The following is a 144,179-nucleotide window of genomic DNA, read 5'->3' as shown; positions in this document are numbered from 1 at the left end:
TACGGGAATACCATTAACATGGAAAATAAACCACCTTCACCGACGCTTTACGTTATGCTAAACTAGAAAACCACTTACGTCACAGTGATATCAGAGACTGATGTTATCTTTTTGTTAATATAAACAAAAATAGCAACAGTATCAAATAAATGTGCCACGGTAACACTACCATTTACCACATGCTGAATGAGGGGGGCATTTAAATCAGACAACTCATAAAGTCCTGTTGCAGGACTTTCATTTTGTCAGAGACAGGATATTGTAGAAAACCATGACAGTTGTAAAGTTAAAATTCCATCACTCATGTTCTTTTTGAAATGCTCAACTCAATGCTGGATCATACAAGACGGTTGCTATTATACCTTGATTTGGATTAGTATAGTTTATACACTTCAAAAAAGTTCTGTCAGAGAAGAAAAAATAACCATGTATAAAAGAAAAAAATACAACTAAAACCAACCAAACAAACATCATGAAGATTTATTTTTTAAAAAGAAAGCATCAATACCTCTTTCCATTCTGTTTCATTTTCATTCAGCATGAAATGCCAGCTTTTCTGGACTGAGTGTTCATGATATTGAGTAAAAGAAAATGTTAAATATTTAAGCATACTTCACCTCTCCATGTGCACCGAAATCTGATGAGCCATAAAATGAATAGCAGTCACCCTTCATGTTATTAGGATAGATTTACCAACTAAAGCATTTTGAGGACTCAGACATCACCTGCAGATTATACCTTTAGATTAAAATTTAGCGGATGTCTGATGATTAGGTTTTGAACATGAGTGAATTTTCTTTAGCAGAGCCATGAATATTGATTCTGAATGCAGTCATTATCATTCTTCTTGTGAATGATAATAAATTAAGTAGGGGCCTTTTTTCATTGATTTATGGTGCAATTTTTCAATGCTACTCTCAGTGTCAGTCAGCAATACTATAAAATATACATCTGTACACTGTAATATAAAGGGTATTGTGTGGTTATTTAATCTTAATAGAATTAAAACTTTCCCACTTTGACTTATTTACTTGAAGTATCAAGTATTCTAAATTAATAGGCAAAATGTTAAGAAACAGAACCTTTTCATTCTTGTATTTTCTCTTGTGGTCAAACAACAGCTTATTAGCAAACAGCAGGTTATAATCATGCGGGATGATATGATTCACAGCAACAAATGATTATACATTGCAGAGAAGGGCAATTTCCTGATTCCTTACCTGTCATTTCTTCCATTTGTCCTCTTCTCAGTCTCTCCTTCCATTGTTGCATTATTTTTCGTTTTTTTTTTCCCTCCCGCTGTAATGTTTTTTTATTTTTTCATGAATAGAATAAAGTTTCAGCTACATGGTCATCTGGGAAAGGCAAACTATGGATTGTCCACACAGATGCTTTGAATTTACAGAGCTTTTATGGCTGCAGATGGAATAGATTGTGAGGTGGAGTGAAAAAGATAGGAGGGGTGAAAGGGGATGAACCTGCCTATATTTCCTCGGGATTAAGCCTAAGATGGGTGGGTGCCCTTACATGAGGTCTCAGGTCTTGGCCTCGCTTGATGACTGGGAAACTGACCCCCATCTAAATCCATGGTCTCTCCATTGCTTTGTCTGTATAAAGCCCTAAGTCCAATGCCTGGGCTGCTCCAACAACTACAGCTCCACTTTGTATGGCCAATTCAACATACTAGTGCCGTAAACATATACACATTTGCAGTAGCCTTTCCTCTTTTTAGTTCTGTGAATTCCATCGGAGAAATAGAAATACAGCTATTTTCTATGTTGACATAAATAAAAAAGGAAATGGAATGGGCAAACAGTGCCCCTTCCATGTTACTTTGCTGTAACCATGTTTCCACATATGTTGTCTACTATGTGAAGGAGGATATCTGATATGATAAGAAGATAAAAAAAAAAAAATCTGATGAATATTTACTCAAATTGTATAAATTGAACAATCAAATAGTTCAATCAGATTCAGATTTTGACATTTTCACAATGATTTTTTTTTTTTTTTCAAAAATTAAGTAGATAGGGATTGGCAATTTATTGCTGTAATCTAAAACAAAAAATGTATTACAATTGTTGTCATTATTATAATGTGTTTTTGTGAGACAAACATGGTAGATAAACAAAAGACATAATATCAACCAAAAACAATGAGCGGTAAATGCAGTGAAAAAGAATATAAGCATCTGTAAAATATTGACAAACAGAATGAATATGAACATTTGTGCAAATATAAAACTGATTCATGTCATAGAAGCTTTGGTTTCTCAGTTAAAAAAAAAAAATCATTTTGTGCTCAAAAGGATACTGCAAATCAAATCAGGGATTGTAAAAGTTATTTCTGCCTCTATCAGTATTATAACACATTTTTGCATTTTCAGTTGCAAGTGCCAAATTTAGGCACTTTCTTGAGTCCAGCATGAGGTTGTTGTCCTCATTCTTGGGCTTCCATTAATTTAAGCACACATCTGGCATTTTCTTAAATTGCCTGAACGTACTGTAGAGACGCTCCCATTTCACCTTAGCTCTGGGAATTTTATTTATTTATTTAGTTTTTTTTTTTTTTAAAGGTCAGTTCGATGTACAGAAATGTTTTACCTATTTAATAAAACTTTATTTGTGAGACTATCTTGAAAGGTAAAAAAAAATCCTTACTTGAAAACTAATTCTCTGAATGGTTGTGCTGCTTTTAAGCTTTTCGTCCAAACAAGTTTGGACAGAACTCCTTGAATTTGAAATCTTTGCAAAGTACACCTTTGATACTTGACATTGTTTTGACATTATACTGTTCCATGTTCTCAGACTCCAAATTTGACTTTCAAGCTGTTAGGGACTGGTACAGGAGAGATGTTTTTATACTTATGCTTATGTATACTTATTAAGCTTTTTTCTGTTTCAACTTTGTCACCAATACTTGATTTAGTTTTAGGGCGCAAAACACATAAAATCTAAAAAAATTGGGACTGGATGGCTTCATTGGCAGCCAATGCCAAATCACTTCTAACTCCATAATCCTATATGTTTGGCTTTATCTAAGAAAAAGTTTGCAACTTATCTTACAAAAAATATCATTTAAATTCACTTACTAGACTACCATTGGGTCTCTACTAGTCAACAAGCCTTTGAAACTGGCACTTGGTAATGTGAGATGAATTCAGGATGCTGTCGTCTTTTCCTTTTTTTCTGCTACAATTCAAAATGTTCCCAATTTATTACATTACACATGACTTGATCAGTTTTTTCAAAATAAACAAGCTGACTAGAAGCAGAGTTTTCACATGCAAACTCATCGTATGGTACTTTTCTATATATTACCATGAAAAAAAACACAAGATAGCGTCCTAAAAGTCTGCATGACTGACTCATTGCAAAAGGAAGGTTGAGTTACATTATATGTATCACTGTATTACATAGACCTTTTGGAAAAGCGTCAGAAGTACTACATTTCCTATCATATTAAAAAGTTTGCTGTCAAACTTACATTTTACTCATCATCAGCTAGAAAATTAGAGATCTGCTGCAGAATGGAACATCAGTACAGTGGAAAAACCAAATCCTTTATTACAGGGAGCCATCTAGTGGTGGTCAAAAAGAAGGGGTTGAATATTTTTACAACATGCTTCTAATTCCAGTTTGCCTATTTTGTTGGTTTGTATGACTAGACAAAGACAAAACATTATTTCTTATATTAACTGTGGTTTCTTATCCACATTATCGGGGAGCACTTCATACATTTTTTTCCCCTATGTGGAAGTGAAGACACAAAATTGTACCTGTCATTGAAGCCAAGTGAAACCAGTTCGTTTGTTAAACTCAAGACACGTTTGAAGGTCATGAGAATCTAGACGGCTGCAAATTTTCTGTAGTTTAACTCCAACAAAACGGAAGCCATCATTTTTGGCAATAAACCCAATAGGAACACTTTACCACCAATAAGTTTTGATGGTCCATATTGGCCTCCAGCATCACTGTTAGAAACCTGTGCATTATCTTTGACCAGGATTGAATAAAAAAAATTGTATAAAAGACTGCCTTCTTTTACTTATGTCATATTGCGAGAACCAGGCATATTCTGTTTCAAAAAGATGTAAAAAATTATTCATGGCATTGTTACTTTTAGCCTTGATTACTGTTACTGTTACAATTCTCCTATCTGGCTGTCTTAAGTCCTTCAAGACGTTCCAGCTCATTCAGAATGGTGGTGCATAAGTAATAACAAGAATTGGTGTTAGAGATCATGTCTGTCCAGTATCGGCTTCTCTGCACTGACTCCCTTGGAATTCAGAGAAGAATTTAAAATCCCTCTAACCTGTAAAGCCCTAAATGGCCAGGCCACTTAGAACCCTTAGATTTTCAACTGAGCTCACTAGTAACAGGATTTTAAGATTCCCAAAACTTCTAAAATTTCAACACATAATTAATCAAATGTATTAAATTTCTAATTTATCAGTCAGACAATGGAGAGGAGCAGTGAAGAAGACCAGAGCTGCGCCTTCGATACCTTATTTGAGCATGCTCCCTTTTTTTCATTGTACTTTATCAGTTCCTTGCAGGAAGTTGCTTTTTCCATTTAACCCATCATGGATGAACCATGAGCAGTTGGCAGCCATCTAGCAGTGCCAGGGGTGCAGTAAGGGGTTCAGCACCCTGCTCAACAACACACTAGGAGGAGCCGGGAATTGAACCAGGAATGTTCGGTTCCAAGGATGATCGCGCTAACCTCCAGCGTAATGCCTCGGGGGAACCTGCCTGGGAGGACTACCTGGCATAAATACGCCTTACTATTTGTTTTATACTAGAATGTACTTCTTTTTCTTTTATAGAAATAAAATCACAATTTCAATGGAAATTGATGCAGTGAACACTTTTTTCCAGAAAATACTGGAACATATTGTAACTTTTTTGTAGACCTTGAAAAAGTATAAGATAGGGTGCCAAGAGAGGAGTTCTGGTATTGTATGAGGAAGTCTGGAGTGGCAGAGACGTATGTTAGACTGGTGCAGGACATGTATGCTAGCTGTGAGACAGTGGTGAGGTGTGTGGTAGGGGTAACAGTTAATGGTGGAGGTGGGACTCAATAAGGGATCAGCTCTGAGCCCCTTCTTGCTTGCAGTGGTAATGAACAGGCTGACAGATGAAGTTAGACAGGATTCGCCATCGACCATGGTGTTTGCAGATGACACTGTGATCTGTAGTGAGAGCAGAGAACAGGTTGAGGAAAATCTAGACAGGTGGTGCTCTTGAAACTCTTGCACAACAATTTCCTTCGGGATTAATAAAGTTGTTCTCATCTCATTTCATCTCATCATCTCTGGAAAGGAGAGGAATGAAGGTTAGTAGCAACAAGACAGAGCTTAAATGTATGGATGAGAGGAACCTGGGTGGAACAGTGGGGCTACAGGGAGTGGAAATCAAGAAGTTGGAGGATTTCAGCTATCAGGGGTCCACAGTCCAGAGTAGCAGAGAGTGTGGAAAAGAGGTGAAGAAAAATGTTCAAGCAGGTTGGAATGGGTGGAGAAAAGTGTCAGGGGTAATATAAGACTATCAGCCAGAATGAAAGGCCAGAATGAAAGCAAAGGTGTACAAGACAGTGGGGAGACCAGGGATGCTGTATGGCCCAGGAACAGTGACAATGACGAAAAGACAGGAGGCAGAGCTGGGGGTCGCAGAGATGAAGATGCTTGGGAGTGACCAGGATGGATAGGATCAGGAATGAGTCTATCAGACGAATAGTACATGTTGGATATTTTGGAGAGAGGGTCAGAGAAGCCAGACTGAGATGGTTCAGTCACCTGCAGAGGAGGGATAGTGAATGTATTGGTAGACGGATGCTGGGATTGGAGCTGCCAGGCAAAAGGTCTCGAGGAAGACCAAAGAGAAGATTTATGGACGTAGTGAGAGAGGATATGAAGGTAGTTATGTGAGAGAGGAGGATACAAAGAATAGAGTTAGACGGAGAAGGTTGATTCGTTGTGGCAACCACTGAAGGGAAAAGCCGAAAGGAGAAGAAGACATCACTCTGTTTTTCATCATTTTTTTGTGTAGAAAAACTATATAGATGATGTAAATTGGTATCACAAGCTCCGATGGAGAAGATAAATATTAGAATAATGACACAACATAAATATAGATGCCAACAGAGCAGTGGCAGAACTGTAAGGCTTGACGTGCATTTTTAATAAGAAGAAATGCCTTTATTGTCACACACAGTTATACATAGAGCACAGCAACATGAGCAGAAGGTAGCTAAGGAACAGCAACAGAGGAACAGTTAGGGTTTCAATGTCTTGCTCAAAAACTTGGAAAGGCTGGGAGTAACCGGGAATCGAACAAGAAACATTGGGTTGCAAAGACGACTACTCTCAACTCCTGCACCACGCTGCCCCTGTGTACCATGCATCCCCTTATACCATATAGTTTGAAACGGCAGCAATGCATGAAGGGGTTTTATGCTACTATTTAGTGTTGGGTCTCAACAAAGAATCTGAGGAGTTTCATTTGAAATTATTTACGTTTCTGCTTGTGAAGATGGAAAAAATACATTTTGAACTAATTGCGTCCGATGTGGACAGAAAAAAAATGTATATAAAAGAAGGACTTGGCGGCTTTCAGTGTGCACATGGAAACAGGCAGATTATATTTGCAAGAGCCTGCTTCAGGAGCTCAGGCCAAGTATTTTGGCATATTCTAACATTCTCTGTCTCTGAGCCCCACATGATTGATATTGCTTGGTGCATAAGACAAGAATTGCCTCATAAATTTCACAATAGACTAACTGATAATATTAAATGCATGGAATGGGTCCAATAGTTCATTTTGTTGGTAAGGACTGTCAGTTCATGGCAGTCAGCTGTTTAAAACTACATGTTCACAGCACAGGGCAGAAAAAAGAGAACTCTTGCTGTACACACAGTTGGAATAAACACTCCAGCCATAAGAGGATACTAAACTAATGCTTTGGGTAAAAAAGACTTTGCCCTCTCATTCTGGATTACATTTCACATTACATAGCACTGCACGTTCAGATCCTTTTATAAGTACTATTGTCAGTCCTGTTATATGGTGTAATTATAAAGATATAGAGATAACCTTACACAAGAGTTCAAAGTCTTCGTACTTGACATAAAGTACCCTGAAAAATATAGAAATGTTAATCATCCAAACTGGCCTGGGGTAAAATTAAGAAATGTAAACAAACTACAATCCTCAATCAATCAATAAATGAATAAATAATAATTGAACAATAAATAGCTATAAATAAATTGGTGGCTCAGTGGCACAGTGGTTAGCAAAGCATGAAAGTGCCTGGTGCGATCCCACCTTTTCTGTGAGGAGTTTGAATTTCTCCTCTTGTTTCCAGTTTTCTCCCACAGTCTCAAACATGTGGAAGGACAATTGGACACTGTAAATTGCCCAGATCTATGAACAAGAGAGTGAATGGTTGTTTGTCTCTGTATGTGACCCAGCGATCGACTTGCAACCAGTCCAAGGTTTACACTGCCTTCCACCGAAGGACAGCTGCCCTCAGTGCAGGATAAGTGGAAAAGATAGCTAGATCAATCAATAAATCAATCAACTAATCAATCAATCAATCATGAAACACAGGTGTACATTCAAACATCTAGGTCTCAATTTGAATTAGACCTAGAATTCTTTTTTACACCAATAATAATGTATACTATGTTCCATAGTATGTATTGTAATCTTATATCATGCAAGAACAACTACAGCCAGGCTTCATCTTTTTCATGATGAACATTGTGTTTGAATCAGTTTACATTTTAACATATCAAGTAGCTGGTTTATAGATAAAACATTAAGGTAGCATGGTATCTTATTAGTTTTAACAGAGAATATTAGTATTCTCAAACTCTCAAATATTTCAAAAAACATAGAGCCTAATTACATTACCTTTATTCCTGATACATAAGGGTGGGTAATTTCATGGTTACAAGGAGGCAGTGATAGAGTAGTGTCCTATCTGTTGCCTGACAGTAACAAAAAACATTAAAACCACTGTTCTCATTGGCACTCTGGACCAGCTGATTAGGACACAACCTTTGGCTGACCATGTACAACAGTAACATGATTTTTGTGGCATCATCAACTGCATATTGTCTCAAATAACCTCCATAAGTTCCTGCTCTAGGTTAGTTTCATTATTATGTATTAATCAATATAGTGTGCAACAATAATGGTAAAAGGTGAAATTTTAATAAACAGAATTTGCACCTCCTCCCATCATCACCAAATAAACTTGCTTTGCTTTGGACAACAGTACTTGTTGCATTTGAATATAAATGAGGAAAACAAAATTATAGCTTTTTTTTCATCCAACAAGGGTTTTATAAATTTGGTTAAGTCTCAAACACAAACTGATGGAGATCACATGCGAAATGAAGCAGGTCCTTCATGAAATGTACTCCAGCTCCTCCTGTCGCATTCCCATGACACACAGAATATGTAAATCTTTCCAAAAGTTTAGGTTGACCAAGGGAACTCTCACCAGGTGGACACAGCAGGAATGCTTCTACCAAGGTACCAAGAGGTGCCTAGGATGCATCCTAACCAGTTGTCCAAAGCACCTCAACTGACTACTTTCAACACAAAAGGAGTGATGACTCCACTCCAAACATCCCCCGGACGTCCGTGTTCCTCACTCTATCTCTGAGGCTAAGGTCCAGCTACCCTTTGGGAGGACAATCATTTTTGCTGCTTGTATCAGGCACCTTGTTCTTTCAGCCATGACCTAGAGTTTATGACCATAGGTGAAAGTTTGGAAGTACAGTAGATAGAATGATAAATTGAGAGCTTTGCTCTTTGCTTTCTCAGCTTCTTCTTCCTCACAACTAACTTGAGCTTCAATGCCGCCGAGATGCTTAAACTCCTTTACCCATGGCAGCGCTTGCCTTCCAACTACAAGCACTTTTGAGTGGACTTTTCCTGTAAGGCTTAGAAGCATGATCTCCCTGTAGTTGGAACACACATTTCAGTCCCCTTATCTTTAAAGGTGTGGATCACAACCCACGTCAGCATGGTCCCCTGCCTCCATGCAATGTCAAGAGGGTTCAATACTTTGATATGCTTTTTTCACTATTAAATCATGTCCAAAGTTGTGGTCAACAGGTCTGCTCTCATGCTCTAGATCAGTGTTTCCCAACCACTGTGCCGCGGCACATTAGTGTACCGTGAGAGATCATCAGGTGCGGTGTGGAAAAAGCCCACTTTCACTTGATTGGTACAAAAATGATTTGTTGAACACAAATAATGGGGCTCTGTACATCTATCTATGTGGGCAGCATGCAATGACAGACAGAACAATTAAATGCTCTTCCACTAGATGGCAACAGGTAGTGAAATAACCTGTGTATCTACCTGCTGCTACAGTGGCAGTGATACCGCGATGAATAAATATTTTTAAAGAAAAAGTACTCAATCAGGACCCTCTGGTCCTTAAGAACATTCTGAACCAGATGAAGGCCCAATTATGAGTAGTGGTTAGAAGAAAGTAAAAAAGGTGAGCTAAAGACAATGCAATGAAAGTTATGTGCATTTGGATTCACTTTTACTGAGGAACCAGCCGAGCTGACTGTTATTCCTGGTGTACGGGGAAAAGCTGTCCAACAATGCCATGGTTCCAAGCAAACTTAAACTCCAAACTAAATACCCTTCACTTCAAGATAAGAACACAAAGCTAGTTTGTTCATCTACATAAACAGACTGAGATACAGGCACGGTTCTTGAAGAAAAGCACCAAGATGAGTGTGAAGCTACAAAGTTGCTGAACTCATCGCTAAATCCAATCAGCCACACACCGCGGCAGAGACATTAATACTATCTGCCTACAAAATCATTGTAGAAGAAATGCTAAGCTCTGGCGCTGTGAAAGAAATAGCTCAAGATAACTGTTTCAGTCTATTTCATTAAAAATATGTGTTCTTATTTAAACTATGTGCTGCGGCTCAAAGAAGGTTGGGCCACACTGTTCTAGATAATGTGGACCTTGAATTGTCACCATTTTTTGAGTAGTCTGTTGTCCAGAAATTCCTTGAAACATTTCTTCCCCATGGTCTTACCCAAACTAACAGAGCTTACCAGGTCTGTTAAACTGGCTAACCTGCCACCTAATCAAACTAATCAGCAAGGGGTTTACAACAGACAGCTCTGTTCTATAAGTATCCATTACATGCAGTCACAGATATGATGATATACAATTCTAAATCTGATCTTTGCCCTAAAGGGCTCTTAACAACCTAATGCTCAAACATGATGTCCATTATGGCCACTCCTTGCCGTGCACAGAGGTCCGATAATAACACACCACGTTTGTTTAGATCAGACAGACTGTTCTTCCCATGGGTCTCTCTGACTCGATAGTCATCAGGTAATGCTGCATCCTGGACACTTTCCAATGACTCCCATTGGGCTGGATACTGGAGTGTGTGGTACATAAACACGAACAATGGTCAGAGTTGGCCTAAGGTGTACTGGTACCATGTTAGCTTGGAAACAGAAGCCACCAGGAGAAAGAAACAGAAAGAACAAACATAAACACATTGTTGATGAGATTATGAGATGTACTTTAGTGATCCAATGCTGGTGAAATTGTTTTACCATATTATTATTATTATTATTATTATTATTATTTAATCATAGATTATTATCATTACACCATACGTTGCTAATATTTCGGAAAAAAAAAACAAAAAAAAACTCCAAATACAGGTACACTTCAAACCCGACAGTACCCTAGGGCAAAAACTGGTGCACCCTCGGAACAGCCAGGCATAGGATCCAGAATGTGGTGTATGCTGCCACATGTAATGAGGATTGTGATGTCATTTATTTATGATAGACCCCCACTAGAGAAACCCCATCAAGACAGATCTCCACAGTCCACCTACACCTGAAGGACAAGGGACACTCTTTTGAAGATACCAATGTCCTCATTCTGGGCAGAGATCACAGATGGTCTGAGGGAGGTCTCAAAGAAGCCCCTAGTGAAAACATCTCTGAATAGAGGAGGTTTCCTTACGCATTACATTTCACCCACAAACGTTACACTTGGATTCATCCCTACACAGATGAGTGCATGCACATCAGGTTCATCTAAACTCTGTTAAGGAAAAAAAGGGAAAAAAAAAACATGTCCAGATTTGCTGTGGTGTTGTGAGTTATTGGAGGGTTCAGAACATGGTGAGCCCCATCTAAATCCAGGAGCATATCAATCTTTTAACACTCTTTCCTTTGCTTACATGTGACAAACCATGAAACATACAGGCCAGTCATGGGTATACAGATGTTTGAGCTACAACACACTGGATCCATGTCTGGACAGATTTTAGTGAAACACCAGGTATATGGACCCAAATGCAACAAGCTGATGAGCTGCTTCATCTTTCTTCTACTCTTTAATGGTTTATGATGATGACTTGGCCAAACTAAATCTAAAAGTGTTTTGTACTTCTTAGGGGATGTAAGAAATACAAAATCCTTATCCAGTTGCTCGATTTCAGTTCCGGTTCCCACACCAGGGTCTCCCATATTGACTCTGCTGCAGTCCAGGATGGTCTCAGAGCTTTGGGTTGGAGCTCCAGTACAGTTTGGGGGGGGGAATCCTAAACTCCTTGGACCATTCCTGCTTCTTGCTCCTCAGCCTGCAACCTCACATGTTTGCCACTGAGGAAGCCAGGGTTACCTATGTTATCAGCAACCTAATAGGCAAAGTGCTCCTCTTGGGAATCACTGAGTGGGAGAGGCAAACTGTATCATGTGCATCATTTCAGGCCTTCTCCGAGGAGCTACAAGGTTTTTGGGATGGGAGCATCAAGATCTGATGCCGCCCGTGATCTGCAGTCCGTGGCAAAAGTTTCAATAAACATCCATACTAGGGCCTCCCGGAGCAATGCCTTCATGCACAGCCTGGCTGATTATAATAAGGATGATTTCATCTCTTACCCCCTTCCGCTGACACTTGATGAGCTCAGAGCTTTCCACCCAGCTGGACCTCTGTATCCAAACCCACTGAGCAGAAAGGAGGCCGGACGTTTCCGGTCGTCTTGGCTTGGTTCATCGGCCAAGTTCCTCACCCAGTTCCAGTTCTTCGTCCCCAGCTGCGGGCAACAGTGTCCATGAGTCCATGCAGATGAGTCGCACTGAGCTTACTCCATTATGAAAGCATTGCCAAAAGGAGAACCTCTATTTTTACTGCATTCAAGCCAGCCATTATATTTCCCATTGCCCCGTAAAAGGCAGGGCTCACAGTAAACGAGAAAATGCGGGTTAGCCACATGATAGGTAATCTTCCTCCATACATCCCTTATTCTGCATAAGGCTCCTCGTTCCTACACATATCATGCCAACCTTCATAGACTCTGGCACCTTGTCCACATCCATGAGGGTAAGTGAAGGCAGACCATGTATAACACACCCGCATTATGAATATTTGGTGATGCTGTTTGACGTCACCGGTGCCCCAGCAGTTTTCCAAGCACTAATCAATGGCATTCTTAAAGACCTGATCAATAAGTTAATCTTTGTTTATTTTGATGACACCCTGGTCCCATTCTGCAGATGCTCTCTTTCAGACTTTTAAGGATCTCTTCAGCTCAGCATTAATACGCCAGATTCCCGATACAGAGTGACAATTCCTAGTGGAGGTGGATGCATCAGACGTTGGTGTAGGCGTCATACTGCACCAGTGCTGTACCAGTACTTAAAGTAAAAGAAGGAGGAAAGATTACCATTTTCAAGCCAGCACTGTTCTCATTTCGTTCTCTCCCAATCAATACCGAGGAGACTCCATGAGGAGACTGCCTGTAATGGTTTGATGTCTGACCCATGCACAGACACAAGTCTTTTCAACAAAACATATGGATGAACAACCAGGTTTACTCAGACGAGGGGGAGAAGGGGAAGAATTGTTATGTGAACAGGTGGGGGCAGGAACAGGTAGACCAGGTAAGCAGTCGCTGGGCAGGAACAGGTCAGAGGATGCTGTGCTGGAAAAGGGAGCCCTGATGGGAGAGTGACAGCAGGGCAGGATTTATACCTCTGGGAGGGAGGTACATGAACCCTGGTAAAACCATGGAAAGCAGTAACCAGGAAGGGCGCGCTGGTTTACACTGCCAGGAGGGAAGGACGAGTGATGCAGCCGAGCACGGGAGTCCAAGAGGATTGAGGGTAGAGAGGGAGCAACGGGATACAGAGAGGTAATGATAATAATTATTATTCTTTATTAATCCCTCTGGGGAAATTTGTTCTCTGCAATTAACCCATTGTGGATGAACCATGAGCATTGGGCTGCTGTTCAACAGCAGCACAGTTAGGGGTTCAGTGTCTTGCTGTAAAACACTTTGACACACAAGGAGGGGCCGGGAATTGAACCCGGGACGTTCAGTTCCAAAAGGAGTTGCTCTACCGCCTGTGTCCCGCCGCCACTCAAGGTCTAAGGTACAGCACAGGCACAGGAGTCCTGAAAGACTCCAAGGGTGAGCAGGGAAACTACATGGAAAACAGAAAAGCATGAGTGCACAGGAACCGGTGCATGGAAACCAAAAACAGAAAGAATGAATGACCTGGCTACTAGGGAGACCAAAGCTTCAGGTTTTATGCTCTTTCTGCAGTCCTTGACAGGTGTACAGCCACAGACTGCCACTCACCAGAAAAGCGCATGACCACTGATGAGAGCTGCCACTGCCTGCAGAATGATCCAATCAGGGATCAAACATGCCTCTATGTCAGTAATGATATTGAACATTAATATATTATTAGTTTATTGTGAAACGGGGGGGGGGGGGGGGGGGGGGGGGGTCAAAATGCACCGCCAATGATTCTGCACCAACAGAGAGAGCGACTTCAAAGATTGAATATCTGGCAAAGGAGTGAATGGTTCATTATAGCAGAAAACAGGAATTTGGGGAATTGGTAACAGGTACGAGAGTGCATAGTCTGGTGGGAGAGTTACAGGAGGTCACTGATGGCAAACAAGGCAACCCGTCCACTAGCAAGGGAACAAAAACAAAACCAAAAAAACAACCTGGCTTATAGTGGGACTGCAGCTGACGCTTTTAAGTGCACGCTGATTGCCTGACAGCTAATGAGATGGAACAACCTCAAAAAGCAACGAGAACCATGAAAAACTGCAATTGTTTTGTCTTCAGAAATTTATTTCAACAGCTTGTTTTTTTTGCCAATAAAGCACTAAGTTATTTGAACCTCAGGTATAATTCAGTCTAAAATTTAAACTGATCATCTCCTCTATTCAAAGGTGTTAATGTCTTCCTAGCGTGAGACGTTTTTCCATGTTCTTTTTCTGTTTGTTTTTTGTTTCTGTTTCTCCAAGAAAAGAACCTCCTCCCTAATAGACACACAGCATGAACAACTGATATTCTGTTTTTGTGATCGTGACTATTTATGTTCAATTTGTTTTAATGTAAAGAATGATGACTTGTATTCATATTACATAAAATGCTTAATAAGGAAAATTATACCGTCAAACATGCGATATAACCATGGTAAGCCTCTGCACAAATGGCCATTAGAAGTTGTTTGGAAAAACAGTAAAGATAGTGTTAAAGAAGCCCAGTTTAGTAATATAAGCTTCTGAGATGTTTCACTCCATCGCTGCCATGTAGATAACCTTATCTGTGTGTTATGCTCTGGTGGGAATCTGCAGATTATAAAGTTGCAAATCAAAAAATATTTTATTGCTTTGCAAGTCCAATTTAATAAATAATCTTACCCACAACGCTTCAGCCATACACACTGCAATGTTCAAAAAACATTAAAACGAGGACATGGCTCTTAATAAGCCAAATCTAACATAAAATGACAAATGAATAGGAGCTCATTTTGAGTTTGGGCTTGATGGTCCCGATTCTGTACTTGAAACCTGAATAATCCATTAATGAGTCTTCCATCTACTTTTAGTTACAGCTATTCTATCCAAATTTGGACCACATTAACGCTTGAATAGGTGTACATATTTTTCCTCACCTCTGTTAGTCAGTGGTGTATGTTTACAATATAATGAAAATACCCCCTCTCCCCATGCCGTGTTGGTTTAACCTTCAACCAGACACTGGACTTTGGATAAAAACTCACATTATCAGATCAGGTACTGAGGTTACACCCATGGAGTCGTGGATGCAACTTGTGTCCAATACTTGTCACATGGGCAAGTATTAACCAATCAGAAGTGTTAAACATTACTTTAAAAAAATGAACGCATGTAAAATGTGTACAGGAGCAGACAGAGCATCAAAGGACATACAGTGGGCAGACATGAAGACTAAGAGAGAGCTTAGTGGTAAGTTAACTACTTATACAGTGGAGTGTTCTTTTTTTTTAATTTTCAGGGGAATAATGTGAAAAAAACATCAGCGTAGCATAGCGTAGCATTATATCCATCATGGATAACCTTGACCCCCCTCCTTGACAGTCTGCTACAGCTCTATTGTTGAAAAGACAAATACAAGAAATGTTTCCTGCTACATGCAATTGGTCTTTATAATACCAAACACTAGTCTAAATTAAATTTGACTTTGCTACCAAACGTAGCAAGTACTGTGTTGCTTTCTTTACATATTTATTTTCCATATTTGTAATGTAGAGTTTGTTGTTGTTTTCTTGTCCTATTACCCTGCTTCTGTAACACAAGACTTTCCAAGCCTGGGAGTATTATAATCATGCCTCAGTATCATAATCATGGTTTTCATGCATTAATGCATTACAGTATTACAATATTTTAAAGATACTTTTGTATACACACACACACACACACATATATATATATATATATATATATATATGTGTGTGTGTGTGTGTGTGTGTGTGTGTGTGTGTGTGTGTGTGTGTGTGTGTGTGTGTTTGTATATATTTAGACATAGAGATTATGCAATTGCCATGTTTTGGTTGCACCTGAACCTTTGAAGTTAAATGTTTGAAACACTTTCCCTGCAGAGACAAGGGGAGGGCCAATAACAGATATCAACATGAGGCAGGTGAGAAATATTTCAAACTGCACTACATTTTCATCCAAATCTTGGAACTACTGAATTGCTACCCTTTGTCACATTTATTATTATTCAAATATCTATCGTGGTTTGTTCACTTACACTTACACTAGATTTAATCATTGCGCTCTTTGGCGAATGAATGGAACATAGACAGTTTGATTGTGTGTACGATGGTAGTGGGTTCTTTAACATTTTAGGAAGTATTGTCATTGAATTGCAAACTTTAATTTTACAGTCTTAAAAATTGTTTTCCTTATTATACCAACTTATTGCATAGTGCATATTGTATATAACCAGATGTGATTGTTCAAGGCCAAAATCTTAGCATTGCGTATTGAGATTCAAAAAGTAATTAAAAAAATGCTTGACCCACTACCGAGGACTGTTGAAAGTAGTGATGAAGACATTCCATTAGTACATGATACTTCTGGGAGATTTAGTATTTAGTATTTTATAACAAACAAAATCATAGGATTGCACAGTTTCATGAGAATAATTCATATTTTACACATAATTCTAAACTTGCTCTCCTCAGGAAGATGGTAGCAGACTCTGGGATTCTGTGAAGAAAGCTGCAGTTGTCTTTGGATCTGGGATTTTATTTTTGACTGCCTTTGGCAACTCACTGACATGGTAAGAGCAAGTTTCAACAAATCCGACATGTGGCCAGGCTTCAGCCATGTTCCAGTGGTAGTTACATCACACTCCAAAGATTGCAGAACAGGATGTTATTTTTATGAAAAACATCCCTTTACCCTCATGAGTCAAGCTGATAAACACTGATAAAGTGATGAATTGATAGATATTGTTCCTGTGTTGTTGATTCACAATTCTGTTGTCTCAGTTGTGTTATTTTCCTACACTTAATAACACAAAATAACTAGCTTCTCTCAACCTATGAATTTGTTCAATTTATTAGGCAAGTGATTATTTTGACCATATAATTTTTTCCATAATTTCCAACTCCAAGCTGTATAAATTTGAATGCTTATTGGATTTATTGCACATCAGGTAATATATATTTGTGTAACGAGGGAGGGTGCGACCTAAGGAGATAAATACCCTATATTAAAGTGTAGATTCTTCTCCTCAGGAAAAAATGGGCCAAAAAAGAGATTTAACTGACTCTGAAAAGTGAAAAATTGTAGAAAGTCTTTCAGAGGGATGTAGCACGCTTGAAATATCGAAGATATCGGGGCATGATCACAGAGCCGTCAAACATTTTGTTGCAAATAGTCAACAGGGTCGCAAGAAACGTGTCAAGAAGAAAAGATGCAAATTAATTGCAAAAGATTTCCGAAGAATCAAACATCAAGCTACCTGGAACCCATTATCCTCCAGTGCTGCCAAATTACACAACTGCAACCTACTTGGAAAGTTCAAGAAGCATGAGGTGTTCAGTTCTCAGAGACATGGCAAAGATAAGAAAGGCCGAAACCAGACCACTTCTGAACAAGACACATAAGTTGAAACGTCAAGAATGGGCCAAGAAATATCTGAAGACAGATTATCCAAAGGTTTTGTGGACTGATGGGATGAGAGTGTGTCACGGGTCGGGGGTCGGACTCGAGCAGGGAACCACACCACGGCTAGAGTATGTTCGGATGTTTTATTTTTAACCATGGGATGCGGGGTCTTCGCAGGGTCGGGGTCCGATGTTACACCGGCCGGCTGGGTCCGGTCGTAACGGGGTTCTCGCAGGGTCGGGGTAAGGTGGTCCACCAGGGGGTCCCGGTCTACACTCGGGGTCCGGTGGTCCACCAGGGGGTCTCACAAGGTCAGGGTCCGAAGGTCCAGGCACCACAGCTGGGTCCGGTCGCGACAGGGGTCATGGGGATCTGCAAGGTCAGGGTTGTTGGGCAACCACAATCCCCCGGCCCCAGGCAGAGCGCGCCGCTGCCCTTTATAGGGATCTTGATTAGCGGCAGCTGGTCGCTGCTGCAGCTGGCGCCGATTCTTAATTTGACCCAGCCGTGTCTCCTCTCGGCTGCCGAGAGGAGATCATGACAGAGTGACTCTGGACAGAGCAGATGGATGGACCCGTGGTTGGATCAGTAATGAACACAGAGCTCCACTTCGACTCAGACGCCAGAAAGGTGGAGTTGGGGTACTGGAATGGGCAGGTATTATTAAAGATGAGCTACTTGGACCTTCTCGGATTGCAAATGGACTCAAAATCAACTCCCAGACCTACTGCCGATTTTCAGAAGACACTTTCTTATAGCGGTCATACAGGAAAAAGTCTGCATCTTTCAAAAAGACTTTGATTTTTATGCAAGACAACGCTCCATTACATCCATCAAAGTACTTCACTGCATGGCTTGCCAGTAAAGGCCTCAAATATGAAAAACTAATGATATGACCCCCTTCTTCACCTGACTAAAACCCTATTGATAACTTTTGGGCCCTTATTAAGCAGGAAATTTACAGTAAAGGTAAACAGTGCACCTCTCTGAACAGTGTCTGGGAGGCTGTGGTTGGTGCTGCACAAAAAGTTGATTCTGACCAGGTCAAAAAACTGACCGAGAAGAAGGGTGACTATATTGGTCACTGAGGGTTTTTTTTTTTAATTTCTGAAATGTTTCTTTGTAAATTTTGTCTTTTTTTATTATTCTCAATTTAGCAGGTGATAATAAACAAATGAGATGGGAAAATCTTTTTTTGCCTGATGATGGTATGCATATAAATATTCTCTTTAGAAAGGCAAAATTTCACTTTTGGTACTTAAATGTTCAGGTTTGAGGGTTTGTTAAAATTTTGAACTGACCAAGAGCACTGTAGTTGTACAATAACACAATTAATCCTCAAAATACAATTTGCCAAATATTTGTGCACGCAGTGTATTTTGGGAGAAAGAAAAAAGCACATATCATTTTGACCATAAAGTAGAATAACTGGAACAGAGGATAATTTAAAGATGAATAATACATTATACATGAAAAAAAATAATGAAATGGGCAGATGGGGGGGGGGGGGGGTAGAGGAGACTTTTCTAGTTTTCCTAGCTTATTAAATAACATAAATCTATTAAACATATGCATTATGAATTAATGATTAGTTTTCCAAATTTCAGTAAAATTTTCATCAAATAATAACAGCTTGCTCCTTACTTTATTGATTTTATCACAATTTCTTTTTTGACTATTTGCATTTGTATGTGTGTGTCTGTTTGTATTTTTGTTTACATTTTGTCTATGCTCACAAGAGGGATAAGTTTCAAGCAAACAATAAATAGAGATGTTCTTGTAACCATGAATAATCTTCTCCCCTTCACAATTAATTTATATTCCTCCTCAAGGCATCTTCAAAGATTCTGGGGAGCCTCAGGAGATTTCTGGCAGAACTTGTGGACCAGGCTTTATCTGATGTTTGAAGGTCATGATGAAGCTTTATTCTACTTTGGTAAGAACTAACATTAAGAAAAACAGACTGAGTTGGTCACATTTCTATAGATTTCTCAATGCCCCCAATTAAATATGTAAATAATCTCTTTCAAAGGGTTGTTTGAAATGTTTTCAGAATAAAAGTTTAATTTCCTTAATTAAGATTACAGTCTTTTCCAATAGCTAAAACAGTGTATTATATATTTTAATCAAAATACACAATTCACAAAACCAGACACCCACATACTTCATTCATATTACCAGATGTTTGTCTTACCAACTATACACTTTTGGCCATAATGAAAAGCACTGTCATCTTTGGTATATGTTGCCACGATACCAAAATAGTTCAAATTGTAAAAAATGTATATTCTGTGCATGTGAACATTGCACCATTCACATGCACAGAATATAAATGTTTCATCAAGCTGTTGAAACACTTATTTTTCATTTTTCACCAACAAGTCAGTGCAACATATCACCTTCTAACTATAAAATAATTGCCTATGTCTTCTTTTCATTGTTGTTGTTAAAAACAAGGTGCTCATCGGTGGTGTTTTATTGCGCACTTCCTGAAGTGGTAACAATTAACCACTGAGTTGTTTGCCAAGGTGGCACATGTCTGTTACATGGTGTCTGTTTAGCGCCATTAACCAAAGCAAATTTCTTGTAGTTGCAATATTACTTGAGGAATAAAGCAATTCTGATTCTGACACATATTGGTCATATATAGGTTTTGAAACAGCAAACATGTGACTTTGTTTCAGTGTTGTGTCTTATGCAGAAAACTGTGTTTAGAAAAAGTGCTATTTTGAATCTCAAAAAGAGTGTAAAGAGAGAAAATGTGTTTAAAGTTTTGGAGACTTGAGAAGAGTTTTTGCGCTCTGTTGGTCTTTTTAATTTTTTGTTCTATTCATGTCATTTTAGTGTGTTGGCAGTTGGTAAAAACTGCAATTGTTGCAGATGTATTTAATTTACCAAACATCTTAATAATATGTGAAATCACTTAATATTGAAGGGAACAAATCCTTTTGAGCTTTTGAATTAAAATATCCATCTAAAGATCAATATATACCAAGAGTGTTTATTTGTTAAATGACAAGACTAGTGGTTAGGAATGGTTTGTAAATAACTAAAAAACTGTCACTGAGATATCAGGCACATAGTTCACTTTAAAATATAGTGAGTAAAGGGACCAAAGTTGATTACATATTTCTGTGCTAGATTTCTGAACACACAATCCAGCATGCAAAGGCAATGTAAAGGCAATAAGCAGAAGAAGTACTCAAATACACCACATCCAAAGTCAGTAAGGGTAAATTGTTGTTTCTAGAAATGTCCATTTGACACAAAAAGAAAAGCGAGACTCCTTTGGATGTAGTGCTGTAAAAAAATTGTATGTGATTTGATCATGTAATATTAAGCACCTACATGCATAATTTTGGATTTTTGTTCAAAATCTCAGACCCATCACATCTCACCCCTGTCTCAATGACCACCCGACAGAGCCTTTTTTGTTTTTTGCAGGAACAATGTTCATCCCCACTGTGGTGTTCTGGGGGACGAACAGTCTACTACTGTTTGTGGACACCACTGGTACACCGTCCTTTATTACCCGTTACCGGATCCAAGTGGACAAGAATAATCCGGTATTTTCCAGTTTTCATTTATTTTTTCGCAAATACGTTTGTTAGAATGATCCATCCCCATTCATTTGATGATTTTTTTTTTTTTTTTTTCGGTTTGGTCATTAATCATGTTATTGTATCTTTCTCAAATCATCACTTAATTATTTTGAAGTTTTGCATCCATGTGACCCATACAAGTGCATCGGCACATGTCTACCACGTTCTCCCATGGTAGAGTAGTTCTACATGACGACCCAGAGAAAGAGCATTTCAAAAGAGTTCAATAGATAAGCAATAGAGTGCAGTGCAACTTGTCTCAAATGGGGCCACTGGACCAGGATCCTGGAGACAAGTCCTCAAAAGGTAGCTTCACAAATGAGCACCCGGTGGCTAAACATGGATCCACAGGGTTCGTTGAGCACAGCTTGAACAAACAAAGTGGACCAATCGCTCCAGTGCTCAGGTTGAGATTTACAAGCTAGAAATAAATAGCCTCACCTCCACAAAAAGCATATTCTCAGTCATAAGGCACATGGAGAGGTTTTGAAGTCTAGTTTTTTTCCTTCGTTGATCACGTTGAAAGACATTGATCAGATGTGTTGCTCAAAAGTCATTGCCTCAGTGCAAGACTGATGTTTTTTTCTTCTGCTGATTTGCTTCTTGTGATTCGTAGTAGGGGGATAGAGATCATTGATGGTTTGGATTAGCCATAGGTTTGCCTGATCTAAAATCTAGGTGTCTTTTGCCTTTGGACTTATTTACAGCATAATTTGGCCATAACAACTGTTTTTTGAAACTGGGTTTGTACCTTAGTCTAAATATTGATGATTGTAGTTGATTGTTTATCTTTAGGTTTTTCATTGAATTTGCAGCCACGTGTTTCAGACACGGGTGAAAACAACAAAAAAAAAAAAGTGTCAGTGGTTATGAAAGAAAAATCCTAAGCGTTGGAGGAGTTCAGAGAAATACTTAGCCCATCTCAAGGAGGGTCTGCAAAAGTTGTAGGGAACACAAAGAGGGATATGGGGACCACAAAATTGCTTTTGTGGATTATGTGCTCCTGTGCGCCTTTAAAAATATTACCTCACACAAGCAGTGTAATGGTTTAGCATCTAGTGTGAAGGGACAACTGTAAACCATGTTTCTTTGCGGGACATAGGTGAATTGGTGGACTGCCTTCACTGTAAAAGAAGAAATACCTGAAGTGAGGGTGCAAAACATCTTTTCTTTTAATTTGAATGTTTTGCATACTAATTGCTTGATGAGGACCTGTTCTCTGCATTTAAGTCATCACGGCTCAACTATATGGATAGCCACTTGAGCAGTACCCAGGGATCACTTAGGGACTTAGTCGTTGCTCAGCAACACTTCTACAAGCTTGGAGGAGCTTGTCAATTGAACTAGTCCCAAGTTGACCACTTTTGTCATCTTAGCCATGCCCCCCCTTGAAGTCTTGTTATATTGGTAAGGGTAGAATGATCAAAGGTCTGTTGAAGTGAAGAAAGACCTGTGCCAAGTAAGCTCAGTCAATTCATGTTCCATCTATTACCTATAGTCACAAAATTTGGATCATTACTGAAAGAACAAGGTCTGGGATACAAGCAGCTGAAAGGACTTTCTTTAACAGTTTCAAATATACAATCAGATTTGGACATCCAGGAGAAGCAGAATAGACACACTGCTCCATCCATCCAGATCCCCTTGACGCCTTGGCTGCCCCTAGAAATTCTGTCCATAAAAGATTTGAAAAGAATCACTCACAAAAGGCAGCCCTGGCAGAGTCCAGCTCTCCCTGGAAACGATTCCAACTTACAACCAGCAATGCGGAGCAAGCTCCAACACCGGCCATACAGGGACCTAATAGCTTATATGATGGGGTTCAGCACTCCATATTACCGAAGCACCCTCCACGGGATTGCCTGTGGGACACGGTCAAATGCCTTCGCCAGATCCACAAAACACATGTAGACTGGTTGGGCAAACTCCCATGCCCCCTTGAGGACCCTGCTGAGGGTATAGAGCTGGTCCACTGTTCCAAGACCAGGACAAAAACCACACTGCACCTCCTGGATATAAGGTTCAATAACCCTCCTCTCCTGCACAGCTGAATAGACCTTACCAAGGAGGCTGAGGAGTGTGATCTCCCTGTAGTTGAAGCATACCCTACTATCCCCCGCCACTGAAGACCTTTTTGACTGCCTCAGCAACCACAGTCCTGGAAATAGGTGGGTCGGCCCCAGAGTCCCCTAGCTGTGTTTCCTCATTGGAAGGCATTTCAATGGGATTGAGACAGTATGCTCTCAAGTTGAGATCAGCAGCAGCCCATTCCCACTGTATACAGTATTCACGGAACACTGCTTTTCCCTCCTGAGCCAGATGGTGTACCAGAATCTCCTCAAAGCCCTTGTTCTCCATGGTCTCCCCCAAACTCCTCCCACGCCAGAATTTTTGCCTCAACGACCACCGAAGCCACATGCCAATTTGTCTGCCCATACTTGTCAGCTGCCTCCGGAGCCCCACAGGCCAAAATGGCCCGAAAGGACTCCTTCAGTTTGACAGCCACTCTCACCGCTGGGGTCCACCACTGGTTTCGAAGTTGGCCACCCTGACAGTCACCAACCGCCTTACAGCCCCAACTCCAGTCTGCCACAACGGAAGCATGGAACATGATCCATTCAGACTCAATGTCCCCCGCCTTGCTTAGGATGTGGTTCTAGCTCTGCTGGAGGAGGGAGTTGAAATTCCTTCTGACAGGGGACTCTTCCAGACGTTCCCAGCAGACCCTCACATTATGTTTGGGTCTGTCAGGTCTGACCGGCATCCTCCCCAATCATGGAGTCAGCTCACCAAAAGGTGGTGATCAGTTGGTGATCAGACGCAAATCCAATATCACGACCCCAAAGTTGATCAAAGAACTGTAGCCTAAGGTGTGTTGGTGCCAAGTGCTGATATGAACACCTTTATGCCTGAACATGGTGTTTGTTATGGACAATCCATAATCAGCGCAGAAGTCCATACTGCTCAAGTTCAGATCTGGGGGGGCATTCTTTCCAGTCACACCCTTCCAGGTCACACTGTCATTGCCCATGTGAGTGTTGAAGTCTCCCAGTAGAACAAGGGAGTCCCCAGTGGGAGTGCTCTCTAGCAGCCCCTAGAGTGACATAGAGCCATACAACATAGCATAGCTCCTAGGATCACTGGGACATGAAAACCCCTCCACCATATTAAGGTAGCAGTTCAAGGAGGGAAAACGCTGACATTTATTGCTCACTTGATATGAATGCATACTGGATGCCTCAAGTAAGAGGCTCCACGGTTGACTAAAAACAATCTAGAAGGATTATATGTCTTATCTTGCTTGGGACCTCCTTTCAGTCTGCCAGGAAGAGATAGAGTACATCGCTGGCATAAGGGACACATGGATTAGTCAATTTCTACCATTACCCAGAAAAAGAAAAGTGGTGAGACACTGATGATGGTGTTGATGAGGATAGTGATACAATGCCATAACTATTGAACATAAGAATTTGGATAAAGTCAGACTTGTAAAAATTACTTTTTCCTGACAATAGTGTAACCCTTTTTTGAATGCTAATCTTTAAGACTTAAAATTCACATAATACATTTTATTTGATAATAAAGAATGTGGTCAGGGAAACTAATTGTTTTTTTCTAGCTACCATAGTGGAATGATTGGTTTTGAAAGTTTTTATTTTTAATTCAGCCTAAAATATGGGGATTGTGCATTTTATAATGATTATATTTTGTATGACATCTAAATATCCTGTGTTCTCTTTCCTAAAACATGATTGATGAATTGATTTCAAGGGAACTTTCAAGCACATTTTTGAAACTATTTTGACGGTACAACCTCTCATGTACGAATTTCCCTCTCTTCAGGTGGATCCAGTTAAGCTGCACAAAGCAATAAAGACAGTCCTTTTCAACCAGATTTTTATATCTGGGCCACTGGTGGTGGTTGTTTATCACTTGATAAACTGGAGAAGAAACCCCTGCTCCCCTGAGTTGCCTGCATTCCACTCGGTCTTGATGGAGCTGACTTTCTTTTCTGTCTTAGAGGAAGTTATGTTTTATTACTCACACAGGTAGGAACTTGCAAAGTGACAGATTTCAAGAACCCAGAATACACAGGGTTACTATTATGAATTGAAGCTTGGACATGAGTGTAGATAGGATACGCAGAGTGGTAGGAATGAGAGGGATGCATGATGGGATATCCCTCCATAGACTAAACCTATCACAGGATAACTGGGGGCAAGCCTAACTCAATCATAACTATAAGCTTTCAACAAACGGGAACATTTTAAGCCTACTCTTTAATAAAGAGTCCCCTCTTTGATCAAGAACAAAAGGTGATTCTAAAGAAGAGGACCTTGCTAACTGAATCTTATGGCTATTGTTTCAATTTTTAGAAACTCTAGAAGTAGTACCAGAAGTAGCCCTTTATCCCAGGAGCGTAAAGGTATGACAAGGTGATAGGGTTCCATGAGTTCCAAGAGAAACCTACCAAACTAATGATTTTCCCATCAGTCAGCTGTGCTGGCTCTAAATTGCTATTGGGCAGATGTTACCATGATTGCAACAAAATTAAGATACGGTAACCTCGTATTACAATAGCCAAGTGCAAGTTAGCAGACTGATGGTACCTTTTAATGCATCTCACCATTAAGTCAGCCTGACCAGGTTGACCCTATATTGCTTCAATTAACATATTTGCATTGTTTACCACTTTTCCTCTACCAATAGAAGGTATCCAATTCAGAGTATTAAAGATTGTTTCGCATTGGAGCACAATATCCACGTATCATTCAACCAACATGTTATGCTATATGTATATTTTTTTAAAAGGATTTTCTTTTTCCTTAGGCTGTTCCATCACCCCATGCTTTACAAGCATTTCCACAAACAGCACCACGAGTGGACAGCTCCTATTGGTCTTGTGGCCACATATGCCCATCCAGTGGAGCATGTGGTGAGGGAACTTTTCCTTTCTATGTCATTCTTTATAAACCTCTCTGACATTATCAGTAAGCCATTCCATGCTTTTACAGTAAAACCATTTTTGCAGCTTTTGATGAATAGGTGTTTTAAATGTAATTCTAAAATGATGGAGGAATGTGGAAAAAATATGATTTAAAATCTAAACACACTTTGTAAAAAGGGGTGATTTTGTATTATCACCTCATCATCATGAAACTGTTAACTCATCTTAGTGATCTTTGTGCTGTCCTGAAAGACACAATGTTAACAATAGTCGTGTTACAGTTCACTAAGGCACTCTGGACAAACGGGTGCGTCCTGACTAAAAACTTTGTTGTTAAAAAAGAGTGTTCCCCAAAACAAAAATGTTTTTGCACTCACTGAAAAAAAAAAGAATTAATTATATAAATGTCTATTAAGGTTCTTCATCCATACAGTAACAATGTGATCATGCTCTTCATTCACACAGACCTGAATGCTTTAAAGAGCTGGGGTACATGCTGTATGCAAATACACTAAGTTGTAAGGATGTTTTTGGAACTTAACACCACAGAACACCATATGCTAGCACAGTGCTGTCTGATACACAATGAGCTGACTTACGCATTGTGTTGAGTCACCATCTTCCATCCATTCCTGCCATAAAAAATGCAGAAAAAACCCCATTGTATGCGTTTTCTAGATCTGCAAAGACGCAGTGCCGCTACTGTAACTCTCACCTCCTCTGTACCTCTTGACCAGCATTCTGCTGTTCACAAATGCTGACTTCTGCTTTCAGTCTAGTTTCCACTACTCTTTGCCATAACTTTATTGCATGGTTCATCTACTTTTATTACTCAATAGTTACCACCATTCTGCCCAGAATATATTTTTGAATGAGAGGAACTCAAGTGGAATGTTGAGGCTGCAGGGAGTGGAGATCAAAAAGTTGGAGGATTTCAGATACTTAGGGTCAACAGTCTAGAGCAACTGAGAGTGTGGAAAAGAGGTAGAGAAATGGGTTTAAGCAGGTTGGAATGGGTATAGAAAAGTGTCAGGGGCATTATGAGATAAAAGACTATCAGCCACAATTAAATTACCTTATCATAGAAACATAGTACCTTCAGCATGTCCTTGGTCTTCCCAAACTCCCCCGAGTTCTCCTGGAAAATTCCTAACCAAATGGCTGATCCACCTTATCTGGCTCCCCTCTATGCAGAAAACTAGCTGCTTTACTCTGGACTTCTCATCCTACTGTATCACTAAGGGAGAGCTCAGACACCATGCACAGAAAATTCACTTCAGCCACCTGTGGTCCTGTTCTTTTGGTCACTTCCAACAGCTTGTGATGGAATCACGGAAGAGTGGAAGCATAGATCAACCGGTAAATCGAGAGCCTTACCTTTTGGCTCAGCCACTAATAATGTATTGATCCACCTGTCGAACTCTTATTTCCTTCTGCACCTGGAACAGGATCTCAGCCTCAACTCAAAGAGGGCACCGATGCTGCCCAACAATAGGCAAAATCCACAAAAAAAGAAAAAAGGGTGTGAGAAGACTCAATATTCTTCTTTGTGGCTTGAACCCACAGAAACAAAAAACATTTTTTCAGGCTGAGGAGAAATAGAAAGTTGAAGATTTATAATACTTAGGGACAAGTTGAGAGCAATGGAGAGTGAGAAAAAGAGGTGAAGAAACGGGTTCAAGCAGGTTGGAACGAGTGGAGAAAAGTGTCAGTGGTGATGTGATAGAAGAATATCGACGAGAATGAAAGAAAGCCTGTACAAAACAGTTGTGAGACCAAAGATGCTGTATGGTTTGGAGACATTGGCACTGAAGACAAGTCAGGGGGCAGATCTAGAGGTAACAGAGATGAAGATGTTCAGGTTCTCTTAAGGAGTACTGAGGATGGATAGGATCATGAATGAGTCTATCAGACGGACAGCAATAGTTAGATGTTTTGGAGAGAAGGTCAGAGAAGCTGTCTCTAAAACTACGGCTTTCTACAACCTGGCCTTTTGCTTTTGTTCAACTCAAGCCCTCTTAGAAGGATGCTGCTCCTGCTTTAGCTCTAGTTCTTGTAGCTGCACTAGCTATTGACTGGCACAAAATAGCTGTGTACTTTGAGCTGGGCACAGATGCTGGTTTTTCCAATTCAGCTTCTTCCACGTCTGCAGAGGTTGAATCCACCTTCTTGCTTTTTACTATACTGTTCTCTCTATGTGTGTGTACCCCAACGGCATACGTGGATAAAAAGTCAGAAAACTCCTCTTCAATTCTATTGCCTTTCATGACTCCTTTGACGACTGCAGAATGAGTTGGTGTAAAAACATATTGCCGATTCTTGGATTCACTCGACGTTAAAATGAAAAAGTAAACTATAAATTACCTCAACAAGCGCCATGATCTGGATGACAGAGATTACAATGTAAGCATATCTTGGTGTCCAAGCTTTATATAAAGTTGCCAAATAGCAGTCTTATCAGCAAGAAACATGGAGCTGTTTTTTATGCCATTTTAGAATGTGTACAAAAGTCAACACAATCAGTATTTAGGTAATGATTTTACACAAAGAAAAAAAACATGCAAAAATATTAATTTCTAAAGGCACAGATTGCGAAGGAATAATGTGTATCAAATCTGATGCCAGTGGCCCATAAGGAATCACTTTTGCAAGAAGTGCTATGTATATTGGAAATAATTGAATTTTAAACAATTGGAGTTAGCATTAATACTCAGATGGTAATCCTGTGAGTTTGTTTTTTGTTTTGTTTTTTTTTTGGTCTATGCCTTTGCATCAAACAATGTGGGCCTGACGTGCACAACATGCTGTTTATTAAGGTCTTTTGTTCATTTTCAGTAAAGCTTCTTTGTGCAGTGTTACTTTGGTCCGTGAGGTTAGGTTCCAACCATGCCATGACCTGGCACATCAGCAAAAGCAAAGGTGGTTTACTTCAGCTATCAAAGTGCCCTGAATTTCAAAAGATTACACTTGCTGCATAGTCCCTCGTGTTTTTTGAATAACCTACTTTCAGCCATAATTTAATTTTCTTTTCTTTATTTTTTGGTCACCATTAGATCTCTAATTTGCTACCAGTGCTACTTGGGCCCGTGATTCTAGGCTCCCATATGACTACAACCTGTCTGTGGCTCTGCCTTGCTCTGGTCAGCACAACCATCTCCCACTGTGGATACCATCTGCCCTTTCTGCCCTCCCCAGAGTTCCATGACTTCCATCACCTCAGGTCAGTCTACTCTTACACTGTCTCAACCAAGACTAACTGGAATAAGATTATTTGGGTCCCAGCCCAGCATTATAGTTCTTATTCCTAAGTATGGGTTTGAGAACCCAATTGAAGCAATCTACACTGTGTAACTTATACAAAATGCTACTGTCCTATTATTCTTTTTATTTATTGATTTTTCTCTACGAACTGACCCATTTCTCTATTACTAACACCTTACCAAACTACCTGGCTTTACTGTGGACAGCCAAGTAAGATTGACATTGAACAGGAAAACATGTTTCCTGACTGTACACGATATAAACTCTTTGAATCTTGAAACAAAAAAAGATAGGGAACAGGACCTTGCATGGACATCGGACATAAAAAAATCCCCACCAAGGGGGACATTCATACATCTGGATAATAATTACATTTTCTATGAGCTCTAAATTGGATTAGTTTTGGAATATAAGCACATATGCCTATAACTTGCTATTTCACAGAGTTCTCAAAATTAGGGCTCGACTCCTGGTTATACATGCTTGCAGTTCGGTTTCATTGGTATTTGTAGATAATCTGATTATGCCCTTCCTGGTTTCAGGTTCAACCAATGTTTTGGTGTGTTAGGTGTGCTGGACAGACTACATGCAACAGACTCCAAATTCAGACAGACCAAACAGTACGAGCGTCACACCCTGCTTACCTGTCTGACTCCACTCAATGAGAGCATCCCTGACACACTGAAGAAGGGCGAGTGATGAATTAAGAACCTTGATTTTTGAACCTCAAGCACACCTCTCAACAAGTAAAATTGTACAATATATCCCAGTATTGTGATGGGAATTAACAAACTTTTAATATCAACAAAAGTTGTTGGACATTCCTTCAACCTAATATTGGTTATGTGACAGGGCATCCTTATTCTAGTTGAGCATTCTTGTTTTTTTGACTGCTGTTTTTTAGCTGCTCAGATGCCATATTCAAGCTAATCTACTGTCAAATACATGTCCCTTTTCGAAATTATTTGAATTGAACTCTGGATTACTCAGTAATAGATGCACTATTTGAAACACATGTACAGTATTGTCAATATCTAGATAATTTGTTTAAAAATGCCACAGCTCAACCCTTTTCTCTTGAGCTCACTTGCCACTTAGAGAACTTTTATTCTGCATATTATGTGAAGATATATGAGCACTTTATGTAAGACATTCAGAGAAACATCCAAAAGCCACCAAAATGTATAAACTAAATTAAACTCTGTCAGAAAATTATTAAATGATTAAAAAAGGTTTGAATTGACTGAATTTATCTCAAATCTGATAGAAATGTCCATCCATCCACACACCTCCATTTTCAATACCACTTATTTTGAACACAAAGGTCTCATGTATAAACCTGAAGACAAATGAGATTTGTTATTTAAACTAACTATGTGTTTTCTGTCTGTGGAATGAAGCCTGGCTGACATGTGTAAACTGAACACAGAAATGTCCCATTTGAAATGTCCCAAATGTCCCAACAAAGAAGCTTCCTGCCAGGGTTGAGTAGTTATTTGATCACTCCATCTGAGCGAATTATTATTATTGTTGTTATTGTTGTTGTTCCTCCCAGCTGTTGGCCAAGAGGTAGGGTATATCCTGGACACATCAGAGACAGTCAATTGGGTGTGAAGTGAAAATGACAGGAAATTGTTGTCTGTCTATTTAAGTGGTGCAATGACTATTTGGAATCATCAATGAACCCCCTACATGTTTTTGGTCTGTTTGAGGAACCCAAAAGCCAAAGAGATCGAGCAAAATCATGTCAAAGACCTTTCTCCACTAATAATGAAACCAAGTCTGCTGTCACGTATACTGTCAAATGCAATTGTTTCTAGATGGAATTACAGTGTTTTTTTTAAACCACTTCTAAAAGCAAGAGTAACCATTTAAAAATTTACCTGTCAATCTGTAATCTTTCTGAAAAAAAGTTCTTGGATGCTGGCAAACTGGATGAGTGGCGAATCATGCAAAGCCTGCGGATCATAAATTAAACTACTTTAATGTCTGCTGTAGCTCTGGGAAATGCATTATTAATGTTCTAATAATCATACCAGCTAGTTTGTACTGTTTGAAAGGTGTACCAAATACATTCTCAAACTTATGGCTGAGTGAATCCCCACCAGTTTACAACAAAACTCATTAAAACCTTAAATAATCTTGAATTATCTCTTGGAAATGCATTTTTTTATAATCAGTTGATGACATTATTTTTACAGGGCCCAAAAATAAATAAAATAAGTCTAGCAGAAGATGAGCCTGTCAAAACTTAAGTTAATCCAAAACAGCTAACGTTTCTGGATCATATTACAATAGTTGAGGTTAAGTCCCTCAGCTAAAAATGTATATAACCCATGTATGTATATATATATATATATATATGTGTGTGTGTGTGTGTGTGTGTGTGTGTGTATATATATATAGGGTTTGTTCCTTGCACTTCATATCTCCTGCTCTGTGCTGTGTGTGTGCGCATAATCGGTGCAATAAAAACCTACAACATAGAGCAAGTGTGTCAAACTCAAGGTCCCCGGGCCAAATGTGGCCCGCCACATCATTTGCCCACGAGAACGGCCACACAAATAAACGAGTCAAACGCGTGCATTGACCATAAACTACATTATCGACAATGCCGCGCGTAACGTCACGTTGATGATGTTGCCCGTGAAGTGACGGTATCTCACCATTAGATTGCAGTGTATCCACAACAATGCGATTTTCAACAAGTGGAATTGAAAAATACAAATGATCCCCAAATGTTCAGGGAGAGACAAGTTGATGCAGATGGAAGGCTGTTTCAAGAAGGATGGGAGGGCAAATTCATGTTTGTGCTTCAAGAAGAAAAAACGGTATGGTATTGGTTGTCAAAGAGCTGGCATTTTGACGCCAAAAAGGAGCACTTATGCCAAAGTTAGCCTTCCGGTAAAACAACAAATTGTGCAAGAATTAAAAGGCAAACTATGATGGCAGCAGACTGTGTCCACAAAAAGCCACATCCAAAAACACTGCTGCAGCGGAAGCTAGCTTTATTGTTTATTTCTGAAACGCCCGATTTTCAATGTCTTTTGCAGATGGTGCCTTTTTAAAGCTGTGTCCCAGTCACGGCCACCACGGACCGAGTTACGGAACTAGTAGGAGACCTGGCAACACAGCTGGCCGAAAGACACACAGCTACATAGCTTTTACATTAGCTCTTGATGAAAGCACAGACAACACAAAGGCAGCGCCATAAATTTGGCCTTTTGAGGGCAATTCTTATAGTGAAAATGAGTTTGACACCCCTGCCACAGAGCTAATACTCTGCGCACACTCTTGACAATGGCAGCGCCTCTGCCACCTACTGTGGATGTGCAATCACACTATATTCTAGTACAGCAAAGATACACATGTTCTCCGGGATCACAAATGCCCTCCCTTGCATCGCACAATTTGAGAAGCCATGCTTTAAGCAAATGTTGCGAAGAACAGATTTAAGTGGTGCCCAAGTGACAGACTGGGGGCCAACTATGACAGTGGTCTATTCCTATTTGGAACACGGGCGATCAAAAAGGTGTAAAAGAATATGGCCTACTTTTCTCAGATGATGAATTCATAAGAGTGTTTCAATAAGGTCATCAGAAAAAAAAGCATAAATTAAACAAGGTTAGCATGTTAAGAAGCACAGTTGTGCAGCAAACGGAAGACATGCCAGCTAATATAGAACCTCAGCTGTCACAGAATTTGTGCTTTTTATTTTAATTTAATTGCATGTGATGAGAGCACAGGCGCTGTTTATTTATTTGTGGGGAGTTGACAATCACAATTTGTATCGTGGAAAGTCTACTTGATCTTAGGAGTCTAAATAGGACAACAGGTAAGGATGTTTTTTTAAGAGTCCGGATAGAAGTGACGTGACAGGATATCAACGGCCTCAGTGGTGAGCACCAAAGTGTAAGAGTGGAGGTGAGGCTATGAAAATGAAGCCGTTTGTACTGCTTCAATCCAGCTTAGGAACGTGATGAACCCTGTTTAACAACTGTTAACATGCCCAAAGAGTTTCAAGCTTTCCTGTCTGATGTCAACACTGAATAAATGGTGCTATTCTGCTATTCTGATGTGTGCTGGTGTTGTGGAGTTGTTGTTTTTTCTGGAGATTAGAAATTGAGCAGTTTTTGAAAGTGAGGGGGGGACCTCTTCATGAGCTGGATGATTCCCTATGATTGACAGATCCAGCTCTATCTAGTTAATTTAGTGATCATCCTAATACAATGAGCAAGAGCCTACAAGGTCAATACCATCATACCACAGCTTCTTGTACGCTTCTGTGTGAAGCGTCATCTCTTTGTGACACAACAACCCATCTTCAGCACAAGCTGTCCTCAATCAAATGTGCTTTTCTTAGGACAACCTTTCTGCTGAGAACTGGAACTATATCATATGTATGTGATCACATTTCTGATAACGTGTCTGTGGAGGTTCTCAGTCTGAAGGTTCTCGAGGTCAAGGTTAACTCCAGTTACCAAGATAAGATTTGACACTCATGTCTATCAAAATATAGTGACACCTTCTATTACATTTTCAATCACTGCAAAAGAAATCTGGCTTTTCTTGACTCCCTTTCTTATCCATGGAGAAGACAAGAAAGCCAGTTTGGAAATGGAATCCATTGAAATGCGATGTGAAGAATCATTGGGTCCTGTCCTGAGCTGACTTGTACAAGTTGGAAAAGGGCATGTTTGTTCATTTGAGAGGCCATGAAAAAAGAATGATCAACCTGTTCAGCTCAACATACATATGTGAACATTTATGTTATCTCTTATCAAAAGCAGACTGAGAACCAAAATGACTAATAAACTTACAGCATACTATCATTCAGTCCAAAGTGCAGCATCACAGTTCTCACTGGCACTGTATCTTACAATGTGTTAATAAACCCAGTGTTCAATAAATTCAGTTACTTAAAGATGATAGCCTTTTGAACAAACATTAGCTGATGAGTTAACAAACCCAATAAATTATTGCATAACAACCTGAAACTACACCCCTTCACTTTCCCCTCCATATACAGGGCTGTCAAGGGGAATTACCATCCTAACTTGGAAATTATCTGAGGGTGCTATTTTGTGAATGAGCTGTCCAAAGCTATTGGAGACCAAAGAAATCCATGAATGGAAATCTGTGATGTAGGATGTTTTTTTTCTTCTGAATAATAGTCAGTTATATAGTATATTTTCAAGATTCAAAGCGTTTATTTTCACATGTAGAGTGCAGAAACGTGTTTCCCTGTACAGTGAAATTCCTACTTTGCTGTCCGCAGTGCATTTGGATATGCGCTGATAGAAAGAGTGTAAACATTATTATATAAATCTATATAGATATCAGTGGCGGGTCGTGCATTTTACACCTTGGCCTTCAGTAGTGCTCCGAATCAATCCACCCCCCAATAATTAGTTTATGGTTAAAAAGAAAGGATCTAATTATGCAGAAATGCAGTATAAAGAGAGGTGCATCGCACATAGATATTTCGTGTAGCCACAATAAATGCCTTTATAGCAAACAGCTGCAACACATAAAAAGCACCAATAATAACCTTATAAACTCGCAGTGTTATTTAGGAAAATAGCAGCATTTTACTCACCAAGAATTCTGATCATTTGTAGACAAAATCCATCGTCCTTTCTCTCCTCATAAAGAGTTCAATTACCGGTATTCTGTCGTACAGATTATCCGTGCACTCCCAGCAATACAATTTGTAGTGTACCTCGGAGCCTGGGAGCCAGGGGTACCAGTCATAGTTCGTGGCTTGAAATGTGACAGGTTCCCTAGTTTATGAGTTGCCCAACCATTCTTTACAATGTCCAGCTTTTCTCCAAAAATAATATAACAAAAAAATATATAAAAAAAACCATATATTAGCAACTAAATCTGTTTCTTCTCCTCCTGCAGCCATTGTGGGTTGACAAAACCAATATTAAACAAACACAAATATGTATCTGTTTGCAGCTGGCTAGTACGTTTCTCCTTGCTAGTACACGAGTCCACTCTCTGACTATCCAATCAGAGGGTGTGAATACGATGACGTTGCTGTAGCCTGCTAGAAGGCTTTGGATGTTGCCAACTTAAAATCTGATTGGTTGAATTGACACCGTCATCAACACTTTTCTTTTTGGGTAAAGGGCTAGCAGAACTGATTGTGCCCCCCCAGGGCAGATTTCTTTGACTTTGACCCTGCCTGGCAACAGATGATGGCTGAAATGTGATTGGTTAAATGCTTTAATATGAAAATGCATGTCTGGAATCAGCACAACCAGGAGAAAAGCTATGACAGGAAGTGAACAGACCATGTGGAATTATTTAATAAGTATTCATGGACAAAATATAATTAACATCTGGATTCAGATATTTTTTAGGCTAGCAGAGAAGGCCTTGCAGGTCCTGACGGCCCACCACTGAGAAGTGGTAGATATGTGGTAGATATGAATATGAATAGTGCAATAGAACAGTGGCAGTGCAGGTGCAAGGATGAGTACAATTTAAGTGGCAGCAGACTTTACATGTGCATTAAACCCACATTCGATTGATTTTTCTAACTTTTCTAGAGCAGTGTTTCCCAACCACTGTGCACATTAGTGTGCCGTGAGAGATCATCCGGTGTGCCGTGGAAAAATGCCCACTTTCACCTGATTGGTCCGAAAATTATTTATCCAACACAAATAATGTGTCTTCCTATGTCTATGTGGTCAGCCTGCCCATTCGATGGCAACGGGTAGTGAATTAATCTGTGCATCTGTGTATCGGTGATTAGTGACACTTGCGTGATACATTTTTAAAATAAAAAGTACTTGTATCTGCGTAAACAAACAGGCAGCATTGTTGAAAACTACCAAGACGAGTGAGAAAGCAGTGAAAGCTTGCTACAAAGTTGCTGAACTCATCTCTAAATCCAAGCAGCCACACACCGTAGCAAAACATTAATACTACCTGCCGGCAAAATCATTGTAGAAGAAATGCTCGGCTCTGGTGTTGATAATGAAATAGCCCGAGTTCTCTCAAATAATACCATTTCCAGACATATTGATGACATGTCTTCAGACATTGAAAAAAAGTGTTCAGGAAAAGTTGCACATCAGTGGGAAATTTGCATTGCAACTTGATGAATCTACAGATATTAGATATATTAGATTTCCCACTAAGTAAATTGAGACTACGGTTTCATTCTAATTCGTTAAAAAAGGTTTTTACCATATTTATTTGGTGGTGTGGTTTTGTGATTTTTCTAATGTAAAATATGTGCCGTGGCTCAAAAAAGGTTGGGAAACACTGCTAGAGGGTAGAGGGAAGCCCTCAATAAATCCGTCAGAAAAATTATTAGCATATTCTCACCACTAGGGGGCGCACTTGACTTTTCCTTCAGTTTTTTTTATCTCCATCCACATCCTGTCCTACAGTAAGGCTCCGTCCGGTTACTGCTTGTTTTCTTTTATATTTTCTGAGTTTTGTTGGGAGTATTAAGTGCTTTCAGAGGTCGACTAAAGTCGTCATGGGAGTGAATTCGCTGTGGCTAATGACCGCTCTCCTGCTCGGTGTCTCGGCGGAGGAAGTTTTCGCGAGAAGCCACGGAATGATGCACGAACTCGAGGAGGTGCTGGCAGACCTGGGCGGAAAAGGGAAGACCTACCTGGGCAGGCTGGCTGGAGAGCAAACGTTGATCTCGGTTCACAAGGTAATGATACATTTCCCCATTTATTTGAATGGAAGGCGGCAACTTAAGGAAGGAGCCCAATAGGAAGTTCACGTCAACTAGATCCCAACTTAGTTACAAAAGTGAGTATCTTTACCCCGCTTTTTCAGCCTCATTGATTTACTAAAGGTAATCCATTTCACTCAGCACATAGATTAGTCCTCACATAGATTAGCTCAAATCTTTCTCCAAGAAATTAGATTATTTTAACTCAAGATTATGATTTGATGCATGCCTCAGTAAACCATTTCAGGAAGTCCTGGTTGAACATGTGATTTAATATAGAACTAGGGCCTAATCCCTGAAAGTTATGAAGCCCATTGAGTCTGCTAAATAAAACAGCAAAGTGGATTATAGTAAAGTGTCCAGACATCCATTTTAAATTTGTTTTCTAATGCCTAATGACAGTATCCGTTTTCAATGTTTGTTTTATTTGTAATGTATGTTGTGTATGTGTGTGTGTGTGTGTGTGTGTGTGTGTGTGTGTGTGTGTGTGTGTGTGTGTATAATTTTTTTTTCTTTTTTTTTTTTTTAATTATGATGGATGAAAGAGGTTCTCGGATTCACTGTCTCAATTGACCCAGGAAATGTATCAAAATGACACAATGATTTTCAATGAATCCACTGAAAGAGAGATGGACATCCACCGAAGGACTTTTGAAGAGATAATTAATTCACATGTCCCTCAATCACATTACCTAAAAACTGAATTATTTATTGTAGGCCTGTATGGTGTATTTTTATGATCAATTAGATACTTGTGGGTTATTTTCATCCAAGAATTTATCTTCCCCCTTCCTTTGACCTGCATCAGTTTGCCTGCAGGGCAAACAGGTCTACAGCCCCCCATACAGCTCTGTTTGACTTAGCGCTTTACCTAGACTTCCCCAACAACACCTGTACCTGGATCAGAGACTTTCTTACCAACTGCTGACAGACTATTAAAACAGGCCCCTTCTGCTCATCCACCATCCCCCTCAGCATCTGCTTCGTACCAGGGCTGTCTGCTAAGCCCTAACTGCACCCCCGTGGTCCTCAAACACCATCAGAAAATGTCCCGATATCATCAACGTGGTGGGTCTCTTACATGGCAAGAGTACATAAATATTGCCTTTCCCATTTTCACCTGGATAATAGCATTTTGAAGTTCAAGTTGTATTATGGGTGAAGGACACGCGTCAGCCGAGCATGACAGAGGAACGAAGCAGCAACAGCAGAAACGCAATAAAAAATCCACACAATTTGAAGGTGGATATCTGGGCACATTTTGGTTTTTATGAGGTTCCCCAGACGGCATCAACTGGACAAGACCCACACAATTTGTAAAACTTACAATTCAAAAATAAAATACTTCAGTAACACCACTAATATGAGGAGCCACATTGAGTGTTGTTCAAAAACATGGACCAACAGACATGATAACAGTTTAACAAATTCTACCAATAGACAATCAGACTGATCAATCAAGTGAGGAACAGGGTACATTGAGATAACAGTTCTTCTTTAGCAGTCACTTACTTTACAATCATAATCTTATTTATCTGTACCCTGTTCTCAAAGTGCTATGCAACTAAATCAAACGGTGTTCCTTAAATTGTTTTTTTGTTCCGCAAGTGCAAGGCTCTGCCTTGCACTTAATGAATTAAGTTTTCTATTAATTTTTTTTACGATATTTCTTTTTATACGAGCAACTGAAAGCCATGTGATGTGTGAGTATGTATTTATGTAAGTTCTTGCCCCCATAAGCGATGCAGCTATGCAAATTCCATTTTACCTCTGACCAATGACAATAAAGGTATTAATTCATTCAACCTTTTTGTTGATGGACTGTTGGAAGACACAGCATAAACCATAAATAGAGTTTGAAATTCAGAAGTTACCCAGGGCGCTCTGCACCGAGACGGCAGAGTGGTAACCACTGTGCTGTTACCAGTTAATAAATCACTGTGCTATTAAGAGCCATGATGTTGTATTTTGGACAAGATTTTTGTTGTTTCTTAGTGTATTGATTTTACAATCTGATTTTGTCGGGATCATTTGCAACAGCTGTATTGATGTTGGTATAATTGGTGAAATAGGATAGTGGCAGCTTTGGGTTCATTCCTGTTTAACATTTTCTCTGGGTCACGGACATGATATTGTTCGATGTTAACCCCATCTAACCATTACTTCTTCCTCGTCTCTTGCAGGCTTTCTCTCAGGTTCTCAGTGTTCTTGCAGAAGGTATAGCCACATGCCTGAATGTACTCTTACAACACCTTGAAAAGTTTCTGCATGTGTCAGGAATCCAAGGTAAAGATACTTGAGATTTATTTGCCACCCTGATAATGTTTGTAATAAAAACCCAAATTTAACCACTACATTACCATTTTTATCAATTCAGGCCAATCGTTGCTATTTAATCACCATCCTGTCATCATTTGCAAGGCAACATTAGGCCTGCTTTTGAATAGAGATCCCTTGAGAGACAAATCACTGGTTTGTAGAGGTGGGTTTTTGATAACAGGAAAGAGCCAAAGGAAGGAAAATGTAAATTTCAATAGAATGTGTGTACTGTACTCACAACATATGTCCTGTAGCTGTATTTTTTAAGTACGACATACCTTTATGCCATTGTGCCAACAGATGTTGCAACTGCAGTTTTGTTTCTGCCGCCCACCCAGTATTGTTTTTGTGAACATTTCCTTCCTGATAGTATTTCTAGTTTATTTAGCGCCAGTAATAGAACAATGTGGAAAGTAGATGTATGTTTTATTATTAGTTTTAATGATGACCTATTAATTAATAATACATATTTGTTTGCAGATGTTGTATGTATTTATAGTTGTAATTTTAACTGATCATCTTTAAGCACTAGAATCATTTTTTTCCCCCTTCCACAAATAAACGGCATCATTTAAAATACACAGTTCCATTACCTCAATAGTACAGTCTCTATCGTAGCTTGTCAGAGCATACGATGTAGCTTGGGTTTAATGACTTTAAACTGAATATGAATGTCAGTCAAAAAGATTGGTTACATTTCCAACTGGGAAAAATATTGACCAATTATAATAATGTAATATTCTTCCCATTCTCCCCACATTGCATCTTAAACAATTCGCAGCATCATCTATCTTATAATGTAACTAAACCAGCAAGCTGATTTATGGCTGAATTATGGACAATTAAGAGAATTGTTAAAATAAATACGCTTATTATCTGTACTCAATTCACAAATTTACATTCAAATCTGGCAAAGCCTTTTTTAATTTAGTAAGCAGACAAAAAATTATTTGACAAAAATTGCACTTACTTCACTACTAGCATTTGGTGGTGGTACCAAAGTGGTGACACTATATGCCATAAATTCAGTTTTCCTTTGTATTATTCAGTTTAATGTTTAAAGTTGAGGACACACTACAAATTTTTTTTGCCCTTATTTTATGATTGATTATTCACAATTGTGCAGTCAGCACTAGTTTGTGAGCGTCAGCAAAGGTAATCTGTATAGAAATCTGAAACATTATCAACCTCCTTCATCTTACACAAACCATCAAATTTTAACCTTTCACAATCCACATTGTTCACTTACCTTGTACAAAAAAATAATGCATTTGCATCTTTACAGTGACTGTGTCCTGGGCTAATACTAACTTCAGATCTACCTGCATTCAAGTAATGCATTGATAAAATCTTTGCTGTCTCACTGTGTTTCAGGAGTCTCCCCAGTCAAATCAGTTACACCAGAGGGGCTGGTATTTGTTGCCCAGTGGGTAATAGTGGCTCTCATCGGTTACTGGCTGATTTCCTACACCTTTCGACTCGTGGCCTCCACTCTTAGGTGGATCCTGTGGCTACTCCAAGTGTGTGCTGCTTTGGCCTGTTTCGTACTCATTCTGATAGACCACAGTGTTGGTACAGAAGTCATGGCTGTGCGCCTAGCTGTACTATTAAGTGTCTGCATCCTGCTGGGTATAGGAACATCAAGAAGCTCAAATCTTGTTGACAAAACGGCTCACCTGGAAAAGCATGTGAAGCTCCTGGAGAGACGACTAGGAGAGATGGAGAACCGTAGTAGGACAGAGGATTGAAAGATGGATTTCTTTTTTATCGCCCTCACTTCTGCACAGGTTTTCTGCAACATACTGGTGTTTCCTGTGGTCTATGGCCTTCTCCTGACATGATTTGCCTATATTTTGCCATTTGATAAAAAAAATAAACTTATTCAATTCACTTTTTTTGAACTTTGAGTGGAATGTAAGTGCAGCATGTGAATGCTGCTTTTGTAAAACATTTTTACTTTTGCTGTTAATCTAATGCCATGTCTACAGAGTTTGCATGTGAGTGGAAAGTTACTGAATGATGTTTTTAATCCGTGCACCCCTTATCATTTCTTTTGTGATGTTTTTTTTATTTCTACATTTTCTACATCTTCTAAACTTATTAAATGTCCTCCTAAAGGATGAAAACAAGCCATGTCTACATTTAAGACTCACTGTAATGTTCTGTCGATGTTTCATAATTTCTTATTGCTAAGCCAAAGTGAATTTTTGAGTGCAATGGGAAGGATTTGCTCCTCATGCCAACAAACAAGTGAAGAGGTCTAAACAATTAAGTTTCACTTGTATGTTACCTTCCTCGAACATATACTTTTTTTAAAAATGTTAAATAAATAAATCTTTCTCTATTGATTATCATTCACTGCTTAAATGAAACTCTTGTTAGTGAATTTATGTTGTTTACGGAGATCTGTCCCAAACCTTTTTTTTTTTCAAATATTGTATTAACACATTTAAAAAATAGCATACGACAAATTTTATCGTGAAAATTGTATAGTCCTATAACTGTTTAACTGAATTCAAAAAATAATTGTATACATTTGACTTAGGATCTAATGGATTTATCAAAATGTGTATTAACACACTGGGGTTAATATGATGGAATACAATTAAAGACAGCGAAGTCTATACACACACACACACACACACACACACACACACACACACACATACACATACATATCTACTATCTAAATTGTGGCCACTACAGTTAATTTGTTGATGCATAAAAACCCTTAAGCATAGACAACCATCATGGTCCACATAATTATACATGTGTCACATTTAGTTTGATGCTTGTTTTAGCACTGATTACATCAACAGTTGAACATGAACATTGAACTATTTATTTCACACTTTGTGTAATTACCTTAATTAAATACTGTAAGCATTCAATGACAGTTCTCAGTTCAGAATCAATCAATTACAGAAACTGGCTTGATCATGAGTATTTTCATTGTCACGTCGAGTAGCATATACAGAAGTATAAAATAGAGGTAATGTAGGAAGCCAGTATCAGAGCAATATACTGAAGATACATGTGGATATGTAACAAAGAAGACCAAAATCAAGCTGTTTTCACGTTATCTAAAGCTCTTAACAACACCCATATACTACAATACACTTTATGAATACAATTTATGTCACACAAAAACAATTGACATTCATATTTTCAACCAAATGTGCAACACAGTTAAAGTCAAGTCAGTTTACACTACATTAGGAACATGAGATCTATAAAGTGAAAAACAAACAAGACAAAAAACTACTTCATTTGAAAGCCTACCCAGAGACAAAACAATTAGAGAGGCCATGGTCACCTTGGAGGTGAAAGGCACTCAGTGGAACATCTGAATAGCTTTGCTCATCATTCAGGAGGATTTTGATAATGCTGTTCTACACACATTCAATAAATCTACTCTGCAAGCTTGCTGTTGGGGAAACATTTTTACGTACATAAACAACACAGCACATCCTCACCTAAACAGTTGTATAGCTTTAACTCTAGCGGTTTTCTAAAACCAACCGCTAAAGTCTTGTCCTTATTATTTTACATTGACTCCAATGCAAAAAGGTAATATTTTTGTTGTTGTAACAGGTGTCATTGTTTCACTATTTGCCAAATATTTTGCCTTTTGGATATAAGCAGTAACCAATCATGGTTGAAAACAGGATTTTGTCAAATTACAGAAATGCAACATGCAGCGCATTAAATCGTGTAGAAGACAATTCTTCTTTCATCATGATCATAACATTTGTATTTATTGACCTATCAAGTCATCTCTCTAGGGAGGATGATGTTTAAAACAATACATTATTCTATCCTGATATCAGGTAAGAATTAAAAAAACCTAGATGTGTTTGGTTAAAACATAAAATCTGGAGTTGTATGAGATTCACCTAAACATGCAGATTTAGACACAGTAATAGAACCAGACTTTGAAAAGGGGTTTAACAGAATACGATTTGTAGATCCCAGAGAACCTATTGCTGGATCGGAAATAAGTAAGAATATGTACAGTTTGAATTGAATCTGCAACTTTGTTTTGTTAATGCATACATCTGCATGGTCTGAGAGCAAATGTAGTAATCAAGCGCTAAAAATTAGTATCGGAATATCTTGATTGGCTGTCCATTTATATGAAGTAGATTTTACAAGCACCATAGTTCAAAAAGGCTACAAACAATGTTCCCAAGATGGGAAGTAAGTGATGTTTTGCAGTGACAGTAAGGCTGCTAAAAGTCACTGTGGATGGCAGTCAAACTGGTTCTTTAAGCATTTTTGCTGTCTCATTGAGGTTTCAGTTCCACTAGGTTTGACAACAGGCACCATGTACCATCATTAGTAGTCCTCATCCAATTGAACAGTGTTGTTTCTGTCCAATCTTGAGACAAAACCTGTTGCAAGACTAATAGTCAAGGCTTAAAAGACCTGCAAGAATGCTGGTGTTTGACTACTGCCCTAAGTCACAATTTTTCTTAAGCCAAGTTGTCCCCAAAATATTTTAGCATGCATTCGATCGAAGAGGTAACCAAGTGACCAAACCACAGTCATGTTCAGCCCAGTGGAGATATAGCACTACAACTTGCAAGATATTTTTAATATTCAATGCTCAAGTTGTTACTATGATTTATGTAACAGTCATAGAAAAGACTAGTAGTATTTTATTGTTTTTAAGAATTAGCGCCACCTAAGGGTATCTGAAAGTTAAAATTTTAGTCTTTAGCTAGAAATTTCATTGTCCTGTCAATGCTACTTATTTTTCTTCTGCTACCTGTGACATCGTGAACATGTCTTCTCAGCTGGACAGGCACACAGTAGCAACCCGTATTCATACATTTGGTTGGACTTGATCTTTTCAGCTTCAATTGCAATGTCAAGTTTAAAAACGTGTAAATGCTTTCAGCTGAACCAAAAGATCATACCCGTCCATGCACTGTAACTGCATGAGCTTTTCTAATGCCAACAACGTGGCAAGATTTGTTGGTGCAGTTAAAGGAAGTGGTTCTCAATGGATAGAGTTAATTGAAATTAATTGAAGTTAATTGAAATTAAGCCTATTTGTTTGCTGGCTTGCCTATTTGGAATTAATTTTTTGCAATTCCAAGATTACGAAAAATGTGGGTTGGCTGATGAATAAATAGTTAATTATTTTTTGTTTTTCATTTCCTTTTTTAATCTAAATTAATATTTTTTTTAATTGATTTATTGGCATGTACTGTTTATAGCCTGTACATGAACACTTTACATATTTTGGGTCCCCATCATTGTTTTCCTGTGGCAATAATGATACTGTGATATGTAGAAAGAGCAGGAAGCAGGTGGAGAAAAGGACTGAAGGTCAGCCGCAGCAAGACAGAGTAGGTGTGTAAATGAAAAGGAACAGTGAGGATGCAAGAAGAGGAAATGAGGAAGCTACAAGAGTTTAAGTATTTAGCTTCAACTGTTGAGAGCAAGTGGTGTGTGGCAAAGAGTCAAAGATACAAGTGCAGGCAGTGTTGAATGGATGTAGAATATAGTCAGAGGTTCTTGATGACAGAAAAGTAGAGCGGGAATGAAAGTGAAGATTTTCAAGATGGTGAAACCAGCCCTTCGGTACAGTCTTGAGACAGTGGCTCTGACCAAAACAAAGAAGGTAGCGCCGAAGAGTTTCTTTGGGAGTGACAAGAATGACCAAGATTACAAATGAGCACATCAGAGGGGGCAATAAGGGTGAGCCAGAATGAGCATTTAGATTGAGAGTTTTATGGATTTATGTAAGATTTATGGATGTGATTCGGAAGGATGCGTAGTTAGTGACAGAGGAAGATGCAGAGGACTGAGGAAGATAGAAACAGATAATCTGCTGGGGAAACCCCCAAAATCGATGGAGACACCAAAAGAAGAAGAGATCATTATGTCTGAAAGGACAAAAATGATAAAATGGATACGTTCTATGGAGATCTGTATCTATGATTTTCACAGGTAACATTATCTGTAATTTAATGACAATGTTCAGTGTTTATTTTACTAGTGCCTCTTCCCCTTTCACAGCGGAAAAAAAAAAACTTTACCAACACAAACATCTTCAGGCGGCCTTCAGTGTAAAAATATACAATCAGCATTCATGAATGAAGTATTCATGAATATTTATGAACCCTGTGGTCATAAAGCACAAAGACGGTTTATCCAGGATCTCTGTGAAAGATCTGGCATGTCGATACTTGAGGACCACGATTGTGGTTAGGTTATATCAGAGGTTGACTTGTTGAACAAACATTGTTTATCACAAACTGATGAGTTGCGATGGTTATAGATGATCAATTCCAGGCACATAGATTTCTCAAAAAGTACAAACCATCATCTTGAATGAAAAATGTAAACCCTATTATAGACTGAGATATTTCAGATGATGTATCCATGTAACATAACGGTTTAAAAATGACACAGTTAAAATGTATTTATATATATATATATATATGAGATCATAATCAGAAGCTGATTTGATTAAATGAACGGGATTAAGAGGGAGTCCAACAGTGGCTAAAATAACTGCAAACACAATGGAAAGAAAAAAAGCCTAGACCTTTATCTATGGAGTAATTACTTACTATGATGCAGGACGAGTGCATACTTGTGCCAGAGTTGACTGGTCAGAAGACAGTGATTGTATGCATTTCATTACTTGACTTTATGTACTCAAAAGAAGGTTAAAATTCAAGTCTATCAGTAACCATCCCATTTAGAAACAAAACTACTATTTTGATATGTAGAGTTCTAAGGTGAACCTTGTTGTTACAGGACCTGGTTTCATTGGCAGTGACGGGCATGTGGCAGCCAAGTCAGAATGCTTTATGTGTGCCATCCCAAATCATTTTAAAAGTATCAAAATGTGTCTTTGTTGCCTTCACTGCTACTATGACAGTAATGCTTGTCGATAACTAAAACCTTAGTCTTTATATCTTGTCTTCTGAATCTTACCTTTGACACAAATTCATCAACGTAAGATTAAATAGCAAAAATTATTGCTAAATGTCCAGAAACAACACATTTTAAAGAATTAAGCATTTGAAGACTGAGCAAGGCAATGAGGTAAGGTGTGGAGTGTTTACATTTGAAACGTTTGTCTTTGTGTTCATGAGTCCTTTTGTAAACCTGATATGAAAGCATAGGAAGGCAAAAGGTTATATAATGACCAGCAAAACATTAAGCGTGAATATAGTGGGTGGAGAACACTGTAGGATGAAGCGTTCCTACAGAAAGTTTTTTACTCCATCAACCTGGAACTGGCAAGAACCATCAGCAGGGCGGGAGACATCTGAGGAGGGCGGCACTGGAGCTTCAGGAGATGAGGTTGTTTCACCCTATAGGTCGAAATTTAACCAAAGAAAGCTTGTTTGACAACAAGATTACTTTTTCATTATGTTTTTAACTACATCTTTGTCAACAGAAGTCAGTCTGCCCACAAAATGCAAAAATAATATTTCTGACTAAAAGTCAAGCTGAAAATTGCAATACAAAGTTGACCGTGATTAAGACTTAAATAAGAAGTGACATTGTCAGTCAAATTTTATTGTGGTAATTGCACTTTGTTTATGTTTTACCTCTCAAGAGGTATCTTTAGATCCTTCACAATACATAAACATTTGAAAATTTAAATAAATACACATTCACATTTGAACTTTCTTCTATCTTTTACACTCTACTGGTCATTATATTGCTATAGCAATAAAATGATAAGTGGACTTTGCCACCCCATCAAGGTGTTCTAACATAAGACTTTCAATAATTAAACTATCATTATTTAAGAATTCACAGCTTACAGTCGGGATTATAAACATGCTATTTGGCAAAGCTCTGAATTTGAATAGCCTATGACCTTATACAAAATGGTTTAAGTGACATACAAACATGCTTATTTTTGCGGTCTGAGTCTTTGTAAGCATGAAACATTGAAATTGGGTCGTGTTGGAATAACTTTGTCTTCACTATTTCTTAAGAAACTCTACTAGTCATCCATATGTATTTCATGCACAGATTTTTTTTTTTGTTATGGCACGATGGAAACAAAATTTAATGACAAATCCCACCTCTTATTGATTTAGGACAAGTGGACAAGCGGTATCCCCCAAGTCATGAAAACCCTTTTCTAGCACATCAGACCTTTTCTAGCACATTAGTAGTATTTCTAGAGAGATGCTTGTTTATGTGTGTCTGTGTGTGTGTGGGTGCACGTGTGCACATGTTAGCAATTCTACCTTTAACAACGGGTCAGCAGGTGAGGGGGCAAGTTTCTCCATCTTCACCTCCTCCTTCACAGGATCACTGCTTGGTGGTGAGGCATACATGACTGGAGCTGGCGCATAGCCCTAAATAAAAATTGGAGGATTGCATGTATTGATTGTGACTCATAATGTTGAAACATATATATATATATGAGCTTAAGTGTACATCTTTGTCCAAAATAGGGTGCAGACTTTTACTTCGGTGTTTAATAGACTTTTTTTACATATTATTCTGTGTTTCATAAGAGATCTCAGGCTGTTGAACATGTGCATTTGGGTTTGGGGCCATTAAAATGACAGTAGGCCTGATATACTACATGTTTGCAAGGGAAAAAACCTGTGTAAACATGCCAAAAAATAAACAAACATGGAATTCATTCAACTAAAATGATCTGAAATGCTCTCCAATGAGCAGTTTAGTAGGTCTGCTTTAATGAACATTAGATGTGGGACATTTGAACTATAAACAAAAACATACTGTTCGAAAAATTAAAATTGAATATGCGAGAGTCAATTGAGCTCATATTCATTAGGATTTATTAAACAATGTGACTGCCCAAGTGAATTAACTGTTTTGCAGAGAAAGCACTAATGTATTGTCCCTTAAATTCATCTATTGTTGTTTGACTAATAAAATTGGCTTATTTGCTGAACAATCATAAAAAACAATTCCCAGTGTTTGTGCATGTAATAATTCCCAGTATATTACTCACCTAACACAACAGAACATGCAGTTTGTTGGAGTGAGAAAGTAGAGTTTCATTATTTCAATGGAAAATGTATATAATCAATTACTGTTTCTAATGTCTATTGATGTCTTTATCAACTGTGGCAAGAGAAAAATGTGAATATGGGTCAGTTGATTTTATTTTTGTTGTTATTGTTCTTGTATTGTTCCACTTAAACGCATTTGATTTACCAAATACTGTATTTTGCTGACTTTAAGCATTTTTGCAGTTGAAACTGCAGAGTAGTATGTTTAGGTATCTAACATTCTCAAGACATACAACAAAAAGAATATCAGGAAAGCTTCTTACAAACTACTTTAAGTAATGCTAGGAAAACATACATTTATTATTCAAGAAGATTTGCTGCATTAATATTTGGTAGAGTTTGGGAGATGTTCTGACAGATGGTTGGACAAACACAACCAGACGTCTTTTTTTCTGTCAGACAAATTCCTGTCGTTTTAAGTGTCAATTCATACCATTGGAGCCACAGGTCCGGCAGGGTATGGGCCTGCTGGAGGACCATTCCATTGAGTAGGCTGGAAAGGAGGGTTCATGGCAGGACTGGCAGGAGGATAGGCAGGGTTTTGCGGTGGGTAGGCTGGGTTGAAGCCCTGCAGAAGAGACAATCATGAGCTGAGGGAGCAACAGAATATCCAGCCAAAACTTTGGTTATACTTTGTAAGGTATGTTCAGGCTGGATGGTCCTGTTTTTCCATATACTAGAGCAGAGGTCGGCAACCCGCGGCTCCAGAGCCGCATGCAGCTCTTTCATCTTTACACTGCGGCTCCGAGTGGCTTGGGAAAATAAATGATAAATATTTAATTGAAGTGTATTTCATTTGTGTTAATTCCTTTTTTTTAATTTTTAGTTCTAAGTTGGAAGATTATTGTGATCTTGAAATATTAAATAAAATTATATTTATTATTTTTCGCCGCTCAAAATAACGTTACACTCGCAGAAGCCGTTATACCCGCCAGCCGGTAAAGTCCCGATTTGCAGATGCTGTGCGCAGAAGTTCGGGAGCAGAAGTCCCATAAACCAGGTAAAATAAATATTTATGAAGATATTTTGCAAATATTTTTTTTTTATTGTTTACTGACACAGTGATTTTTCCTGATTCATTTTTAAAATTCAGGTCAAGGATCATTACATAAATAAAATTCATTTTCCTCCGTAATACTTTGTGTATTTCAGAAACAACACACTACACATTTGTTTATACAAAGTGTAAAGGTAATAAAAAGTAATATATACAGTGGTAACTGTATTTTAGACGTCAAAAAGTAATGGCGGCTCCCAGTGCTTTCTTTTCCGAGGAAACCGGGTGGAAATGGCTCTTTGGGTGTTAAGGGTTGCCGACCCCTGCTCTAGAGGGATGACTTGCAATTTTTTACTAACAGGGGAAGGTGGAGGGCCGTTCCATTGTCCTGGGCCAGTGGCTGGAGGAGGATGGACTGTTGGATTCTAAAAAGAAAAAACACATTGACAACTGCAAATTACATGTATTGTCTTTTGTCTGCAATTTGAAAATTAAAATAATCTCCTAATAATCACTTTCATTATATGCATAATATGTATGGCTGTGTAAAAATAAATTGTTTGTCACGTTTTATTTACCATGCCAGGATTAGGTCCATGATAATACACCTGAAAAAAACAACAGATTCATGTACTTTAATTAGATTTGAACATAGCAAACAGTCATATCAAAAGGATCATCTGTATTTGACACTGGATTTAGAAATACTGTCACCTGTCTAATACAATATGAAATGTAATTAGTACGGGTGATGTGATCTCACCTCTCCTGGTTGTCCTGGATTATTGTATGGAGGACATGGTCCAGATGGGCCACTAGGGGGGATAACTGCATCTGGAGTCGTCTGGAAATAGAGCAAAATAAGATAAAAGAAGGAAACAAATATAATATTTTTTCAAGAATCTTTTTTTCTGTTTCAAATGTGTATTACTTAAAATGTTCAAAAATCCATATAAAAACAGATATTTAGTAAACCAGGATGAAGAAAATGTAGTTTGGCTTCTTTTTGACCATGTCAAAGTGTTATTTAATGAAATTATCAAACCCCATTAAATTATTAAATGACAGACTAAGGAGAGGCCATCAGTGTGAAACTAAATCAGGTAATACTTCAGGTGAATCTAAAGTGGAGAACATTTCTTTGTTAAGTAAAGACCAAAGTATTGCTAAATAACTAAATAATAACAAGCAATTTTATACAATAAAATACTAAAGTTTAATTTTTATTAAATGCTGAATGTGTGACATTTGCTTCAATTTTAGTGTAATGGAAATGTTTTATGTTTCTGAGTAACAGACATAAGACCAATACAACCACAAAATACTTGGCATTGACAAAATTTGCAGGAAATGTACAGAGACACAAGCTTGTAGATTCACAGGCGCTTGTACACAAAAAAAGTGTGATTAAACCATCCTGAGATAAAGCCCATATGAGTCAGGACATAACTGTCATAACTCACTAATCTTACTATGTGACTGATTGAAAGTTGATAAATGTGGTGGCTGAGAATAATCTATTAAGAGTCAATATTACCTCTCAAAGCTGATTATATGACCCGGTCATCATATGTTTACTTGCAATATGTTGAATACCTGCAGTGTTGAAGCAGTGTTGGCTTTCTTCTTAAAAATCTTCTTATGACAACAGCAGCAAACTCCTGCTGGAATTCCCAGCAATAGGAGGAGAGCCAGGAGAGGGTTTCCATCCTTATGGTCTAAAGTGAAAAAAATACATTTCTTAGTTTTTAAAACGGTGGTAATAACAACCTTGTTGGTGAAATTAAGAAAAGAAAATACACTTAAAAAAGTTTTAAGTGTACACCAAGTCTGTGGAAAATAAACAGAACAGACAGATAGTCCACTCCAACAAATTATCATCAGAACAGAACCCCAAACTCTGGTTGAGGAGGCAGAGTGGCAGCTATCTGGCATTCAAGTTTATTTATCAGTCACAAATATAAAAACAGTAAAACTTAACCTATCCTACTCATCATAACTTACTGTCCTCCTGGCCAATACTCTGAATCACTGTCTGAATTCTTGGAGTTCATATCAAGTTTAGTTCTTAAAACAAGTTTAAGTTTAGTTCTTAAAACCTCGCTTGATCCTCTGGAAAAACTCAACTTGTCGTGTTTGGAGGAGATAGAATGCGGAGTTGCATCCAAATAACACCATACATACTGTGAAGCATGGAAGTCGAAACATCATGCTTTGTGACTGTTTTTCTGCAAAGGGACCAGGACGACTGATCCGTGTAAAGAAAAGAATGAATGGGGCCATGGAGAAAGAAAAGGCACTAAATTCACTGTCTGATCTACGTTCCTACCCTCACCTATGGTTACGAGCTGTGGTTAGTGACCGAAAGAATGAAATCGCGGATAAAAGCGGACGAAATGAGATCCCTCCGCAGGGTGGCGAGACTGTCCCTTAGAGAAATAAGAAAACATTTTGCATGCCCCCCCACCCCACTCTCCGCTGCCCAGAGTGCAGCATTTTGTCTATAAAATTGTTAAATGAACACCTCTGCATAACATGGTATCCTCATTAACATTAAAGAAAAGAAAAAAAGAAAGAAATATTGCAACAAAGAATAACTTTTTAAGATATTTTTTGTAGTCTGTAACAGAAAAGATTTTTAGTGCATCAATTTGCCTGAAATATTAAAAAATAAAAAAATCAATCCTTATTTAAGCTATAAATGTTTTGATTGACCTTTTGATACTGAACATAAATTAAAATAAAATCAATAAATAATAAATTCAAATTGATAAGCAACATTATCTCAGTAGCACACTATATAAAACCTGTATTAACTTACAAAACCGAAAAGAATAAAGCAATTTGTGCTGAATTTCTTTTATCAAAATTAGGGAGTCACGATTAAATGCTACAATGAGCACATTTTGAAGTGCACAGCTTTTCAAAGTGGGTTTTGAGGCATGATACTGCAACTCTCAGTTCACAGTTAACACACCGGTCTTTCCTCGTCTCCCATATTGAAGCCAAGAGCTACTTTGTCATATTTCCTTGTCTGAGCTTTCAGGTGACTTCCATTTGTTTCATTATCTCAATCTCTCACCGCCTTTCCCATTATCCCTGTTAAATATTTTCCATGGTGTCCCTTAAAGGTTTATTCATTGCACTTCATATCGCCTGCTCTGTGCAGTGAGTGTGCATGCTCGGTGCAAAAAAAACCTACACCATAAAGCTAATACACACTCTGACAATGAGAGCGCCACTGCTACCTACTGTGGATGCGCAATTACACTTAAGTCTTGTACAGCAAAAATACACATTTTCCCCGGGGTCACATACAAACTCCTTAGGATTGCACTGCGGCATGCTCCACTATTTGAGAAGCAATGCACTAGCCTCAAGTCATATGTTTGGGTGCTCTAATCCTAGCCAGGTCAGTCAAGACATGACAGATAACTTCTTAGTCAGAATGAACTGACTAAGACTGAGGGGGGGAAAGGGGGCGGGAGTATTTCTTCACAAACAAGTTATTGGGCTTGTTAACACATTAGCCGCTTGTTAAAATATTATCACCTTTCACTGAATTTATTGAATTTACTGGGTACATTAACAGATGGATAGGGTGAATTAATTTTCATGCAGTGATGGGTGCACTTTGGACTTCAGGATGTCATGCAGGTAAGGAATAAATTTGGACGTTGAGATGAAACATCACAAGGATGGCTGTCAGTTATTTTGGTTTCTCAGTCTGCTCTTGTTCAGATTGACCATTCTATTTTACGATGGATCTCATCAGAGGAAATTGTACTTTTCAAAGCTGTAAAAGTCAGGTAGGAACAGGAGCTGAGGGTGATTCTTCAGGGAATCATCACATTTCTTAGCCACAAAAAGTTTGATTTCTTTTTAACTACAAAAAAAATCATGGAAGCTCAGATTGAATCATATCTCAGAGATGTGATCACAGACATATTTCCTGTTACTGAAAGGCAGGCCACTGGAAAAGAATGTTTCATTTCAGACAGCATGGGGAGGTGCACAACATTGAAGTTGCGTACATCATTAAGATATAAAGATAAAACCACTTTAATCTCAGTTGAGTTGATGCTTTGTTGATTGAAGTACAACCAATACAATAAATTAGCACCAACCTGTCAGATCCATTCTGGTCACAGACACTAATCGGTCCCTTCGGTCCTTCAGGAAGTAACGGCCTTCGTCACTGTAGTTCATATTCCTTATCTCAATGTTCTGGGAATGAGTCTGAACTCGATCCCAGTAATCGGGAAGGTCTTGGGACACTGGAGCGCCATCACGCACCTGTAAATACAACTCCAAATATTAATTTTGTTCATTTTGTTACTGAAACACTGTCTGCACACAATTGCAATCTTATGCAGGGCACCACAACATGCAGGTTTCATAATGGTAGTGCCAAGATTTCAAAACAGATATAGGCACACGAGCCTTCATAAAATCTGAGACAAAAACAAAGCAAAGTGGTTAGCAAAGTGGCTTACAGTTTTTGATGCACCTATTCAGATACTCTGACCAATTAGCTATGTTGACAGTTTCTATCAGACAAGTCTGAAAAACACCAGAGGTGACAATGGTAAAAGAAAATTTAGTGGTCTGCAGCTGCAGAAGCTGGCTCTAGGAACATGGAACATTACCTCTTTTGTGGGGAAGGAGCCTAAGCTAGCACATGAGGCCGAGAGGTACCGGTGAGATACAGTCGGACAACTTTCAACACACGGCTCGGGCTCTGGCACCAGGCCTCTGGTGCCAGAGGGGTTGGACTCTTCCACTCTGGAGTTCCCCCAGGTGAGAGGCACCAAGTATCTGTGGGCATATTGGCCCCCGACTCTGCGTCTGCATGTTGGGGTTCAACCCGGTGGACGAGAGGGTAGCCTGCCTCCACCTTAGGGTTGGGGGAGGGGTTCTAACTGTTATGTGTGCCAATGTACCCAACAGCAGTTCGGACTACACACTCTTTTTGGGCTCCCCAGAGGTGCTGCTAGAGAACATTTCTGTTGGGGATATCCTTGTCTTACTGGGGGACTTAAACACTGACATAGGCAGCAACAGCAAGACCTGGAAATGCCTAATCGAGAGGAATGGGTGATGGAAGGGTGGAAGGGTGGTGTTTTGTTACTGTACTTCTGTGCTTGTGATGGACTATCCATAACGAATGTTCAGACAAAGGTGTGCACATGTGTACCAGGCGACCGGATACCTTAGTTACCGTTAGCTGTTACAATCAGTTACAGTTAGCTGAAATAAAGTAATCCAGGGATGCTCTTCACTAGTGTCTGATTCTAATATTTTTCTGTAAATGCACTTAGAATTAGTTTAAAATGTGAAAAAAAACAAGATCGGATGAGTAAAATCAAGTATAATTATGATTAATTAATCATATCTAGTTATTTCCAGTTCTTTGGGCAGGCTATTTGTCATAAGAGTTAATACAATGTTTTTGCCAGCAAAAGATATGAAGACAGATCAAAGTTTTGTTTAGTTTTTCTTGAGTCTATAGTTGATTTTAATTAATATGAGTCAATCTTACCAGGGTAATATTAGCACCTTCAGTGGAAAAGGTCAGGGAAGCATCAGCAAGAACGATTCCTTCCAGCGAGATGTGGAGACTCTCTCCTGCTACACACTTCACATAGTTACGTCTGGCTAAAAAAAAGATAAAAAAAAAAAAAATCAAACACTCAGAGAAGAATAGGGTGATATTTGTGCCGCTATTTTGATGGTATCATTACACTTTTTAATACAGCAATGACATATTCTGCATAAAAATAATTACAAAGTAAAAAAATCTAAAATTATTTCTATATACTTTACTTTCCCCAAACAAAAACATTGCACCCAACTGTACAAGGCACACATACTTGTTTTTATTCAAAGGTTTTTCTTTATTTTTTTATGAAATAAAAATTAAAAATAATGCTTTTATTAAAACCTTTTTAAATTAAGTCCCCTTTTGAAATTTCAATTGTGTGCTGAATGTATTCCATCAGTTTATCATATAGCCTCCTCAGCTCAGTTAAATAGTTCAAAATGAGGTGTTTCTGAATCTGAAGACTTTATAACATCAGTTCCTCAATTTACTGGACACCCATTGCCAGAAATTAAATGTTGTCCAAAACACAGGTTTAACCCTCTTCTTATGTTAAGGGTCAATTTGATCCATTTCACCCATTGACCCAATGGGTCAAATTGACCCTTAACATAATATGAGGGTTAAATAATCACACACAATTATAATTTTGTAAATTTGGGATGAGTGATATAGAATAGAATATTCAGCAGTATTACATTATTCTTATACTTATCAATTACTTAAAAAAAGTTGGAAAACCTTGAATAGATTTGTATAATTCTTCTAATGTAGCATAACAGCAGACTTCTGATTTCCTTATAAATATTATGTCAAAAACACATGCACAACTAAATGAAGGTTGTTAGGATGCCACTTCGAATGGCAGCAAAAAATGAAATGCTGCAGATAGAGCCATAATAAATTGTTGCAACAATTTTTAATTTATTTATATCAATAAACATAAACACCAATTCAGCTCTCGACTTGTACCGATTTTTAAATGTTTGTCCCACTGTGTAATTGAGATTGACAACCCGGTTGTAGAAGATCATTTGAAAATGTAAATGCTTACAGAGATTTATAGAAATAAAGTGTTGCATGCTGATATTAAGCATTTTTCCAACCATGTTAAATCATTGTTGATAATTATTGTGAGAAATCATTAACATGGCAAATGGCAAATTTTTGTCCTTGCCGTGCGCATAACAAAATGTGCAGGTTCTTCCCGATAGGGATCAATTAAACCAGGGGTCTCAGACTCGCGGGCAACGGGCTAATTGCGGCCCTGGGTATAAATATTTTGTGGCCCCCTGCCTGAAATCAAATCTTTGTGTTAGTCAGTGGCGTCAGTGGCATTGGTAAAATGACCTTTTCTTTTCTTATTTCTATAAAAAAAAAAACACAAAAAATACTCAAAAAAACCCCTGAAAAATTAAAGATTGATTTGATAACCAGAACAGCCACCATTAGCCTTCTAAACATTATACCTCCTCTTATACATGCTACCAATCAATTTTCTAATAAATTATAGTGGCAAATTTTCCCACAGTGACAAGATTTTTAGGGTGTAATTTCATCAATTCACTTTTATTATTCATTTTTAATATTAATTTGTCATTTATTTTTTAGAGGGACAGTTCATTACATATAAAGATTTTTATAATTTACCTGTCTACCTCTTTTATACTGAAACAAAGGAAAAATTTGGAATGAGTGTTACTTCTAGGTAATGATTTTACTGGTCTGGCCCCCTTGACATCAAATTAGACAATATGTGGCCCCTGGACCCAAACAAGTGTGACACCCCTGACTTAAAAGCATCAAATAAAAATAAAATAAATAAATAATAATAAAAAATAATATAATATAATATAATATAAAATAATATAATATAATATAATATAATATAATATAATATAATATAATATAATATAATAATATAAAAATCAATGAATAAATACATAGCAACAATAGCGCATAAGTAGTAATAGCAGAACTTAAACAGATTGAGGCGCCATTTGTCAGGCAATCATTTCTTCGTAGCATTGCGGGTAGTTTTTGCAATTCGACAGAAACTATGTTGTAATTTATTTGACTCTCCTTTATTATCCTGTACCGTCTATCTGATGGCAACATTTCAAATAGAACGTGACAAAGATGGGAAATGTCTTTAATTATGTTCTGGGCTTTTTTGAGGCAACCAGGACTGTGTAGCCGCCATCTTCTGGGTGGTCTTTATGACCCTCTGGAGAGTAAGATAAACACATTCATCTGTTCGTGTGCTCTCAATGGCAGCTCGGTAGGAGGACATTAGTAGTCTTTGTCTAATATTGTTCTTCTTTAGTATTCTCAGACAGTAAAGTCTCTGCTGGGTGTCTTTCAGCAGCTCATAGGCGTTGGGACCAATTTTTCAAAGCCCTTCATTACCGCTCATGTGAGTGGAAATGATCAGTAGTCGTTGAGGCTTCAAATGCAGGGTTTTTTGGGCAGGGGGATTATTGTGGAGGACCTCAGGACCACTGGTTGAGAATCTTTGTCAGGACTCAAGCCAGCTGGTTTGCACAGTCCCTCAGTGCACCTTCCTAACATGATCAGTGTCTTCACATAGCTGAATGTCATTAATGATTAATAAACGTATATTATTAAAGATACTTTGAGCAAATTAGTAATTTCAGAAGTATGTATCAAACTGGTAGCCCTATACATTAATCAGTACCAAAAAGCAGCTCTAAGTTTAAAAAAAGGATGGGGACCCCAGCTCTAAAGCAACAATTAGCAAGAAGAGATAATAAAATTACTGGATAACTTACGAGTAACTGCTACTCTGACAGTTGAGATCTCTCTATTCCAGAGGTCTTTCTGAACATATGTCCCCTGGTCTTCGTATGTCACCTGAAATACAAAAGATAGTTGCACAATTGTTGAAAACTTAACTGAGCAACTGAGCGAGTATTGAATGTGGGAAATCATCCTGTGTCTGAATGTATGTACCGTGTTTAATGCAGATTTTTAACAAGACTGTTTTCCATCTCAATTATAGCTAAAAAGCAAATTGCCAGTAAAATTGCGGCAGCATTTGAGAGGTCACATGAAATCGACAATTTAAGATGCTCAAAACTTTCATTACCATGTCAAATTAAGATCACATTGTATTTATATACCACCAGAGAGAGAGCATAACAAATGAGAGGACAGAGATGGAAAGCAAGAGTGTGATGGAAACAGAGTGGGAATAAGTGCTTTGGGAAAGACAAGCACAAATGCTGATGGAATGACTGTTGGATCATATTAGACATTATTCTACAACAAACTCGAGGACCAGGATTATCTTTGGCCTGCAGGATAATATTTAATAACTACAAGAGCTGCCCCACCAAAATGTTGCAAGTACCATTTATAGCACCACTTCAAGTCCCATAATGGACTACAAGTACTGTTGCACGTCATTCGAGTGGCGGCAAGCGTGAGCCCCATATGCTTATCAGCTGGCCTTGCTGAGTCACATGTTGTCAACTGTCAGCTAGCCCTCTCCCCCAAAAATGGCTAAACGAAAGGTGGACTTTGAAAACAGGGGATGTCAAGACAGTTGGGAGGCAGAGTGAAGAGAGCAGCGGCACTTCTGATATTGTGCAGCTGTCGATTTGTATCCGTGGAGTGGACTCAGATCTGTGTTTAACAAAGGGACTTTTGGGATTAAGATCAATGTATGGCACAACTACGGGAAAGGGTGTCTGAAGCGGAAAAAGAATGCGTAAATGAAATGGGCTTGCCTTGCAGCGCCCACAATGCACTTCAAGAGTGAAGTGGTGGGCAAGATATAGGAGAAAATGCACAAGGAATTACTAGGGAAATTACTCAGGAGAAGCTGCTTATAGCAGCCCATTCTCATCCAAATGCATCAACTGCCTGACGAATGTTTCATCCTTTCATGTCAAATACTGAAGCATTAGGAACCCCTTTCTTGTCATTTTCCAACAGACCTGGACTGTTGTGTCTATATCAACACTTGTAATTCTCTCTGAACCTAATGACAATAAAAGCAGAGTTAGTATTTTGCATGTTTGTGTTATAAAGGAGAAATCGTGTTCCACCACTGACGCGACACCCAACAAGAAAGGGGTGCCTAATGCGCCCCTATGCGGTGCATATGACGCATGAGAATGTGTCGGCGAAAATTAGGAAAAAAAATTCTCCAGGTTTGTCAAAAAATGACAAAAAATTACAAAAGGGAGTTCCTACTGCATCTGTATGTGACGCCAAGGGACGCTTCACCATTCGTCATTCAAGCGGTTGGCATATTGCGATGAGAATGTTTTGCTCATAGAGCCTTAAGAAATAAATGCAAGCAATTTTTCAATTATAAGAAATCTGGCATAGAATAGAGAACATCAGAGAGCAGAAAACTGATATGTAATATGTTTCCTTTTTGTACTTTTTTCTTGCTACTACAAGGCAATTTGGATTTTTCTTCAAAGGAAATTCTTTTTTGGCTCAATAAACATTGAACTACTCCGGCCCTTGTCTTGTACCGATTTCGTATTTTTGGCCCAATGTGATATACAACATTCCAAAATCACCACTTTATTAATGTTCTTCTTATTTGTCTAGAGGTTGTTTTTTTCATTGACTTTCTTGTTGACTACTTAATCGTCTGGTTTGAATTGTGATACCACATTCATGATAGAAGTCAAACAGATGTTTTGGGCTCAAAACCATGGTAAACTAGAAGTTACATGGTTGTAAAAAAATAAAAATCATAAAAATTATTGCAATTAATTCAACCAGATATGTGTAATTTTACAAAAGTTTAAGCTTACCTTCTCAATGTACCAGCGTCGGTCACTTCCTGTACCTGACACCCTGCCTTTGTTCATCCTTGAAAAGTTACGAAAAAAGTTTGTTTTACATTAGGTGCGCTTATATGGCAACTAACATGTAACCACAAATATCATGTTGTTCACACTTGTATTCTTAAGTATTTCTTACCTGCTTCTCCCTCTTTCCCAGTACACAAAAGTTTTTCCAGGGTCATCAACTGGTGTGAACTGCAACGTCTCTACACTTTTGGGCAGGAAGATCTTCAGCTGACGTCCATGAACCAGAAGCTCATGGACATCTGGGACTGAATAGGACTCTTGATAGAAATCCATGAAGGAAACACATTGAAAAAAGTAGTTTAGCGAAAAGAAGTAAGGGGAAATCTAGGGTAAAATGGACCGTAAACAAATGCCATGGTGAATGGCATTCATAGGTCTACTCAGACTGCCAGCATAAAAATCGATCTAGCTCAAAATATTCATGGTCCTTTTTCATTACACTCCAATACTGCAATGTTATTTGACGTAAGATCCTAAGTGTGTCTTAAAAATACTAGAATGAGAATAGGCAGCTGGGTAGGCCTAGTCAGAAAACAGAAAGGACCTAAGGTCAAACTCATCACAGAAAGTGCACCTGTAACAAATAAATTAGTCTTGTGGCTCAAATCCACAAAAACAGCATGCAAAATATCACTAACATTCCCTGACCTTCATGGCAAGAAGGGTGAATTGGTTTTATCTTTGCATTTTAATGCCTGATTGATGTGCATATTTAACTCCTGTTAACAGTAGTTACCATGCATACTTTTACTGTTTTGGGTTGATTTAATTATTGCACCATGTAAAATTTTGAGGAGAGGCACAAAACACCTTTAAGTTCATTTTATCATTATTTCATTTATTTGAAAAAAAAACAAAGAAAAAAAATACATGTTTTCAGTTAAAATAAATTGTTACACCTTTACACCAGACAGAAGAAGATAAAGGGTACAACATGGGATTTTCCACAATATTTTAAGAATTGTTAATAGCTATGAAAGACAGCAAACATACAGCCTCCCCATACTGTGAATCAGATGTTTTCATAGCACTAGGAAAAATGGAGCCATTTAAGGCTCCTCCAACAGTAACTTTGATGATAAAGATAGTTTGGTAATGTGCTGGTATATTTGCTTTTTTAGGTCTCATTTTCTTTAATAATAAAAAATAGCAAATGTTTATTACTTTCATAATGTTTTCATGCATTTGGCAATATGGACACTGAGCTTGATATTTTAAAGTCACACTATGTATGCCACAGCATGTTTTGCGTTCTGATACAGAGCTGATTTTATGGGCTGTTGAACAGACTTGGCATGATCCAAGGGTTGGTATCAGGTTACACATGCCATAGATGTACACACGCACGCATGCACGCTAAAACATACAGAATGAATATGATTTTGGCAGGCCATCTTAACTGGGCAATAGTTCATACAATATTATCCTGGACTTGATTTGCTGCTCTAGTCACTCCTCTAAACTTTACACCTGATCACATTTCCGTAAGAGACCACTCCCTCCTCATTTTCAGTGAAACTCACTCCCTCCATCTCGAGTCAAAGTCAAAGTCAGCTTTATTGTCAATTTCTCCACAGGTACTGGACATACAGAGGAATCAAGAAGACGTTTCTCACAATCTCATAGTGACATGAAATTAATAATATGATAATAATAAATCGAGTGCAAAGCAGTAAATAACATTGTTACATTAAACATAAAACTATGAGGTATGAAGAATAAATTGCATGCAGATACAGACTGATGTTTGACAGCATGTCATAGTTCTCCCTACTTAACAAGATCACCCAGCCCAAGGAGTCTCTACCTCTTAACTTACACACAACCTCCTTCTGCTTCTCCATTATATCCCTTTTCAATGTAAAAAAAAAAAAAAAAAATCAACAACATTCACCAGCAGATTTTGTCAAACCAAGGTCAAAGCATCTCAACTGACTCTCACACATCCACAAACTTGTTCTCTTCCTTGCAGCTCCCCACTTTCTCAGAAATCACAGAACTCATCCAAAATCCCAGACATCCACCTATCAACTGGACCCCTTCCACACACAACTTGTAAAAGCCTGCCTCCCCTCCTTTTTTCCTCATCATCCACTCAGCTCTCACCATTGCAACTGTGCCTACATCTTTCGAAAACTGCTGTCAACCCCTCCAACCTCAGTCCTATCTCCAAACTACCCTTCCTTTCCCAAATCCTTGAGAAAACAATTGCCTCCCAACTCCAGTCTCACCTAACCCACAATAACTTGTATGAACAGTTCCAGTTTGTTTTTTTTCCATAGCACTGAAACAGCACTCAACAAAATCACCAATTATTTCCATTTTGGTAGTTGACTCTGGATCTTCCATTGGCATCAGTCACACTAAGTTAAGCTGGTTCATATCTTACTTCTCTGGCCGCGATTAGTTCATTCAAGTTAAGTCCTTTAAATCCAACTCTTCCCCAATCACTTCAGTTGTGCCCCTGGGATCGGTCCTGGGGTCCCTCCACCTCAACTTGGACGCCCTTCCCCATAATAATATCTTCCGCAAATTCAACTCCACTGTTATGCGGATGACACCCAGCTCTACCTCGCCACTAAACCCTCATCAACTCTCCCACCCATCTTTCTCACTGATTGCATCAAGGGAATAAAAATGTGGTTCACCCTAAACTTCCTTAAATTAAACAGTAACAAAACTGAAGTTCTCCTCATTGGTACTAAATCCACTTTATCCAAAGCCAACAGCTTTTCACTCACCATGGATAACTCCTTCATCCTCCCAACATAGTAAGAGTCTGTGTGTCTCAACAGTACACTATCCTTTCAATCCCACATCAATAAATTAACCAGTCTGCCTACTTCCATCCATGACACATAAACCGTCCCCGCCCCTCCCTCACGCCCAACACTGCCGGCATTGTCAAAAGCTTCCATTTTAGACAACTCTAACTCTCTCCTCCTCTGTATCCTTCACAAATCTCTCCATCTACTTCAACTGCTCCAGAATTCAGCTGTCCATATCATCACTAGAACTCCAACAGGTCCACTGGCTCCAACTCAGCTCTGTATACAATTCAAAATCCTCCTGTGAACATCCAGGAGGATATCTGTCCAACCTCCTCCATGTTCCCGCTCCCTCGGATCCTCTTCCTTCATACACCTGTCTGCCCCCTCCTCCCGTTTCATCACCATGGGGAGTGGAGTATTTAGCCGCTCTGCTACCGGTCTCTGGAATTTATAACCACCCCAACTCAGAAACATAGGTTCATTACCCCTCTTCAAATAACTCAAAACACATGTGCTCAAAGCAGCCAATTCCATCAGCCGCCGACTGCTCTGTCACTTTAATTTTACCACTTTCTCACTTTGACTGTTTCTTTTAAATCTGTATTTTGTGTATTTGTATTTCTGTATGGTGTCCTTGAGTGTTGGGCAAGGCAACCTTAAATTAAATGTATTATGATGAAAAGCAATTACTGACTAAACACTAATCATGGACAATAGTGCAAGAGAAATGTTAATACTCACCTACAGAGAGAGCAATAGCTAGCAATATCACCACAGTCCATATCATCTGTACATGAGACATAAAAAAAGCAATGATTAAACAATCTTTCATTGCAGAGTAAACCAAATGCAGGACCGGAACATATGACATGTATGGTTGTGTGTGCGTGTGCAATATCAATAAGTGTAGGACAAATGTAAGTAACCTGGAGGAAAACACTCCTGCTGAACTACACAGTACGGCAGATCTATGCCATATCCTATACAGATCGTTCTCTTATCTAAGATGAAAAACTGATGGCAATATGGACCATATTGCAACATGGAGTGCGAAATGTTTTTCTTCTTTCTAGGGGTATCAGAAAATAATTGAGAAGCACTGCACTAAGGTAACTTCAGGGTGAATCTGTAGGCGAAAAATGCTTAAAAAAATCTCATCCCAGCTTGCCTTACACTCGCCCATGAACCACTCCAGTGAGAGTTGGTCATAGCTGGACAAAGCCATTGATGTTTTGGAGAGAAGATCAGAGAAGCCAGACTAAGATGGTTCGGTTACATACAGAGGAGGGATAGTGGATATATTGGTAGAAGGAAGCTGTATTGGAGCTGCCAGGCTAGAGGTCTCGAGGAAAACCAAGGAGAAGATTTATGGAAGTAGGGAGAGAGGATATGAAGGTAGTATGTGTGAGAGAGGATGATACAGAGAATAGGGTTTGATGGAGAAGGTTGACTCGCTGTGGCAAACCCTGAAGGGAAAAGCAGAAAGAAGAAGAGCACATTTTGCAGTGCATAGCTTTTCAAAGCTGGGTTTGAAGCATGATACTGCAATTCTCAGCTCACAGTAAACGCACTGGTCTCTCCTCATCCCCCACCGTAGTCACAGTGAAGGCAAGCATCATATTTCCTCGACTGAGCTTTCGGGTGACTTTCATTTGTTTCAATATCTCCATCTCTCACCCCCTTTCTTATCGCCCCTGTTAAATATTTTTCATGGTATCTCTTGAGGGTTTGGTCGTTGCACCTCATATTGACTGCTCTGTGTGCACATGCTTGATGCAAAGAGCCTACACCTCAGAACTAATACTCTGAAATGTGAGCACCACTGCCACCTACAGTGGATGTGCAATTACACTTTATTCTAGTACAGTAAAAATACTTGTGTTCCACAGGGTCATACACACACCCCTTGGCATTGTGCTGCGCCCTCCCTAGCAGGGCGTGCCCCACTAGTTGAGGAGTAATGCCTTTGTGTTTGTCTGTTTCAAATGTCATCCATTTGGAGAATAGCAACGGAGAGTGTGGAATAGAGGTGAAGAGACGGGTTCAAGCAGGTTGGAATGGGTGGAGAAAAGTGTCAGGGGTATTATGTGATAGAAGACTACCGGCTAGAATGAAAGGAAAGGTGTACAAGACAATGGTGAGACCAGTGATGCTGTATGGACTAGAATCTGTTACAATGACGAAAAGAGAGGAGGCAGAACTAGAGGTCGCAAAGATAAAGATGTTGAGGTTCTCTTTGGGAGTGACCGGGATGGATAAGATCAGAAATGAGTCGATCAGAGGAACAGCACATGTTAGATGTTTTGGAGAGAAGGTCAGAGAAGAAGAGGAAGAATACTGTGTATTTAGGCTTTTTGTGATATATAATTTATATTTCTCAAAAATGTTACATTTTAGTTCACATTTGCTCACATTTTTTCATATTTCCCATGTCAAACCTACCTATAAATAATATCAATTCTATACTGAGTGCATTTTTGATTGGTGTTTCATGATATCATCCTTATTTTAACTTTATATTAGCTCATTGCATGCTTGCATAGTTTATGAAGCGATGTTCATTCATACTAGGTAACTGTGCTCCAACTATCAGAAATAGTATTATAAGCATAATGTTCTCCAGGCTAAATCAACTTTTTAGTCTGCATCTATCTGCACCTGTCTGTGTTTCAGCTGCCTTTCCATTTGTGTCACTTTGCAATCCCACTCTAGCTTGAAAAGCATTGTTCAAATACTCTTCTATTTGTATGTGCTTATAAATAAAAAACTGCCTAATGTGGTATCCATAAACTAGAAATGTAGTGTAAGTGTAATGCAGTACAAATACCACGGTAAATGAGCAGGTTTAAAATAGATACGCACATTTAAAATGAACACATATTTCAGTTGCATTGCAGGTTATTTAAAATTGTTTAAAGATAATCACACTTATCTGTAAATGACATTAATATTAACATATTCCTCTCCTGAGTTAACTAAAAAGTTTTGCACACATATACACACATAAAAGATATACTAATGGTAAGAGGCTCTCACTTGGATTTTGAAGTGCAAAAAAAAATTGATGAACTTGACATCACCCTCACATTCTAGATAAGAGCTTATACAGCATTATGTCATCAATCCATCCCAGAGGAGCTTCCATAATGGTACAAAATAGCGAACAGTACAATTTCTCTTTTTCAGTGTCCATGGTTTTTCTGTTATCGTTGCATTTTTGCCCAATATTGCAGTATTGAATGCCCTTACTTTAAATGTAAGGCCTAGAAGGCAGTAAAAAAAGGGACCAGAAAAGAAAAGTATGGCTTTGAGTCTAAGTGACATATTGCATATGTAAGAACTCTGCATCATTTTAATTAATTTAACAGGAGCAATATGAGGTTATTTTTGCTGTTGCGTTCAATCGGAATTGTATAAACTTCCTAACAACTGATAAATGTTTATTTGTGCTTGAAACACTAGAGATGCCTAATTTGATTTTAGGTTATGACAAATTCCAATAGATAACTCAGATGTAAAACCTTACAACACAATAAACTTTTTAATAAGTGAAAAATATTCCCCAAACCTTTCATATTTCACATTCTTTGCTATGGACCAATGTTGCCATTAAAGTAAACGAAATTCTTTGTAACTAAAGACCGATCAATTTCAAAGAGGTCAGTGAAACCTCTGATAAGTTTATATGGACTATTTGGACAATGATGCTGCATTAGCCAATACAAATTCTGCCGTGGTGCAATTTTTATATGATTTGCAACAATAAATGAAATAAAATTGTGCATAACCAATACTTTACACAAAAATATTTTCATTCACACTATGTCATGATATCAATTAGAAAATATTTTTCACAGGGCATGGCTTAGGTGGTTGGAGCAGTTATCTTACAGCCAAAAGTTCCTTGTTTGAATGCCGTGTTTTATTCCAAAGACAAGCTGCTCTTCATGCCCTGCATAAGTAGTGGCCCATTGCTCTTAGTTCATCCACGATAGGTAAAAATGCGGGGAATAATTTCCCCCAAGGGACTAATGAAGTTGTTTTTTAAATCAAATAATAAGACTGTGATTTAAACTGTAGCAGGAAATGACAGGTTAAACTGGGGTTTTACATCACCAGAATGGACAGCTGCAACTTTTTACATCATGGGAAGTGTCTAAACCAATATTGTTTTTATGCCACAGAAATTGCCACCTGCAGTTCAGAATAACCCCTACAACTGTTTATTCAGTCAGTCATTTAACCACAAATTAATATCTTTTTTAGTCCCGGAGAACCACTGTCTACCACGGTATTTTTACCTTTTTTATTTTGTTTGTGGCACAATAGCATACTGTATGCTCAGCAGCCTTCTCTCTTTCCATAGCAATTGATTCTTAACTATAGTGCGGGTACACAAATGCTAATAGCTGTAATTCTGCAAGGTTATATGTAAATAAATCCCTTTGTACATGTTGAATGCATTCACACAGATTTGTGAAATGTAACTAATCACTTATGTTCGAGTGCTTTTATTGAGGAATCTATAACTAAATGCACGGATACATATTCAAATATCACGGATACATATACAAATTTCTTCCATTAATGTCTCATTTACTTCTTTAAACATAGCGAAACAGCAATAACCATGACCTACATGGTGAGGTTTATCAACGGTCCCTGAAAGCACCACAGGCCCCGGCCCTTGTTGGGCGGTGCCCCTTTCAAAGCACATTTAACAACCTCCACAAATACCACTGAGAGAAAAATTCGTCTGGATGGCAATTCCAGTATTGCTAGCTGGAATGTGACACCGCGACACATTGATTTTTTTCTTCAACCAAAAAAAATTGAGGAGTCTAAGCTAAGACGATTGAATGTGCATTAGAAGATAACGCCTTGCACAACAGATAGCTGAGTTAATTGGATCGATTCGATATCGCATTGTAATTAGCGCTGAGATTCAGAGAGCGCGGGAATAGCAGCTCGGCGTGCACAACCTTCGTCAAAAGACATTCAATAACAAAGAGAAATTACATGTAATTTTAGTGTCTGTTTGGAGACATGTTGACAGATAAGCGCCACTGACCGTAAACGGCTTTGTTCGGAACATGATGTCCATGTTGCTGAAGTCTGCGTTGAGGGGGGGCAAAGCTCCGCCCAAGTTTTTTGAAAGGTTCCGTTCCGAAATGAACGTTTGAGTGTCTATTTGTCACCTTAAAATGCAAATAAGTCCACTTTAAGTGTCCAGGGTGTCAAGGCTCATTACAGAGGAGGTTAGCGTGGAAGTGTCCCACTGGAGAAAAATATGTCACACAGGAAATGCTAACCAAACTTGGTGAAGGCGGAGGAGCCTCAAAAAATGTGACATTCAGGTACTAACGGAAATATCCACTTCTTATTTCGCGGTCACCCAAAACACACACGATCTCTTCAAGTACTTGACTTCAGATCTTAAAAGTGTTCTATGTAAACACTTACAAGCATTAAGATTAGGATCTGATCTGTTAACTGCATTTTTTTCAACTGAATTATCAGTTTCACGTAAGTCTTGGGCTTTTCAAAACACCAGAAATAATAGCCAGGATGGGGCCGACACGTTGTTGTTCTTGCTGGAGGAATTGAGGTAAAAATATTGCCAAAAACACACATATATTTTGGGTTTGCCCCAAACAAAGTTTACTTTGGAAGGTTTTTGACGCCCATCTTCAAACGGGACATACCACAAAGCCCTATAACTGTATTATTAGGAGCAACCCCTATGAGTACAGAACAAATGAAAAATACCTCTTAAACATCTTGCTCACAACTGCATTAAAAGCCATAACTATCAGGTGGTTAAAACCGTATCCCCCTAAATATGATATTTAGATCCAAAAAATTGGGACGAATTGGGGCGAATGACATATTCATTAAGACTTCAGAAGCCTATCTTTACTAAACGAAGGGCACCTGCCATGTCTTTACTAATACAATAAGTTTTGGACTGGCACCAGACGTAAGTATCATATCATTTTAGATTACCTATTTGGAGAGTTGTTTCTTTTTTTTTTGTTTGTGTTTCCCCCCCATTATTTCTGTTACTATTCCTGAATAGCACTTTTTTGTAAGTCGCTTTGGATAAAAGCGTCTGCCAAATGACTGCAATGTAATATAATGTAATGTCATGACACGATCATGTCATCTCATTATATGTGGTATACAGTATGTACCTGTCATAGTGGTGTAGAGAAAAACAAAACAAATAAATAGTTTCACAGAGAAAAACTCATAAAAGAAGCGGTCAAAACAGTGAGATTATTTTTTACCATTTTGCTGTCAAGCTCTATTGCATTTCTTTTGAAAGGTCATTTGCCATATGCATTAAAAAAAACTCAAATAAGCCTCCATTGAGGATGACCGACAGATCGGGTACAATGGCTAAATGATGTTCCTTGGGAACCAGCTATCGAAAAATGTTCAACTGGATAATCATATGCTTAATTTTCTGACAAAATATGACATTTGAAGATTATGAACCATAATACAAATATAAAACCACATATTTTGTGACAGGATTTACTGAAAAAGTGCTCCATTCATGATATTTGAAAATATGATTCATACCATCAGAACTATTATGGACCATTAACTTTCTAATCAAGCAAAGAAGACATGTTCACTCAAGTGTAGTCTTGTGTGTATACAAGGAATGTTAAAGACATACATGATAAACTTAAGTGTTAATATTTCCTTCAGAGATGTTTGAGACAAAGTTATTTTCGTTGGAGTGAACATCAGTATCACATTTTCCATCCGCCAATGAAAGGTTTGTCCTTTTGTCTTCTTCACCTATTTACTTTTTCTCTGAAAGGTTTTGCAGTTGTTTCCATCCACTGAGTTGCTGTGCCACCTCCTTTAGGTTATATTTGCCCTCAGTGTTCAATGTTCTCAAAGTTGTGTTTCAAGTCATGTTGTCCTTCTTGTTATTTCATGTAAAAGTTCTAAGGCTTATTGCTATATTTATAAACATTACCTAATTAAAACTGCTTCATCCAGCCTAAATGAAAGAGCTCCAGCGATTCCTGTCAGAGTTGCCCCAGATGTCCATGCGTCCGCAGTTCATTGAACAGTCTGTGAATTCCAGTTGCATTGTTGTTGGGAACGTTAATTCCCTTTCAATATTATTTTTCGGTATCAGGGCCAGAAGCTCTCTCTCTTTTTATACTGACGATACAACCAGAATGCCCAGAAAAATAAAACTCCCAGGAATATCACAATGATCATGGCTTCTTTGACCATCTTGTGATGTTATACATCAATGGCCTGTGGACCCTCCTTTAATTCTTCATTAGGTTTTATTTCATAGCATTATGTAATCCATTTATAATGTCATGTCCCATGAAATCAGTTTGCTGCTGTCATGTCATATCATATGATGAACATGTGACATAGACATCACAGTATGTTCTTCACCATCAATCCAACTTTCTGTGTGATATAAAGACAGATATCTCAACACAGCTTTGTTTCAGTTTCTCCTGTGTGACAGCGCATATTCCCCATCATGCAGTCATGCATTCTCATGTCTTTGAGCCACATTACAGCACAGGAGCCACTTGTTGTCCATAGAAACCTTGGCTTGCATAAATTAATGGTTGCGTAGATTCTCCGCTTTAACCCTGAATCATTGTTAAAGTCAGATTGGATTTTATGTTTTATGGGCAAGTGGCCAAGAAAGGAAGGAAAACATTTTATAAGACATTTTTTTTTATTGATTATTAATTCGTTACAACCCAGATTAATGGTCGTATTTAAGCAAAATTAGGAAGTATGAAGGATCGTGTACGGCCAAATTGGAGTGTTTGGTACATTTGTTGCATTCTACACATTATGGTGAATGATAGAAACAGAGCAAAAAGGACAATGGTTATTAGATACATTTTTTGATGCAAATCTTGGACACATTATCAGTGATAGTACCTGGGGTCACGGGGGGGTTTTTGGTCTTTCAACATCAGAACCCCTCACCCCGGTGACCCTACCTGGAGTGATCAGCTCCCGACATGTGTCCAAGAAGCGCTCATCCACTCTTTGCCCCTCTGTATCCAAAGCCATCATGAGGCTCTGTCAGCAGTTTCAGAGGCTGAGTTGATGGCTCTCTTCTTGCATGCACCTGTGATGCCCAGGAGACTGTAGCCCTTGCAGAGTGACTTCTCTACGAAGCCTCTTCTCCCAACCTCAATGGGCAGGCATCATGCACACCATCCCTATCTGCAGCACTCCTCCACTAGCACTGCGTACTTCTCTCTCTTTCACCCACTGTCTTCCTCCATTCTCTCTTCCCAGGGCACTATCAACTCCAACATGATGAATTGCTTGGATGACTCAGAGTGCAGGATGATGTCTGGCCTAAGTCTGGTTTTCATGATGTTTTCGGGGAATGTCAGTTGTTTCCCCAGGTCCACCCTTAGATGCCAGTCCTTTGCTTTTCCCAGAAGACCTGTTTGGGCCTTCAGTTAGGGAGGAGGTTGTTCTCCAGCACTTATGAATGTTATTCCATGCCTCGGTGGTTGCAGGCGCTTGCTGTTGTTGGTGGCAGTATTGATGGACTCAGCTACTGCCTTCTGCACATGGTTGTGGCACCAGTGATAGCAGCCATCACAGCTCTTTAGGACAGCTGCTGAGGATTTGCTCCAAAGTTCCTCTCCCTTGGCACAAGGGACATGCTGGGGTTTCAACCTTGCTCAAAAGGAAGAGGTTTGATGGGCTGGCATGACATTGTAGACAGACTGGATGAGAAATCTGATGCCGAGGGGCTCAGCCCTCCACAGCTCAGGCCATGAGATCTTCCTGCTCATGGCTGCTTCCCACCTGGTCCAAGCGCCTTGTTGCCTCAACCTCACCCACTTGATTGCACGCTGCTCTTCGACTCCAGCCCTCACTTCGAATTGGACCCGGTCCTGCCTTTCCTTGCCCTTGAGCCTGCTAAGGTGGGTTGTTGGTATGGTTCCAGTCCTGCCCGACAGGTCGCCACTGACCCCACAAGCGCTTTGTGGAACAGCCATGCTTCTGCCTGGTCCACAGACTCCTGTGCCCTCCACCTTCTGCAATCCTCACCTCGATGCCAACTAGAGCAACTTTTGGGTCCTTGGATTCCCTGTACTGGAAACCCTCCCTCGCCCTGGCAACCAAGAACTCTGTTAGGCTGTTGATTGGTAGAGTCATCTTGTTGTTGTTCCCATAGAGGGTAAAACCAAGGACACCGTGTAGTTATGCAAGCCCTGACTTCTGGTCCTCGCTTGCACCCTTGAACTGTCTCTTCAGGTCTCCGAGTTCCTGTCATAGCTGTGAGATCTTTTCTGACCCGTGGACATTAATTGTTCGACTCTTCAACTCTCGAAACACAATCCAGTATTTCTAAATTATGGTAGCAAAACAAGAATTGACATCACAACAGAATAAGTTCTTGACTTAGCTTAAGAAAACCATGGAGCACAATGACCAACATGGAATCGGTCTTTGCCTGTAGAGTATACCATGACTGGGAGTCTTTATCTTTCAGTGAACTGATAGTGTATAAACATTCCAAGATTTTTAACCATTAGCAGAGTAGTTGTTTAAAAGGCTGGAAAAAATTTCTGAAGAAAGAGGGCTGACTTGACTGACTGTTGAATGTATAATATTCAATCAACAGTAGAGTACAGAAAGTATAATATTGGCTGTCTTACAAACCAAATGCAAAATAAGAAAAATGTTGTCCTTAGAACTGAACATTCCTGGTTTGAGTCTCGTGCTCATTCTAGCCTGTCAAATTGTTGAGCAAGAACTTATTGGTTCCCTGGCGCTGTTCAGTGACTGCCTTCTATTCATGGCTTATCCATGATCGGTTAAATGGAGTGGTCAAAGTTCGCCAATGTTGTAGTGTATGTATAAATGAATGTAACAATAAAGGTGTTTCTTCTTCTAAAAATATACATTTATAATTTTCAGTTCCTTGATTTCTAAGGCAATTTCAACATGTGATTTGATTTAACAGACTGAGGCAGTTTTAAGGACAACAAAGCAAAGAAAAAAGGATGAGTGAGAAAAATTGCAATGATTCAAGTAAAGTGGTAACTAGACTTTTACAAAACGAGGGTAGGGGATGATGAGAAGGAACAGGTGAGACCCCATCTATCCAGTGCTGCCTGATACTGTAGCAAAAAAATATAGGCTGAGTTTGTTTGAGAAAGAAGATGTTAAAGATGTTTCAGAAAGACATAGCTCTTTGTGTCAAATATTTCTTATTTTTTCTTATTCTAGTGTCATTATTGTTGTTTTAAGTGCAAGTTGCTACTACACATATTAGGGATGATAGATATACCCTGTTTCTGTTTGGACAACAGAGCCACATTGGACATTTAATCAAAAACGCCCTCCACTCCTTCCTGAAGCTACATTTACACACAGTGATGTTGACATGTCAGGCTGAAGCGAGGGGGGATCTCCTGGCAGCCAGAGTGCATTATGGAAGCGTGGCAGCCGGAGGAAGAGCACAACAAAGATTCCTTTGAATGGCCAACAAAGGACAGCTATCCTACAAGTCATACTCTATGGCAGGGGTCGCCAAACTTTTTGCTGCGAGGGCCAAATAACTTTTCCCTTCTCTGACAGGGGGCCGCGCCAGTTTGTAACAAAAAGTGTGACGATCGCAGAAGTGTCTAAATGTAAACATTTATTGTTTTCCAGAAAGCCACACAACCAAAAAAGGAACCCTTTCTGGGATCTTGGAAAAAAAAATCAGAAATAAATAACACTATTTATGAAATAAATAATTAAAACCAAATAATCCTTTTCAAGTTTTTCACAGAAAAAAAGACCAAGGAACAATGACTGTCTTGTAGACACAACTGTTTGCAGCTCTCTCATATCAAATTCACTGTGAAAACCAGAAATCAAGCAGGCTATGTAACCGAACTGATACCAACACAATACATTTCCACACTAGTATGATTGTAGAACGGATTTTATCCCAGTATATGTCATTATGATATTTATTTGTTTGTACTCAGAATGGCTCGTTAAAGTCAGAAAAGTAAGCTTACCAATATATGTTCATCCCGATTAGACTGGCCCGATTCAGCCCGATTGGACCGCGATGCGCCCACCATACTAGGAGCTCCATCAGTCTTGACGCTAAGATAAGATAAGATAAGATAAGATAAGATAAGATAAGATAAGAACAACTTTATTTATCCCGAAGGAAATTGTTGTGCCAGAGTTTCAAGCAAAACATAACAATAATAGGTCACAAGTCCAGGTTCAACTCTTCCATGGTTTGGCATACTTTGCCAAAAATATTCTCCCCCGTCGTAGTCCCTTTGAGACTTTGGAGGACTTCCAGATCCTCGCACATTTCAAAGTTTGTGCTAACTCAACGAATAAAAATTAGCAGCTGCGCCGTGTCCTGCACAGCTATGCTCTCATCCAGTGCCAATGAAGAAAAGTCAGATTCTTTCATATTCTGCTGCAGGTGGGCATATACATTACCCCCAATTTCTTCAATGTGTCTTGTGATTGTAGTCACAGACAAACTCACGACATTAAAGACATCTTTGGGACACACCGCCGCGACAGCATTCAAACATTTCTTGACAAATTCTCCATCAGTGAAAGGTATACTGCTGCTTGCTATCAGTTGAGCAACCCGAAAGCTCGCTCGAACAGAGGACTGGTTCAGCTGAGCTTGGCGTACAAATGTACTCTGCTGAGCAAACAGTCCACTTTTTAGCTTTGAGAGTTTGTTTGCTCACAATTGGCCTTGCAAGCTATCATATTTGTCTTTGTGACGGGATTCATAGTGTCGGCACAGATTGTACTCTTTGAATATAGTCACCGTCTCTTGACAGATGAGACGAACAGCCTTTTCTTTGAATTGAACAAAAAAATATTCATTTGTCCACTGCAGGTTAAATACCCTGCATTCTGAAGGCTGTTCCCTCGAAGCCGAGTGTTTGCGCAGTTGCGCACTGCTCCAGCGTTCTCCCCACACAGCAAATCTATGCTGCGCACAAGTAAAATCCAAGCTGAACTGTAAATAAAATAAACGTGTTTAATTTATTTACGGTTCAGCTTTGTTGTGCACAGAGAACGCTGGAGAACGCGCGACTTATAGAGGGAACAGTGATTCTGAAACTATTTTTCTCTACCTGATCTTTTCGCCATTATTCCATGTTATTCCACAGGGATGTGTCCAGGATTTTTTTTTGAGTGAAGTGTTTCAGATAATGCACAGACTGCAGAAGGGTGGAATGGAATGTTACGTTCGATGCATGTACAAATCACGATTACCTGGCCAGAATGAAAAAAAAAATCATAATGCATCTCTGGTATGGTTCAGGGGCCGGGCAAAATGTGGAGGTGGGCCGTTTCTGGCCCGTGGGCCGTAGTTTGGGGGCCACTGCTCTATGGCAACATCCAGTCTCTGGTAAATAAAATGGAGGATACCTTCAGTTAAATGGCGGTACAGAGGTACATCCAGGACTGCTCTGTTTTATGATTTATAGATCATTACTTGGATTAAGGCCTCCCAATGAGGCCATACCAGGAAGGCTACACTGCCAGCATTAGGTAGAGGTGACTGTACGCCAGCACTACAAACATAGAAAAAGCTTTTTCACAAAGCATCTCTCTGCTAATCACCGTACATACCTTGTCATGCACTAGCAATGACATCTGTGCCTGTTCATCACTTTTTCATCACTTTTTCATCAGTCTTCTTCCTCTTCTTCTTCTTCTTCTTCTTCTTCTTCTTCTTCTTCTTCTTCTTCTTCTTCTTCTTCTTCTTCTTCTTCTTCTTCTTCTTCTCCTTTCGGCTTTTCCTATCAGGGGTCACCACAGCGAATCAACTTTCTCCATCTAACCATATTCTCTGTGTCCTCCTCTCTCACACCAACTACCTTCATATCCTCTCTCACTACCTCCATAAATCTTCTCTTTGGTCTTCCTCGAGACCACTTACCTGGGAGCTCCAATTTCAGCATCCGTCTACAAATACATTCACTATGTCCGGTCACATGACCGAACCATCTCAGTCTGGCTTCTCTGATCTTCTCTCCAAAACATCTAACATGTGCTGTTCCTCTAATAGACTCATTCCTGATCCTATCCACCCTGGTCACTCCCAAAGAGAACCTTAGCATCTTCACCTCTGCGAGCTCTAGCTCTGGCTCCAGTCTTTTCGTCATTATAACTGTTTCTAGTCCATACAGCATTGCTGGTCTCACCACTGTCTTGTACACCTTTCCTTTCATTCTGGACGATAGTCTTCTGTCACATAGTACCCCTGACACTTTTCTCCACCCATTCCTACCTGCTTGGACCTGTCTCTTCACCTCTTTTCCACGCTCTCTGTTGCTCTGGATTGTTGACCCCAAGTACCTGAAATCCTCCAGCTTCTTCAACCAGAAGGCATTCGACCGTGTTCTGTGGGCAATCCTGTAGGGCAGGGGTGTCAAACTCAAGGCCTGCAAGCCAGATGAGGCTCATGAATGGATTTAATCTGGCTCACAACGCTAAAAGATACCAGGTTTCGGGGGTGAATTGAACAATAGGTACATTAACAGTAGTTAATATGTCATGATTTTACCCGTCCGTCTCACTTGAGAATAGATTTTTCTCCACGTTGCCCCTGAGTTAAAATGAGTTGACACCCCTGCTGTCCGGGGTGCTCCATGAATATGGAGTGCCAAACATCCTCATACGGGTCGTTCAGCCCCTGTATGACTGGTGTCAGAGTTTGGTCCGCGATGCCAGTTGTAAGTTGGATTCGTTTCCCGTGAGAGATGGACTCTGTCAGAATTTCTAGGTGCAGGAAGGGTGTTGAGGGGATCTGGTTTCGTGGCCACAGGATCAATCTCTGCTTTTTGCAGATGATGTGGTTCTGTTGGTTTCATTTGTCCATGATCTCCTGATGATCACACTGGAATGGTTCACAGCCGAATGTTAAACTGCCTGGATGAGGATCAGCGGCTCAAAAATCCAAGATCATGGTGCTCAACTGGAAATGGGTGGAGTGCCCACTCCAAGTTAGGGAAGAAATCCTGCCCCAAATGGAGGTGTTCAAGTATCTCGGGGTGTTGTTCACGAGTGAGGGAAGGATAGAGCGAGAGATTGACAGGCGGACTGATGCAGCATCTGCAGTGATGCAGACTCTGCACCGGTCTGACGTGGTGAAGAGGGAGCTGAGCCAGAAGGCAAAACTTTCAATTTACCAGTTGATCATTTCTACTACATTTCTACTCTCACCTTTGGTCACAAGCTGTGTGTACTGACCAAAAGAATGAGATTGCAGAAACAAGCAGGCGAAATAAGTTTTCACAGCAAGGTGACCGGACTCTCCCTTAGAGATAGGGTGAGAAGTTCGGCCATCCGGGAAGAGCTCACTGCTTCACACACTCTCTCTCTCTCTCTCTCTCTCTCTCTCTCTCTCTCTATATATATATATATATATATATATATATATATTATACATATTATTCTCTTTTTCTATTTGACAATTTTGATAAGATAAGATAAGAACAACTTTATTTATCCCGAAGGAAATCGTTGTGCCAGAGTTTCAAGCAAAAATACCAATAATAGATAATAGTAGGAAGGAGGGAGAATAAGAAATACAATAAAATATAAATTGTCAAGGTTAAGGCTATCAAGTGTTTTAAGGTCTAAAGTACAAAGATCTGATTTGATGCTGCTGCCCCATGTGCCCCCCAAATGTCCCTCTGGGACAAATAATTTTTTTCTGATTCTGATTCTGATTTATTAACTGAAGGCAACAGGAAAACATCTTTAGAGGACATATAGAGGTATCATATCATCCTGGGACATAGCTCAGGACCCCTGAATAGACGTTACCAGGGAGGCTTAAGACTGTAAAACACCCCTTTTTTGGAACAAACCCTACAGTTCCCATTCATAAAGCGGGAGTCCACCACCAAGTTTGCACTGTTCTTGACTCCCATGATATGTTATTGAGGTGTGTCAACCAAGACAGCGCAACAACATCCATAGTCCTGAGGAACTCTTTGCAGATCTCATCCACTTCTCATCAAGGCCTCTGCAATCAAGTCTCTTACAAACTGGGCTGGGTTGCATGTGCTCATTTCTGTGTCTGCGCATGTAGCCAAAGTTATGTTTGAAGAAAAATGTATTACATTATATGTTGTGTCTTTAATGGTAGTGTGTGACAAAATACTTCAGAGATAAGTCACAGGGTGAGGGAGACAGTACTGTTCTGTGCCTGAAGAGGGCGTGTGTGAGCTGACAGGTACTTGTTATTGCCTTCATCTTTCTATAAGCAATGTAGGATGAAATAAAAAAGATAAATAGATAAGATAAATAAAATAAGATAAAGAGGACTTTTGCAAAAAAGTAACACCTTTTTGCAGAGAAGGATAGGTGCATGGACTTTGAAAACAAATAAAACCACAAAATGTGTGTGTGCATTTGTTGAGGCAGCACAGTGATGCCATTCCTGACTATGATTCCTTGTTTTCTCTGAATTTCCCTTCGATTGGTTCTCCACAGGTTTTTCAACTTCCTCCAACCAACCAAGTACATGTAGTAGCTCAATTGAGGACTCTAAATTGTCTGCATCAGGGATTGGTTCCAACATCCAGTGACCTTTGCTGTAAATAAGTGGTGGCATGGCTCTGGTGGTATGAGTGGCCTGGACAGAAACTTCCTGATATAATAACACATCTCCTCTTAGTCTGTTGAAATATTGTTGAGCAAGATGCTCGTCCCCCGATCATTCCATGGGCAGTGCTGATAGTTCATCCATGATGGACCAAAATGCAGGTAATAATTTCCTGCAAGGGATTAACATTTTGATAAATACATGTAGTCGCATACCTTATCTTATATAATATTTTAAGATTTTTTTTTGTAAAGATACACACCATGTGGACATATTCATTGATTGACAGCATAAATATAAATTTTCATCCATTGCCATTAAGAAAGCATTTTATGAGATCAGTCTTTGTTGCAATCTGAAATATAATAAGACATGAAATAATAATTAATATTCATTGAATTTGGTAATCATGATGCAACAGTGTTTATGACAACTTCAGCTGATACTAGCACAAAGAAAAAAAACCTCAGGCTGTGAATACGGTTTCATCCTGGGAAGGGTGAGGGGGGAGAGAGGTTTATCGTCCTGTACTACTGTCCTAATCCGTTCTTAGAGGATAGAAGCTTAGTGGGGCCTCAGGTTAGATTGACCACAAGTATTGCCCAAGAGAGGAGCACCCAAACAACGAAGACCTGTATTTTACATTAATGAAAAATTTGAAAAATCTTTTTTTATTTGAAAATCTGTCCTTGACTGTGACAGCTCCCTGTCCTAAAGATCTTTCGGATTAATTGGAGAACATAATATCCCGTGGACTAATTTGGACGCTATTTTAATAGCTGCTGGAGGGTTTGTGACTTCCTCTTCTTAATTATTGAAACCTTGCATTGCCGAAATGAAAGATCGCCTAGCACAACTGAAGGAGGTAGGTGGAAATATATTAGTTTATTGTCTCTATAGAGAACCTGCTGATTAAGCAAGCCCTCATACATTTTCTGGTTTTATAAATAATTATCAGTGAGTTTGTGATGTTATTTCTACAACGCACAGCTGATTTTTTATCAAGTCAATCAAAAATAGCAAGCATCCTACACTATATGATCTAACAAAAGCCTGTTTCAAACAATAGCGCCCGTTTGAAGTGCCACGATAAAAAGTTGGCCTACAAATGAGTGCACAAACAAGGACACATTTTTCATATTTTTGTAATCAAAAGGCTTTTAGAAAAATATTTAGGAAATATCTATCTTCAGAAGTCAATTCATCAATTTAAGTAGCATAATAAACTGTAAGCGACTTGATCAGTGGAATAGAATAGAATAGAATAGAATAGAATAGAATAGAATAGAATAGAATAGAATAGAATAGAATAGAAATGTCCCACAATGGGGAAATTTCAATCCTATAAAAGGTGACAAAATAGAAGAGAACAATGTAATAGCGTGACTGGAGAGCATGAGTGTCCCAAAGCAGCTGCCAATCAACTGGCACTCACCTGGAACTGTGATAAAATAAATAGACTCATTGTATCAATATAATTTTTGACATGGACTGGATTTTGTTGGCGTGACTGAAATATTTATTCAATGATTTTTTTTTAACAAAAAGGTAATGGGTTAGCATAACATATCTCATATGCTGATGTTCTCTGTAGACACAAGTTTTTTCACTTCATAATTTATGTGCGGGTCCCCTTTTCAGATTGGGTGTATATGTATGTGTTTTTTATACAGAAAAGCGATGCTGGAGGTGATGACATTGAGGTTCCTGTGGAGAATGAGGCTTTTATGGATGATTTCTTTGCTCAGGTATTTTGCCTGTCGATTGCTCATTTGTATTTCTGCAAGTATTTTTAGTCTGAGTGCATGTGTCGACATCAATTTGTCTTCCAGATCGAGGATATCCGCACCAGTATTGAAAAGATTGACGAGAGTGTCACAGAGATCAAAAAAGTCTATTCCATCATCTTGTCTGCCCCAACATCTGAACAGAGTAACTATATCTGAAACACAGTAGCAAAACAAATATTCATGCACCAACACATGCAAGACAACATTTCATGGCAGTTTCTTCATAATGTCCTTGTCTTTTCACTGTCTTTCAGAAACGCAAGATGACCTTGAAGCGCTCACCAATGATATCAAGAAATTTGCCAACAATGCAAGAAACAAACTTAAGAGTCAGTTTCTACCATTTTTAATTACATTTATCGAATTTTGTCATTTCTGGCAGAATGTGATGTGTGTGATTATGCTCCGAAATTGAGCATCTGATAACAGTTGCAAACTTCCTGTCAAAGGGATACTGAATGGATGCTTCTTTGCATAGACGGAAATATCTTTTTTATGTTGGGATGGCTTGGATTAGTTTTAAGTCAAGTGTCCAGCAACATAAAGGGTTCACTGAGGCAGGAGGTTATGTGACCTCTCAGAATATATAAATTTATCGTTGCCTACTAGAACCTCTTTAGCTTTATATTTCCATGTGAAGACTGCTGACAGTGTTCTTACATCCACCACTGTAAATCATTATTATTATGTAAATTATTTTCTTCTGTCTGACAAAAAAACAACTGAATATAAGAACTGTAATAAAGCAGATGCAATAAAACAAACTAGGTTTACAAATTACGTAATTAAGGGATGCGCCACTACTTTTGGCACTGAAAAGGGACTATAACCTTTTTTGGAAACTTGTTGCTAGTTAAAAAATTACATTTATTTTTAAACTTTCTTTTGTAATATTGAATGAGCAACTTTCCTAATATCTATAGGAAGCAGGTAACAAGTTCGAGAGTGAGAAAGTTGAAGTACATGAATTAATTCCAAACTAAAACTAATGTTTTGATGGGACAGAGCATTTGACTTCTGATTAGTTTCTCAAAAACATTTCAGTGATTGCTCTTAAGATGGTGTAAGATACATGTAAGAAAACATCCCAAAAATGTAACAAACTAAACTGAAACTTTGAGTTCAGAATGAAAAATGTGAAAGTATCAATTGTTTGATTAGCTTGTGAACATGCATGTAATTTTTGTGTGCCCTTTGAAATTTGTAACACTTTTCCTGTTTCAATTATTTCATCCCTTCTCTGTGTGTGTTTGTGTGTGTGTGGGCGCGCGTGTGTGCATGTAAAACTCTGCATTAACCCATGTATGTGTATCAGGTATTGAGCGTCAACTTGAGTCAAACACAGATGACAGGCCTTCGGCCGATCTGAGGATACGCAAGTCACAGGTTGGGAAAAACAAACAGCAAATATAGCCAAACTGAGATACAAGTATATCTGGTGCTCTTTACAATGGCTCATTATAATGACTTGTGGTATAAATAAGCATTTTTATTTTTTTAGCATGCTATCCTGGCAAAGAAGTTTGTTGAGGTCATGACAAAATACAACGAGGCTCAAGTTGACTTCAGAGATAAAAGCAAAGGAAGGATTGCCCGACAGCTGGAGATCAGTAAGTGTATTGTTTGTGGCATGGTATAATCAAAACAAAAAAATTATCTTCACTCACTCAGGCATCCATGAGCAAGTAAAGGACCTCTATTTAGATTTAGAACCTTCACCAAGATGTGAACGTTGAGTGAAGTTTATCCCAATATATAACTCACCGTGAATGAATGTGTGTGCAAAGTGGCGAGGATTAGACCATCACATTATTAGAAGAGTAGTACACAGATGCAGTGGATTTATCATATGTTGACATGGAATTATTAATTGTTCTTTATTCCTTCAAAATCAGTGTATGCAGTAACTGTGTATGTGTTTGTAGAAAGTCACTGTATAGATGAAGCACAGTTAAAGTTCAGGGAAATCTATGTTTTCACATTGAGTAATTGTGAGAGTGTCTGCACTTTTAAAGATTTGTTTACTGTCTATTTTCATCAACATAGATTTTATTTGGAATTCATATGCTTATATATCCAGATCTTTTTTTTTTTTCATTCTAGCGGGCAAATCCACAACTGATGAGGAACTTGAAGAGATGTTAGAGGGAGGAAACTCAGCAGTATTCAGTGCTGGGGTAGGAATAATCGTTTTTTTTTTTTCACATACAATATTCAATAAATAACCATTAAAATAAGCATACATGTAATTAAGAAATTCAGAATTGTATATACGTACCTCTAGTAATATAAAATGCTCACCATTTCAATCCATTGATCCATGATTTTTTTCAATTCTTCTGTTCCCTTCAAATTACCTCCTTGTGCAGATTATGGACTCAAAAATCAACCAGCAAGCTCTCAATGAAATTGAGGCTCGTCACAAAGACATCATGAGGTTGGAGAGCAGCATCAAGGAGCTCCACGATATGTTTGTTGATATTGCCATGTTGGTTGAGAACCAGGTACACAAAAATATTTAAAAAGAAATATGGAAAAGGGAGGGAAAAAAAAAAAAAAAAAAAAATGAGACTTTTCTTTATCCGATAATCATGCACACTATAACTTTGTTTTCAAAGCAAGACTGTGACTGTGTTACACCTAAGTACCACAAAGCTGACCTAGAATGTAATTGAATGCTCTATTATTTTAAAAACAGCCTTCTGTATGATCTTTTTTCATTTCAAAAACAACATGAATGCTTTACAATACAGACATTGACAGGATTTGTATGTCATCATGCCTTTTTTTAAATTACCAAACAACATTAGATCAGAGAAGAAAATAAACTGATCAAGTCATATCATTATCAGCGTGGTTCTAAACACAATTGACTATAAAGGTTCTGCAAAATCTGGTAATTTTGCAGAACCAGACTGGTAATCAGCATCGTGAATCCATTTACTGAATTTTAGGTTGATCCTTAGTACCATGTAAGGAAGTACTATGTACACAGGACCTTACGTCTTGTCAGCATCTGGATATCAAATTTAGGCCTTGAAATTACTTTTGTTTTTGCTTCTTTTGTGCATTTCATATCCAGATTAATCATCTAAAACATGTCCTTAAATTGGCCAATGTTGTTCATTTTCCTGCTGATTTAAGATGTCAGTCAAGTAAATGAGAAAAATGTCCGTACAGTATGTTCTCTTATTTAGCCATTACTGCAAATATCCTGCATTCTTCCAGGGTGGCATGATTGACAGAATTGAGAGCAATATGGACCAATCGGTGGGCTTTGTAGAGAGGGCAGTGGCCGACACTAAGAAAGCAGCCAAATTCCAGCAGGAGGCACGGCGGGTAAGTTTTAACTCATTCACCATTCAGTCATGTACTTCAGATTTTCTCACTTCTAATCATCCATTGAAATGACAGCCACAAACTTGACTGCAGCCATGAAAAAATATGTAAAAGGGGAGGCTGCCCTAATAAGATTACAAAGATTTGGGGTTCTAATCTGAGGACGGTGTTAAATCATGAATACATCTTTAGACTGAACCAATTCAGTTGTCATAAAATTAAAACGGAACCCAAAGACTATTTCAATCACCCACTTTGGTTTTATTTGTAGAACAGCAGGCCCGCCTATAGATCATTATCTATTCAGTTGTGTCAGACATAGAGGAAGATTATCGTGATACAATGGTGTAACTCTGATCTTCATGTTGCAAAAATACCAATATTATTTACTGAGACCATACTTGAAAATCTTGGGTCTCTTCATTTGGTATCTTCACTGTGCTTTATTGACATTTCTTTAGAGCATTATGGTTTTACAAGAGTGGATGTCTGTTTTTCATATAATTAACATCACACAATTTTGTGATGTCCTTCGAGCAATTGTCCTTGGAACCGCACTTTCCTGGTTCGATTCCTGGCTGGTCAAAGTATAGCTGAGCAAGACAGTGAACCCCTAACAGCCCCCCTGGGGCCAATAGACGGCTGCCAACAGCTCATGGTTCATCGATGATGGGCTCAATTTCCCACAAGGGATTGATACGTTTAAGTTTGCTTCTTCTCAAGCAATCTTCTTTTTCCCTTATACATATTGTGAATACATCTATCACCTACCTTGCACAGTATAATAAAATCTGAAGCATAGCCACAAGAGCTATATTTTACATACTCAGTGGGCTATACACAATAAATGATGCACCTGCATGCTATTCTGTTGCTGAACCTTCGTGCATGTTCAATGAGAAAGGGCGCAGCAGGTTATGAAAAGCATGTTTACCTATATAAATAAATGGGTTTTGAGTTGTTGTCTAGGAGCTTACTAAGAATTCTCCTCATGCAACATGTCCATAGCATGGAATCAAGGCACATTAAAAACATTAAAATTCCTCAACGAACAATAGACAATAAACAAAAATTGACAAACAAATAAACAAAACTGCAGATACACCACAGATACAGTTTATTCAATATTAGGTTTTGCAAGCCTATCCCTTTTTGTTGTGACTATTGCTGTTGGTTCTGAATTGTCATTTTAATATGCATTTTTCTGTCATTGTTTCCTTTTTCCTGATGCACTCCAGAAACAAATGATGATCTTCTGCTGCTGTGTGATTCTGTGCATCATCCTCGGCTCATTTGTCTACAGTTTTATCAAATAGACTCCAAGACTGAGGTTGCACAAAACAGGACAAGGCAGCACAACAACTTCTCTCAGGTGGTCTCCCAGCAGAATTTGGGCTACGTTCACTGTAATTTAGAGTCAATAAAAGCAAACATAAAGGCTGTATTTCTTAAAAATACCATGTCTTCACTTTTCTTAGAGATATACCTTTCAGGTCGATTGAACAAGCTTACATTTCAAATTTCACAGCTTAAAGCAACAGGATGGAGTGTGTCACTAAAATAAGGCAACTGCAAAAATGTCATAAATTACCTGTGTATTGCATTCCAACAATTGCATTGACATATCAAGATGCTTCAATGAGTAACTGAAGAAAGAAGATTCCTGACACATGCAGCTATGATAACTTGATTTTCTCTGTAGTGTGGTACAAGAAGTGACCATGGTGACCATTATTTGAACATGCTATAGTGACTCACCACCTCTCGCTTCCATGAGCATATACTGTATGTATACAGCATGGCTAAAAAAGCATGGTGATAATTTATAAAGAACTGAAACATCCTTATCATTTCACTTGTTTATTTTTGTTTAGATGTGGAAGGCACACCACTGTGCCAGTAGTTGTGCTAAATGTTGTCTATTAAAGGTAAAATGTCTTCAAGGGAAGAAATCAAGCACAGTTGCCATGATAAGATTTTGACAAGGTTGCAAGTTATAACAATGACTGGGATTATGATTTACTTTTCATCTTCAGCAGAGGGAATGGAACTGTTTTCCTTCAAAACCAAATATAAAATTGGCAGAACTGTTGATGAAAGATGACAACCCAGGGATTTCAGGGAATTGTAAGAGAAAGAATTTTTGTGGGTCTTATTGTTACAGTGCTAGTTATAAATTGAAATGAAACCATGGCCTAATTTATTTGATGACACTGCCTTCAGGGTGTTTCACTGGTCAAGGTTTGTTGTTTGTGTCTTGGTACATGTTGCGTTTATTTTCATGTTCATGTGTATGTCTTTCTCCCCTTTTTTAAAGGACAGAAACTACATTACTTAAGAATCTATTCCATATTCTCTGGTTGTTTTTTTTCCCTTTTTGCTCTAGAATGAATAGAATCTGCATCTTCTAGCCAACTAGTGTTCCTTGAACTTCCTTTTAATTTAGATTTGGATTTCATCTTTTGCAGGAAACAGTGTAAATTCCTGAGACTTCACTATCTGCCCCATGAACTGATCATCAAGACATACTGTCACATGATGAACCAACAGTTCACACGATTAACAAACTGTTCTTTTGTTGGATTTCGAAATAACATTGATCGCTTTAGGGTCTAAATATTGAGCTGATGTAGTTTTAGAATCAGTCCAAAAAGTGTTTTCTCTCACATATTACCTTCTCCAATAACAATAATCATTGACCCGAGTCCATGTCTTTTCCGAACCTGGTGTGTTTGTGCCTGAATATGACCACATCAAAATTCTGACAGTAAAAAGTGGGGGGAAAAAAAACAAAACAATAATATTCCATTGTCATTGTTCAAAGATATATGTACAATTCCCAAATGCCGTGTGTAAATTAAACTCATGTTTAGCTTCTATGATTTTTTTTTCAATACATATTCTCAACTTGATATGCTGAGCACACACATTCTTCTTTTTCTTCTTCTTGTTATTGTTATTCAATATGTACATTTTTGGACACAACTCTTGGATTATCTGCATTTGGAGACAATGTAAATGACCAAAATTTTACTCAGATGACTTGGTTAAATGTACATTTTCTTCAGCCTGGCAGCATTTGACAGATAATATTTTAAAATGTAATTGGCATTGGAGCAAAACTGATGCCAGACTCTTCATAAGTAATCCTATCATGCATAGTAGATGATAGATCAAAATCTACTAAAAGACATTTCGGCTTAATGTGAGACACCTTTGGTTCCGTTATATTCATTCATTTCATGTTTACATTCCATCTGTTTTTCTTTTTTTTTTTTTGTTCTTATTTTGTTTTTCTAATCACCTGTAAGCATTTTTTGATTTGATTGCATGATGGTGTGGTTGTAGTGATCGCATTAAATATATACCGTTTTATAACCTGTTATAGTGCGTTAACTATTGTTTCCCTAGGTCGTGTGACTCTGAGCGCCTGAATTATGTTTTGTATGTCCAACGTCTTATTTTTCCTTCGCGGTTTACTGACTAGTTGTTAGTTCCTTGTATGTATTAAAATAAGAATTGTGTTGAGAAAGAGGGGTGGCTTGATCGACCTCTTAATGAAAATAAAACTAACCCATTGTTTACTTTCTGCTTAGGACTGGATTTGTAACATAGGCTCCATTGGATGTGCGCGTCCCACCTCTCGCTCGCCGTATTCCGGTAGCGCATGCTTGATAGACGACGCGTTGCCACCAATCACAACGGCTTTGCAACGTTTCCAAGCCAATCGTAAACTGACCGTCCGAAGCGCACTCCGTCTTATGGACCTGCAAGCACTTCCTTGTTGAAGTGAATGCAGGAAAACGTGTCCCTGCCGATGTGAGCCTCCAGAAGTGATAAAAGAGGATACAAATCACGTCACGTATTTCGGATTACGGACAACGTTTATAAGTGGACCGGCGTGCGTCAGTATGGGGGTAAGCATCAGTAAACGCAAGATTTAATGCAATTGTTCTGCTCTATGAGTGACGATGAGTGATATTAGGAATAGGGGCAGTGGCTTGTTTCTTGTAACCTCTGATTGGACACTTTATTGTTTGGCTCTTTTCCAGACCAATGGTTATCGTTATTTGATTTTTTTAACCAATTATGTAAAAGGTCGTGTTGGGAGTGAGCTGTTATTGACAGTTTCCAGCAACTCTAATTTCTATTCGCCATTCTCAAATCAGGTTTAACGTTTTTTATGGGACTGATAGCGCCGTTGCCCAATGGGTGTGCAGTAAGCGGCCCTGTGATTGGCCGGATTTATATTTTTGGGCGGGGCATTGTGATGTTTTGTTGGGACATTGAAAATGGCGGCTGTTCGGATATAGTATCATCTTTTTATTTTTTTACTATACTTGTTCTATCAACAGTAACTTCGTCCGTCGACCTCTCTCGTGTAAAATTTTATTATTGCCGCTTTTAAACCACCGATAATTCTGCTCAGTGTATTTGCTGTATCAGCTGGACTCTGTCGAAGTACAACATAGTCGGGGCAAGGTTTGAGTGTAAAGGAAAGCATCTAAGCTCCTATATAACTTATGTCCTTGCAACGTAGTTTTACACAATTTATATAAAATGTCACTTTTTTATTAGCTTGGTCGCCATGCATTTAATTCCACTTGTTTATGACTGCCATGCTCAAGTATCTCTTTTTCATTCACCAAAAAGTGAGTGGAAAAGCTGAAAGGGGCCAGGAACCTCTGGTGGGACAGAGAATTCAGCAGAAAACGGCAACTTTTTTTTATTTGTACCTTGTTTTAAGAATTCTGCGATACTTTGGCTTTCGTATATTTGGTGAATGGTAAGAAAATCCAGGCTCCTATTGCATGATTTCTGCTATTGTCCAAACCATGCGAGTCAACGTTCAGAATTTTAAGTTTAAGTTTTTTTCCTTTAACTTGGTCGGTCAACCCGAGTGATAATGGATGATTCCAAGCCACGCTACAGTAAAAGACTGGTAAGTGATGTTAAACAAGTATATGGCTTCATAATGGTATCGATTATATTCAGGTCAGTATTTATCATTGTTATTTTTTGTTTATTTTTGTTTTTTTGGCCTGCATAACACTATAAAGGTCATGTGCAGTGTACATGACTTTGGAAATATGCTTTTACAGATACATTACAATTAATATTTTCATTATTTTGCCACTTTTCTCATTGGACTGAGTGGCTGTGGTTTTGATGTCTTCATTATTTAATGTATGAGGCAGCTTGGTGTCTATTCCTAGAGTACAGAAAATGTAAGTGACCTCATAATTTCACCGGACGATGTTCCAAATTGTCCCTTTGTTTGTCTGTTTCAGTCTAATAAACTCTAAAGCATGAATATGAAACCACTGCACATGGGCATTCAGTAAAAAACATGGTTTACTGTGGGGGAAAAACAAACAGCAAAACCAATTTGTTATAATTCATTGAATTAATTGTAGTTTGTAAGTGTTACTTTATCATTTGAAACAATTAGGAATACAAGTCAGGCCAACTAAATCTCCCAAAATGTTTTTATAGATTCAGTATGGCAGGGTCAAGACTCCCAACATAGATTTGAACGCTACATTCTAAGAAAACAAGCTGTCATTTGTTATTGCCTAAATAAGAGTTGATGGTTACTAGCTCAAGTAACTCAATGGTAAAAAATGCCTCTTGTGACATTTCAAATGTGTAATATTACATCAAATTATTGTGTGTTTTAAAGGAGCCCCAGTTTTTGTCGGTTTAGTGGAGTTAAAGTTGGTGTGTAAATGCAATGATTCAGAACTAGTGTTTCCAACTCCCTTACACCATTTCCCATGGAGAAGAATCACAAGGGTCAAGTATTGCTACTTGACTATGATCCTTTACCGAATACCAATTACCGGTTTCAGCTGCTTTCTCACTTGGTGTGATAGTAACAGGAATAAGACTCCTCCTCAGCAAGTTCGCTCTATGCATAGTTTTGTAAACTCTTTCATATATTGTAAATCCAATCAATTGAGCAATTGCTAAAAGTGTTGAGTATTCTGTGGCTGAAGAGGTCGAGCTATGTCACAATCAATAATACAAACCTCCTTACATATGAAGAGTGCATAAAATAAGCTGACTGTTCGGTTTATCATGCCTTATTTCTAGCTCAGAGGCAATGTGAGGGAGCCATACAACAACTCTGTTTTTTGTTTTTCCTACAAACTTATTAAAAGTATCTTTGATCCTAGTATTAAAATGACCAATTGAAAAGTACCACAGTTGCTGATATACTTATATAGTGATATAATATAACCATGCACTCTTACATGTGTGTCTAGGGTTTTTAGTCTGCATTGAACTTAATGCATTTTTTGCAAAGAATAATGCAAAGAATAAGGAAGAATAAGAATAAGAAAGTATTATTTATACAAAACTTGCACTGGCCACATGGAAATAGTAATGGTTTCCCCAAACAAAGGATTTTTTTTCACCCCTTGCAGAAATGACTTCAGTTAAGAGTTTACAAAACATTTTAAATTTCCTTCTGGTGCAATTTAGTCACATGCTGATGGATTTTTTAGCAAGAACTAACCATTTGGGGGTTTTCCGCAGAAAATCAAAAACAATCAAGTTTGAATTTTTATTAGGCCACTCCATAACCATAATGTCCTTCTCTTTAACCTGTCAGAGGTGAACATGCTGGTGTGCGTTCTTATCCTTGTGCATAACTCATTTGCATTTAAGCATTAGGTCACAAATGAGTGGTGTACATCCTCCTGCAGAATTTTCCAGAACAGGGCAGAAAGCATAATTCTTTTGCATTTTCATCAGGTCCTGAAGCAGTAAAGCAACTCTTTTCCATCACACAGCCACCACAGTCTTTGACTGTTAATATGATGTCCTTTTTGTTTAATACTGTCAGCTGTATGTCAGATGTTGCAGAACTTTATTTAAAGGCATTTACTTTTGATGATTTAGAGATCCTTAAGACGACAAGAAATCCTGTTTTCGCATTTGTTTTTAGTTGGCAGTGGTTTGCACCTTGCAATTGTCTTATGCAGGGGTCCTCAACCTTTTTCAGACCAGAGACCCCAAAACTGATCGAGAGATTGAGCCAAGAACTGCTCAAACTCCTCCAAAATAAGGATATTGATGTCGAAAAACCTTGAAAAAGGATTATAATAATGTAAGGGACACCAAAAAAAATAATCATGGTTCTTCTAAACTTACGGTGTTGTAATATGAATCCTTACCTCAGACACAGATAACCGCTGATGGCGGTGATTGGTTACAAGGGGGCGAGAAAGGCATAGATGTCTGTTTTTGCGACATAATAGTAATGCCCTTGGAAGGCTTCATAGCCTTTATAGATTCCTTTTAGTTTAGGATGGTACATATCGTGGATGGAAAGCGATGATATTCACGTGTGATATCTGTCAAACATACACCACGTTCGTGCTTTGCTATTATTTCGTGCTTAATTTCCATAGAAAGCACCTTCTTTCAGGGTTCACAACTTGCCTTACCACTTGTTTTCTTAAGGCCATGATGAAAATTAAAAATAAAAAAAAAAACACAAAATAAGCACAAAGATAATAATATTATGCCACACAAAAGGTAGGAGCACGACACGAGACATGCAAACTGTGCAATCTACCTGGACAAAGTGGCTGAGGGATTCTGGAAGCTGCAAGGCGTTCTTCAAGGTGAGAGCGGCAGCATCGTCATGAAGCATATTCAAGTAGTGGGAGCTTGCTTCGTGCATACCGTGCGAATTTTGATTTTCTCGCTCTCCTGTTCGTATTATAATTTTTTTTTTTTCATGGATAAAATATGCTCAAATCTTGCTTCATATCTTACAAAGTTCAAAGCCTCTGTACATGACCGAACCATCTCAGTCTGGCTTCTCTGACCTTCTCTCGAAAACACATCTAACATGTGCTGTCCCTCTGATGGACTCATTCCTATCCGTCCTCGTCACTTGCAAGGAGAACCTCAACATGTTCATCTCTGCGACCTTCTGCTCTTCCTCTTGTCTTTTTGTCATTGTCACTGTTTTTATACCATACAGCATCGTTAGTCCCACCACTGTCTTGTACACCTTTCCTTTTATTCTGGCTGATAGTCATCTATTGCATAGTACTCCTGAAATTTTTCTCCGCCCATTCCAACCTGCTTGAATCTGTTTCTTTACATTACATTACATTACAGTCATTTGGCAGACGCTTTTATCCAAAGCGACTTACAAAAAGTGCAATTGAGTCACCGAAGATCGTAAGTACTAGCAGTCGGAAGTCAGAAGTGACTGTCTTTCCACAGTATCCATTGCTCTGGACTGTTGACCCAAAGCACTTAAAATCCTCCAACTTTTTGATCTCCACTCCCTGTGGCCTTACCATTCCACCTCATTCCTCTCAGTCACACACATGTATTCTGTCTTGCTGCGACTACCTGAGTACCTTCATTCTTCTCCTTTCTAGAGCATACCTTCACCTCTCTTGATTTTCCTCAACCCGTTCCCTGCTCTCACGACAGTACTCACTGTAATCTGCAAATGTGGTCCGTGGAGATTCCTGTTTAACCTCATCTGTCAGCCTGTCCATCATCACTGCAAACAAGGGGCACAGAGCTGATCCCTGATGAAGTCCCACCTCCACCTTGAACTTCTCTGTTACAACTACAGCACACCTCACCACTGTCTCACAGTAAGCATACATGTCCTGCACCAGTCTAACATACTTCTCTGTCTCTCCAGACCTCCTTATACAATATCAGAGTTCCTCTCTCAGCATTCTGTATGCTTTTTCTAGGTCTACAAAAGTGCAATGCAGCTTTCTCTGAACTTCTTTATTAGCATTCTCAAAGCAAATACTGCATATGTAGTGCTCCTTGTAAGCATGAAGCCATATTGCTGCTCACAAATGCTGACTCCTGCTCTCAGTCTACTTTCCACTACACTTTCCCATAAATTCATTCAGTGGCTCATCAGTTTTATCCCTCTATAGTTACCGCAATTCTACACATCCCCTTTATCCTTAAAAATTGGCACCATCATACTTCTTCATTCGTCAAGCATCTTTTCACTCTCTAAGATCCTGTTGAATAATATAGCTAGAAGCTCTACTGCCGCGTCTCCTAGACATTTCCATACCTCCATGGGTATATCATCAGGACCAACTGCCTTTCCACTCTTCATCCTCTTCAATGCCTTCCTTTCTTCACTTTTACTAATCTACTACTTTGTGCTCTACAATAATAATGTTTTCTACCCTTCACTTTCTTTCATTTTACTCATTCATCAGCTCTTCAAAGTACTCTTTCCATCTTCCCATCACTCTTCTAGCATCTGTCAATACATTCCCTCTCTATCCTTAATCACTCGGACCTGCTGTACATTCTTTCCATTTCTATTTCTCTGTTTTGCCAACCTTTACAAATCATTCTCTCCCTCCTTACTGTCCAATCGGGCCTACAAGTTATTGTACGCCTTTTGTTTAGCCTTTGCTACCTCTATCTTTACCTTATGCCGTATCTCCCTCCTCCCTGTACTCCTGTCTGTTCTCTTCAGTCCCCCCAGTGTCCCACTTCTTCTTTGCTAACTGCTTTCTCTGTATATACTCCTGCACTTCCTCATTCCACCGCCAATTCTCCTTATCTACTTTCCTGCCAGAAAGTACTTTCTCCATGATCACATTAGCTGTGTTCCAGTCATCTGGAAGCTCTCCCTGACCACCCAGAGTGTTTCTCAACTCTTTCCTGAAAACCATACAACACTCCACCACTTTGTCCTCTACTCTGCCTTTGTCCTCTTGATCTTCCTCTTCAACAAAGTCATCCTACAAATCACCATCCTATGCTGTCTGGCTGCACTCTCACCTACCACTACTTTGCAGTCACTCAATTCTTTCAGAGTACCTCATCTATACAATACAGCATGTAGTGTACTCCTACCTCCACTCTTATAAGTGACCTTATATATTAATATCATATTTTTTTAAGGCTAGATTATGCAGTCAATGAACTAATGCCCATCTTTAAGGCTCCAGAACACTGGAACCTTAAAGTCCTGCAGTACAGTCCTGCCCTGGACTGTACAATTAGAGAAGCTAAATCCCCCTATTTATAGGCCAAACAAAACTCTTGATTTGTTTTAATGCTTAAAATAAACTTAATCAATACATCATTGCTCCAGCTGTGATGTAAAGCAGCAGTTGACACTGGACTGAAAAATAGGAAACCTTCATCCATGATCTTGCAGTAATAACAGTTAGTTTGTAATGGGGATGGTTATGTCTGTAGAAAAATCCTATTGTAAATAGCAAGTGCTTACAAAATTATCTTGCAAAAAAACTTGTATATTTCCTCAAAAAGCCTGTATATCACATAGACTGCTGTATAACCAGAGGTGATTCAGCCAAACCAATACTCTCCTTATTTTGAGCTGTGTAACTGCTAAGGTCTTTCCCAAGCTACAATTGCCTTAAAATTAAGCAAATAATTTAGTTTGTTTGAATTTCATGAAGTAGTGAATAATGGTAAGAACTCTTGTTTTTTTGCAATCCTTTCTGCTTTTCTGTTCTAGAATGCATGTGCTGACATTTGTGAGATAAGAAAACACTTTGTTCAGTTAATCTTATTGGATGGTTGAATGCAAACACAAAAAGAGATTATGTGCACTGGGGGGTTGGGGACTCAACCTCGGATTATCCCTATATCACCTGTCCTAAACTGGGACTCCTTCAGAAGTCGATTTAGATAAAGTGTTCGAAGGCAGCATGGATTCATACATAAAGAAGAGTTAAGGGTGTAATCTATACCATCTTAGTACATGGTTCTGTCTTCTCCTTGTAGCATTTTCATATATATAACTGCAGCTGTTGGAGATCTTGTAGATTTTCCTTCTCTGTACAACTTTTGAACACCAAGAGACATTGATTTTTTTTTTTTCTGGGTTCCCTTCCTGTTGTTTTCAAAGAAACCTTTCAGAATTTTGGTAGTTATTCTTGACTATTAATTCCACACAGGCTAAAATACAATTTGATAACAGTAGATAGTATAATGATTTTTATTCCTATGTAAATTGGAATACCAGTTTCCAAAATCAGTTTCAAGGTGATATAAAACATACCTTCAGAAAATGTGTGCTTTCCTGTGACTTGAAAATTGTGACTGGTCAAGTAGCAACTTTAATTAAAACTAGCTACTAGCTTTAATTTATTTTGAAGACAATTAGCTCTTTTGTTTGGCCTGCAAATCTTTATGGGGAATTATACCAGTTTGACTTTACTTGCATTTTATACTACCTGCTGACAATTTTTAAAATTCACAAAGAGGCAAAATATTTTTATAAAACTAAAATGCACTCCATTTTGTTTTGTCCTTTGTCAGAAATCAAAACTCTGACCAATGGGTCCCTTAAGTCGACACAGTCAGCTACTTTTCAAAACTCCAAGCTATAGCAGTAACAGAACACTTTTTTGAAAAGTCCCATTTGGAAAATAAATAAAAGCCATAATTAGTGAAATTATTGGGAAAAATCAGTAGTTTGATTTCACATTTGGTGACACAGTGTTGTTGACACAATTTTTGGACATGGTGGTAAGTTGCTGATTTAAAAGTAGAGATCATCTTACTTTAGTTGTAATTCTCCAATATGTGAGTCAAAAGGTGTTCCCCGTAATATTGACGGTCACCTGAGATTAAACGTTTCATCAGCAAACACCTTTGAGTGTGTTTGCTGTATTGTCCAGGCCTGATTTAGCTCTTGCTGATGTATGAGTGTGTTTCCTGACCAAATGTTTTAACAACCCTGTTGTCAATTTATGTTTGTTCAATTGCCTGATATATATACATTTCTCTTCTACCCTTGCTTTTGTTTCTTTCTAGCGTGTAGGCACCCGGCGGCGTTACCATGATGATGGTATCTCTGATGAGGAAATAGATGGCAGGAGGATGTTTGATCTGGAAGAGAAAGTTCACAGCCAGAGATTCAATTCTGACCGGGTGATTCGTTTACAGGGCAAAGGTAGATATCTGAATGTTTGATAGTGCTGTAGTTAAAACATTTCTGGCAATGGAAAAAAAGTTAAGTTTGTGCCATATAGATACATAGTCATATACTTTAACTGCAACCACCTCCGAAATGTTATGTAGTGTAATGGTAATGCACACCACGCATAGAGTGCTGCAACCCAAATGTTAGTTCCTGGTCCATCTCATAATATCTTCTGTTCTGGGTTTCAGTTGTTTCATTTAATGTGTTGTGTAATGGTCTATTGATTAGCTTTATCTCCAAAAATCATAATCTGTTTTCACTGCCATTCTAGGAAGTAGATGAAGAACCTCCACATAATAGCACTAGAGGTCTACCAACGACCAATGCTTTGTTATTGTTTATGTTTAGTTACATGATATTTAGATACGATGAGTTTTTAAATTCAGTAAGCAATTTTAGACAGGCTACTGATTTGTTGATCAAATTTTGACCTCAGCTTTCATATGTTTTAGAGTTGACATACGAGTTCATCCAGAGAGGCGGCCTGAGGGACCCAATAATCTTTGAGAGGAGTGATGGACTAGGAATCAAGTACACTTCATTAAGTTTTTGCATTCTTTTGGTCCTTATTCTTTTGATGTAAATTCTCCTTGATAATTTGATGCATCAAACAGAGGGAGACTTTTAATGTTCATTTGTTCCTCATTAGGATGCCCAACCCTGACTTCACTGTTAATGATGTAAAGATGTTTGTAGGTAAGTATCTCCCTGTAGTGATTCAAACTAAGCTAAGATGAAACTCTTGTCAAACATTTATTTGTAGTATTATCCTGTAGTCTTGTCTGTTACACTTGTGGTGTCTTCAAATTTTTGACTTATAAGAGCTGTATGTGGCAGGTAAACCCAGGACAAAATCAGAAGTTTAAAAGCAATAAATACAACACCATTTACTCACTCTTATTCTTTCCCAATTAGCAGTTTTTTTTACAATCAGAAGGACAGTTTTTAGATAGTATAAGCTACATTAATATTATTTGTACTGGACAAAGCATGTTCATAGGGTATTATTATTATTACTTTATGCTGCAGGAAAATATCTTGTTTCTTGTTTTGCAAAAAATGAAATCAATGTAGCCTGAATGTAGCGTGAGGGTTTTAAGTCAACACTATTATTTTTCTTGCAAAAAAAAAGCACTTGCTAATTTTCCATATCTAGCCAATACACTGAACTTGGGTCACCAAGTGCAAAATGTTGCCATTTAATTCATTGGCAGTGTACCATATCATACCATTTTAAAAGCCTGTCATGTCTCTTTGTATTTGCTACTCTTAGGTAGCAGACGTATGATAGATGTGATGGATGTTAGCACTCAGAAGGGGACGGAGATGTCCATGGCCCAGTGGACACGTTACTATGAGACCCCATCATCACAGAGAGAGAAACTCTATAATGTCATCAGTTTGGAGTTCAGCCACACAAAGCTGGAGAACCTGGTTAAGAGACCTGCCACAGTAAGAACACAATGAGGTTTTGCCCATCTGGTCTCAAAATTTATTCAGAGGTGTTTTCCCAATTTACGGTTCTGTGTTGTGTGTTTTGTGTATTTGAAGATAGACCTCATAGACTGGGTGGACAATATGTGGCCTCGTCATCTAAAGGAGAGACAGAGAGACTCTACAAACTCTATCAATGATATGCAGTATCCCAAAGTACAGAAGTACGACCTCCCCGATTGACTTCTCAAAAGTCAATTCTACAGCTGGCATGGATAGAAAAAAAATCCCAATAAGTCTTGCTCATTTTGTGGATTTATGGCCAACATTTCTTTTTCCCTGCAGATACTGTCTGATGAGTGTAGAGGGATGCTATACAGACTTTCACATAGACTTTGGAGGGACATCTGTCTGGTACCACATACTGAGAGGAAGTAAGGTGGGAGTCATAGTGTTTGTCACATAATGATTATTTTTTTCTTTCAATTTATTTATCAGGACAGAGAATAATTGTTTGTGTCAATTCTGAATCTAAAATAAGTTATTTAATCTTATCAAAACTAATGTACATGATGTCCATGGTGCTAGATAACAATTTTCAGTAATAAATTAAAATGCAAACTAATAACTTCATTGAAACAAAAAAAATAGATGAGTGACTTCTGTTTTTAATCTAGTATTTTCATTGCCTTCTTAAATAAAGCCTTTAAGGTTTGATGGTTGCTTTCCTTAAATTGAATAGGACAAATATAGTTTGTCATATGCAGGTTAACACTCAGTTAACAATACAATTAAGTGTATTTGACATGAATGAAGGATGAAGGTGTCTGAAGAGAGCATTTTTTTTTTTTGTTTTTTTCTTCTCAATTTAACCTATTTTTAACTTATTCTCTGCTGCTTTCTGTCCGGGGTGGTTTTGAAGCTAGCAGTATTGACCAACACATTTTTAAAAAGAATTTTGACTATGATGTAATGTAAAGTGATTAAGTCACATTTCTAAGTGGATATGGTATCTGGCACTTGGATATCTTTTTCTAAAGTGTGATTATGTTTCCAGGTCTTCTGGCTGATCCCTCCCACCCCTCAGAACCTTGAATTATATGAAAACTGGGTGCTCTCTGGTAAACAGGGAGATATTTTCCTGGGAGACCGAGCATCTGAGTGTCAAAGGATTGAATTGAAGCAAGGCTACACCTTCATCATCCCCTCAGGTAAACTATAATCCACAATGTAATTAAGTCCTAAAATTTCAACCGTGTTATGGTATATATGTCTTTTGTACTCAGGTTGGATTCATGCTGTTTACACACCTGTGGATTCAATGGTATTTGGAGGAAACTTCCTTCACAGCTTTAACATCCCCATGCAACTGAACATCTGCAATATAGAGGACCGCACACGGGTGGGTTCAGTTATGCCCTCCCGCAAACTTTTATGTGAAAAGGATGATGAAATGACTGCTGAGCATTTTCACCCTTTCCTCAGGTTCCAGTGAAGTTTCGACATCCATTCTACTATGAGATGTGCTGGTATGTGTTGGAGCGCTACGTCTTCAGCATTACAAAGACCTCCTACCTCACACCAGAGTTTCAGAAACACTCACTGGGCATTGGTAAGAGTACACTCAAATTGCATTTTTATTTATTTATTTATTTTAGTTTTTTGGTCGTTTGATACAGTTGGATAACAGATCAGTTGTCTCCATCAGGCCTTAAAAAAACATCTAGCACAGATGTTGCTAGTGAGCAAGAAGCAGATGAGGTTGACAGTGATGAAGAGTCTTCAGAGCCGCTGTCTGATAAACCAATAGTTAAAGTTCATCTTACTCCCTTGGAGTTGGAGGGGTTGTGGAATCTGCTTGGCAAACTAGAGGCTCTTCCCTCCAACAAGAAATGTGTCCCAGCGGGGATACACAATGCACCCTCGCTCATTTCACACATCAAGGTAACCATGGTTGGGGGGTTGTAGTGGGGGGATCGTTTTTTAAAGTACTAAATGTCATTCCAGTGAGAAGCTGGTGTCATTTATCTGCCGCTCACAAAGTAATTGAAAAATTGCTAAGCCCATCAATCAAAGCATCATCTAATTCCAGGAGTGATTGACAATTTTGGCAAACTGTCTATATTCAAAGTTGAACTTGACTCTTGAGTTTAGGGACTGCCTAGGAGAAGTAATAGGAGGAGATTTGAATAGGGTACACTGCACAGCTTGCGAGAAGGCGTTTGATGTTTGTAACATGAGTATCTTAAGTTCTCAAGACCCCTGCTGGAGGGCAAGGCCTTATCAAGATTCATGAGGATGACTCTTTCAAAAGACATATGAAAGGGAAGTTGCTGTTCAACAAACAGAGTACCCATTGTATATTAGGAAAGTGCCAGTCATGAAAGTACAGCATTGTAAGTGAACAGAGAAAAAGCTCAGAAACACAAAGAACCTCAGCATTTGTTCAAGTAAAGCCGTGTTTGATGCGGGGATTTACTGGGTAGTCAAGATGGTGATGTCATACTACTCATTCAACTCCAGCGCAGATATCTCAGATATTTCACTTGTGGTCCAATGTTTTTAGACAGAGATTGACAAAAGAGCAGGAAACATTATATGTTTTGGCTTGGAACCTTTTTCCAAAAAGCAACCCACCAAAGATATAAGAAAAAGCAGTGTTATGTTGTATCATTTAATAAATGCCCAAATAAAGTGACTTAGACAAAAAAGTTAAATGTTGTAGTGCAGTACTAGAATGGAAAGTGAAGAGTAACCTCTGGAAAAGAGGCACAGAGCTCTATCACCACTTCGACAAATAAATATAAAATGAAAGTGAGATATTACTTCATCAATAAGTTGCATCCATAGACTGCACATCTTAAATCAGAACCCTGGCAGCAAAACAGAAATAAACATAAGAACTCTGGGTGGTGGGTAAATTTTCAAAATGAAAGATACTATTACAGAAAAGATAACTTCTGTGCCTGTCAGTATATTTGTGTATGACTTGATAACTAGTCTGTCATACTGTAGCAGTTGAAAGTGTCCTGGAATATATTTTCAAGAAAAGAACGGAACCGTGAGAAGGGACAATGAAATTGTGTTTCAGTCATTCTATGCCAACTGTCATCAGTATAAATGTTGAATTTATTTTTGGTTTACATTTTTCACATTTCACAAAATCCCTGTCAAACGAATTCAAAAATATGCTACAACACTGTTTACCAAACGGTTATGTTTATATTTTAAACCACTCGTATTTTCCCATATAAATAATATCTAAGTTTTCCTGTCTGTGTACAATTGACAGCAAACACATTGATTCTAATAGTGAATGCTGTCTTGTAGGCACTTCTTAAGGAACACTGTAATGATGATCCTCTGTTGTCCTACACGGGAAAACCTATCGTCAAGTGGCCAAAAAGGGTAAGCAGCATTACCAAAAATCATTGTGATAATAATGAGGATTCAAATCTGTAAATTACTAAATTCCTCCAGCTTAATATTAGTTAGCATTACAAAATATCATGCCTTCCTCCTATGTCTTCAAAATGCTTTTTGTTGTATTTTTTTTCCTCCTACTTCGATGCAGCAAGAATTGAACCCATTCAATTGTACAATCTTGACTTTTGGGTATTATTTCCCCCTTGTTTTTCTGTCGGCCCCTTCTCTGCTCTGAACACTAACCACTAAAAACTATTTTTGTTGATTTTATAGCCAAATTATTTCTTAATAATGGATATTGAAAGACAGACTCAGAGTTTCCTCTCAGAAATCTCACAGTAAATCATACCCACCTAATAATGTTGGTATCTCCAGAACTGATACATTATGTAACATGTATTTATTGAGGGACTGTGATAAGCTAGATTTTAATATTGATAGAAAAGTTAAGCTTTAAGTTGCTAATTTTTTTTGTTTTATTTGCTTTCTACTCTTCTCCCTCAGCCTTCATGGTATCAACCACCTCCACCTCCACCACCCCCAACTCGTCCTAAGCTTGCCTCCACTCCCATCATCCCACGACCACAGAAGCCCGCCTCCTCTATGTCTGTTTTAAGACGACGCCGTGTCAGGTAGCCAACCCATAATTTCCACTTGTCACCAAGATTTGTTTATATTCCTTCTTATGTTTAATATTCAAAAAACAGAATCTATCAAGTTTGACATATTGAAAAGAGCAAGGAAAACAACAACTTAATGCATTCAGACTTTGGCATTTTGTCACTTAATATTACTAAACAATAATTTTATTGTTGTTAAATCATGTTTGTTCGCAGCTCTACAATTACAGTATATTATTTATTCAAATATTTTTATCAAGGCAATTTGACATGGTTTGGAATTTTCGGTTTTGGATACTCTGGTTGACTAACTTTTTTTGACAAAGAGTTCATTTTTGATTGAGTTTGCTGTGTGCAGGTGTAAACGTTGTGAAGCTTGCATGAGAACAGAGTGTGGCGATTGTAACTTCTGTCGAGACATGAAGAAATTTGGTGGTCCAGGAAAACTAAAACAGACTTGTGTATTGCGCCAGTGTCTCTCTGTAAGTAATTTCTTGCACCTTCTGTGTTTATAGTTCTTTGTTTTACTAAAGAACAGAATATACTGATGTCTGGATTGATATGCTGATATATGGCAAGAAGCTTTAAATTAAAATTCCTGGTGCCTCTCTGCTTTGAGGAAAAACCCAAATAGCCCCAACATTGAAGTGGGAAAGTGACAATCGTTGCTCACCCTCAAAGTTAATTCTATTGTTCCACTTGCGTTTCAGTTGATATTTAAAGATAAACATAAGAAGAATTGTGCACATTATTCACAATTTTACTTTATCTTCTCTGTTGGCTCTAGAGCAAACAATATACCTTTCGAACAACAAAAGTCATATTCCTTTCATTTTGAAAGACAGTTGTCTGTGCATGATGTTAATTATACTGAATATAATGCGTGCATACCCGATGCACCTTTTCGAACCAAAGATTTTTTTTTATGCTCATTACATCTTATTTTTAGATGTTTGGCCTTGCTGGCATATCTTAATTGCCATAGTTAAGTTGTACTTAAAGTGTAAATATAGAGGCTCATAAAGAAACAGCGATGTTTCCTGCGTCATAAAGATTTTCTTTATTAGGAGTTGTGAGCCTCCTCTCTATTTCCTATAAGCACACAATAGCCCTCAGCTGGAAGCTCTCCCCTGTTTCAAATAGTTTTGGAAACACATTGAACTAGTGGAAAGTTGGATTACGCCTAGCCTTCAGCAGTATATGTTTAATTTAGCTTAGTATATACTGCAGAGAAGTAGTAATTACTTGTGAAAAATCTTTTACAAAAGCTGTGTAACTTAGAAATATCAGCATCTTGCTGCTGTTCATAAACAAAAGATATCTGCTTGTATATTAAAATACAGAAAAATTATCGTTTGTTTTTTTTTCTATGTGGTGACATAGTAACACCCACATAATCTCTTGGTTAAAATGCTTACAGTAGAAGAAAAGCAATAGCAGAAAAATCATCTGATTGTTTAAAATCAAACATCCATGTTGCGGTCATCTCACGGCCATTTGACTTTAATGTAATTACGCTACATATGATATTCCTTTCAACATCTGGCATCAATAAAAAGACATGCCAAAAATGTCTGCTCAAGGTTTTAAAGTAATTTCCCATGTTTACATTTTTAAAACAGTCACTCATTAATTATAGCCTAATATTTTAAAATGGAAGACAATGATAAAGTGACATTAAGCCATTATTATCTGTGTGTCAGGTTTGTAACGGATGGTCTGTCACTTCCACAGCCAGGACTTCCTCTGTCAGCAGTCTGTGAGATATGCAAGGACTCGAACCAGGAGGAAACTGGAGACCCATCTCTTATTCTAATGGAATGCTCCAACTGTGCACAAATTGTCCACCCTGCCTGCCTGGCGGTAAAACACCCATTCAGTTGTTACTTATTTTAATTTGTGTTGGTGTGTTTTGACTTGAAGATTATGTTTTATTGAAAAGTTAAAACTGATTTTCCATGTATACCTTCTCTTCAGTCTTTCACTTTATAGACAGAACTTTAATAGTTTTCTCCAGATATACACTATATGGTCAAAAGTATTCACTCACCCATTCAAATAATCGCAATCAGGTGTACCAATCACTGCCATGGCCGAAAGGTGTATAAAATCAAGCACCTAGGCATGGAGACTGTTTTTACAAACATTTGTGAAAGAATGGGTCGCTATCAGGAGCTCAAGTGAATTTCAGCTTGGAACAGTGATAGGATTCCACTTCTGCAACAAATCCAGTCATGAAATTTCCTCGCTCCTAAATATTCCACAGTCTACTATCAGCTGTATCATGAGAACATGGAAGTGTTTGGGAACGACAGTCAATCGCTACAAACCTCCAAACTTCACATGGCCTTCAGATTAGCTCAAGAACAGTTTGCAGAGAGCTTTGTAGAATGGGTTTCCATGACCAAGCCACACATCACCAAGTGCAATGCAAAGCGTCGGATGCAGTGGGGTAAAGCATGCCGCCACTGGACTCGAGAGCAGTGGAAACGCATTCCCTGGACTGAGGAATCGTGCTTCTCCATCTGGCAATTCAATAGCCAAGTCTGGGTTTGGCAGTTGCCAGGAGAGCAGTACTTGTCTAATAGCATTGTACCAAGTGTGAAGTTAGATGGGGGTTATGGTGTAGGGTTGCTTTTCAGGAGCTGGGCCTGGCCCCATAGGGACTCTGAAAGCTTCAGCATACAAAGATATTTTGGACAATTCCATGCTCCCAACTTTGTGGGAAAAGTTTGGAGCTGGCCCCTTCCTTTTCCAACATGACTGTGCACCAGTGCACAAAGCAAGATCCATGAAGGCATGGATGACAGAGTCTGGTTTGGTCGAACTTGACTAGTCTGCAGAGACTCCTGACCTTTACCCCTTAGAACACCTTTGGGATGAATTAGAGTGGAGACTGAGAACCAGGCCTTCTTGCCCAACATCAGTGTGTGACCTCACAAATGCGCTTCTGGAAGAATGATCAAATATTCCCATAGACACAGTCCTGAACCTTTTGGATAGCCTTCCCAGAAAAGTTTAAGCTGTTATCGCTGCAAAGGGTGACCTATGTTTTGAACCCTATGGATCAGGAATGGGATGTCACTTGAGTTCATATGTGAGTTAAGGCAGGTGAGTGAGTACTTTTGGCCATTTAGTGTACCGGTATCTGTCTCACCAAAAATACAAGGTATACGGGCATCTCACCAAAGCAGCACATTGGGACTACTCTAGCTTGAAAGACTTTTTGAACATTGACTTTAATTGTACAAGTCACCTGCCAAACAACATTTTTTCTTCGTAATCCAGAGTTCTGTATGTCACAAACCTATATATTAAGATCCCAACCAACACTTTTCTAAATTCATTTAAATCCCTCTTGACCAAGAGCGCTTTAAAAACGGCAATACAAAAAATTTTAAGCATCGATATTCGTAATAATAGCATTAACAGTTATAAATAGGAGGGAAATCAGTGTAGTAGACTTGCTATTAATCAGCCACTTGATTTACATGCATTAATACTAAAATTTCCCACCTGTTTTTCCCTGTGGGTGGTAGTTGTTAGTAGTTTAATTTTACATAGAACTGTAAATCTGTATATTAAAGAGGCCCAGATACAGACTGGGAAGGTAATGGATCACAACATGTGGTTGAAAGAAAATTATTTCTGTACCAAAGACAGTTGTGATAATGATTTTTTTTTTTTTAGCTTGCCTTTTCTTAAAGTGTTAAGTGAAATATCTGGAATTGAATAAACTTAAAGTTTAACACAAGTAAAGCAAGTATACTGTACAGCAGATATGCAGTTCATACAGGTATCCCTAACAGATGTTTCTCAGTGGTGTTCCCAAAATTCCAATATTATCCTCCATTTTCTGGTATGTATATCTTGGATGACAGTGTATTTCCTGGATTTGAAGCCTGTGTCACGGTCGGAGGTACTTTCCCTGTAGTTGGTTTATTAGTAAGTCCCCATAAAGTTTGCTTAATTCAAAGCTTAGGCATTAGCTTTGAATTAACATTTACTATATTTATATGTACACTAAGACTGTGAGGAAATATTAAAATTCTGTCTTAGAACTCGTAAGAGAAAAACTGGGATTCAGAGGTTGATGATAAATCTAGGTTTGAAAAATATGTTTGTTCTCCACCTGCTTGCTAACCACATATCTCCTCCATTTGTCAAGATCCAAGGTGAAGGAGTCATAAATAAAGACTTGCCCAGCTGTTGGGAATGTCCAAAGTGTGTGCAGGGAATCACTGATCCAGAGGTAACTCATCTCAATATTTTGGACTGGAAATCGAGGCAGTAAATGACTCAATGTATATGGAGTACTACTGTTTATCTAAACCTAAATCATACTGGTACACATTAACACTATCATCATTTGGAGCTGCTTAGAAAATCCACCACACAAATCTACTTATTAACAATACCAGCGACCAGTTGTTGACTTCTTTTTCCTTGGTAATTGAGTATCCATTTGTATTTCTTTTGCTTTTTCACCTACTGGCTACTTGTCTTTATTTACACTTACACAAACTTGTTAGGTGCACACACACAGTAGGGAGAGGGGAGTAAAAGAGGTACCAGATAATTAATATTTAGGCACTTTGAAACAGTGAAAGTTAGTAATATCTGATGCAAGAATGCAAAATCTTTGGTAAACTTATTTATAGGCTAGGTATTGATAATTGAAATGTACCAAGTCAAACACTTCACCCTTGTTGACGATGTGGGGGAAACAAACCAAGAAAAAAATCATTTTGAACTAAGCTAGTTTTGGACAGCCATATTTGAAAACATCTTAGAAGGATCAAAATGAGATGTGTGACTGTGTTATATATCCATGAAGTTGATAACTTAAAAATCCTATTTTCAGCATTAAAGGTTCAATCAAGTATAATGCTATCTCAAAAAAAAAATAATTCTACAAATTTTGTATATGGATTCTTACCATTCAGAGCTTTATTTATTGAAATGTTTTAGATAAGTAATTATCAATCACAGTTTATGTATCATGACAACACTGCTTGGTTCTAGTCATAGACACAGTTATAGATATAGTTTAGTCATCTACTTAATTTTGCATCCACTAATATCTGAGTTAATTTAAAGAATAATTAATCACTACGCTAAGTATAGATCTTATTTTATCTTTTGTTTTTTTCTGTTACCTGTTAGGATTGTCACAATGACAGATTCTTGCTTCACTATCATTGTGGCCCAAATTACTTCTAGTAACTGGTTACTTTTGACAGATATGAAAAATTAGAAATGCTAAAGTTGTCATTGGAGGAGGGGGGATCCGATGATTGTTTTAACAGCATAATTATACGTGCCTTTGCATGATACCAATATTTTATTTCAACCCGACTTTGACACTCCTGTTACTTATTCTGGCAGTGTAGTTTCTAGTTCTTTTTGAAGTGATTATTATTTTAAACAGCGATGACGTTCAAATGGTATTATTAGCTACTGGAAAAGTTTGGCTTTTAACTCTACATAATTAGTGAAATGCATTATAAAAAAAAAAATTTGAACTCCTCTTTGGCCAGACAAAATTTTTGACAGGCCAAATCTTATTGTTTTAGGTAATTTGTCTCAGTAGAATTCATAGAAGTAAAAAGCTACTGTGTCCATTATGTTAAGTTGTAGCAATTTTTTATTTTTGTCATATCCATTTATTGCATCTACTATATTTTATTATATCCATTTGCTAATACCTGAACAGTTTTTAAGAAGTAAAAACAAAGGTTAATTGAACACAAGAATCTATTTGACTGTCAAGCTGGTGTATACATTAGAAACAAATTGAATTGGAAATTCAAGAAACCTTTTCGACATATCGATTTAAAACATGCCAGAGGGGTGGAGTCAAGTATTGTAAATTGCAGGCAATTTCAATTCAGTGTTCTTTAGCTCATCTGTTAATTTTCAGCAATAATTTCAGCAACTACAAAGTATTTAGGGTTCTTCTCTCTCTTTCTTATATTTTATTTGTTCTGTTTATTTATTTATTTATTTATTTATTCATTCATTTATTTATTCATTTTACTTATTTTTTTTACATTAAACTAGGGAAGAAATGGTCCACCAAAATGATACAGAATATCAAGGCTACTATGAAAATATACTATACTAAAACTTGAATTTAAAACAATGGCATTATTTATTCCATTGAATAGGTAAACAGACAATATCACAATCACATTGCAAAGTGGGGCTGTGCATTCTAAATGCTTTTTGTGAATAAATATGACAAGTGGTGGAGAGCAATGGATAGCAGAGGAAGTGTGAAAGGCCACTCTGCTGGCCAAAGGAGAATCCACTCCCCCACCCTCACTTAAACACAGATGTGTCTGATTGTTTTAAAATTAACCAACGTGTTAAGGATGTGCTCTCCATTTTTCACTCAGCACAACAGTGATCATAGGTGTTTTTGTATGACTACTGCTCAGAAACTCTTCATATGTAGAACATAGCCTAATGTGATTTAAATGGCACACCATGATATCAGTAATGTCTCAGGAGAACAGTGCACATTTTCCCCCGCCAAGTAATTTAAACAGTTAAGACTTTGGAATGTTGCACAGAATATTTGTGTTATTCATACTCCATTCTGGTCAAGCTTAACAACTTGAAGGACTTACCTAATATGCTGCTAATGTCTTTTCGTCTGCTGTGACTCAATTGTTTTTTGGATATGTTGGACCGAAACACGTTTACAATTAAACACCTTATTCCAAGGTGTAGACCACCACTGATGAGATGAAGACCATAGGTTTGTGTCGATAAAACAGGGTTTTTAAATACTCTGTTGATCAAGCTAGCGTTCTCACACACTTGATTCTGGTGTGTCCAAGCTAATGGTATCGTGTGTCCGTGTGTCTCCTGTCTGTTTTTTTTTTTTATTACTTTTTTTAATTTATAATTTTATTTTTTATTTTATTTTTTTATTTTTTTTGCCTTTTATTCCTCCTTATTTGTCTAAACTGAACTGCATCAGTCATCAGGCAGTGATGAATCGTTGGCTGCCAGCCACCAGCAGCACATCTATTCCCACGGCCCCCTGGTCTTCAGGCTGGGCCACAGCCCATCTGCAACCATAGGGGGTTCTGTGGGCTCCCAGCAGGATGGGGAGGTGATCCACTGTGGTTTCTTCCCTCCTCCTGTTCCTTCCTGCTCTTCCACCTCCTCTGCATCACTTCTATTGGTAGCGGCCCCTCTGCCTTCTCAGCCTATCAGCTCGAGACTGGTGAGAGGTGCCACCTACTCTGCGTACATCCACTCGTCTGTAGCATGTGCTGTTTTTTTTTTTTTTTTTTTTTTTTTTTCATTTCATCACTTTCAAGAGAGGAGACAGAACTCCCATGTATGAAAATGATTTGATTAACTTTTTGTATGAAAGGCCACAGAGTCAAGACTCTTCTCTCATACTGTGGGCTGTTTGGTTTCTGTATAGCATTTCTATCTTCATGCTTTCTGAATTCCTGTTGTTATTCATGAGATTGGACTGTGTGCGGTGTGCTTTTGAAAAAAATGGGCATGTACATCCCAAATTGTTCATTTTGAGTTTGTTGATGCAGAGTATGTTCATTGCAAACTTGACAAAGCAATCTAGCTCATTCAACCTTTTCATTTGTCATAAAATTTTGCTTAGGCCAAGTGCAGGGTGACAAAGTTCATTTAAAAAACACCAGTTTGTTCAAATCACCTCAGGTGAGAGATTTGTGTCAAAGTGTCTTAAATGTCTTACAGCACTGAGATTCTCTAAGTGCAATTTCTGTATTTTGATATAGAAAGCAATGTTACTGCAACCAGTTAAATCCTACCCCTATTCACTGAAAAATATCAATAGTTGCTTGTACTGTCTTCTAAGTTTGATATATTATTTTTTGTTTTTATCAGTGTTGTACTTAAAAGGTTTACAGTCAAAATCACATCAAAGAACACTGTATATACTCATATAATATATCAAGTATCTTGGAAATGACAGTTTGAGTTAATCGTACTACACTACTTTTGACAATCTATTGGATCATCTGAGGATTTTTTGATATTTGTTCTAAGATTTCCTTCCAAAACGTGCTGGCAGGAAGCTCCCCCAATTGATTGGATTTTTGGTGGTGTTGAGAATCTGTACAAATGATTTCATTACTAAGAGGTTCACATGAGTTTCAAAAAGCTTATTATGAAGACATCTCTGATTTTGACTTTTTGTGTTCATCCAGCAATCTCGAGGGGACAAGGGTGAAAGTCTTTCTGTGGTAAGTTTTCTGACCTCTGTTTTTGCCCTCTGGTTTGTTTCTGAATATTTGTGGTCCCACGTGTCACTAGGTGTTTTACTGCTTCTTGTGCCCATATTTAAATTTGATATTTTTCTCTGTATTTTCTATCATGTTTAGAAAAGGAAATCATCTTCCCTGCTAGATGCTCGCATGGCTAAGATTTACAGACAACAGAGACATAGCCGCGATGGGGATGATTCCGCCAGTGACGAAGATGATGATGGTTTGTCTCAAAGATTTTTTAATCAGTCTTTTATTTTATTATTTTTTTGGAAATGGGACAGGCTTCCCCCCCCCAAAAAAAATTAGAAAATGTATAAGATGCATCATTGTATGGGAAAATAATTTTTAAATTTTTATTTATTTCATTCATTATTTACACACAAAAAAGTGGCATGTCCAAAATATTCATACCCATCTCAATAATCAATGGGAAATATTTCATTGGCTATCACTGTTACATCTAGTAACACTAGTATCACTGTATCACTGTCCATCTTTTGTGATGAGCTCAAACTCTCAGGTTGGAGGGCATCCTTGCCATCACTCTGATCTTTAGCTCTTTCCTTGCCTTACCTGAAGACATATGTGTCAGCCATTGAAAATGTCATACACTGAAAATGCTATAATTCAAGATTTGATAGCCTTCCATTACATATTTATGGTATGTGATCCACTTTTTTGATTCCATTTTTGCAGAGACTCAAAGAAGAAGGGTTAGACTTCAAGTCAGAGGGAGCCACTCTCCCAGGAGGGGGTTTGCCACAAATAGGAGAGGCCCACTAAGAGGAGGCTCAGCCCACAGAGGCAGCAGAGGTGGCCTATTGAGTACTTCCTCCTCAATTCTCAAACTGAAGCGAGGGATGAACATGAGGGATGCTGGAAAAAGGGGGAGAGGAGTAAGGCTGAGAGGCGGCTCCAGGATGCAGAGGAGAGGAGATTCCAGTGACGAGTCAGACGATGATGATGATGACGATGATGAAGAGGAGGAAGAGGATGAAGACAGCGAAGATGGAGACAAAGAGCGGCGTCACCGCAGACGAATTAGGAGGGGCAGAACTGATGACGAAGATGAGGAGGAGAGTGAGGGGCAAGACTATGATCCAGATGAGGAGGAGATGGATACTTTGGAAGATGAAGAGGATGAGGAGGAGGACATTGAGGATGAAGGACATTGGGACTCAGACCCAGAACCTCCGGTGCTTTTGGTGTCTGATCTCAATGATGACCTGCTTAATGGCTCCTACCTGACAGTGACTTTACAGCACCCCCAGAAAGCCAAGAGACATTCAGGTAATCGGAAAGATCTGTCACTTATACAAACTTAACAGACAAGATAACTGCTTACAGGTCCAAGTATAAGGGCAATGATGTGAGCAGCAACAGTATATTTGAAAGATTCAAGATGTTGTTATTGTCAACATGAGATACAGCCATTGTCTAAAAATTAAGGATTGAGTCATTAATATTGCTGAAGCAATATTTTTATAGTCCCAACAATGAAAAGATGAAAATTGTGCGCTTCTATGTTTCTGTTTTTTATTTTGTTAATCCCTTGTTGTAGAATGTTACTACAAACTTTCCAGAAATTTAACGATCATGATGACAGTGAAATATATGATCAAGAAAGCTTGGATGAATGATAGCAACAAAGTTGAATTCAACAGTTGTTCATAATAATACAGGGCGCTGACATGGCCCTATAGTCTGAGGAACAACAGTTTGGTTTACAGTTTCTCTTGGTTTCTGGACCATCATAGACAGAAATGTAAATGCCTTGATGAATGCAAATTTTCAGTGAACAAGATGAGATGTACAGTTTTTAAAAGTTTGTTCTCCAAAGGCTCCATAGTTCCAAAGCTGGAAGCAGCTGTTGGTCCAAGGACGGCTGCAGTGGGCACAAGTAGTCAGCAGGGCTTCATTCAGCGAAAGACAGCTCTTTCTAAACCTTCCCGACTCAAGACCAGTGACTTCACGACTGATGGCCAAAGCATGCGAGGAACTGGAAGGTGGGGCTTAAATGTTCACGTTTGTTTGTTTGTTTGTTTTAAAATGTGGGCATTGCTCTGGGATGGCAACATTTCTCCCATGCATAAAATGAAATAAGACTTTGTTTGTATTGTAATTGTAGAAACTCGATGTTATTTACACACACAAACAGATGGCAGATTGCAACAGCCATGTCTGGTCCACATTGTGTTTCTACACCATTCCTTTGCATGAATAGGATACAGTCATTTGGCAGACATTTTTATCCACAGCGACCTACAGTGGAAAGCTAGCGCTTGAACCCAGGACCTCATACATGCAAAGCATGCACTCTACCACTGAGCTACACATTCACACCTCTTTGCAGGGTGTCAGTTGTTCAATACTAATTAACTCATACGCTTATGTGATTAGGTCACATGACTGATTCTGTGCCCGATTTTATTACACTGGTAAGGAATTCTGTTGACACATACCATGGTAAAATGTAATGTAGTCAAAGTCTTTTAAAGAATATTTTTTGCATATCAACATCTTATTTTCAATTGTAGAATGCAGGCATTGAGTTGTTCTTATGGATTGGTGTCACACAGGAGGTGTCTGCATGTTATTGATTGTTAAAATCATACATACTCCATGTAAAGGCTCAGTCATTACAGCCCTGAAATCTGTCCATGAAAGATCCTGACACACACATTTTACAGGGATCTAGTTTATCCAACTTTAATTCTAGCAAAATGACTCAAAGTTACAAATCTTGTGTAACAGTGTAATGCTGTCCTTTTACATAATGCTGTATTTGTACTCGCACACTCCGTACTTACACTTTTTAAAACTGATATTTGCCCTCGAAATAGTATTATTTCCAGTAAATGTATATTTTCACCTGCAATCCATGACTTCAAATTCAAAGGTTACCTTTAAATTTTTGAAAATCCCAATATTTAGAAATCTTAAAGCTGTAGATACTTGCAGAAATTGTTTTCAGTGCAATTTATTTATCATAAATGATCTAAATTATTAACATGCTTAAATACAGCTAGGGAAAGAGTTCATTATAGTTAGATTTTAAATTACATGTGACGAGGCTACATACCATGTAGAGGATGTGACGTTGTCAATGGTTAGTATCAATATTTCAGCATTTTTAATTGAAAGGAAAAACTAGCAGGTAGAATTATAAGGTAATAAAGGTATTTTTTGGCAATATTTTTTCCCAACCCATTGCCATGTTTAACAGGCCACGTATACGAGGTAACCACGGGGAGAGATGCATCAAGGACCGTTCTGCCTCCTCCTCAGAGGAAGAAGAAGCTTCTGTATCTTCCACTGTGTCCCCTCCCTCCCTGCTTTCTCTACCATCATTTAAGGAGGTGGGCAATGAGGGAGGAGGTGAAAAGGAGGTGTGGGTCTCTGTGTTCAAGTACCTGAACAGAGCAGACCTCCTGGCCTGTATGACAGTCTGCAAGGCTTGGTACAAATGGTATGTCAGACTGCTTTCTAAGTTTACGTTTTTTTTTCGAGCGGTAGCACTGTATCACAACCGTTGTCCAATGTAGGAGCTGTGACAAGCGTCTTTGGAGCCACATTGATGTGAGCCGCTGCAGCCCAGTCAGTAACCAGGCCCTGGCAGGTATCATCAAACGACAACCTGTATCTTTGGACTTGTCCTGGACCCCGTTAGCCAAGAGACAGCTTAACTGCCTGCTCACCAGACTCCCAGGTATAAACCCAGTATTATCTATTTCACTGTGGGCAAAACACTCAATGACTTCTGGGATGGTATTGCCATTTACTCCATCTGCAGTGTCATGAATTTTTAAATATCTCTCAGCAGTGACTAGAACTAGAACACAAAGGAAGATGGGTCATTTTTGCTTTATTCATGATGTGAAGCTTTGAGTCTCATTGCCTTCACTGAGCTGCGTAGAGCTATTCTGTGTAATCCATACACCAATATCACCTTTTTTCCACATTACATTTGTTTCTAGCTTTCAAAGAAGGAGAGGAGGAAGGTGTGTCAGTAAGCAAAGAGGCAAGAGTCTTGGACTGAGAGTAGGGACATTGAATATTGGAACAATGGCAGGAAAAGCTAGAGCGTGACAAATTATTTATAATTTTTTTGCACTTTTGCACCGTGGGTCTTTGATGACAAAGAGGAGGAATGTGGATATAATGTGTTTTCAGGAGACCAGGTGGAAAGGTGGTAAGGCTAGAGGCTCAGGAGCAGGACTGAAGTTGTTCTATCATGGACTCGATGGGAAGAGTTGTGTTGTTTTCAGATAAGATTTGAGACTGACTGTGGTTGGTCAGGGGGGGCTAACAGGACAACAATGGCAAATGTTATCTGGGAGACGGGTAGGAGAGCACTAGGGAGACTTGGTGGTAGAATGAGGAAGTGCAGGAGTATATACAGAGGTTAGCAAAGAAGTGGAACATTGAGGGGGGAGGAAGAGGGCGTTCCCTTCCTGCTAAGGAGAAGAAACATGTGCAGCCAAGGTGAATGTTGGAGAAAGTGCCAACGGTCATGTATAACAAAAGAATATCAGCCAGAATGAAAGGTTTGGTGCAAATTTATTTTTTGGCAATCTCCATGTTTCAGTGTGAGTGTGTAAATCACCTAATGAGATTGATGGGAAATATCTATGGAGCGCAGCAAGTCAATTCTGGGTTTCACTTTGGAGACCAGCACTCAAAGATCATCCTCAGTGTTTAGACACGATCTGTTTTTGTTTTTTATATGTCAATGCCGTGAAAGTTTGTCAATTATGTAGATGTACATTGCGGCCCTGGATAGCTGTGGATATCCAGAATTCAGCAAGCATCTTTGAATGAAAAGTGGTGTTTAAGGTGCCTTGACTTTTCATCCAGTGCATCTTCCATGTCGAATGGCAGATGACTTGAGGCCGTTGCAGAGATCAGAGATCGGAGATGGTTACTGTGGCGCAGTAAAGTGAAATATAACCTGCAACTGATTGTGTCTTTAATCTGTCAAAATCACAAGAGTTGGAATCCTCTTGTGAACCCAATTTGAGAATTTCTGACCTCATAGAAGACTGGTCAGATGGAAGAAAATTACTACCTGTGACAACCCCTGAAGAGAGCAGCCAAAAGGAAAAGAACTAGACTCATTGTTTTCATCCATTCTATCTATTTTCCTCCAATTCTATAAATGACAGTGAGATCAGGTGCAATAATGTACAGTGAGAAATCTTTGTAATGATGATGGAAGCCCATTAAGCATATTATAATTTATTCCCCATACATTATGCATTCTAGGGTCCACATGATTATATAGCAAAGTGCTGCCAGAAGCACCATCTATAATTTATATTATAGTTATCCTTTGCCCTCTGTCGAAAAGTTGACCAAGGCAAAATGGGTTAGCAGTCATAGACTTTATTTTTGTTTTATTTCTTATATGGAACAAAGAAGTGTAGACTACCAAGAGATAAATATTTTTCACCTCAATGTGTCTGCAGGTCTTAGGGAGCTAAGTGTGGCTGGTCTGTCCTGGTCGTGTCTATCAGCTCTGGTCTCTCCAACACTACCCTACCTGCGATTGCTGGACCTTCGCTGGTGTGAAGGCATTAAAGATGCCCACATTAAGGAACTCGTCATCCAGCCTGGTCAGTAAATCACAATAAACCATCCTAAAGCTCCAGTAACTTCAGTTCATCATCAGACTCTTGTCTCTCTGCAGGCTCGGAGACATCTCGCAGCAGACTGAGAAACATGGTGACGCTCCGTTTGTCAGGCCTGGATGTCAGCGAGTCCACCGTGAGGCTGCTGCAACGCCACATGCCCCAACTTGAAAGACTTGACCTCGCGCACTGCAAAGACATCACTGACTCATCCATCGGCCTGCTGGCAGCATCAGGAACACACACTCGCAATAACCTCACCGAGCTCACCCTCGCAGGTCAGAACCACGGTGAAGTGTGCATGCTCAAAACTGGCAATAGGGGATGAACCCAGTTTACACAGATGATTTTTAGCTTGTATTAGATAGTATTGTTGACCTGCTAAAAGGTCATTTTCAATTCAGCCTTCGGACCAGTGGGCCAGGTACTTGAAAGTTGATTTCATGGAAGATGTTTTCACGTGTGGCATCTGCACCATTTTTTTTCCTGCCAGTTATAAATTCACTGACGGTGTGCAGGAAATTACCCCAAATAAATGTAATCAATACTGAAACATTTGCAATGTAATCTATCCAAAATAATCAAATAAATTTGGAATAAATAACATAAGTATAAGCAAGATAGGGTGGTGCGGTGGTTAGTTTCTGCCTCACTGCACGAAGGACCCTGGTTCGATTCTGACTTTTCTGTGTGGTGCTTGCATGTTCTCCCCATGTCTGCGTGAGTTTCCTCTTAGTCCAAAAACATGCCGCACGTTATTTGGGAAAAAAAAATGTGAAAATTGTCTAGATGTGTGAATGCGAGGTAGGTGGTTGGTTGTCTCTCGATGTGGCCCTGCGATCGAATGGCGACCAGTCCAGGGTGTACCCCACCTCTCGCCCAATCGCAGCTGGGATAGGCTCCAGCATCCTCTGCAACCCGAAGTAGGATAAGCGGTAGTAATGGAAAGATGGATTAATAGCCAAACAAGATATTATGTTTGCTTTAGCCAGTTCCAGGGTTAAAGGGAGTCTAGTATCTGCCATCTTTAATTGTAGGTTGTGACCTGAAAAGTGTGTGATACCTTCTGGTTTAAGTGACAGTGACATGATCCACTGACTTGTCTTTTTCTGTCTGTCACACCAGGTTGTAGCCAGCTGACAGATGGTTGCATGTCCTACCTGAGGCGTCTTTCCTCTCTGACTCTGTTGGATCTGAGAGGCTGTAAGGGTGTCAGCAGACGAGCCTGTGAAAACTTCATCTCTGACCTGTCCCATATTGCCCTCTTCTGTATGATGGAGGAGAAGCTTGTTCAGCGGCTGGACTAACACATCAGTTGGCTCTGGTTTTTGGGATAAAAGCTTGTGTGTACTTTATACAGCAATATGGAACTTGGTACAAATGGCTAGAAGCAGCGCTGCGACACTGGAATAAGAAGGTCATATCCTCTCTTTAATGTAAATAGTGTTTGTTTGTTTTTTCCTCAAAATTTTCAAGTTCTTTGAAAAGAAAAGCAACCAGCAAGTCCACTATTGTCTTACAGTAACAGTTTTGACAAAATCAGGTAACATATCAGAGACTTTCTGAAAGTTTACATTTTCTTCATTTTTTTGTATTATGAAACTGTTCACATAATGTTGAATCTAAATCCTATTAAAATCCTTCCATGATGGAAACCTAAAAGAACCCTTGTGATTGATATAGCCTTGCCTAGGTTTTTGTTGTCAGGATAGCTGTGTGTATACATCAGCATCCTGGTAATCTCTTTCTGATCCAGCAACCAGTCCTGATCAATTTAGAGGGAGATGTTCAAGAATAGTTAATAAGTTGTTACTTAAATACCCCCACCCGCCACTCTCATTCTCCGACCACTAATGCACTTCCCTCTGAGTCTTCAGTTCTGACACACAAACAAATAATGTACTAAATGCAGTTCATTTTAAACAAATGCTTTGTTAAATGCAGTTGTTCCTTTGACTTATTTTTATTCCACTTACTTGCACTTCTCTGTGAGGCAATCGTTATTTCCATTTTAAGGATTGTGCCAATACTGCCAACAAGTGAGCTGCAATTAATCAGGGCCTTAATGGCCAAATGAGAGAGAAATATTAACACTAGGCATCTTTTGCCCAGCATCCATTGTTTTGCCCCTTCTTCCAAAAAAAAAATATTTACTAATGTACATATGCCTTTTTATTGAGTTTCTTTTCATTTTGCCACAGCAACTATCTGCCCCCATCTGATGCTCTTCTCTGAAGCCTCTTCTTACACCAACTAACTTCACATTCTCTTTCACATCCACAAATCTCTTTGGTCTTCCCCTAGGCCTCCTGCATGGCAGTTCCAACCTCAGAATCCTTCTGCCCATTTATTCACTGTCCCTCCTCTGTACATGTCCAAACCATCTCAGTCTAACTTTTATCTCTAAAACCTTCATTCCTAATGTTTTCTAACCTCAACATTTTCATCTCTGGCTCCTGTTTTTTCCTCAATTTTATTTGTGCATGACCGTAATGAGATACTTCAATTATAAATCTATGTTCTGCAACTATCCAGTTTAACTTTTTGACTGCAGGGGTTACAAAAACTGCCTTGTCTTATTGCCATCAGCATATATTTTCCTGGTTGATGATATGCATGTGAAGCCAATTTGTTTATTGTAATTAATGGTGTACGAAATAAGTTCAACACTGGCATTTTCCATGTCGGCAGATTTGTTTTGAGTCTGAGTGGAGCTATCATGCAAAAAAACCACAACAATAACATGTCACTTCTTAACTTTTATTACAAAACAACTAATTCACCAGCAAGATTTTAGATCACCACCGTGCACCTTTGCTTGTCTATGTCCAAGTGTGTGTAAAGTGAGTTGAAAGGGTCTAGTAGCTCTTTGTTGTCTCGTAAGACTCAGGGAACGGAAGGCTGATGTGTCCACTTCCGGCTACCAGAGGCAGGATTCCAGCATTAGGAACCACATTCCATGACAGAGTCAGAGTGACGTTCTTGTTGGCCCTGAATAACACAAGAAACAGATCAAATTGGATATTTAATGGTTGGGTTTTTTTTTTTTTTTTTTCATCCAACGCCAGGCCAGAGTTTTACTTATTTTATTTCAGGGTCTAAATGGGTAAAATGGCAATTTTACAGCAACACTTACATTAATAACCTGTCAGAATATACTGAAATTAATCAAATAAGATCATGGCCTTTTATTGAATCAAACTGTATGTAAAATATGGGCAAACAACTGCGGCAGGTATTTTTACAGTAAAACAGTTGTCTGTTAAACACACACTGAATATTCTGTTTATTACTAACTTGGATATTTGTCAGAAAGTGATCACTTTCAGCATAGGGGAAATTACAAATCTTAGGGAAAACTTCACTGCAACAATTTGAATTATTGAACGCCATTGCTCGCCAGCTATTGAATACTTGTTTGATTACCAAGATGTGTCTTTTTTCACTTAACATGTAGTACAGCTCACTTCATCCATCTATTTCATACTCGTTTTTGTCACCAAGCCTTTAACAGGATTAATACTGTCATCTTCTTAAAATCGCTGCCTAAGTCATTTTTGACAAAAATTATCAAATCAATTCCTTATTTACATATAGCTTCATTTTGTAGGGGTCTTCCAAAAACTTGAAAAAAATTAGCCGATAATTTAAGACGGTGACGATATGCTACCTGTTGCAGTTTACAGTACAAAACTTGATCCGCTAAGAGCCGTTGAAGAAAACATTGACACGTTTTAACATTTCTTTCGATCTATTTGTAGCATTCAAGCATTTGTGACTTACCTGAGCCCATTCCCATCATCAAAGAAGAAGTATTTAGATTTTGTGTCTCTGAGATTAAGTTTGGTGTTTTCACCTCGCAGGACAATTTTATCCCAGAGCACCACCTGGTTCAATGACTATCACATACAAACACACACACACAAAAAAAACAGATCACGTTTCTTGAAATATAAACGCTGGATCATTATTTTTGTGTAGAAATGACTTTGTTGCACTTCTTGGAAATGAGTACATTTGATAATATCAAAGACTTCATCTAAAAATTGTGATGGAAGTTCAAAGTTCATGTGTGTGTCTCACTTGACTTACATTACTCTTTGTTGCATACTCTGCAGACAGATAGAGAAATAGCTGTTTTACATTCCAGTCAAAAATTGGCTGCAAATGTAACAAAAGTTAGGGAAGAAAAACAATAAAGACACTATGTCTTCCTCTGACAGCAGTGGGTCAAATTGTTCACAAAGTAACCACATCTGATCTTAAAAAGATTTATATGATACATGGGTACATTGCAATGAAGTGATCATCTTATCCTACTGGCTTTTCCTCTCAGGGGTCGCCACAGCGAATAAATCTCCTCCATCTAACCCTACACTCAGGATCTTCTTCTCACACCAACTAACTTCATGTCTTCTTTCACTACATCCATCAATCTTTGGTGTTCCTCTAGACCTTCTACCTGGCAGCTTCAACCCCAGCATTCTTTTACAAATAAATTCACTATCCCTCCGCTGTACATGACCAAAGCATCTCAGTCTTGCTTCTCTGAACTTCTCTCCAAAACATCTAACATGTGCTGTCCCTCTGATACACTCATTCTTGATCTTATCCACCTTTATCATTCCCCAAGAGAACCTAAACATTTTCCTCTCTGCTCCCCCAGCTCTGCTTCCTGTCTTTTCTTCATTGCTGCTGTCTCCAAACAACGCAACATTGCTGGTCTAGTAGCTATCTTTTACACCTTTCCTTTAATTCTGACTGATATTCTTCTGTCGCATAGTAGCTGCAACTAACCCTTATTCCTCTCTTTTCCAGAGCATACCTCCACCACTCTAGAGTTTCCTGCACATTTTCCCTGCTCTTACAAAAGATCACAATGCCATCTGAAAGCATCATGGTCCATGGAGATTCCTGTTTAACCTCATCTGTCAGCCTGTCCATCACCACTGCAAACAGGAAGGGGCTCAGAGCTGATCACTGATGTTGTTCCACCTCCACCTAGAACTTCACGTACAGCACACCTCACCACTGTCTCACATCCAGCATACATGTCCTGCACCAGTTTAACATACTTCTTTGCCACTCCAGACTTCTTTATGCAATACCAGAGTTCGCCTCACGTATCTCCAGTACTCTTTGTAGACATGAAGCCATATTGCTGCTCACAAATGATGACTTCTGCTTTCAGTCCAGTTTCCACAACTCTATCCCATAACCTCATTGTATGGCCTATCAACTTTATCCCTCTATAGTTACCGCAATACTGCAATTCTTCCTTATTCTTAAAAAATGTCATAATCACAATTCTTCTCCAGTCCTCCGGCATCTTCTCTCTTTCTCAAGATCCTGTTGAATAATCTAACCAGTATCTCTACCGGTGCCTCTCGTAGATACTTCCACAGGTATATCATCAGGACCAACTGCCCTCCTTCAATGACCTCCTCATTTCAACTTTACTAATCTCTGCTACTTAAAGGTCCACAATAGTCACCTCTTCTGCCCTTTCCTCTTTTATCAGCTACACAAAGTACTATTTCCATCTTCCCATCACTCTTCTAGCATCTTCCCTCCCTTACTGTCCAACCTAGCATACAAGTCATCATATGCCCTTTGTTTGGCTTTTGCTTCTTCGACCTTAACCTTGCACTTCCCTGTACTACTGTCTGTTCTCTTCAGTCCCCACCAAGTCTCCTGATCTACTTTCCTTCCAGATGATACACACTAAGTACTCTTCTACCTGTTTCCTTAATCACATTAGTTGTAGTTGTCCAGTCATCTGGCAGCTCTCCCTCACCACCCAGAACCTTTCTCAACTCCTCCCTGCAAACTATGCAACACTCTTTCCTTTTCAGCTTCCACTTTGTCCTCTACCCTGCCTTTGTCCTCTATCTTTCTTGTCACCAGATTCATCCTACAACCTTCCATTCTATGGTGTCTGGCTACACTCTCACCTACAACTACTTTGCAGTCACTGATCTCCTTCGGATTACATTGTCTACACACTACCATGAAGTGATTTGTGTTGCCAGTAAATAATCAGGGTTAAACGAACAATGTATTCTTTGGATGGAAAAAGCTGCTTTGCCTTGAACACGAAAGTTACTAATGTAATTGTCACAACCTCACTTTGTATACATCTTAACAACAAGTATGGCCAGTGCATGTGTTTTACAAACAGCATTGTAAAGGATATCAGCTGAAAGGTCAAAGGTGAGAAAGCCTAGGTCACTGCGTTCTCTTGGTCCTGTGAAGTCATCCACATTCTTCCTGTTGATACCAGGGGAAAAAGAAATCAAATGAAGACACAGATAGATAGATAGATCCATGTTTGACTCAGCAAACTTTCAAATAACATGTGCATATTGATTTGGTATCAGCAGTCATAATATGCTATTCTTTCAGGTTGGATTAGGTGGGAAAAGTGTGTGATGCATGAGTACCAGCCAGAATTAAAGGAAACGTCTACAAGACAGTGGTAACAAAAAAAAAAAAAAACATGCTGACTGGTTTAGAGAAAGTGGCACTGAGGAAAAGACGGGATGCAGAGTCAGAGGTAGCAGAGATTGAGATGTTGAGGTTTTTTTTGGGGAGTGACAGGGATGATAAGATCAGGAATGAGTCCATCAGAGGTACAGCACATGTTTGGTGTTTTGGATATACCTATATAAAGATAAAACTGAAGTGATTTGATCATGTACAGAGGAGGGGTTGTGAATATAGGGGTAGAAGGATGCTGAAGTTTGAACTACCAAGCAGTAGGCCTAGAGGAAGTTTGATTTTAACTGGTGTGAGAGAAGAGGATGCAGAGGAGACGTTTGATGGGGATAGCTGTGGCGACCCCTCAAGGGAGCAGGCGAAAGGATGTTAATGAATATTCTTTAAGAATCTATACTTAAGACTCTAAATTGAAAGCCACGAAGGCTATCATCGTCAAGGTTGTTTATTTTATGCACCACAATAATGGTTTGCTATTATCATTATTATTCATGAACACAATACGAACATTTTGAGGCTAAATCGGATGGGGGGATCAACATATGCTCAAGTCATGACATGTGCCATCTGCTATCTTATGCAAACTTCAGCCGGATGAGTATTTAATCATAAAATGATGTAAACAACAAAATAATGACATGTTATATATAAAGCAGCACCCGATACCGCTAACTCTTTGGTCAACACGGTTAGCAACCGAAAGCACCCGGCGATCAGGTTAACGTGTTACACGTATTTTAGCTTTTCGTGTGAACGCCGGCTAAAAATACTACAGATAATAAGAATAATAATATTTTATACGGCATCCAATTTTCATGAGTAACGAAACAATCTTGACAGGAAGCCTTACAACATCACTTTAGAGACGCGGATGTCCACCGGGACTCTTCTGTCTTTGAACGCTGTTGTGATGAAACAGCCAAAAGTTAAGGCCGCCATGACGCTCAACGAAAAGGCGAAGAGCGAATTCGCTCTCGACAGAACTGTGTTCATTTTAAATAGCTGCTTAAAATACAGGAATGGATAATATAACCGTCAATTCGCCAGACATGTACTATCTGAGATGCAAGCGGTAGCTAGCTTAGCATATGCTACAAGGAAACGTCATGGCGAAAGGGGTGCGTGAATAGAAACACACTTCCGTTCAGTTATTTCAAAATAAAATGCCGCCACTGTTCTGTGAAATAGATTTTATCCAGGCGATATTAAATTATAATACATCGATGGAGCAACATTTGATGATGGATTTAAATGATTTGATACCAATTGCTATCATCACCAAGAAAAAGAGGAAACGTTAAATGCTGCTTCAGCTGCTGTCGTCACGAGTAATGTATTCCAAACGTGCTTTTATTTTCCTAGATTGGAAGGTTAAGCGGATTTAGATTTGATTTTAAGGTTCAGTTCCGTCTTAACAAAACAAAAAAAAACACGTAAGCGATGAATCAGCGGAAGAAGCTTTTTTTTTTAATCCAAAAACTTTATTTCCGTCGGTGCGTTAAGGTTTTGTCCAAGCGGTAACCAGAGTAACAGAAGGCTAAGAAATTAAAATGAAAGAAACTACACATCAAATGCATGATATATGCGCCGAAGATTGGGTCTAAACCTGATTCGACCACAAACAAAATATTAAACCAAAACTACACAAACTGGGTGCTTCTTGTGGTGTGGTATAACATAAAAAATCTGAGGTTAAAAACAGTCTGCATACATCCTATGCATTGGCTTTAATTCATTTTAATGCGACTCCTTTAATAATCATGAAGTTTGTATTACAGTTCAGCAGCATAATTGTGATGAAAATAGTCTGTGGTACATCTAGATCAGGGGTGTAAACTAATTTCGGTCCGGGGGCCACATACGGCCTAATCTGATGTCAAGGGGTAAATCCAGTAAAATCATTACCAAGATGTAAAACTAAGTCCAAATGTTTCCTTTGTTTTGGAATAAAGGAGGTAAACAGGTAAATTCTAAAAATCTTTATATGTAATGAACTGTTCCTCTAAAAAAATACATGGCAAATTAATATTAAAAATGAATATTAAATTTTTTTTTATGAAATTACACACTGAGAGTATTGTTGAGTTAAAAGAGAAATTCTTGTCACCGTGGGAAAATTTGCAACTAGAATTTATTAGAAAATGGATTGATAGCATGTATAAGAGGAGGTATAATGTTTACAAGGCTAATGGTGGCTATACTGGTTACTAAATTAACCCTTTCAATTTTGTCGATTTTTTTTTTTTTTTTTGCTATCATTTTTGCGGATTTTATAGAAATAAGAAAAGAAAAGATAGTTTTAACAATGTCCCTAGATGTTTTTTCATCAAAAAATAATTTTGTTTTCAAATTTTGAAGCAAAAAATACTTTGAAAAGTTCAATTTTCATTTTTTTATTGCCCAATTGTTTTTGAAACCTGTATAAAACCCCTAGATGCATGTGAGAAAAAAACAAGCGGGCTGCACTTACACAAAGATTTGATTTCAGGCAGAGGGCCTCAAAATATTGTTCCAAGGGCCGCAATCGGCCTGCGGGCCACGAGTCTGAGACCCCTGATCTAGATGGACTGACAATGCCTTTGTGATGCCTTGTATAGCTCTCTCTCTCTCTTTCTATCTATCTATCTATCTATCTATCTATCTATCTATCTATCTATCTATCTATCTATCTATCTATCTATCTATCTATCTATCTATCTATCTATCTATCTATCTATCTATCTATCTATCTATCTATCTACATATTTCAGATATGCATGTTTATGCACCAACATTCTATCAGGGCTTTCGCCATCTCTCAATCTGCACTCATGGGAGTCATCAATCTGGAAACAGTGGCCTAAATGGTGCTTGATGGCAGCGTCAAGCACTGTCCGTTCACGCAGGTTGTCTGGGAGGAGATCGATGGGTGAGTTTTTCTATTTTGCCTAGCAATGGCACAGTAATATCCCACTATAAACCAATAAGGGACATGTGATTGACTGGCGACCAGTCCAGGGTTTACCCCAGAGTGTCCAGGGTGTAGCCGACCTCTCGCCTGATAACAGCTGGGATAAGCTCCAGCATCCCCTGTGACCCTGAGTGCAGGATAACGGGTAGAAGATGGATGTATATCTATATATCTATATATCTATAGATATAGCTATAGATATAGATACGGATATAGATACGGATATAGATAAATAGATAGATAGATAGATAAGAACAACTTTATTTATCCAAAAGGAAATTGTTGTGCAAGAGTTTCAAGCAAGAACATAACAATAATAGATAATAGTAGTAAGGAGGGAGAATAAGAAATACAATAAAATATAAATTGTCAAGGTTAAGGCTATCAAGTGTTTTAAGGTCTTAAGTACAAAGATTTGAACGAGATTATCTAGATAGATAGATAGATAGATAGATAGATAGATAGATAGATATGCTTTCGATAACACAGGTGTCTTGCCAACCTTGCTAAATGGCATGCAGTCTTTGGCTTAGTCATATATGACCAAAATATAACCAAATAACCAATAAAAAGCTAGGATTTGTGCTTCTTAATGGCATGTTATCATACTGCAATGATGCTTATTTATTTCAAAAAGGCCATTCATGTAAAGCCCCATCTATGAAGTAGCACTGCCAGGAATCGAGGGCCACCATATCCTGCGGACAAGAGCATCTACTTGGTTTTCCGATTTGGAAAGTGTGTTTGGAAATGTGTTCAGGAAATGAAGTCACATGTAGGACGGTCAGACGATCACGCCGCGCAATCACGTATAAATGAACCCTTTCATGGATGTTTTTCACACGTGCATTTACATGTGAGGATCTTGCGTGTGTCTAAAACAACAACAACAACAACATCATGTGTCGTCCAATCAGAGCGCTTTACGCCTTCCAATCCCCGCCCTCTCCAGGCTTTCACTGCCAGCTTGGATCGCTATGCGCTTGTCGGTGCACCGTGCATGCAACCGCAGGAACATGCCTAAGGTAACGTGTGTGGCTGCAGACGCGTCCCGGAAAAGGTGTGCTGATGTCGGATCGCTCCATGAGCACGGGTCGGAGAGGAAAAGGGCCTGCTGGGGTATTTTGACCAGCCAAGGTACCGCACTACGCCTGTGAATGAGAGCTAAGTCTTACCTCCGCAGTTAAGCTTTAGAGATATTTTTGCCCGTCCGTTAGCAGGACTGCGCTTCAAGTTACTGACAAATGTGTCAACAGGGGTGTGTCCCGCAGAGGGTCATCCATCTGTGCGTGCTTTTTCAAGCATAAAATTAGACATTTAAAAGGGAATATCTCGTCCTACTTTCTAACTTATTTGGAAATGTGGCCAATACTTTGACCTTCACAGAAAAATAGTTATATCTATTTCTTAGATTGGACTATTTCTTACATGGACCACAAATAATAATGTAATATTGTTGGAAAATAACCACATGTGATTATTGTAGATCAATGCACCGTAGTCCAAGGGAGAGGGATTTGTGTTTCCACTGAATTTTGGTGAAAAGTAAACAACTATCTTTTGCAACCTTGAAAAAACATGCCATATATATTTTTTTAAAGCAAGTCAAAAGCTGAGTCAGGCAAAAGGTCTGAAGTGACCAATCTAAATTTATAACAGCGTTCTCACAACCTACAGGGTGACCATATTTGCAGCATATGGCAGCTTTCTTGTTACTTAGATCAAGGCCCCTGGTAATTTATAATGAACTGGTTAATTCAAAAAACGGCCAGGAGTGCAGGATAAGCTCTATAGATAATACATGATTGGTTAATAACTGAGCATTGTTTGCTTTGTAAATGTACATTGATAGCAGGTGTATTGTGTAAATTCAACTAAGTACTGGCCTTTATGCTATTGATGATATTATGGAAACTGCCTTTACACCTAGTGCTTTCTGATTTTAAGACCGTTTAGAATGGCTGCTGTTGAGCTCATCATGTTTCCTGCATTTCAGAGTACGTGACAGTGACAAAAAATGCTCGATTGTTCAGTCTTATTTAGATTTTCCAATTCATTTTGGATTCAGATTTTTTGGAAGTGATTGCCCTGTTGATATAGATCAATGCAGAATCACCAAAATACATACTTTGCAACATTTATGTGTGACAAACTAAAAGATGTGCAGGTGGCTGACAGAGAAGAGACACTGATCACAACTGTCTATGTATTGCATAGAAAATAGTTGAATATTGTGAAAATGATACCCTCCCTAATGTTCTGTCTTTCTATCTGTTGTTGTCAATTGAACTGAACTGTGGTTTGCTGATTCATTCCATTGCACATATAAGATAAAAATGTCTCACTATTTTAATTAGATATGGACAAAAGTAGTAACCTCCCCACACAGAAAAAAATTCCACAACCAGTCAATAGTTTTCCATAGTCTTTAGTTATAGTTGTGTATTTTTCAACCTCACTGTTCCTTGATGTTGCCCATTTTCATCCCTGATGTTGTTATTGTTGTTGTTGTTTGTTGTTGTTGTTGTATGTTGTCTTGCTATATCCTGACATCTACCATTCTATTTATATTTATACTCATATTTATATTAATATTTATCTCCTATTTTTTTGTTGTTTTTTTTCTCTGACATTATAACTGTTACGCTGCTGTGACAAAGGAATTTCCCCTATGGGGATTGATAAAGCTTATCTTATCTCATTTTATCTTATCTTATTCCTCTCGTCAAATTGATGAATGCCTGTATTTATGAGAGAAATAACATGAAGTTTTTGCTAGAAATATTTACTTAGCAATATGTAATTTCAAACAGTGATCAACATACCTCTCTGCACCTCTCTTAAACTGAGAATGATATCCATCCATCAAGCCATCTTCTTTCGCTTATCCTGCACTCAGGGTTGCGGGGGACGCTGGAGCCTATCCCAGCTGTCATCGGGGGAAAAGTGGGGTAAACCCCGGACTGGTCACCAGTCAATCATAGGGCCACATATATAGTCAACAATAAACATTCACTCACTCAATCAATCATCCGGGGCAATTTTTCCAGTTTCTTCCAATTAACCTGCATGTTTTTGGTGGAAACCCACGCACACATGGGGAGAACATGCAAACTCCACACAGAAAGGTCCCCTGGTCGGAATTGAAGAAAAAGTTATGGGTGGGATTACATATAAGTGCACCTCAAGAATATAACCTCGATTAAGGTATCTTGGTCACTTTATTTTTCTTGATCCACAGAGCTCCACACACTTATATGCACTGTCACCTAAACAGATTATATACTGTATACAAATGAATAAATCAAGTATGGAGTATTGAGTAGAGAACTGTGTAATGAGAAAAAAAAGTGCATGAATCAACCAATGAGGATCAGGCGTAAGTATGACTTTGCAGATTGTCTAACAATACTTATCTGCCATTTCAAACAGACAGCCAACTGATTGAGAGTTTGTTCTGGGTAATTTGCAGTTCCCACAATGTACTGTGTTAAACAGTAACTGGATTTATTGAATGTAATGGTATGTTTTGTCTTATGCCACATAGATATTTGTGTGTGTGTGTGTGTGTGTGTGTGTGTGTGAACCTGTGTCTGTCTGTTTGTTTTTATGTGTTTTTATTTATGTGTGGGTATGTTTCTGTGGTATAAATTGAGATTGCTGCATAGCGTTTCAGAAAGAGATCACCGGGTTTAAAGACTAGGAAGACAGATAGCATGCTGAAGATGTTACGTGTGTAATTATATTTTTTGGTTTAAACCATATATTTTGTTATTAAATGGTTTCATCTTTTTTAATTGTCTTCTTTTTGTTCTTTTCAACTTCTTAATGTTGAAACAATACGTCCGGTAGGTTGCTGTAAGACTGTAATTTGCTAAAAATCGATAGTATTCGATAGAATTTAGGAAATAAACCTAAATATAGTATACCTGAGCAAAAAAGTCACACAAAATATGAAACAGCATCTTTCTGCTTAATTATATGGCTTCAGTGACTCAACAATAAATGAGTAGAATGTATGTATGTTGAAGGGGAAGAAATTCTTTATTTGTTACATTAAGTTATTTACAGCACATCAGTGAAATGCATTGATTTGTTAAGTGAAATCAGCCCCCTGTATAATGCTAAAGTGGCCTGGCAGATGGGGTTTATCATGGGATGAAATCATTTTGAATAAGATGGAGAAAGAAGTTATTTATATCAAATGAGACCTACAGCTAAAAGTGCAATGAATATTGAAGCAAATTTAACTAACTAGCCACACTCGTACAAGCACCGCGTCCATAATCTATTTATTACCTGCTTAAGACTTTTCCCTGTGGTATTTCGATAAACTTGTAGACCTGAAAGACCCGAACAGTCAGAAGACAAATCATAATAAGCATCCTTTGTACGTTTATTTTGATGACTTACTTCATTCTTTAAGCTGCCAAACATTTCCAACTTATCAAACATAAGGATGATGATGATGATGATTGAACATCTTCAAATACACCATACAAACTAGCAATTTCTGGAGTAAAGGAAACATTGACAAAATAATCAATTAGTAATTTACATTCATCCCGTGAACAGAATTCACTGCATACATGTGGTAAGACTATTTAAGGGACTATTTATTTATATCGCCTAAAGGTTTTATTTCTTATCAAGCTCACATGTAACTACTTGACCTATAATTCATTTATGTATGTGTTGCATTTCAAGTGTAATTGAGCATCATTTTCACAAAAGAAAATAAAAAAGATAACTCTGCTTGTAAGCTGTCAAAGGACATGCATGGAAAATTGTGCTTTGAAACTTGAAGGGGAAATTACACAGATGCCTTTGGGATGCGCTCATTTTATCAACATATGCTCCCTGGAAATAGACCCTTAATACCATATCCATAAAGGTATTGACTTATTCTAGAGAACAGGCCTGTTGGATAAATTCATTTAAGTTAGATAAGTTTATTACAACCCTTTAAAAAAAAAACTAAGACATGTAAAAGAAGGGCAATGCATGAAAAATTATAGAAAGATTTAAGATGTTTTATTGTCATGTACACAGCATAGAAACAACACTGATAATAAGTGAGTAAACTTTGTGAGTTGCACACCAAGCTGCACTTAAACATCTTATTGCACAGTCACTGTTCTATTGCAAGGTTCGCATTCATATCTATAATCATCTTTATGATGATGTTTACACGTTTCTACGAGCACATATCCCAATGCACTGCAGACTGCAAAGTAGGAATTTCACTGTACAGGGAAACACGTTGCTACACTGTACATGTGACAATAAATGCTTTGAATCTTGAATCTTGAGTGCTATGTAATGCCATTTTTTGCTTTTACACACTCCCTAACTAACTATATGAACACACTTCACAGATATACACACCATATAACCTGTAAAACAAAGACTTTATAAGCAAGAAAAATTAATAAAATTAATAAAAGATCATATGTACAAAAAATAAAAGAAAATGCTAAAGAAAATCTTGAACCTAATAAGATGAGTTTTTGAAAAAATATCCCTATACCCATTCATTTTCCTCATCTCAACCACTGATAATCTGTAAGCTGAAGCATTGACATGTAAAAATGGATGAACATTCATCATCCAGAAAATGTAAATGATTTTGTCAAAAATATATAAAATGTCATACATTTAGCATTTTTCTGAATTTTATATGAATGAATAAAATCTTTTTCAATGAGTGCATAGGAATTATCTTGGGATACTCACTCATATATAACTTCAATGAGAGTCATTTTAAATTGTCTAATTTTTTGTTTAATTATTAATTGGACAATATGTCATCCCCATCATCATCATGTTCCTAGCCTTGTCCCGAGTGGCTGCAGTACTGTATGAAAATACTATTTTATCTCTTTTATCTCCAGGATCCTGGGCAGATCGCTCCCCTCTCCATGAAGCTGCCTCTCAGGGACGTCTGTTGGCCCTTCGCACTCTGCTGGCCCAGGTAATCTTGCACACACACACACACACACACACACACACACACACAAACAAACACATTCACAGACATACAGTGCACAGAGTTCCCAAGTGGCCTGAGGCTCCTTATACAATATGCAGTTTTGCTGTGTCAAAGACAAAAATGAATCATAATGGTCCTTTGTTGTACTATTTAAAGACAGCTATATTTTGTAAACACAAAAGTTTTGATAGATAAAATTTTCTTCTCGTAGCAACCGGACTTGATTTTCTTCCCTTGAAGGTGTTTCATCTCTCTTCCGAAAAGCTTCTTCCGTTTTAAACTGGACTGTGGGTAGTTTCTGAATATAACCACCAACGTTGGGGGCCGGTCTAAGTCACGATAATACAAAAGGGAGAGTTTTTGTGTAGAAATTCGGTCAAAGCGGTGTCGTTAGGGGGTGGGGACAAAAGTATACCTTCTTGGGACATATCTGGATTAAAGTTGAAAAGGTGAAGCCAACATTCTCAGAATGTGAAACACTGGGGGGAAACCCATTGACCCACTTGGACTGAGGCCCAGGTGGTAGTTACCAGGCTCTGGTTCCAGTGTCGGATCTTTCCGGGTGGTTTGGAGAGCGCAGATAGGCCCGGTCTCTGTAAGCGAATCTTTCTTGGGATGGATCCCAATACAGCTTTTTATGTAAGCAGTTGTGTTGTGTCCCCAATATAGATGTCATCACAATCCTCAGCGCAGGTGACAGCATACACCACATTTTCAATCTTGTGCCTGGGTGTTTTGTCTTTGTGTTGCACCAATCTTTGCCTCAGGATGTTGTGGGATTTGAAGTGTACTAGTATTCGGTGTTTATCGAACACCCCTCGGTGGTTTTCTGTCAAACAGCAAAAACTATTCGGTACGTGTTGGTTTCCAGTAAATCTTATTGTCCAGGGTCCTGTGGAATATGAAGTTTGTCATCTGTGACATCCTCCCATGTGAATTAGTAAGCTCAGAGCAAGTTAGTAAACTTTTATGTAATCATTCATGTGTGGAGGTGATAATTTTAAAAATAAATTCTCAAATCAAAGAAAATCAAAGGGAAATCTGCTAAAAACAGAGTAAACAGTTGGACATCCACAAAAGGAAGTCATGTATCTAAACTGTAACTCGGTGAACATTATGTGACACTATATCGCTAATTCAGAAATCATTCAAGTGAGACACACAAACTGGTATGCTCTTCTAATATCATCCTAATTCTTTGCTCTTTTGTTTTTAGGGATACTGTGTGAACATTGTCACCATTGATCATGTGACTCCCCTGCATGAAGCCTGCCTGTCAGGACACGTAGCCTGCGTCAGAGCTTTAATTCATGCTGGAGCAAATGTAACTATTACCTTTATTATCCTCATCATTATTAAAGAATTAGTTTGTGGTGTAGTGCCATTTATGCATGTGTGGGTAATTGACTTTTAAACATTTCTCAACGTATTTGTTTGTAGGTTGATGCTGCAACAATTGATGGTGTAACTCCGCTATACAACTGCTGTGCCTCTGGGAGTTTGGGTTGTTTGGAACTGCTGCTGCAAAATGGAGCAAGGACACACATGCAACATGCACATTTCCCTTCAGCTCTACATGAAGCTTGTAAAAGAGGTAATACAAGGGATAAAAACAACAACTTTTGTTTCCCGGATATCTCATCACATCTCAGTGTTTATCTGTAGCTCCAACTTTTAATTTTGCCACAGTGTGCAGCTGTCAACATTTTTGCAAAATTTGAAACAAGTATTATATTTTTATGACCTGTCATATAAGTAAATATAACATTATTTTCCTCTGATACAACTGTCACTATTTTAGACTTGATATTAAGAGAGCCATTCTCAATAACATGATATTGTATTACTACAAATGTGTGCACTTATGTGTTTATATGCAGGTAATAGCCATTGTGTAGAATCCATGTTGTCTCACGGAGCAGACCCAAACACTGAAGTGTCGCACTTTGGCTCCCCTCTGTATGTGAGCTGTCAATATCAGCATACAGCCTGTTCAGAGATACTGCTACACAGAGGTAAGCCTTTATCAAACTCCCTCTGACCCACACACTCACACACACACACACACGCACACACACAGATGAACACAGTGCTGTGTGAATGTGTTTCCCATTTATTTTCCAGTGTCCTTTATAATTCATTGTTTTTCAGGGACAATGGGGCTCGGTGATAAAAGCGGTTGTATTGGAAGCAGTTGTTTCTAGTTTGTTCTTTTAGCTCCTCCAAGCCTGTAAAAGTGTTGAGCAATACATGGAACCCCTAAGTGCTCCCCAGGCACTGTTTAGAGCATAGTTGTCAAACTCTGGCCCACGGGCCAAATTTGACCCGGACTATAATTATATTTGCCCCGCAAAGCTATACCAAATGACTATTAGAGCTGGCCCGCGGTTATCGTCTACAGTGCGTGTATCCCTAATTCTACAAATCCAAGAATTTCTGCTGCTGTTTTGGCAGGAAAATCACAACAGGACCCATAAACGCCTTCTCTCCTGTGTACAGTTGTCATAGCGAAACTTATGCTAATACTGGCAGCCAATAGGATTTTGCATGTGTGCAATATTAAGTTATATATTGTATAGTATTAAGCTATGCTTGTTCCATATTTAGTTTTTAAGCAAAACTTGTCTGGGTCCGTCCATATGAAAAGGTTCATCATTATATCTGGGGGAAGATTTTTTTCAATAAATATCAATGTTGGCCTGGGACTTTGTCCCAGTTTTGAATTTTGGCCCACTGTGCATTTGAGTTTGACACCCCTGGTTTAGAGGCTGCCGATGCCTCATGGTTCATCCACAATGGGTCAATTGCGCTGTTTTATAAGATCTATAAGATTATTAAGATAAAGGGTTTTCCTTCTTTCTTCTTTTTCCTTTTCTCCTTGTACACCTTTTTTAGGAGCCAGTGTTAACATAGGCAGGGGAGGTGAAAGTCCTCTACACGAAGCTGTCAGACAGGACCGTGCTGATCAGGTATCATTGTTACTGGAATATGGAGCTGACATCAACCTCAAGAACAGCAACAACCAACGACCAGTGAACCTATCTCTTCCTGGTGGAGAAACACAAAAGCTGCTACTGACATTTGAAGGTATCTTATCCTGCACTGGGTCTAAGACACTGCCCGAAAACTTGCATTATACTTTGCACATCCTTGCCAAGGTGTGTAAGAATGTAATATGTTCCACTACTAGTTTTCAGCCCCTAACTGACCCCTCAATTGTTCTTCTTTTTTTAGTTCATACTTTACTGAAGTACTCCATAGATGCCCTGTCACATTGTGATGTTTGCCTGTTTTGACCCGTTTTTGCTTTTAGATTAATTCATTCATTATCCAGCGATTATTGTGCACTTGGACCAGTCACAAGTCGATCACAGGGCCGCATATCGAGATGAATTCGCATTCACAGTTATGAGCAATATCTCTAGTTGACCCTCTGCATGGTTTTGGACTGTCCAGAGTAAAAAACACGTTGCTTCATAACAATCAAAGGAATTTAAGAATACGTATAGAAAATGTTCAGGAATACCACCAACATATTTCAAAAGACAGGGACATTTTACATAATCCAATAATCCCAAAATATTATATTTGGGTGTCTGTACCAAGTAGGTGGTACTTCTGCCTCAGAAGTTCACACTTTCCTCATCGTCCACATTTACACATTAAGGAAAAGCTTTGTGCAAACATGCTGATGGCATACATTCAAGATCTTGAAATTATTTGTGAATAAATGTATCTGTTTTATTTTAGCTTCTCCAAGAAGTCTCTGCCAGTTATGCCGACTAAAGATCAGGAACCTGATCGGAAGAGCCAGACTGAAGCTTCTTCCGGTCCTCCCTCTCCCTAATCTGCTCACCCAGTACCTGGAATACACATAGTTATGGATGAACCCCCTGCATGCCCGTCCAAATGACTGCACAATCAGATGTATTTATTGTTTAAATTGACAAGAAGATTGACATGAATTCACCGTGACCTGGATGACTGAGAACCTCTACAGATATACATATATTTATTAACCATATCTAATATAAACATCTCAATGTGGTTTAAATTGACTATTAATACATACAACTGAAGGCAACACTGGCTTTATAGGAAAGACTGTTTACTGATGACACTGAATTTCTTTTCAATTCTAATGCTTATTTAAAAGGTTTTGTTAAGTAAATATCTGACGTCAATATTTAATCCCATTCTTCCATCAGAGTTTGTATATTGGTTAATAGTAATATATAATTTTGTGAAGCACAGTATGCCATTTTGTGAGAATTTGGATTACTTCTCATAGTCAGTGTAGTGGTATGTTTTGTTTCCGTGTATTTCTGTGTGTGTATGTGTGTGTGTATGTACAGCGGGGCACAAAAGTTTTCTGTCAGACCACCAATTGTGCAAGTTCTCCCACATAAAAACATGAGAGTGAATTTTCATCATAGGTACACTTCAACTGTGAGAGACAGAATGCAAAAAAAAAAAAAATCCAGAAAATCACAGTCCTGTTTTTTTAAAAGAATTTATTTGCAAATGATAGTGGAAAATAAGTATTTGGTCAATAACAAAAGTTCATCTCAATACTTTACTTGTTATATACCAGGGGTCCCCAAATTTTCTCCTGCAAGGGCCAAATAACTTTTCTCTTCTCTGATGGGGAGGCCAGGCCAGTTAGTAACAAAAAGTGTGATGATCACAGAGGTGTCTAAACGTAAACAATTATCGTTTTCCAGAAAGCCACAAATAACCAAAAATTAACCCTTTCTGGGATCTTGAGAGGAAAAAAAAACAGAAAATAAATAACATTATTGATGAAATGAATAAAACTATTTATGAAATAAATAATAACTAAACAACCCTTTTCAAGTTTTTCACAGAAAAAAAGACCAAGGAACATCAACATTCTTGTAGACACAACTGTTGTCATATCAAATTCACTGTGAAAAACAGAAAGCAAGCAGGCTATGAAATCAAACTGATACCAGCACAACACTTTTCACTACCAGTATGGTTGTAGAATGGATTTTACCCCAGTAGATTTCATTACAAATATGTTTGTTTCTACTCAGAATGGCCAGTTCAAGTCAGAAAAGTAATCTTACCAATATATGTTCATCAGTGTGAACTGTTGGCCTGCATCTGGCTGGTGAGAAGTTCAATGTCAGCTTCTATTTTAGTCACAACAAGTCTCAAACACTGATGGAGATGTTCATCTGTCAATCATGATCTCATCCAGGTGTTTCATGCGTGAAAAGGTTTGCTCACTGATATACGTGCTGCCAAAAAGTGTGGACATCTTCCTTGCGTGTTTTTTAATGTTAGGGTAAGTGTTGTTTGGGAGGGCGGCATAGAAGTCAATGAGACTGTTGGGCTTGAATGCATCTTTCAGGACATCACAGTTCTGTAACTCGGCCAACTCAAACTGATAAGAAGGCTGGGCTTCATCAATGTCGGAAACAAAGGGGTTCTGGAAAAGGCGGATATCTTTTGCATTAACATGTAGATCACGGAATCGCTCACCGAACTAACGCTGCCTTCAGCATTTTCAGCGCTTCCACACACGTTTCAGGAGGGAACAGGACCGCTGGGTTCTCTGCAGAGAGGTTTCAGGTAGCAGGAATATAGATGAAGTTGTTCTTTTTCACTTGTTCCAAAAGCAGCGCTAGTTTCACCTCAAATGCTTTTATGTGGGAATACATGTCGCAAATTAGGTCCTCTGTGTAGTACAGCACATCGCCATGTGCAGACTCCAGTTCAGACAGGAATTGTTGGAACGGCCTGTGTTTAAGTCCCTTCGCTCTTATGAAGCCACAACCTTCATGACAGAATCCCACTTCAACACTTTGCAACACAGTACTTGCTGGTGAATTAGGCAAACTTTTTGGCATACTTTGCCAAAAATGTTCTCCCCAGACGTAGTCCCGTTGGAGGGCTCCCAGATCCTTGCACATTTCGTAGTTTGCGTTAACTCCACAAATAAAAATTAGCAGCTGGGCTGTGTCCTGCACATCCATGCTGTCATCCAATGCAAATGAAGAAAAATTAAATTCTTTTGTCTTCCGCTGCAGCTGGGTATATACATTACCTTCAATTTCTTCAATGCGTCTTGTGATTGTAGTCGCCAACAGACTCACAACATTAAAGATATTGACTGCATTTCATGACAAATTCTCCATCAGTGAAAGGTTTACAGCTGCTTGCTATCAGTTGTGCAACCGGAAAGCTCGCTCAAAAAGAGAACCGGTTCAGCTGAGCTTGGCATACAAATGTACTCTGCTGAGCTAACAGTCCACTTTTTAGCTTTGAGAGTTTGTCTGCTCGCATTTGGCCCTGCAAGCTATCATATTTGTCTTTGTCAGCGCAGATTGTGTTCTTTGAATACAGCCACTGTCTCTTGACAGATGAGACAAACAGCCTTTTCTTTGAATTGAACAAAAAAAAAAAACGTTTGTCCACTGCAGGTTAAATACCCCGCATTCTGAATCTATTTTTCTCTTACCTAATCTTTTCGCCTTTATTCCGTGTCATTTGACAGGGTTATGCCCAGGATTTTTTTTTTTTTTTTTTGAGGGAGGGGTTTCAGATACGGCACAGACTGCAGAATTGTGGAACAGAATGTTATGATCTATGCATGTACAAGTCACGATTACATGACCAGAATGAAAAAAAAAAATCATAATGCATCTCAGGTATTATTTAGGGGCCGGGCAAAATCTGGAGGCGGACCATATCCGGCTCCCTGGACTTAGTTTGGGGAACACTGTTATATACACTTTGTTGGCAGGGACAGAGGTCAAACATTTTCTGCAAATTTTCACAAGGTTTTCACACACTGTTACTGGAATTTTGGCCCGTTCCTCCATTCAGATCTCCTTTAGAGCAGTGATGTTTGGGGCTGCCGCTGGGCAACACAGACTTTCAACTCCCTTTCAAAGATTTTCTATGGGGTTGTGATTTTGAGACTGACTAGGCCACTCCTGGACCTTGAAATGCTTCTTACGAAGCCACGCCTTCGTTGCCCGGGTGTTGTGTTTGGGATCATTGTCATGCTGAAAGACCGAGCCACGTTTCATCTTCAGTCCCCTTGCCGATGGAAGGAAGTTTTCACTCATGATACATGGCCCCATTCATTCTTTCTTTTACACAGATCAGTCGTCCTGGTCCCTTTGCAGAAAAACAGCCCCAAAGCATGATGTTTCCACCCCCATGCTTCACAGTAGGCATGGTGTTATTTTGATGCAACTCAGCATTCCTTTTCCTCCAAATTCGAGAAGTTAGGATTTTGCAAAACAACTCTATTTTTGTTTCATCTGACCATAGGACATTCTCCCAGTCCTCTTCTGGATCATCCAAATGCTCTCTAGTAAGCATCAGAGGGCCTGGACATGTACTGGCTCAAGCAAGGGGACATGTCTGGGACTGCAGCATAATGTGTTACTGATGGTAGCCTTTGTTACTTTGGTCCCAGGGATTTTTGCTCATTGTTCTTGTGATCATTTTGATCCCACAGGGTGAGATCTTGGGTGGAGCCCCAGATTGAGGGACATTATTTGTGGTCTTGTATGTCTTCCATTTTCTAATAATTGCTCCCATAGTTGATTACTTCATACCAAGCTCCTTACCTATTGCAGATTCAGTCTTTTTAGCCTGGTGGAGGTCTACAATTTTGTTTCTGGTGTTCTTTGACAGCTCTTTGGTTTTGACCATAGTGGAGTTTGGAATGTGACTGTTTCAGGTTTTGGACAGGTGTGTTTTATTCTGATAACCAGTTCGAACAGGTGCCATTAATACAGGTAACGTGCCGGGGACAGAGGAGCCTCTTAAAGTTACAGGTTTGTTACATGTCTGAGGCATAAATCTTGCTTGTTTGTTGGAGACCAAATACTTATTTTCCACTATAATTTGCAAATAAATTCTTGAAAAATCAACAATGTGATTTTTCTGGATTTTTTTCTCATTTTTTCTCTCAGTTGAAATGATGAAAATTACAGGCCTCTCTCATCTATTGAAGTGGGAGAACTTGTACAATTATCGGCTGACTAAATTCTGGTTTTGCCCCCCTGTATATATATGTGTATATATATGCATATATATACATTTATATATCCATTCATCCATCTATTTTTTCCTGCTATCCGTTGTTGGGTTGCAAAGGATAGCACCCCAAGCAGAGAGCAAGACCTACATCTCTTTAACCACTTTGTCCAGCCCTTCGGGGGACATCCTGAGATGTTTCCAGGCCAGCTGAGAAACATAGTCTGAAGGCCATGGCTGCGCCTGAAGCTTCTGTATATATATCGGGATTGAAACTGTGACAAAGGGCAGCCCTAGTGGAGTCAAACCATCACTGGAAACATCGGACTATACGGACGAAACTCTGACACTGATCATGCAGAGCGTGAGCTTTGCCCGTTATTTTCAGCACAGTATGTTTGGCCTTGCCAGGCCTGACCAGCATTCTCCCCCCACCACCGTCGCCAAACACCAGATGGTGATAGATGGACAGCTCCACCCCTCTCATCAACCAAGTGTTCAAGACATGCCAGTCTGATGTCACAACCTCAAAGTTATTTGTCAGAGTATTGCTTAGGGGTGTCCGAGTGCAACATATGTACAAACAGATGCCTGAACAAAGTGTTCATGGTGTTATGGTTAGTCTTTGATAAGCAGGTCAAGGATTGGTTTTCTTCATAAGGGATCCTCTGAGATGCTCACCAAGAATCTGTTTTCCTTGAGTGAGCTGTTTTCCTGTTTTCCTTGAGCTTCAACTATGATTATGGAGACCTGGTTAAAAAAAAAACATAAAAAAAAAAAAAATATATATATACATATATGTGTGTGTGTGTATATATATATATATATATATATATACATATATATGTGTGTGTGTGTGTGTGTGTATGTGTGTATATACATATGTGTGTGTGTGTGCATATATATGTATATGTATATATATACACACACACACACACATATATATATATATATATATATGTGTGTGTGTGTGTGTGTATGTAAATATAAAGATAGATATTGATGCCAGAGGGAAACAAATTGATTTATTTAGTTTTTATCTACATAGATAGACACCCAAATACATGATGTGATATAATATGATCATCATTTCCCTAAGATATTGTATGAAATATTAATTTTGCCTGATTTTGCCCTAATTCTTTGTAATCATTATCTTTGTATTGTACCCTTGACATTTCTTAGGGTTAATTTATCACCTATTCACAGTGAAGGTAATCAAATCGTTGTGATTATACAGTGTAAACATCTAATATCCGTCACCAAGGTCGCAAGATATGAGACTGCCTGTATTTCTTTTCTACTGTGATCATTAAAAATGTTCTTGTCGAAGCCTTTTGTAATGTGTTAAAGGGGACGTACATAAATGTTTTAGTATTTTGTTGGACTTGGAGTTTTGTGCTGCGCCCTAAAAATGACTTTGACGATCATAAATGTAACAAAAGATGAAGTATAAACAAAGAAAAATGCAAGTAGGAGAAATGATTTGGGAAATTGCTTGAATTAAGAAAAAGACTGGGGCAACTGGACTTTCAAGCTAACCTTGAACACAGTTTGAGGACGCATTTTAAAGGAGGTAGTCATACATAACTGGACACAAACTGCTGAAAACTACAGCAATGGTCCACATGGGTCAGATGCTTGCTTTCCATAGTAAGTTTATTTGGAATAAAACAAAAATCGCTGAGAGTTGACAAAATCTGCATTAACAATAACCACGTCAGTAAACTTGAGTAAGAAAGAAAAAAACATTTTATCTTTGGCACCTTATCTAATGCTCAAGGACACAGAACAAGTATATACAGCTACACAAAATATACTGCTCAAAAAAATAAAGGGAACACTTGAACAACACAATGTAACTCCAAGTCAATCACACTTCTGTGAAATCATAGTGTCCACTCAGGAAGCAACACAGATTCACTTTGACTTGTTTTAAGGACATTACATCAAAGTTGGATCAGCCTGGAGTTTGTTTTTACACTTTAATTTTGAGTGTGATTCCTAATCCAGACCTCCATGGGTTGATACAATTGATTTCCATTGATCATTTTTGTGTGATTTTGTTGTCAGCACATTCAACTGTGTAAAGAGCAAAGTATTTCATAAGAATATTTCATTCATTTAGATCTAGGATGTGTTTTTTAAGTGTTCCCTTTATTTTTTTGAGCAGTGTATATACCCCCACCCCCAAAAATATTCCCAAAAATGACAATAAAAAAAGTGACAGGGTTAAATAAAACAAAAATATAAGACACAAATAAAAACAACATCTGGTAGAATTTGGAGTGACTTTAATCAAAAGCAGATGAGTCTTTTGTTTGTTTTAATTCTAAGGAAACGCATCAGACTCGGGTCTACACTCCTTTACAGCTGTAGGCGCTACTGCACCATTTTCAAAAGGCGAAGAAGAGGAGGAGGAGGAGGAGGAGGAGGAGGAGGAGGAGGAAGAGGCGAAGGAGGCGAGGAGGAGGAGGTAGAAAGAGGTGGAAGAAGAAGACGAAGAAGAAAAAGAAGACGAAGAAGAAGAAGAAGAAGTAGAAGAAGGTGGAAGCTGCTTCAGTGGAAGCGTCTTGGCCGGACAACTCACTGACAAACACCACTAACGAAAGCCCTCGTTTAACCGTTGGCATTGGAAGTTGGAAACACGAGAAGTGCTTCCAAAATGAGGCTGAAAGTAGGATTTATTCTCCGTTGCCTGCTCGTCATTGGAATGTTTCTTGCTTTGGTCGTGCTTTGGTCTTCTCTTTCGCCAAAATCCAACACAGATAACCCCCTTGGAAAACGGGTGAGGTGACAACAGTAAGCCAGTTATCATTATCATTTTGTTGTTTCCAGTCCGATACAAGGAATTCGAGGCATCAGTACTAGCTTAACGGCAAGCCAACACACCGAAGTAGACGTTAATACACCGTGTCAGCACAAATCACATTTTTAACTGTCATTGCAACCGTGTAGCGACCAAGATTGGATGGAATACGCGAGTGGGAAATGTGGTTCTTTCAGATGTGCCACATGGTTGTCATGGAGATTGGTACCTTGCTAACGCTAACGAAAATGTTCGTGATCGTTGTGCAGTGATGGCACACATTACAATGCACGGTTTTGAGTTCACTTTTTTGACGTCCTCGTACTTGTATTGATATCATGATGGCATTCTCAAATAATGTGCAGCCGTTCCAGGATCTACATCCGTATTTGTCGTCAGCGTCTTCATGCAACACCCAAGGCGGAACTGTTGTAACTTCGACCATATTTGACTGAAAACCCTGTGATATATCGCATTGATGCAGACATAAACACAATTTAAATAAGATTTACTGCATAACAATCACAATTTAAAATAGATCAGACATGCCAGAGATACACCATCTACTTAAAAATGTGCAAATCTTCCGTTTACGTAACGGATATGTGTAACATGAATAGAACCCACTTCAAACGTCTTACCACATTTGATCATAATATAATATAATATAATATTATATAATATTATATAACATAACGTAGTAGTAGTAATTCGAAGCTCACTCTCAAATGTTTCCACTTAAGTTGAGCCATTTTGTGCCACATAAATAGTTATGATTGATAGCAAGTGGAGGTTTCAAGCAGGTATGTACAAAATTGTCAGGCCAAACATTGCATCATAGCGATATACTTCATAATAGTCTTGTTTTGTTCCGAAGTACAATATTAGTTCACTGAAATGAATCTTCCCAAGTAATCCCATTGGCACCACACCTAACACCTTGGGACATTGCACAGCATATTGGATTGCAGCAATGCATAAGTCTGTGTTGTAAATTCAATCATGATTGACAGTTCCTTGAAACTCATACAACTTCTGAAACTTCAATATCTACAATATAATTTCTACTTTGAATCCAATGTTGGAATACATTTTTTAAATGGCTATCATTTCAAATTTTCAACTCGAAATTTGAAATTCACATTTTAGTGAATTGACTTACATTAAACTGCCAGTGTTAAATGGTAATTTATATTCTGTGATTTCCACAACTAAAACAAATTCAAACATTTCTGTGCCAGACACTGTGGGGTCAGTGAGTATTGTATTGTCCAGTCAAAACAGTATAAAATCGTATGGAAGCATACAAGTTTCTCCTGCAGATCCATATTTAGTGGTTAGTGTTCCCAGTTGAATTACTCATGATGTACCACTGTCCACTGCCTAATTTTGCTTATAACATTTATATCCTCCCCATTCAGGCTGACAGTTTGTTGCCCAAAGAAGAAGTTGTGGACCATTTTAAGCCTGTGGTACCATGGCCTCATGTCGAAGGGGTGGAAGTTGATCTGAACTCCATCAGACTCAAACATGGTGAGATATATCAGGACACTTTAAAAATATCTAATAAATTCAGATCCTGTATTGTTATAAAAATGTTTGCATATTAAACCATGACACTGGAATATGTGTGACATTTACCTGAGTGTGGCAAGGTTTAGTCACGGTGTATTTGAGAATGATCGGGTAGTTGGTATACAGTCACAGGAAAGAGTTTTCACTTTTATTTATATCGATGTGAAGTAGCTTTGACAGAAAATTCATTAATTGTGTTACACTCATAAAAATGCATGAGAAGATTTTGCATATATGCTGAAGCAGACACCCATAGGTGCAGTTAGTCAAGGGTTGTAGCATGGCCAAGCAGTTTGATTTTCTCCCCCTTCTTGTGAGTACTCTGCACATCCACTCCTCCAGATTCTTGGACAAAGGGTAGTAGTTCAAGCTAGTCTATCCAGGGATGATATGTATCTGAATGATGGTGGAGGACACACATCCCTGTGGGAGCCCATTTGGGCGAATAGCTCAAACCTTGCGTTGCACTATCTAAACACAATGAGCTTTAGGTAAGCCTGGCAATAATGCTATTTGCCACTTCAGAGAATTTCCAGTCACGGATGAGTTAAGAGTTCTTCAACAGTGCGTCCATGACTCCTCGGGGTTCTGCTAGGAGAACTGCTTTTTGGGTGATTTGTCAATTTCTGTTGGTTTTTTGGGGGGGGTTGCCACAGTTGTTTTCCCTACTCGACTTAAATGTCTTTTAATACACAGTAATGTTAAGCCAACATATTGTAGCAAATTGATACATGAGGAAAAAAATTATTATCTTGTCATGCAATTGACAGGCAATATTGATAGTGGCATTGGTATCAGCTGAAAATGGCAATGGCACAGCCACCCTACTCACTGTACTTTGCACATGTTTACTATAAAATGTGAAAAGATGTACCTTGGTATTATTTGAATTGCTGAGTATTGAATGCAAAATAATATACACTGACTCATGGCACCTGGCCCAGTTTAATATAAAATATATTTTATTTTGCAATAAATATAGCAGGAGCTCCCTGCTTCGTCTCTCCAGCAATTTAGGGTCTTTGGGCTGAAACACAGAAGAAACCCGATCTTCTAGGTGAAGATGTGAAGCCCTTTATCATCCCACCAGCTATTAAAGTGGTTTTCCAAAGGTGAATGATGATAGAAGCGCTAATACCTCGAGAGCATCTGCAAAGTGAAGCATTGCTTGGCTTGAGATTTTCACAAATGCCTAAAGGGAAGTTTGATGCTGAAAGTCAAATCCTCTTATCAGACAGCAGATGTCAGTTTTCTCTCTTCTCTGCCAATAAACATATTCAGAGGGTTGTCATAGCTTAACTGGAAGAAAATGGTCTCTCACACCTTCCTCCTGTGGAACTCTTAGCTGACTGAGTTTGACCCCTCCGTATTATCCAAAGTCGAGATTTTTTTAGTCGTCACTAGCTGAGAAATCCTACAGGCGATGAAAAATACTAATGAAATCAAAAGGGACTGAGTATGACTATTCAGCCCCACACATTATCAGAAGGGGGAGCCATAATCACAGTTTTGCTGCAGAGGGCCAGCCTTTCTGCTGCCACAAACATTATGACCACTGTAACTGCATTTACCCTCATGTTTGCTTAGACCAGTGTGC

General features: G+C 38.6%; 8 protein-coding genes across 12 annotated transcripts in view; 6 read left to right on the top strand and 2 right to left on the bottom strand.

The window, feature by feature from the left end:
• The first annotated feature begins 15,252 nt into the window (after positions 1 to 15,252).
• On the top strand, positions 15,253 to 30,540 carry faxdc2 (fatty acid hydroxylase domain containing 2). Its single transcript, XM_086177001.1, has 9 exons — positions 15,253 to 15,315; positions 15,969 to 16,009; positions 16,560 to 16,657; positions 19,323 to 19,426; positions 20,935 to 21,056; positions 24,936 to 25,141; positions 25,923 to 26,028; positions 29,094 to 29,260; positions 29,844 to 30,540. The coding sequence occupies exons 1-9, from the start codon at positions 15,291 to 15,293 to the stop codon at positions 29,998 to 30,000; spliced, it is 1,026 nt and encodes a 341-aa protein (XP_086033127.1). The 5' UTR covers positions 15,253 to 15,290; the 3' UTR covers positions 30,001 to 30,540.
• Positions 30,541 to 36,707: 6,167 nt separating this feature from the next.
• On the top strand, positions 36,708 to 41,672 carry LOC147216962 (uncharacterized). Its single transcript, XM_086176794.1, has 3 exons — positions 36,708 to 36,985; positions 39,193 to 39,295; positions 40,703 to 41,672. Exons 1-3 carry the CDS (start codon positions 36,803 to 36,805, stop codon positions 41,074 to 41,076), a joined length of 660 nt encoding a protein of 219 aa, XP_086032920.1. The 5' UTR covers positions 36,708 to 36,802; the 3' UTR covers positions 41,077 to 41,672.
• A 4,157-nt stretch (positions 41,673 to 45,829) lies between these two features.
• Positions 45,830 to 67,905, bottom strand: LOC147216961 (uncharacterized). 2 transcript variants are annotated; one of them, XM_086176793.1, is made up of 14 exons: positions 67,791 to 67,905; positions 63,334 to 63,379; positions 59,931 to 60,078; positions 59,762 to 59,819; positions 57,755 to 57,836; positions 54,903 to 55,018; positions 53,488 to 53,656; positions 50,957 to 51,078; positions 50,124 to 50,204; positions 49,939 to 49,968; positions 49,720 to 49,785; positions 48,797 to 48,931; positions 47,563 to 47,673; positions 45,830 to 46,668 (listed from the first exon to the last, which is right to left on the bottom strand). In XM_086176793.1, exons 2-14 carry the CDS (start codon positions 63,377 to 63,379, stop codon positions 46,558 to 46,560), a joined length of 1,275 nt encoding a protein of 424 aa, XP_086032919.1. In that variant the 5' UTR covers positions 67,791 to 67,905; the 3' UTR covers positions 45,830 to 46,557. The 2 variants fall into 2 exon arrangements, with proteins under 2 accessions (XP_086032919.1, XP_086032918.1); XM_086176792.1 differs by having other exon boundaries at positions 67,664 to 67,881.
• A 10,901-nt stretch (positions 67,906 to 78,806) lies between these two features.
• On the top strand, positions 78,807 to 86,929 carry LOC147216960 (syntaxin-3-like). The gene is made up of 10 exons (XM_086176679.1): positions 78,807 to 79,097; positions 79,906 to 79,980; positions 80,065 to 80,164; positions 80,277 to 80,351; positions 81,338 to 81,408; positions 81,524 to 81,632; positions 82,126 to 82,199; positions 82,392 to 82,526; positions 83,251 to 83,361; positions 84,600 to 86,929. Exons 1-10 carry the CDS (start codon positions 79,068 to 79,070, stop codon positions 84,675 to 84,677), a joined length of 858 nt encoding a protein of 285 aa, XP_086032805.1. The 5' UTR covers positions 78,807 to 79,067; the 3' UTR covers positions 84,678 to 86,929.
• Positions 86,930 to 87,137: 208 nt separating this feature from the next.
• On the top strand, positions 87,138 to 116,395 carry kdm2aa (lysine (K)-specific demethylase 2Aa). Of its 2 annotated transcripts, XM_086176677.1 has the most exons (27): positions 87,654 to 88,149; positions 88,250 to 88,303; positions 95,179 to 95,317; positions 95,800 to 95,878; positions 95,997 to 96,043; positions 96,621 to 96,799; positions 96,899 to 97,005; positions 97,127 to 97,220; positions 97,839 to 97,992; positions 98,068 to 98,183; positions 98,267 to 98,393; positions 98,490 to 98,725; positions 100,112 to 100,189; positions 100,712 to 100,839; positions 101,186 to 101,309; positions 102,562 to 102,690; positions 104,996 to 105,079; positions 107,819 to 108,067; positions 109,044 to 109,079; positions 109,218 to 109,323; positions 109,800 to 110,393; positions 110,944 to 111,109; positions 112,330 to 112,572; positions 112,649 to 112,812; positions 114,572 to 114,718; positions 114,793 to 115,011; positions 115,859 to 116,395. In XM_086176677.1, exons 2-27 carry the CDS (start codon positions 88,268 to 88,270, stop codon positions 116,038 to 116,040), a joined length of 3,963 nt encoding a protein of 1,320 aa, XP_086032803.1. In that variant the 5' UTR covers positions 87,654 to 88,149; positions 88,250 to 88,267; the 3' UTR covers positions 116,041 to 116,395. The 2 variants fall into 2 exon arrangements, with proteins under 2 accessions (XP_086032804.1, XP_086032803.1); XM_086176678.1 differs by lacking the exons at positions 87,654 to 88,149; positions 88,250 to 88,303 and adding an exon at positions 87,138 to 87,278.
• A 1,084-nt stretch (positions 116,396 to 117,479) lies between these two features.
• On the bottom strand, positions 117,480 to 122,344 carry spcs3 (signal peptidase complex subunit 3). Its single transcript, XM_086176680.1, has 5 exons — positions 122,082 to 122,344; positions 120,930 to 121,003; positions 118,826 to 118,902; positions 118,517 to 118,632; positions 117,480 to 117,724 (listed from the first exon to the last, which is right to left on the bottom strand). The coding sequence occupies exons 1-5, from the start codon at positions 122,222 to 122,224 to the stop codon at positions 117,592 to 117,594; spliced, it is 543 nt and encodes a 180-aa protein (XP_086032806.1). The 5' UTR covers positions 122,225 to 122,344; the 3' UTR covers positions 117,480 to 117,591.
• Positions 122,345 to 125,134: 2,790 nt separating this feature from the next.
• LOC147216957 (ankyrin repeat and SOCS box protein 5-like) lies at positions 125,135 to 134,461 on the top strand. The gene is made up of 7 exons (XM_086176558.1): positions 125,135 to 125,318; positions 130,076 to 130,155; positions 131,390 to 131,497; positions 131,614 to 131,767; positions 132,054 to 132,188; positions 133,069 to 133,260; positions 133,924 to 134,461. The coding sequence occupies exons 1-7, from the start codon at positions 125,159 to 125,161 to the stop codon at positions 134,049 to 134,051; spliced, it is 957 nt and encodes a 318-aa protein (XP_086032684.1). The 5' UTR covers positions 125,135 to 125,158; the 3' UTR covers positions 134,052 to 134,461.
• Positions 134,462 to 140,690: 6,229 nt separating this feature from the next.
• Positions 140,691 to 144,179, top strand: part of galnt7 (UDP-N-acetyl-alpha-D-galactosamine: polypeptide N-acetylgalactosaminyltransferase 7) — a 22,417-nt gene continuing 18,928 nt past the window's right edge. For 2 of the 3 annotated variants that reach the window (XM_086176980.1, XM_086176981.1), the window contains exons 1-2: positions 140,717 to 140,986; positions 142,429 to 142,540. In XM_086176980.1, coding sequence (XP_086033106.1) covers positions 140,864 to 140,986; positions 142,429 to 142,540 — 235 coding nt within the window. In that variant the 5' untranslated portion in view covers positions 140,717 to 140,863. Of the gene's footprint in view, positions 140,987 to 142,428; positions 142,541 to 144,179 lie in introns of all 3 variants that reach the window. The other variant, XM_086176979.1, reaches the window with a different exon arrangement.

This window comes from Fistularia commersonii, chromosome 29 (assembly GCF_037954325.1).
Source record: "Fistularia commersonii isolate RoL2024-O1a breed Wild chromosome 29, RoL_Fcom_v1.0, whole genome shotgun sequence".
Taxonomy (NCBI): domain Eukaryota; kingdom Metazoa; phylum Chordata; class Actinopteri; order Syngnathiformes; family Fistulariidae; genus Fistularia; species Fistularia commersonii.
The sequence above is the reverse complement of the archived record's forward strand: the minus strand, read 5'-3'. Positions and strand labels throughout refer to the sequence as shown.

Coding starts and splice junctions, on each gene's coding strand:
- faxdc2 (XM_086177001.1), top strand. CDS start 15,291: ATGAAGACTAAGAGAGAGCTTAGTG. Junction 19,427..20,934: donor TGAAGCTTTATTCTACTTTG/GTAAGAACTAAC, acceptor TGTTTTTTGCAG/GAACAATGTTCATCCCCACT. Junction 21,057..24,935: donor AAGTGGACAAGAATAATCCG/GTATTTTCCAGT, acceptor CCCTCTCTTCAG/GTGGATCCAGTTAAGCTGCA.
- LOC147216962 (XM_086176794.1), top strand. CDS start 36,803: ATGGGAGTGAATTCGCTGTGGCTAATGACCGCTCTCCTGCTCGGTGTC. Junction 36,986..39,192: donor CGTTGATCTCGGTTCACAAG/GTAATGATACAT, acceptor CGTCTCTTGCAG/GCTTTCTCTCAGGTTCTCAG. Junction 39,296..40,702: donor GCATGTGTCAGGAATCCAAG/GTAAAGATACTT, acceptor ACTGTGTTTCAG/GAGTCTCCCCAGTCAAATCA.
- LOC147216961 (XM_086176792.1), bottom strand. CDS start 67,696: ATGGACATCATGTTCCGAACAAAGCCGTTTACG. Junction 53,657..54,902: donor AAGGTGCTAATATTACCCTG/GTAAGATTGACT, acceptor TTGTATTTACAG/GTGCGTGATGGCGCTCCAGT. Junction 46,669..47,562: donor CTGCTGACCCGTTGTTAAAG/GTAGAATTGCTA, acceptor TTCGACCTATAG/GGTGAAACAACCTCATCTCC.
- LOC147216960 (XM_086176679.1), top strand. CDS start 79,068: ATGAAAGATCGCCTAGCACAACTGAAGGAG. Junction 79,098..79,905: donor GCCTAGCACAACTGAAGGAG/GTAGGTGGAAAT, acceptor TTTTTTATACAG/AAAAGCGATGCTGGAGGTGA. Junction 82,527..83,250: donor CCATGTTGGTTGAGAACCAG/GTACACAAAAAT, acceptor GCATTCTTCCAG/GGTGGCATGATTGACAGAAT.
- kdm2aa (XM_086176677.1), top strand. CDS start 88,268: ATGGATGATTCCAAGCCACGCTACAGTAAAAGACTG. Junction 98,726..100,111: donor CGCTCATTTCACACATCAAG/GTAACCATGGTT, acceptor GCTGTCTTGTAG/GCACTTCTTAAGGAACACTG. Junction 109,080..109,217: donor AGGGTGAAAGTCTTTCTGTG/GTAAGTTTTCTG, acceptor TATCATGTTTAG/AAAAGGAAATCATCTTCCCT.
- spcs3 (XM_086176680.1), bottom strand. CDS start 122,224: ATGAACACAGTTCTGTCGAGAGCGAATTCGCTCTTCGCCTTTTCGTTG. Junction 118,633..118,825: donor AGTATGCAACAAAGAGTAAT/GTAAGTCAAGTG, acceptor TGTATGTGATAG/TCATTGAACCAGGTGGTGCT. Junction 117,725..118,516: donor GATGATGGGAATGGGCTCAG/GTAAGTCACAAA, acceptor TGTGTTATTCAG/GGCCAACAAGAACGTCACTC.
- LOC147216957 (XM_086176558.1), top strand. CDS start 125,159: ATGCGCTTGTCGGTGCACCGTGCATGCAACCGCAGGAACATGCCTAAG. Junction 131,498..131,613: donor TAATTCATGCTGGAGCAAAT/GTAACTATTACC, acceptor ATTTGTTTGTAG/GTTGATGCTGCAACAATTGA. Junction 132,189..133,068: donor AGAGATACTGCTACACAGAG/GTAAGCCTTTAT, acceptor CACCTTTTTTAG/GAGCCAGTGTTAACATAGGC.